This window comes from Phocoena phocoena, chromosome 6, assembly GCF_963924675.1.
Source record: "Phocoena phocoena chromosome 6, mPhoPho1.1, whole genome shotgun sequence".
Lineage (NCBI taxonomy): Eukaryota > Metazoa > Chordata > Mammalia > Artiodactyla > Phocoenidae > Phocoena > Phocoena phocoena.
In genome coordinates, this window is record NC_089224.1 from 59793384 (window position 1) to 59930692 (window position 137309).

The following is a 137309-nucleotide window of genomic DNA, read 5'->3' on the forward strand; positions in this document are numbered from 1 at the left end:
TTAACAGTTTGAAATATAGGGGGAAAAATCTTAACTATTTAGTTCAAAATTGAATTTAAGTCAAGGTTCACTATCTCTTTAAAAGAAAAAACAGGGCTTCCCTGGTGGCGCAGTGGTTGGGAGTCCGCCTGCCGATGCAGGGGACACGGGTTCGTGCCCCGGTCCGGGAAGATCCCACATGCCGTGGAGCGGCTGAGCCCGTGAGCCATGGCCGCTGAGCCTGCGCGTCCGGAGCCTGTGCTCCGCAATGGGAGAGGCCACAACAGTGAGAGGCCCGCGTACCACAAAAAAAAAAAAAAAAAAAAAAAGAAAAAACAACAAATGCTCTGTGCTTCAAAATAATTATTTTCTACTTTTAGGGGATAAGATCATTCGCCACGTGGGTATAATTCCCAATGAAAACTGCTTACACACACCAGTGATTTGGAGCAGAGAGCATGTCTGCCCCGGAATTCCTCCTGAATGAGTCTGTGCTCTGAACTCAGTGAAGCATTGCTTTGACACTAGGTGGAGCCATGGATTGTGATTAGATGAAAAAGTCACACGTCAAAGAAATAGGTAGAATTTGGAGAGGGGGAGAGACTTTGCAACCATCTGCTCTAGTCCCTCATCTTACGTTTAATTTTTAATTTATCTTTGTGTGTGCAAAATTTATTACTTTTCAAATAAATTATATATTCACATAGTTCTAAATGTACAAGATAAAGGCTATGCATGCAGTTTCTGTGCTGGATAGTCTCTGCCCTCCAGATCCACTGCCACCTGCCTTGGGCCCCAAGAGACTCTTCTCTAAGGGTACACTTACAGTGTCCTCTGCCCTCAGGCTTCTGGTAGGGTTTTCCCTGGGGCAGTACTGGCAAGAGATCGGAGGGCAGGAGAAGAATGGGGTCAGGGTCTTTATTTAAACCCCAGCTCCTTCCCTGCTGGGCTCTGGGTTCATCTGGGGAAGGCTGTGTCTGCTGTCCAGTGGCTCCTTCTACACCTACAGTTCTCTCTCTGGGTTCAGGAAACCACTTATTCCCCTTGTCCCATAGGGCCCAGGCATGGTATTGCGGGCCCAGACTCTGCTCTGTAGCCCAACGGTGGACACATCACAATCCTTTGCTGGGTGCTTACCCCTGTCCACACTGTTGCAAATCATTCTTTCATTAAACTCCCTTTAATTACACTTTTGAGTGTGCTGTGTACTCCTGCTGGTACCCTAACTGGTACAGGCTTCCTCCTCACATCTCTGTTCCCCATCTGCCCAGTTCTCCTGAAGCAACCAGTTCTATAGGGTTCCTGTATGTATGCACATACAAGCTTAAAAGAATGTATATATATTCCTATCATTCTTATTTACTCAAATTGTAGCATACTCTATACCCAGTTCTATAACAATATATCCTAGAAATCACTCTAAACAGCATATAGAGCTCTACCTCACTCTTTTATGGCTGCATTATATTCCATTTTATAGCCGTACAATCCTTTTTATAGCCAGTCTCCTCTCAATAGACATTTAGGTTGTTTCCAGTTATCTGCTATTACAAATGCTGCCATAAGGAATAACATTTTACATGGGTCATTTCTCCTTATTTTGTCCATGAGGAAAATGAAACTGAAAGAGATTAAGTACATTGTCCAAGGTTAATTCTTGGCAGAGCCCGTGTCATCATGGTCATCAGTTTATAGGGTGAACCTGCAGTGACCTACACAACGGGCTCTGAATCTTGCTAGGTCCCCCCACAAACTTTACTGCACGTTTCCACTCTTATAAATTTCCACCCTTATACAAGAATGGACTCCAGAGCCACAGCACCAGGGTATGTTTCCTGCTTCCTTACTAGTAGGCTGTGCGACCTTGGACAAGTCACTTAGCCTCTCGGTGTCTCGGTTTCTCATCTCTGAAATGATTCCTACCTCATGGTGTTGCTGAGAGCATGAAGTGCTTGGTACAGTGCCTGGCATATACTAAGAGCCACATAAGCACTGGCTCTTACTAGTGGTGTTATTATCATTCCTTTGGTTTGAGGCAATGCTCCCAGTCCAAGGTGAGAGGGCTAACTCATTGTGTCTCATCAATAGTTTATCTTCTAAACTGAGATTATCTGAGATTATCAGATCACTTCTTAAAAGCAGACATAGATGAAGAAAGATAGGCAAAAAATAGGGAACTTGGGGCCTGAAATGGGTCTTAAAAGAGAAGGGACTTTCTAAAGATAACTTTGCCCACCTCACAAGTTGATTTTGGTTTTCCTGTTCACAGGTACTTAAAACAGTGAGACCCACACAGGTTTATCTGCCTACTGGACATCCTCCCCAGACACCTTACAGTTTCCAAACTAGACACACTGTTCACAAGCTCTCCACCAATCTCCACTCTTACCAACAAAACCAACCCAGTCTTTCACAGTCTCACAGCACATTTAGGTGAGTCAATTTAAAAAATCTCAGAATCATCTATGACTGCTGTATTTCACATATTTCATGGCAAATTTGTTATCAAACCCTGTAAATTATTTCTTCTTAATAGTTTTCAACTTCATTCCCACCCCTTCCTCTCTATGTTCTCTGAGACTACCTTAAATCAGGCTCTTGTTATTTCAGTGGGCCGCTGTAATCAGCCTTCTCCCTCTCTCCTTGCCTTCTCTCCCTTCCTTCCCTGGTCCCTCCCTTTCCTCCCTCTGAAAATATGTATTGAATGACCTTGAGCTGGCAGAGGGGATGCATAAGTGAACAAGACAGAAGGATCCTAAATCTCTCTCTAACTTTAACCTAATCCTAATCCTTAATTCATGAAATTTATAGTCTGGAGAGAGAGTCAGACATTAAACATACACAAATAATTTGTTCACGATGACAGGGATCTTGCTTTCCATTCTAGGAGGTCAGGGCTTCCGAGTCTCAGGGATGCATTATAACCCTTGCTTTAGAAAGCCTCTGGGATGGTAAGAACTGGAGTTTTGCAGGAAGAGGGGAAAGGAAGTGGCTTGACCCTTAGGAGAAGGGAGAATGCATGAGACTGGCATGGATAAGGAACTGTGAGGAAGAGATTTGCAGTAGGCTCTATAAAGAGCTGGGGATCTGATTGCAATTTTGCACATTACTACATAGAGGATGAGACCTCTGGTGGGGGAAGCTTGGATGGATGCCTGTGGTAGCCTGCCCTGAGCACTTCGGCCCCAAGAGCAGTGGCAAGAATCCCTTACAGCAGACCTGTGATCAAAATAGAGAAACACTGTGGGAGCATCTCTGTATCCTGCCAAGGGCAAAAGACCCAACAGATGCTAAAGGACCAGCCAGCAATGGATAGTGAGAGGCACAGTAGCTAAGAGACCAAGGACCAGACGCTTCTCCATTTTCACGCCAATATGTAAGCCCTAGGGCCTAGAATGACCCATTTTGGGGATTGGGGGTAGTAATTGCAATTTCCTCTGTGTAAGGCAATAAAATTCTGACTTCGTGTCATGAGCCTTATGCTATGAGCCATTTCTAGAAGGCCAGAGAGGCTGATTAATTTCTATTCTTTTCTTTTTTTTTTTTAAAGAAAATAATCCAAAAAGGTAACATATTTTTAAATCACAAATTAGTTGTGTTATCATGAGTACGCCAGGAGTCCCCTATGGGTCTCAGTTCCCTTATCTGTAAAATGTGGGGAATGATGTTGAACTTTAGTTCTACCCTCCCAAGGTTTTATGTTGTCTCATCTAAAGAACGGAATTGTTAATACGATAACTTGAGGGTTTCTTTCTTGGCTTTAATCATGTTGGTTGCACTCCCAGCTGAGAAAATGAAAGTTGATGAGGTTTATCTGCGTCACCAACTAGCAATGTTTTTATAATTCCTGCTCATTTCCCTTAAACTCTTCCTGTAGATGAAACCTGCAGTTAGCAGTAAAGCTGAGGTGAGAAGTTGCTGCCTTTTTTGGGAGCAGATGACCTGTCTTTATTTGAGGCAGGTCATGTGAAACTGATACCCAGGAGACCTTCTCACCTGTAGTTGGCAGCAGCAGATGGAAGGGGAAGGAAACGCCTCAATTTAAGAGACTTTTCATGCTAAATGAACAAGAAAACTCACCTTCCTCCCCTCCAGTAGCACAGACAGAGTTAGTCTCCATTAAGCCTCTTCAGATTGGGAGTGAACAGGCTTCACGGGCAAATAGCCAGCTCCTCCCGTGGACCTTGGGAAAGGGGGTTGTTAGAGAATGCAGCTTTATTGAACTTGGCGTTCCGTTACTCAAGTGGGTATAATGTTGGAGGAGGGTGGCTAGAAGGAGTCAATGTAATTTTTCAACTGGGGGGAGTAGACTGCTAGTTGAGACAATCAAGTATAGGGATTAGAGGTGTGGACTCTGAGACAGACGGCCAGGTTCCCATCACGGCTTTGCCACCTAACAGCTCTTTGACTCTGGGCAAATCGCTTTCTGTTCCTCATATGTAAAGTGGGAATAATAATAGTATCTAGCTCAAAGAATGAATGTGAGGATTTTATTATGAAGCTTAAATGAGTTAGTAGTAGTTGTAAAACACAAAGAATATTTCCTGACACACGGTAAGATCTTTGTGACTGTTATTGTTGCAGTTATTTTATATGCCAAGCCACACATAATGACCCAAACATTTTTGGTGCTTAAATCAAAGTGTGAAGCTTCTAGCTTCAGGACTCAGCTTGAAAGCAATTCCATATCATTGAGTAAGAAATTTAGCAGCCTACTATGTGGTATCCAAAGGAGTCAGATCACTTCAGATTTCTTCTGAGAACTGGGTAAAGGAGCTAAGAAAAAAGAGCTATATAAGAAGTAAAAATGTACACTACCACGTGTAAAATAGCTAGTGGGAACCTGTGGTATAGCACAGGAATCTCAGCTCGGTGCTCTGTGATGGCCTGGATGGGTGGGATCGGGGGGGTGGGAGGGAGGTCCAAGAGGAGGGGATATATGTATACATATAGCTGATTCACTTCGTTGTACAGCAGAAACTAACACAACATTGTAAAGCAATTATACTCTAGTTAAAGAAAAAGAAGTAAAAAATGTTATGGACACAGAAGAAATGTCTTGTAATATAAGTGACATTCTAAGTAATACAATTTCCAGAGTTAATCTTTTTCAGAAGGATACATCTGAATTGCTTGATAAATAACATTCTGGGATTTCTCTAACTTTCCTGAATGTTTTTTTTTGTGTGCCAGCCAGTATCTGAGAAGGTGCTTTCAGCTTTTCTCCGAGATGCAGAAACAGCAAACAAGGATGTCAAAACCTTTCCTGTTTGGTTAAAAAAAAAAGAAGCCATGTGACAGATCAGGAAATCTGCACTCGCATCCATTGAAAGAAGTGATCAATATTCACATATTTTCTTAATTTTTGAATTTGACATTAAGATTTCCAGATTATTTTACTTGCACAATTCCACTGATCCTCAGAGTGTAGGAACATAGCCTGCATTTGGTTCATTTAGTGAACGTACGAACACAATTTTCATGTGTTGATTTTCTCTATGGCTTGAAAAGCTACAGTAAGCTTTTGGTAGGGCTGTGCTAGTTGGTGGCAATTGGAGGGATGCTTTTTTTGGGGCGGGGGTGACTTCTCTTATGCTTTAAAATTTTTTCTAAAATGAGAATGCATTTTTTAAGAATTAAAAGCCTTTTAAAAATGAGTATTTGCTATTTGGCCTATTTTCTTATGAAAAAAATAAATTAACTAGCTTGCCTTTCTTCTAGAAATGACCCAGGGAAGAAGGGCATGAAGTCAGCACTTTTTATTGCTCTAAAAAGAGGAATCTTTGCAATTACCCAATTCTTGACTCCAGCATAGTCCATGGGTCCTGGGCAGTTATCAGTGGTAAGTCTCATGATGGTGATGTGTCAGAAAGACCTCATCTCTCTTCTTTTTGGTAATGACTCCTTATCACCCTGATCACAAATGCTGGTCCCTTAGATGAAAAGATAAGGCCCCAAATGCTCTCAAATGCCTCCCAATTGTTTGCTGGAGATCTGGGATTAAATTTTGTTAAGAGGTAAATGGAAGTCTGGTGATCTTAGCCTACTTTGTGCATGTGTGTGTTTAAATTAGGTTTTGTTTTGAATAACATTTTATCCTGAAGTCATGTGGTAGCATACAGTATTCAAGATTCTCAGTTCCCCTTACTGCAGAACCACAGCTGTAACTTCGGAAATTGGCCTTAATGAGAATAAGATGATGTAAGAAGGCAACGCCCAGGTTGGGTTTTTGCAACGTATCAGGACGTTTCTCAAAGGATCTCTTTCTCAGTGCTGAGGTGAAATTCTGGATATTTCGGCTGAGGATGATTAGCACTTTGTGCTTCCTTATTTTATCGTCAGTGACAGCTGTAAACTCCCTGCAAATTCAGCACCTACTTCATTTCACGGAGTATCACACACTCTCAGGAAGATAAAAGGTGTCTAAGTGTTGGTCCCAACTTCTGGGAGCTTACAGTCTTGTCAGAGAGACTGTCTTGGGAAACACCTGAGGAACTCATGCAAAGAAGATCAAACGAACCCATTTTAAAGATTTGTATCAAGACGCTTATTCATCTGGGCTGTGCCTTTCTCAACAAAGCCCAGGCCCTTAGCAGTTGTGGGATCCTCATTTTCACAATCCAACACATTCTCTCTTTTGTTTCTGACTTCAGCCCTTCTATGTAAATACATGGTTTTGTCATCACCTCTTCTTGTTCTCAGGACCTTTTTGCTGATTTTAGTAGTCTCTAAATCTTATGACCAAATAATATCCTCAGAATCTCCCTCTCCTCCCCTAGATCTAAAAGGACATGACAATTTAGTATTGATTCTGGGCAGCCTATGTCTTTGCTGGTACTGATGAGTCTTCTAAAGGTGCTGACTGTAGCCTTTACATCTTTTCACTAATACCTATTATAATCCTTTTAGTAAAATGGGGTTTTGAAGACCTTGCCTTTTTAGCAGCACATTAGCAAATCCTAGACCTCTTGCTTACAATTCAGTTAATTTACCTTTAGAATTGAATGAAATTATTGTCTGTGCATTGCTTTCAGTAGCTCATTTCTTTTTCTCATGATTTATCCATTCAACAAACATTTCATTGAACACTGAACAGTGACAGGCACTATGCTAGCAGATGAAAACATAAAGATGAATGAGACTTGATTCCTTCCTCAAGGACCCCACATCTGGTAGAAAAGACAGAAAATCAGCCCATACGGTGCCATGTGTGAATTAGAAGAGGTCATCCCTCCCTCTTGGTGGAGGCAGCTCGGCACCAGGGCTCCACCAATGGGCAAGTGGAGAACAGGATGGATTTCAAGCCCCTCTTGCCACCTTGACCAGGGGCCCTTGTCCCTGGACTCAACCTGAGCAACCCTATGCAATAGCCCTGGACGTGGAGACAGCATGTTATAGTACAGTGTGATGAGCACAGAGGAGAGAGGGCATGGCCATCTGGTAGGATGGGGAGCCGGGAGAATTTTCATAGAAGAGCTTACATGCGAGCTGAGACACGGAGAGGCTCATCCAGTGAAGGGGGGTGAAGGGCAGAGGGAAGACGTACAAAGCCACGCAGGTTTGAAGAGCATGGTGCGCCTGAGGCTCTGCAAGTCATTGATGGTGGCACAGTGCCGAGTGGGGTGATGAGTGTGGGAGAGATTTGGCAGGAACTGAAGCTGGATCATACTGTAGCAATTGTCTAGGTCCTTGTTCCTCAAAGTTCTAGACTCCTCTGCAGGGCAGCTTTGGCATTACCAGGCAACTTTTAGAGGTGCGGAATCTTGGGCCCCACCAAGACCTACTGAATCTGAACCTGCATTGTAATAAGCTTAATATTTAATAAGGTGGTTCATGTGCACATTAAAGTCTGAGTAACAGTGGTTTAGGTGAGAGCTGATGAGAACTAAGGGTTTGCTTTGAAGGCATATTCTCTAGCTATTACCAAACATGGTGTTTTCCTTATGTTTTCACAAATCTATCACCAATAGATCTACCTTCAGGGTGTCTCAGTGACAGTACCCATAATTCAGAGTTAAGGAAAACAGAGGCCCAAGGAAGTTAACCTCATAACCACCAGCAAATTAAAACAGAAGGAAGAGAAGGCAGATTCCTCTGCTTGCCCTTCCCTTTCCTCTCTTATTCCTTACTATCCAGGTGTGCTTATCTTAAGCCTCTGCTTGGGAGGTGTGGAACTCATGGTCTAGCGGTCACTAAGGTTGGAAAGGTGAAACGTTGGAGAAGCTTTCAGCCTGGAGGTGGTGTCTGAGCATCATCCTGGAGCAACTGGGAAAAACAAAAACAACTGTAAAAAAGAGCCCAGGAAGAAAGGCAGGTGAAAGTCATCTATGAAGCACTGCTTTACCTCTTCTCTTCTGCTTCTTCCCTTTCGCCTATTTATTCATTCAACCATTCAATTACTTAGTGTATATATTGAGCACCTATTGTTTGTCAGGCACTGATATCTGCATTTTCCTGGTAACTGCAGGGCTTTCTACACACTTTCAGATCTCTTGAAAGATCCCAAGAGACCCCTTCCCCAATCCTCTAAAAGCCACTCTCTTCCCTGTGCTAGATCTTCTTCCTCTCCGGCCCCAGGTGGTTCATCAGGACAGTAGGAACAGTTGAAGCTGGAAGGCTCTGGGGTTTCTGTTCTCTGCTCAACCCTCTGCCTGTGGCTTTCCTGATTCTTTTTCTCCAAGAGGAACCCTAAGGGGGGATAAATCCAGGTTCAAGTGGGGCTTCAGCATCTGTGGAAGATCATTATTGGACTTGACTGAGTGAGGGACTGGCTCTGATTTTGGTAAGCCACTGAGGTCAGAGCTGGGGTATATCCCTATGAGCCACTGACTGATTTCCCCTCAAAAGAAGGGTAGGTTGAAGAGTTTGAGGTGTACAGAAGGGACCTTTGGGGTAGGGGAAGCAAAAGAGAAATAACACTTCTTCCCCAAACTCGTTCTGGGAATTCATCATAGAAACCCCATAAGGTAATAGTGTCATCACTCTGTGATAGAAAACCATGTTCCCACAAAACAGGGATGACAAAGGAAAGGTAAAGGGGGTGGTATGGTGGTGTCTGGTTTGGTTTTTACAACATATTCCACAATAAGACTGTAAGAAGACCAGTTTAGATGCTTTCATGAGTAAGTGGCTTTGCTTATGTGTTTTCTCTATGTGTGGGTGCAGGATCAGAAGAGGAGAAAAAAAGGGGAAGAAACATGCAAACACCAAGATTCTACCCTTGGGCTGCCAGAGGCAACTTTAATCTCTGAGATGATAAAGATAACAGTCTTACTCAGAGTTATACAGCAATCACCAGCAAGAAAATATAATCTAGACCTCCTAATGCCTCTCATTTCCTTCAGAAAGTCTACAGGAACTTAAGACTGCTTTAAGCAGCCCCATGGGTTGCTTGAGTTAAAAAAAAGGCAAAAAGAGAAAGAAGAAAGAAGTAATTTGCAATTATTTGATACACGGAGACCGTGTTGAGGTTCAAATGGTTAGGTTTTTCTTAGAAGTAACCCATGGTAAGGCTGTTGTAGCTGAAAGTGAAAGTATCAGTGCTGTCAAAGTGTGATCCGTGCATCTGTGCCCACCCACCAACTGTTACTGGTCTGTGAAGGCTTGTGTGGTCAGTGCTTTATAAGAGGGCTATGAATGATCAAACTGTAGACCACAGATGTGTCTTTATATGTCAACATGATTTTGCATGAATGAGGGATATTTTTTTAAGCTTAAATTTTGGGGCCAGATGTATAAAACAACTTGTGTTTTAAACAACAGGTTTGTATTAACGTTCTAGGCAACAGTTTGATTCCCCAGGACAGATAGATATGGCCTCTTTACTCCTATCACCCAAGAAAACTTAGTCGACTTTGTCATGATCTGTCTGAAACTGCCTTTCACCACTTCTTTTTCCTCTGTGACAGTTTTCTAAGTGGAGAGGAAGAGTCTGAACCTGGGTCTTCTGCATCTCAGGTTTCAGTTACAACTGGAGGTCAATGTCCACTGATGGGCAATTACTTACATTTGCTTGGAAGCGGAAAGCATTTCTCCCAATACATTTTTCTTTTTAATTATGTTTCACCCCCAAAATACATTTTCCTTTGTGGCTGGTGTAAAGAACTTTGTAGTTACATAAACCTGTACTTGGACCCCAGAACTGTTACCTACTTGTTGGTTGTGTTACTTTGGACATAGGACTCTCAGCTTCCATTTCTCATCAGAAAAAGGGGATAATCTTACCTATCTTGCCAAATTGTTGTAAGGGGTTAAATGACACAGTTTATGCAGAACAGCACATGCAGTGTTTAGCATAGCCGATTTCCATAAGTGTTAATTGCTTCTTTGCTTTCACTTGGGCAACAGGGCCCAAGAGGGAGCTTGGGAGAAGCACGGATGGTAGGTAAGAAAGAATAAGAGAGGAATAAAAGGAAATAGCTTTGGATGAGCAATCTCTAGTCCACATGCTCAGGACATTTGTACCCCAGCATGTGAAGTAACTTGCATGTTCCATGTTATGTGAGTTAGTGGAGAGTGAGTTGCTCTGGCTTGATGTTCTTGGAAACTGTGCCCAGTGGCTTGCTGTCATGGGAGTGTGTCCAGTCGCTTTGTGAGGATCATTCAAGCTGCCCAAAAGGACAAATGTATAACAGTGGTGTCCTGCCTTCAAAGAATCACACCTCTCATTAATGCCCAAATACCTGAGCTTCACCTCTCACGTGATTGCAAGAAAGCCAGTCCCTGACTTCTCCCCCAACACTTCTGGGAATTCCCAAAGAATGCTTATTTCAGTCAACCACCTGGAGCCCCAAGCATAGCCCATCTCATAATCTTCCACAACAGAGAACAGACTGCAACATTTAATATAACTTTACTGAAGGAGAAAGAAAAAGACAATGCATAAAAAAAAAAAAATCAGACTGGGCTCTCCACAACATCTCCTACCCTCATCTCAAAGGAAGGGTGTCTCTCCCTCAGTGCCTTTCCTGCTGCCATGTGGGAGGGATCAAGTTTCCTACAGACAAGAGTCCATTAACCATGCCTCCTCTTCCCAGACCCCAAGGAAACACAGGTTCAGGGCTGCAATTCTACTCACAGTAAAGACAACCTTTTTGCATAATCAGTGCCTTTCATGTACAGTACCTTGTGTAATATATGTAGCAAGTGCTCAATAAATGTTTGTTGAGTGAATAAAGGAATGAATGGTCTCAACCTTCCTGTTCCAGATCAGGAACTGGTTTTACATTTATGTGATTAAAAAAATTATTAATCTTTTTACCCTGAAATAATCAATCTCAAATGCAAATTTAAAATCTTCCTTCTAGAACAACTAAAAAAAATCTGCTAGCTTTGAAACAGCATCTTCTCCCCATTTCTGCACCCATCTTTCTTTTTATAGCAATTAACATTTCATGAAATATTTACCCTCAAGTCTAAGCTGCTATACCTCATTACAGAGGGCATTTACTGTTAACAGTGTATTTCCTGTAAATCCCAGGATTTTCACTTCTGCATCATGGCTGGCTGAGCAGACTCTGTTATCTCCCAATACAGCTTTTAAGACAAATTACTTATACTAGTAGCTAATCATTCATTAAGCTCTGGCTCTATGGCTATATACTAACTGTGATAGGAACTATAGTGTATTATCTTTTTCTTTTTTTTTTTTTTTTTTTTTTTTTGCGGCACTCGGGCCTCTCACTGTTGTGGCCTCTCCCGTTGCGGAGCACAGGCTTTGGACGCGCAGGCTCAGCGGCCATGGCTCATGGGCCCAGCCGCTCCGCGGCATGTGGGATCTTCCCAGACCGGGGCACGAACCCGTGTCCCCTGCATCGGCAGGCGGACTCTCAACCGCTACGCCACCAGGGAAGCCCTATCTTTTTCTTTTTAATGTTTATTTATTTGGCTGCACCGGGTCTTAGTTGCGGCATGCGGGATCTTCGTTGCGGCATGCGGGGTCTTTAGTTGTGGCATGAGAACTCTTAGTTGCAGCATGTGGGATCTAGTTCCCTGACCAGGGATCGAACCTGGGTCCCCTGCATTGGGAGTGCAGAGTCTTAGCCACTGGACCACCAGGGAAGTCCCTAGTTTATTATCTTGGATCCCTTCAATAATGCTGCCAGTTAAGATTCATTATTTTATATATGAAGAAACTAAGGCTGAGAGAGCGTGAACTGCCTCTGATGATGTAGCTGGTTAGTGGCAGAGCTGCCTTCAACTCAGGCCTATACTTCTGAGCCTCAAGGCTGGTTGTAAATATAGACATATAGACTCAACTAGGCAACTTTATGAAATTACATCCCATTTCCCACTTCTCTACAGTATTCTGCCATGTACCCCTAATGGTTGTGAATGTCTGCACAAGTCAGCTGCTGTTACTAATGGAGAGTGTTGAATTATCCTTCAGTGTTTTGAGGTTAAAAGTCTGAGAACCACCACAGCACGCTATTTCTCTCATCTGCCTTCTTCTGTCTCAGGCTCCAAAAGAAACTTTCTGAGAATTCTAGTTCTTCGCCCTTACCAGTACTGCCCAGGGTGACTCCTACTTAATTCTGTAAATGACCTCCAGAAAACATAAAACCTTGCAGCAAAAATTCATGGCCCCAACACTTGGCTGAGAGGTTGTGTTTGACTTCCTTCCATTTCTTACAGAATTACTTTTCCCTCCCTTGGTTTGGTGCCCCCCATTGGCCAAACCCGCAGGTTCTGGCCACTGCCCTTAGTGACTAAAGGGGTTGGCATCATCACCAGGGTAAAGGCCCTTCATGGGCTGCTCCACCCACACATACCCACGCTGCTTTCCCCATTTTAATCATCTTGTGACATCTCTTCTTTTTGCATACGCTATCACCTGTGTAAAAGGTTCGAAAGAGGGTTTCTGTGACCTGCAAGCCCCTTGAGGACAGGGATGATGTTCTACTACCTCTGTATCCCTAGTGCCTAGTACAGTGCCTACACTAAATCAGTGGTAAAATACATGAAAGGCCCATGTGACAACTGCAACTCTGGACAGGCTCCTCAACTTGGTACCCAGCTGAGTGTCCAGCACCCAGGGACACTGAGTTTGGTTTCACAGACAGAGAGACACAGATAGATGGCTAGTTAGACAGATGGGTAGATAGATAGATAGGCTGAGAGATAGGTAGATCAAATGAAATACCATATGCAAAAGCAAGTTGTAAATGTTCTTGTTATACCATTTGCCCTCATTCAAGGCTGATTTTCAGCAGATACTCACAGGTATGGTTGCATGATTGTAGTGGATAGAACTGAATAGAAAATAGCCACTGCCTCAAGCACCCTGAGTGCCCCAGCGCCACCCTGGCCATGTCCCAGGACTCCCTGCTCCTCCAGGCCCCCCCTGATATTCCCACAATCTAACAACTACAGAAGTAACTGCTGGCTCAGCAAGGAGCTTCCAGGATGCTTTTCCAGCATTTGGACCAGTATCCATTCTGATCAGCCAGGGCCACTGCTGAGCAAGTTGGTGGTTTTTTAATATCATCCCTGCCCCCATGACTTAGCTACTCCCTACCCATCATGGAAAATCCTCCAGGCCCTGTGCATTTCTCATCACCGCCCCCCACCCCGGTCTCTTGTTCTTCTCCCTCCCATGGGAGCTCTGAATTCCTGCACCCACTCTGAATTCCTTTGTCTTATGATCTGTTCCACTCATTACAGAGTGAAGTACGTCAGAAAGAGAAAAACAAATATCATATAATATTGCTTATATGTGGAATCTAGAAAAATGGTATAGATGAACTTATCTGCAAAGCAGAAATAGACACAGATGTAGAGAACAAACTTATGGATATCAAGAGGGGAGTGGGGGTGGGATGAATTGGGAGATTGGAATTGACATATATACACTACTATGTATAAAATAGATAACTAATGAGAACTTGCTGTATAGCACAGGGAACTCTACTCAGTGCTCTGTGGTGACCTAAATGGGAAGGAAATCTAAAAAAGAGGGGATATATGTATACACATAGCTGATTCACTTTGCCATACAGCAGAAACTAATACAACATTGTAAAGCAACTATACTCCAATAAAATCTTTTTAAAAATTTAAAAGACAATTTTACGTGGCCTTGTTTTTTACATCACTTTTCCTGTGTGTGATGTATTCCTCCCACTTCCTATAAATTCCCCAGGGTGAAGCATACCTAATATAGACTTTGTATCTCTCACAGCATCTCATACAATGCTGACTGGGGTTCAAACTTCCAAGACAGAGTCTGATAGATCCTGGGGATTAAACCTTAATGCTCAACAGCTCAGAAAGGGAGGAGGTGCTTTCCGGGTAGTCCAATGAATTCCCCATCTCACCGATGAACACTCAGAAAAGGAGGGCCTCTGTCAGCCTGGGTTTGAACTTTTCATTTTGACTCTGGGGGATATAGCTGGAGCCTGTCAGCCTGGCATTTTTCCTAACAGCTTTCAAATGTCACATTTTAACATCTAGTACTCACTGTTCTTTCCTTCTCTTCATTTTTAGAACACTCAGAAAAGTTTTTGTGTTCTTGGGAAGACCCCTCTTGCTCCCCACCCCTGAATTTTCTGCTTTTAGGAGAGTGGTTCTTGAGGACTACTCCCCAGAGCATTATTTGGAAAGGACGTGAGCAGCCCGTCCTGTCACATGTGTGTCATGTGCTCTGTCACAGCCCAGTCATGCATTGTGTGCAGAGGCCCATGTGACATTCAATGAAGCAGGCAGTATGGTGGCAACCCCAGAACCTGCTCAAACTTTCACTTAGTAAATTTTCCTTTTAGTTTCTCTTTAGAGTCTCTTTAAAACACAGGTAAAAGCTTGTACCAGAAAGAGGAAAAACACGAGTAGCGCATATAAGAATTTTCCCCAAAATACCGTTATACTTGGTATTTGTGCCACATTTTGATTTTCAATAAACACTGAATTTCTAAAATTTCAAAATATTAAAAAATCTTTTGAATTTAATTTAAATTTAATAATTAAAAAATTAAGTTTAAAGATTATTTTTTAGGTTAAAATTGTTAAATATGTTTTTCAAAACCTTTCAAACACAGGAAGAATATAATGAAAATTAAAACTGCCCATATACTCATCACATCAACAGAGCGGGTTACTGTTATCGCCATACTAATTTTACAGTTAAGAAAGCAAAGGTGAGGAAGGAAGAAAAATAAGGAAGGAACATGAGCTTTTAGATTTTCTTCTCAAACCTTTAAAAATAAAAAAGGATTCTATGGAAATTAACCCACAGAATTTTTGAAAGGAATGACAGATATACTGTATTCCTAATAACACTTATACTGCCAGGAATACCACTGCTGTTTCTGAACATCACAGTGTTTCAATGATCAATAAGCTTTACAGAGCTCTGGATTCCATATCACAGAGGACATATAGATATATATCGATATATATTGATATCGATCTATATATGAAATGCTTCATGAAATTGTGTGTCATCCATGTGCAGGGGCCATGCTAACCTTCTCTGAACCTTTCCAATTTTAGCATATGTGCTGCTGAAGTGAGTACTTAAAATATTTTACAAAAGTACTACACATTACCAAAAAATCTTGTAAAATAGAGAAAAGGGGGAAATTACACCAAACCCTACCTCTTTAACAAAACCCTATTAACACTTTGGTATACTTCTTTCCAGCCTTTTGTATCATTCTCACTTTTAAAATTTTACTTATTTACTTTTTTGTTTGTTTGGACTTAACATTGTAATAGAAAGGAACCAGTTATTATAAGACCACCCACACCATTGCTCCACTCTGATTTTTTTCTCTCTCTCTCTCTCCATATATATTTTATATTAACCTTTGCTTATTATCTTCAGGTGTCTAGGGCTTTTATAGCATGCTGGATAAGGAGAAATGGCTTTGATATCAGTTAGCTTAGGTTTGAATACCTGCTGTATGAACTCTGTGAACTAGGGAAAATTACTAAGCAACTTTGTCTCAATTTTCTTCTGTCGCTGAGGATAGCACTCTACCTACTCCTCAGGTTCTGTGAGCACGAAAAGAGATAATGTGTATAAAATGAGCAACATAGTGACAGGCTCATGGTAAGTGCTCACTGTATAGAAACTATTTTTCTACTTAAAATTATATCATATGGGCTTCCCTGGTGGCGCAGTGGTTGAGAGTCCGCCTGCCGATGCAGAGGACACGGGTTCGTGCCCCGGTCCGGAAAGATCCCACATGCCACGGAGCGGCTAGGCCTGTGAGCCATGGCCACTGAGCCTGCGCGTCCAGTGCCTGTGCTCCGCAACGGGAGAGGCCACAACAGTGAGAGGTCCGCGTACCGAAAAAAATATATATATAATTATTTCATATTCCTATATAATCTTTATAACTGTCATTTTTATGACTAGATTACTATTTAGTCTGTAATGCAAATATGAATCACTATGCCTAATTCACTTCTGTTTTGTTTGACAGATTAGTTCCAGTTTGGGGCCATAGATAACACTGTAATGTACTTTTTCATATAATACCTATTTCACTTTAGTCTATGGATTTCCTTTAAGAAAATCCTTGGAATGGTATTTTTGGGTAAAAGTATGAATCTTGACATGATTCTTGCTATATATCCAAGCACTTTTTTTTTGAGTTCATTTTTTTAAAACTTAAGAATAATCTAAGCAAGTATAGAGTTTTGTATGTTTCTTTTTTCTTTCAGTGTTATGGCAAAGCTTTTTAAAAAATTATATATTTATATTTACAATGAACCTCTCCACGTCTATAACTTTTTCTATATTTTTTGACTATTTTCTCAGATTAGAGTAGATTTATATACTGTAGAATTCCTCGAACAAATGGTATGACAAACTGTAAGACCTCTGTTCTATAGACAAATAACCTTCCCAAAAAAATTGTACTGATTTATATGACCACTAACAACTTATGAGACTATCAATTTAACGTGTTCTGGAGCATCATGCGTTATAAATTTAAAAAGCTTTTGCCAATGTAATGATTTAAAAGGCCCACTTAAGTTTTGTTTTGATTTAAATTTTAAATGACCTGTAAGTTTGAGCCTTTCATTTTTTGAATTTTAAAGCAAGGAGAACTGAGACACTGGCATGTTGCCTGATTTGACCAGCAACCTGATGATATTCCACTTCAATCTGCACAACACAAAATCTCAGGCATTAGTTGCTTCCTCTGCACTTCTTGCAGCTGTTCTGCTTTAAAATGGAATTCTATTTTTATAGAACAAACAGAAATGAGCAGAAAACATGCTGCTGTCTTTGAGTTTCTTCTCCTAAGTGGAGCCTGCCTTTGAGAATACACAGTTATAGACAAGATGCAGCTGATGACCAGCATAAGCATCCTTACAGAAAAAAATTTCTTATTGGCATCACCAAGGTCTTACCTTAAAGGTCCAGAAAACTGATTTTGTCAGTACACTCAGAATCAGACTAAAAAACTGGATCATGCTAACCAAATTCCTAGGACTTTTCTATAATAAGAAATACTATTAATGTGCAGATCAGAAATTGCTTCAGAACATTCTATTCCCATAGAGAATCTATATGAAAAGTCAAATTATAATCAGTTTGCTCAGTAACCAGAGAATCAGGATGGGGTAGGAAGCGGGGACGGTGGCTGGGATGATTTTAATGGCTGATGTCGTCAAGCTATGTGAATCAGATGCCCATCACCACTGGAGGGATAGACCAGACAGGTGGTAGCAGTGCATGTGCTGGAGGGACAGGGACCCCTTTCCGCTGGATGTGCTTGGGATTCACCATCACACTTTTCCACATTGGCCTCTCTTTCCTAGGCTCCATGCATTTGCCTTCAATTCAATTCCACAGTATTTGTCAAGTATCTTCTATGTGCCAATTATTGTATTGGGTTCTGGGACTACATAAATGAATAAAAATCCAGTTCCTGTTCCTAGGTACAATGCAGGCTTTTGGAGAAAACCAAACACATATGTAATTACAAAATACCACATGATGAGAGCTTGACTGTGTTACAGGTCTAGGACCATGGCTGCCTTGCAGAATCTTAAGATCTTGCTCTGCTATGTGACATGAGCAATTTGTTTAATTTCACTGGGCTTTAGTTTGCTTGCGGGTAAAATAGAGACATTAATTGTCTCTATTTCATTGAATTGTGAAGTTTAAATGAGGTGATACGTGTAAAGCAAATAGAAAAATGTCTGGCACATGGCTTGAAAGTTATCTATAATGATAAACAATTAACTTCATGATGGCCAGATCTGAAGCTCCTGGATGAAGAGGAGAATTGGACCCCTTAAGAAAGGACCGTGCAACAATGTCGCAAATAATTGCCATAGATCCTCTTCTGAGCCATCCCCAAAGGAATGTAAAGTCATTTACTAAGGTGTCTGTGCACTGGGGGAAATGGAAATACCCAAACTTTTCAGGAATTCCAAAACACTGCTCTGAAATGACACTAATTCTTAGGAACCCCAAATACCACTGTGGTCCAGTGGTCAAGATAGGGGTTTAGAGTGATAGGTGATAAGCGGAGTTTGGGCCCAGTTCCAGTTCATCATGGATCTGTAAGCCATGCAGCCATTAAAAATAATTAGGGGGGCTTCCCTGGTGGCGCAGTGGTTGAGAGTCCGCCTGCCGATGCAGGGGACGCGGGTTCATGCCCCAGTCCGGGAAGATCCCACATGCCGTGGAGCGGCTGGGCCCGTGAGCCATGGCCGCTGAGCCTGCGCGTCCGGAGCCTGTGCTCCGCAACGGGAGAGGCCAAAACAGTGAGAGGCCCTCGTACCGCAAAAAAAAAAAAAAAAAAAAAAAAAATAATTAGGAAGACTAGTCAGCAACATAGCTGTGAATTTATACACAGCGACAAATTTGAAAAAAAGGACAGAAAATGACATGCTAACAACAATAGCCAAAATTATGTACATGTCTGGACAAAGAGCAAATGCCAACAACAAAAATGAAAATACTTGTGCTTGGATGATGAGATCATAGGTGATTTTTGTTTGTTTGATCTTTCTCAGTTCCTCAAACTCTCCCAAATGCTATTTTTGCTTTCTATGTAGAAGGTACTTTTTCAAAAAAAGACTTAGAACTCATCTAGCTCTTTTGTTTTGAGGATTGCCATAATATACTTTTAAGCCAATCATAGTAAGGTCATAATAAGTAAGAATGCTAAGTGTAGCCATTTGCTCTAATATTATAATGAGTCTCAGAGCCAATCATGCATGAGGCATCTATCACATAAAAGATGCTGCAGGAATGACAAAATCTCACTCTCTCCTTGTCCTCCAGGAGCTTATAGTCTAAGGGGAAGATATAAAATGTGCTCAAATCCTCATGATTCAAAACTGAAAAAGATAACTGCTTTAGAGAGGGACAAAGAAAACACTGCTCTGCCCAGAGTAAAGACAGCTCATATTCAACTGGAGAAAAACAGAAAATATTCACTGGAAGAGCTGGCATCTGACGGACAGATAGGGTTTTTCAAGGGAGAACTGAGGTCCCAGAAAGGAGATGTTCCAGGTGAAGGGGACAGCACAAGGCATACTGGAGAACTGGTGAGCCCTCTGATTTAGCTGGAGAATTCAGCACGTACAGAAGAGCCTGGGGACAAAAAAACCCCTTGGCTGGAAATCCTTGGAGCATAACTCACTTCTCCCTTAGGGCTAGGATTCAGGAGAAATATCCTGCAGACAGATTAGCTTAATAGTGTCAGGACACTGCCTGTTTGGCAAGAAATAGTGGCTGGTACATCAGGGATTACCAATGATACTTGTTATTTAACAGGTATTTGCCATGTGCTGTATAAGCTAAGTGCCTGATAAAGGAAGATGTTAACAACCTTTCTCATGTTACAGCTGGCCCCTCATATCCACAGGTTCCACATCTAGGAAGTCAACCAACTGAGGACTGAAAATATTAGAAAAAAAAATTGAAGGAAGTTCCAAAAAGCATAACTTGAATTTGCCATGTACCAGCAACTATTACATAGCATTTACTTTGTATTTACAGCTATTCACTTAAGCATTTACATTCATTGGGTATTATAAGTAATCTGAAGATGATTTAAAATATGTGGGAGGATGTGCATAGGTTATACAAAAATACAGCACTATTTTATATAAGGGACTTGAACATCCACAGACTTGGTATCTGAGGGGGTCCTGGAGCCAATCCCCTGCAGATACCGAGGGACGACTGTATTCATCTTTTAGATAAGGAAACGGATGGTTAGAGAGATCAAATGATACATGCAATCTTCATATATAGTTGAGTCGGGGTTGGAATCTCTCATGTCAGAGCCTCTTCTCCACCCACCCTCCTGTAGTGCCTCTTTGGAAAAAGTAAGAGTGAAATTAATCCTAGGCCAGCAAAAAAAGACCACATGGTGTATGTAACCAGTAAAATCCCACCTTAAAGTCCCATCGGGTAGGAAATCAGGACACATGGTGGGGTATAATGAATATGGTTAAACTGCCCTAGCTCTATCCCTTCCAAACTAAACAGGCAGCCTTAACCAAATTTCTTCTCTGTGCCTCAGTTTCCTTATCTTTAAAATGGAGACATAAATAGTGCCTTTTTCAGAGGGTTTTGAGAGAACGCATTCCAATGACATGTATAAAACGCTAAACAATATCGGGCATGTAGTAAGTACTTGGTAAATGTTAGACATTATGACTGTAGGCTGTAGTGTAGAATGTTCCTCCCGCTAGGACACAATGCCTAATGGTCTTCTTCCCCAAAGAACCCTGAATTTCGGGGTATTGGAGGTAGGCAGCCCTGTCCCTATTTGGTATTTTAGAAAATAGCCCCAATCTAGGACTAAAGATGGTGGTATTTTGACAGAAACCATTATGCCACCGGGTTCCTAATAGAGTTAAATATTACCATCCGAGGATGCAGCATGCCAGCCACACATCTGTGGGGAGGTGGGGCCCAGCATGGAGAGACTTGCTTCTTCAGGGAGAAGGCCTTGCCTGCCTGCTCTGATCTCTGCAGCCTTAGGAGGTGCTGCTTCTCCAGCAGGGACCCCAGACCAAACCATGGGACCCTGCCCTTCTGAAGAGGGCATCCGAGTGTGCCTCAAAGGCTTTTAAACCTATGGGAGCCAACTGGCCTGATGGAACATTAAACCTACTGACCTGGATGGGCCCTGAGGAAACCACTTAGCCAAGAGTAGGACATCAGAACACGCTGAAGAATAAACAATTGAGTTTTATTCTTCAATGGCATTCTTTGACGTCTATAGAAGAAACTGAGATGTTATATTATTTGTGTGTTACTCACTTTCACACCCCTTCATTCCCATAAACCTAAAATTATTCTTAGTCTGTACACCAGTTAAAGAGTTTGCTTCAGGCCCACTCATCCATCTGTTATGCTTGATAATGTTTACATTTGGATAGTTTAGGGGTCAACTAATGTCCTGAGCTTTGTGGTCCCAGCACAAAGACCAAATTTAACATGATTAGCCTGATGTCACCATGTGCAGTTACCCTCCTCCTTGACACACCCATAATGGGATCTCACAGGATTTCTAGTGCTGACATCAAAGGCCTCAGCTTGTGAGTATCACCGTATCACAGATCTAGAAACTGAGCCACTGAAAGGTTAAGTTTAAAGTCATATAGAGGGCTAGGAAAGGAGACTTAGTCTGGAGCTTTGATCATCATGGTTACTCATCTGAAATCTTTGCAGAAGTAGCATATTAGCATGCCAAAATTTAAAATGTGTATCATTGGCTTCTGAGGTTAAGGAGACAGAATTTTTTGAAGGAAGGATGTAATTAAAAAAAAAAAAAGCACCATTCAATATGGTGCCATTACAGGTTAAAACCAATGCTTTGTGATTCAGACCTCACAAATAATACTCAATGGCTTTTTTCCACAATTTGTAGTTGACCACTCTGTGTACTTAAATGCTTAAATACTTCATTAGAACAACTCAGATGCTTTCAAGATTCCTGTAAGTCATAAAACATGTCAATTATGGCTTGACTTTGTATAAAACCCTGTCTGTGAGCTCGCAGTCTCAATAGGCTTGTCCAGTAACCAGAGGAAACTACAGATAAAAGTATCTCTACTGGCAATCTGTCCACTTCTGTAACTGGAAATTTCCACTGGTCTCTGCTTCTGGAAATCACTTTGGAAACTTAGGGGGAAATAATTCCTTTTGTTTCCCGTCCAGAAGCAACAAAGAGCCTGAGGACACTCACTGGGGTCCAGCATCCAGTGTGGTCTTTTTCTAAACTGCAGTAGTGTGTGATTGGAGCCACGGGCTGCAGGAGTGAGAGCCCGGATCAGTGGAGGGGTGGCTGCCTGACTTCTGTAAGTACACCTTGGCAGGTGCTGCCTAGTCTTGCTGCAGTCTCCAGATTAAAGTGCTGGCTCACACAAAGGCATTTGAAAAGTGCACACAACAAGCTCTGCAGGCCAAGGGATTCTTGTTCAGAGTCTAGAAGTTTCTTGAGGATGTCCCATCAGGTCACTCCAGCTCATCAGGCCACAGATTCAAATCTGGGGAGAAAAGTCCACAAATAGGAAAATCGTTTTTCTGACTAGAAAATACATAACCTCTCAAAATCAGATTGGAGTGAGAAAACTGGAGTTAGAAAAAAACGCTCAAAAGGCAGCATGGCTTAAATCTTTCTTTCCACCCCCTCGACCACTGCCCTAGTCCAAATCTTCAGCCTTTCTCTCCAGACCTGTGGCAAGAGGCTTCTCTTCTCCGTACTCTGGCCTGTAGTCAGCTCAGCAATACTGGAGCAAAGTTCTTGGGGCTTCCCTATTCAGACCTTTTAGAATTCCGATTGTGCCAGATATTTCTTTTTGTTCATGTAGATGTTCTCTCCACCCTGCTCTGTCCTGTTCATACCCCAGGATTGCATCACTGGCCTTTCTTCCCTCTGGTTTCCATTCCCTCAGTTCAGGGGAGAAAGGAGGTTGCATCGGTGATAGGAGGGTGAGGTTGGAGTATCTCTTCCTCAGCCACCTTCTGGACAGTTTGCGGGTCAGTTTTATTCCTCCGTTAAAGCCCACAGCTCCAGTGGGCAGCCCTTTCCTGTTGCTGTTTTCACCAGTGTCCTGGTAACTGCTCCCTCCCCTTTCCCCTTCAGGCTGAGGCTCAGTCAGTGGTCCCTGGTCTTTCAGTCTCAGGATGCCTGATATCCCTCACTGGTTTCCCCTCATCCTGCTCATGTCTTTGTAAAGAGTAAAAACTTGTAAACTTGCCTCAGTTACCCCCCTGTATGTGCCCTCTGTCTCCTGCTGAGACCTGACCAAGGCATCCACGCCTGGTGAGTAAAATATAATCTCCTTTGCCCAGAATTCATGGCTCACGATATGGCCCCCAACAATCTTTCCCCTTATCCCATACCTGGCTCTTGCCAAATGAGGATCACATGCCTTCTCCTTCAGATGCCTCACATCTTCCGGTCTCTCTGCCTTCCCTCCCATGTCCCCTCTATCTAGAATAGTCTGCTATTTCTGTTTCTGCCTGGCTCAAATGTCACCTCCTCCATGAAACTTTTCCTCCTCCCTGATTATCCCCAGCCAAAAGTGATATTCTTCCCCCCATCTCTGAACTTTTGTGCATTATGTGTACCTCTTGTAAGCCATAGAGAACCATAAAAAACACAGAGACTTCTCACACCAGTAAAAATCTATGAGCACTGGTGAGTGAGGCCATTCCTGACGCCCCCAGCCCCTTCTCCCTCCCTGGAACAGCTGTGCTCTGTGTGGAAAGGAAGCATGATGTGGGTTGGGCATTTCTGGGGATTCTGTGGCCAGATAAATAAGGTGGGCTTCAGAATAGAGTGATCATAGAAGATCACTACTATTACATGATTTTCCAAATATGTTCCAAGAAGCACGAGGTACCTTGGAAGTCTTTGCAGGGACCTATGGAAGGGTCTTTATATCCTCTACCCCAATTCTGCCACTGTTTTAATCTACTTTTGTAAGATAATAGAAAATATATATATTGGTCTCGGCCCCCAATTCCTGGCACAGAGTTCCTAAAACCTTTGTAATTTCCTAAGTGGTAAGAGCACTAAGAGCATCTTTTCTTCTAATATTTGGTCCTGGTTCCTGATACAGACCTCCTAAATCCCTTGGACTTTCCTGGGTGGTAGCAGTGTCTTTTGGTCTAGTGAGGTGACTCTTGGTGGGCTGCTGGATGGGTGCTGGTCACCAGAAAGACCAAGCCATAATTAGAAGTTTGGAATTTTCAGCGCCACCCCCTATTCTGCAGAGAGGGGAGAGGGGCTAAAAATGGAGTTAATGATTCATCATGCCATTAAAAATCCCCAAAGGAAGGGTTTTGAAGAGTTTCTGGATTGGTGAACATGTGGAGGGGCTGGGAGAGTGGCACATGGAGAGAGCATGGAAGCCATGTGTGCCCCTTCCCAAGCACTTTGCCCTACACATTTCTTCCACCTGGATGTTCATCTGTATGCATGATCATATCCTTTTGTAATGAACTGGTAAACCTAAGTATACCATTTTCCTGAGCTCTGTGAATGGCTCTAGAAAATTAGTTGAACCCAAGGAGAAGGGCATGAGAATCTCAGATTTATAGCTGATTGGTCAGAAGTACAGGTGACAACCTGAATTCATGATTGGCATCTGAAGTAGGGTGGGAGCAGTCTTGTGGGACTGAGCCCTTAACCTGTGGGATCTCATGCTATCGCCAGGTAGATAGTGTTAGAATTGGGTTAAATTGTAGGACACTCACATCGCCAGGTAGATAGTGTTAGAATTGAGTTAAATTGTAGGACACTCACCTGGTGAGGCAGAGAATTGCTTGGTGTGGGGAAAACCTCCACACATCTGGTGTCAGATGTGTTTGAGTGTGATAGTAGTGTGAGAGTAAAGGAGGAACATAGGAAGATGACTCAAACTTTTCCTACTCAGTATATATAGGTTTTCTTTCTAATATCTCCTTTTTAAAGGCTTATAAAAAGAGATTGGGAACCACTGGAGTAGGAAGGGGGAAAGGAGACACATCCATGGTGCCATGATGGAATGCCAAGGTTGTGGTCAGTTCTCAGGTGGAAGTTCTTAGGGGGAAGACAAGAGACTCAAGTAAAAAAACAAAATAAAACAAAATGTAGAGATTGGATCAATTACTAGGGGATATATAGAAAGCTGGCCTCTTTTATTTTAATTTTAACCCAAACTATGGCAATGAGAACAGGGTTTTGAGTACCTCATCTCCAATACTTCATTGTAGGACTCTTGGATGACTCATGTGCTTAATTCATCCTTACAATTCTCACATGGCCTACCTGACACAGAGTCTTTCAAATAGCAGACACAGTACATGTTTTAGAGGGAATGAATGAATAAATAGTGTTATACTGGGGATCACAAGATCTTTTATTTATTTATTTTTTGTCATTATTTCATCAAGAAAGTCACTTAACATCCCTTAGCCCCAGTCTCACCATCTCTAAAGTGGAGAAGTCAGGCTACATGGTCTGGAAGCTCTAAGAAAGCATGGTTTGATGACTAGAATAACTCTTTTTTTTTTTTTTTTTTTTTTTTAAAGGAAGCATGATACATATCTATGGTATCAGAATCCACTCCTCAAGTTATACTGCTTGACAGCTTGGTTGCCTGCCTAATAGCAAGAAGCCATGGGTCTGAACAGCATCACAAGTGAGTAAAGTTAGCTGCAAGAAGAACTTCCACAAATGGAAAGGGCAAGAGCAAGTCCCAAGACTTCATCTCCCGAGGTGATGCTGAGTAAGAATGTGAGGGCCCAGGATGGCTCCTGGAAAGCCTGGAACCTAACACTGTCCCCACAGGGGTAGCTTTGGGGGTGAGGCAGAGTTGGGGTGACAGAGAATGCGTGTGGGAGAGTGACAGCCCCGAACTGGCTGGGCCTAAGCACTTCCCGGTGGGCTCTGTCTTCAGACGTCATGAAGCTGAGGTAAGAGTGGGGGTGGCCTTAGGTCTCTTAGTACAGGAAAAGTACATCGAGGTGGGAGGAGGTGCAAAGCCTGGAAGAGCCTCTAGGTCAGGGGTCAGCAAACGTCTTCTGTAAAGGGCCAGATTATAAAAAATTTAAACTTTATGGGCTATACGGTCTCTGTTGCAATTATTCAACTCTGCCATCAGAAGCAGAGGAAGGGGTGTGAAATTTGGGGGAGGGTGACAATATGAAAACAATGAGCATGGTTAAGTTTCAATAAAAATTCAATAAAAATTTTGTTTATAAAAACAAGAGGGTATTTGACCCCTGGCTGTAGTTTACCTACCTTTTTTTTGTTGATACAAAAAAAAGATAGGTAAACTAGGTAAAGAGGTAGGATAGTAGAGTGTTAACTGTGGTTGATTCTCATTAATAGGTGCCTACTAAAAGTACTACAGATGTTCTAGAAATCATGATAAGTTATTCTCTTTTGAGCTGGAAAACTCAACTAAAACAAGATGTTTTATTAGTGAGCCAAATTTGGTCCATATCAGTCACCTTCTTTAAATTTATCACAGAATAAACTAAAAGAAGTACTGACAAATGGACAATAAAACAAACACCAAATACCCAATACTTTCATTAACAGTAATATCTCACTTCATTGCATTGACTAAGTAGACATAAAATATGTACACTTGGAAGCGGCCAGAAAATAATGCTGTGACCATATGCTTAAGAGTAGTACAGACTGTGTGTACAATGCAGAGGGAAAAAGAAAGATGGGTGAGTTGGGGGAGAGAGTCGTACAGATTAAGAAATGGAGTACAGTGTAGTGTATAGGCGTGGGCTCTGGACTGGGATACATGGGTCCATCTACTGGACCTTGTATTTACTAGCCATATGGCCTTGCACAAGTATCTCCTCATCTCTAAGATTGGAGATGGCGGGGGGAAGTATATACCTCATAGGGCTACTGTGAGGATTAAATGTTAGTATCTCTAAAGTGTTTAGAACAGTGGTCTGGCATTATAACAATAAAAATGCTAATTATTATTCTATATTAAGACAGATCCTGCAAGAAGTTTGAATTTGGGTCAGCAAGAAGGAATGGGGAGGGCATTCCAGGCAGAAGATACAACATGAGCAAAGGCACAGAGGTAGGAATGAGCGTGGCATGGGAACAGGAGAGGGAGAAGGATGCCCTGAAAAGCCATGCAAAGGAGTTTAGATCTAGTCTAGAGACAGGAGACTGGCATGATGATGAAAACAGTGTAGGGGGAATCGGACCTCACAGAGTGTGCCGGCTCCACTCAAGGGGACTTTCCAAAGCTATCTGTACATTTTAAAATGTCTCACTGGGAGTTGGTAAGGAAACAAGATATTAGATAAGTCAAATCTATTTCATGTCATCTCTTCATTTTACTGAGAAGTAATTTCCAAAAACTGTAGTTTGATTTTATCAAGTAACATTTGACTACAAGTTTGTTTTTCTTTCCCCCTCTAGACCTACTCAGATATTCTTTATTTCAAAATATATAAAGTGGCAGAGTCTGATGCCACAGATGTTCTTTTGTTGCTGAAAGGTTGAGAGGCAGTGAGCTGAGAAAAAAAATCCTGCTGAAATATACAAAAAACCCTAAATAGTTAGTCTGCATGAAAATCTGGGGTGGCAGCTACATGGATGAGCAGGTATTAGACAGAGCCCTGGTCATTTGGACAACTCCAATGACCAGAAAATAGATGGCCACATACTTCTATTTTTAAAGGCTCTGAGAGGTCTGATAACTTGACTTATTCCAGCCAAAATGTTCCCCTCAACTCCTGATGCCATGATGGTTAATTTTATATGTCAATTTGCCTAGACTAATGTGCCCAGTTTGGTGAAATGTTAGTCTACATGTTGCTGTGAAGGTGTTTTGTAGATGTGATTAACATTTACCGTCAACTGACTTTTTTTTTTTAAGATTTTTTTGATGTAGACCAATTTTTTTTTTTTTTTTTTTTTTGCGGTACACGGGCCTCTCACTGTTGTGGCCTCTCCCGTTGCGGAGCACAGGCTCCGGACATGCAGGCTCAGCGGCCACGGCTCACGGGCCCAGCCACTCCGTGGCATGTGGGATCTTCCCAGACCAGGTCACGAACCCACGTCCCCTGCATCGGCAGGTGGACTCTCAACCACTGTGCCACCGGGGAACCCCTGATGTGGACCATTTTTAAGGTCTTTATTGAATTTGTTGCAGTATTGCTTCTGTTTTTATGTTTTGGTTTTTTTGGCCCTGAGGCATGTGGGACCTTAGATCCCTGGGATCAAACCCACACCCCCTGCATTGGAAGACAAAGTCTTTAACCACTTGGACCGCCAGGGAAGTCCCTACTGTCCACTGACTTTAAATAAAGCAGATTACCTTCCATAATGTGGATGAGCCTCATTCAAACAGTTGAAGACCTTGAGAGCAACAACTGAGGTTTCTCAGAGAAGAAGGAATTCTGCCTCAATACTGTAATGTAGAAATCCTACCTGAGTCCCCAGCCTGCTGGCCTGACATATAGATCTGGGACTCAACATTGCACCTTCAGCTCTTACCTGAGTTCCCAGCCTGCCAGCCTGCCCTACAGATTTCATACTTTTTGGTCTCCTAGTGGTTCTGTGTTCTGTTTCTCTGGAGAAGCCTGAAGTACCCCTCCCCCCAACAACACATACCAAGTTTTCTTGGCTGTCCAAACACTGGGCCCCAGACCTAGCCTCTTCCTATTTCTCAAATCAGTATCTCCATGTCTGGCTCCCTCTTCTTCCCAGGGGGTATTATCCAAAGCATTAAATCCATTCTAAATAAAGAGTTAATAACTGATGAACAACTTTTTAGGGAGGAAATTAAAAAGCATCTACTGAAAATCTAACACATTGGTATTTGTCTTGACAAAACCATAAAACATTATGCTAAGTAAAAATGAGTAATTTGTTCCAATAATACTTCATCACTAGTGATCATCAGTCAAGTTCTACATTTTATGCAGCTCTAAACATGATTACAAAGACTTGGATCAATCTGAAAATAACTCTGAATGCAACTGAAACATGTAGAACACAAAATAATGTCATGTATGTATGTACATGACAAAGATGAATGGAAATACAGATAAACGCATAATTGTTTTTTTTTTAATATATTGTCAAGGACCATCACTTTTCCCACCCCACACCCAAGGCAGACATTATTCATTCATCAATCACCACACTTTCCATCTAGAAATAGTCTCCCAAACCATCCTTATCTCTGCTCTAGGCATTCCCTGCACCTGACATGAGGGCTGTTTGCCCTTCTGGATTTGGTCCAACTTTCTCAATTTACAGATGACAAAACTGAAGCACAGAGAGGGGGCAGACCTTACCTGAGGTTGTGTAGCTAGCTCACAGAAAAACTTAAATCTAAATGTCTTGAATTTTAATTGTGACCTCTTTTTTTATAAAAATAAATATTTCAGGCATAAAATAAAGTATAGAGAATAATGTAACGAACATCTGTATAACCACTAGCCAGTTTGAGGTTAAATTTGATGTTTATCACTGCCATACTATTTTTGTACTTTTATATCACATGACTGTTTCCCATAAACACTACTTAGGGGTTGTTTGCATGTGTTTTTTTGTTTTGTTTTGTTTTGTTTTGTTTTTTTGCGGTACACGGGCCTCCCACTGCTGTGGCCTCTCCCGTTGCGGAGCACAGGCTCCGGACGCGCAGGCTCAGCGGCCATGGCTCACGGGCCCAGCCGCTCCACAGCATGCGGGATCTTCCTGGACCGGGGCACGAACCCGTGTCGCCTGCATCGGCAGGCGGACTCTCAACCACTGCGCCACCAGGGAAGCCCTATTTGCATGTTTTTAAACTCTCTGTCATTGGTAATATGCTATCTGTATCTGTCTTTCCTCTCCAAATTATATTGTTCAGATTTATTCATCTCAAAAATACATCTAGTTTTGGTGCTTTCATTTTAATTACTGTCTAGTCTTCCTATTCATCTTTTCTCCTATTGATTCATATTTGATTATTTCTAATTTGTTGCTATTATAAGTAATAGTACCGTGTACATTCTTATGTGTGTCTTCTATGATGTATATCTAAGTGGTCCTGACTTATTTACACTGTACCACATATTCTCAGGTAAGTGCCAAGGAGGGGTGAGGGAGAAAGAGGAGAAGCATCACTCTCTCACCTCCCTGACTCTCCCTTCCTCCAGGTTAAAAGGTAGAGACTGTGACTATATATAATTGTGGAGGGGCGGGGGGCCGGGCAGGGGGAGGAGGGAATTAGTCCCATTTCTTTAACTTGATTTTTGATCAAGATAGTTACTCTATTTTGAATTTCAGACACCATTAAAAGAGGGTTTGAAATTTTTCTGTTTATAAGGAGCTGTACTGGTCAAAAATGACTGTGATACACTGTTAATCCAAAGGAGTCACTTTATAACAGTGCAACATGCAGACCATGTGGCAGGCCATAGGATAGACATTTAGGTTGGCAGCAAGCCTTTGAGTGTTCAGTTCTCCAAATAGGTGTTTCTGCCTTCATTACTCAGAACCTAGGCTCTTTCCTGACAATATTTTCTCTCTAGGAAAGAGCTTGAAAACTGGTCATTGACAGGCTCAATTAGCCTACGGGCACATTTTATTTGGTTTGTTTGGTATTTGAAATACTTTCAGCCAGCATTTAGTAATTAGGTTGTTTTTATATAAAAATATGGATTTCCATCTTCTCAGGCAATGTTAGTCTAGTGCTAAATTGACAGGGAATATACTCTCCAATTTGTTGAAATCCCTCCCCCACTCCCTATCAGGTTATACTAGACAGTGTTTACTCATTTCATCACCTGCCTGGCCCTAGTAGGCACCTGAGTTTATTACCTCTGTGCTCAGGACTTCCACTGTGCTTTCTTCCTTATGCTGAGCCATTGAAGGAGTTGCTTATACACTCTGACCTCGTGAAATTCAGACAAATATTGGACCTCTCCCATGGAAACTCACATGTAGACCGAGCAGATCAATTTATAGGAATATAGGATTTTTGTTTCTCAAGAAATGAATGTTTCTATCAGGCCTGCCAGTGTTGATCTGAAAGTTTTCTGAGTCAAGAAAATCTTGTTGCTGATTCAGAAAAGCTCAGGGTAACAGTCCGGCCTAAGCTGCAATTCTTTCCTGGTGCTGTGCCCAGGGATGCGTATACAGTCACAGGATGTAGTTTCAAGAATCGCTTTCAGGGAAGTGGTGGAGACAGGGAGGGTGCAGGAGCCTCTTTTCATTTCATTCTTTTAAGTTTTATTTTGTGCTTCTAAGCTGCCATGTCTGATGCATAAGCCAGACACAGACCCTGGTATCTGAAGGTTTTCTAGGGTTATTTTCACAATTGGTCCCTCTGGAATTTTGGGGATATATTCAACAGCATTTGAAAATGAACAGTTCTGAATATTCTGACTAGTCGATACATAGTTATTTAGAAATTCCTATGAATTGCCCATCATTATTTTGGTGACTCATAAACTTGTGTGTCACACCATGTGATCCCTAGATTGCAGGGAAAGGCAGCTTTCCCAAGAAAGCCAGAAATACCCATTTTACAATGAGACCCAGGCCTGTTGGTCCCCAACACACCACTACCCCAGGGTCTAAGCTTTTCATCCAATGAGCCTGAATGATTTCAGCAATCCTACTTCTCCTAACCTCCAGATCACATCCTCTCTCTTCCACAAAGTCCAGCTCCATGCCTGTCAACCTCATGACATACTTCTACATCCCCAGCAATGCCCCTGACACACAGCCCCCAACAGTGTACTTAACAACTGTTGCAAAAACATCAGCTGTTGATTGTGCCACAGTTGAATATCTTCTCCTTACTGTTAAATTTAACCATGCATCTAATTTTGTGAGCCCAGATGTCCTGTGCCTTATTTTCTAGGGGTGCTTAGGAATACAGACAGACAAAAGGCTACAGAGTTGTTCTGTGGCTATACAAGACACCATCTTGTTCTCCAAGAGAGGTATGGAACAACACAGGGTTGCAAGAAAAACGGGCTAAAAATGCCACTTAACAGGAAGATTCTGCACGAGCCTAAACTATCCAGTTGCCCTTGGTGCATTAATAGAGGTTATTTCTTAATTCACGCTGGGAGAGGAAAGGGGGTGAAAAAAAAAAGAAAAATCATGATTACTTACAGCTCTGTCCACTTCCCTCCTTACCGTGGTGACATATCTTTTTGTTGTGCCTGAAAAAGAAAAAAATCCAGGGATGGGTTAAGATTAATGAGGAAATAGTTCTGTTTATAGGCTAAACAATGGCAGAACAAAAAGTAACTTCAAATAAATCCACATATAGAAGTCCAAATGTCCACCATGGTTTGAGACCTCAGGCTGAAGACGACGAAAAACCATACTCTTAGGAGAAAATTGTGAAGAAAGAAGGCCCCCACTTACTTCCCATTCTGTTGTCTGCCTCTGGCCCCCAGGTACTCAGGGGCTGAGCGGCTGCTAATTTGGGTATTCAGCCCAGGAAATGTCTCCGAAATTATCTCTCCCTGTTCTGCTTTAGTCCTGAATACCACTTCTTCCAGTCTTCCCTAAACAGAGCAGATGGTCTGATCAATTAATTTACTCTAAGGTATAAATGACATACTTGTTCAAAGTAATTCCTGGGGCAGAAGCACAAGTTCACATGATGGGACGCTGCTGACCACTGTTTCCCTGGTTTCATCTCTTTCTCAACCACTGATTTCACGTGTTCCCTCCCACTCTGATTTTCTTCCAGGGCTTGATGCCCATGTCCTACAGTTGCCTGGACTCCTGAACTCAATCCATCCCTAATTCTGCTTTTGTTCTGTACATCAGATTCTTTGTAACTCCCTCATAACCATCCTGACCTTGGCCTGGACTTAGAGGGCTTCTATCCCACACGGCAATCTCCTCCAAGAGTGTTTGTATTTGAAAGGAGCCCAATGGTTAGCCTATAGAAATTGCCCTTGAATGTTGGAGATTGAGTGAAGGTCTCTAATGCCTGAGGTCAGTGCTGCCATTCTCTGTGGTTCTCATGCAAGCATTAGCCAGCATGTTTGGCCTTTGGTTTAAATCCCTGCAAAGTCCTGGCTTAGTCTTTTAGGGCAGTGCCACTCAAAATGTGGTCCATGGGCTGGTACCAGTGGGTGAACCGATTGTTAACAGTCTATGATGAGATAGATATAAAAATCAAGTATAAACATTTAGAAACTTTTATAGAAATTCTTTTAATATGTTTTGTTTTTTAATGATCATATTTATTGAAATATATTATATTTATTGAAATAGCATATTATATTTATTGAATCCAGTAGAAATTGGAAATACTGCTCTATCCCATAGAGTAGCTACTAGCCACATGTGGCTATTGAACACCTACAATATGTGAGCACTTAAAATATGACCAGGGACTTGAATTTTTATTTAATTTAAATAACGACATACGGCTACATTGTACAGAGCAGGTTGGCATACATATCTGCACATGGGAGGTTAAATGTCTAAAATTTTGTTTAATGTCTATATATGCCAGGTAATGTTTTAGACACTGGACATATACTGATGAATAAGAGAAACACAGTCCCTGAACTCAGGAAATTTAAAGATTAGCAGATGAAGCAGAACTTGACATTGCTTTTGTAATAGAAGGCCAACTTCTTTTCTGGAACACAGCAAGTCACCCTGCAGCCGTAAACTATTGAATGGTTCCTCTTAAGTGGAGATGGTAAACAGAACCCTGTATGGACTGTCAACAGCCTCCCTATACACCTTGGTGTGCAGAGCTGTTTGCTGAGACATAGGTGGGTAAATCTATTTAGGAGCCAAAGAGCCTTCTGGGTGGACCTGTTTATTTTACTCTGATAGATTTAGAAGTTTGGGACAGCAATGTCGCCAAGAGGAACTCAAGATAAGGCAGTTAGGACTGATGTCCCAGGCTCAATACAAAGGCTGAGCGCAGAAGAGGCTGGCTGGGCACAGCTGCTGTTAAGGCAGGAAGCCCCTTCTGCCACACCAGCCCATGAGAATCTTGCTTTAGGAGCAATGGCAGAACGTGTGAGGGGAGCCAGAAGAGTTGCCATCCTGCATCACTCTGGTCTGTGTGGGGATCTGGACTGGCAAGGGTACCTTTGTGTGGTGGACAGAGATACCCAGAGGGAACAGAGATGTTGCACGGCAGTAGAAACAGCTGCAGCTCAAAACCAGTGCCCTCTGGTGAACTGACCTAGCTCCCCAGTAGCCTTCCTGCCTGTTTTGAAGCAGCACTGACCCTGGGGGCTAAGCAAGCCTCCTGACAGTCTGTGGGAGGTGGGGAAGTACATACTGTAAGAGGGAGACACTTGACTTCTTGCTGAGGTAGGCAGGTGGGTACTTGAGGATTTGGAAAATTAAAAAAGATGTAATTCCATTTATAGACCAAGCTATTAAAACAGGCCTTAAGTATGTAATGTGTGCTGAGTGCATTGAAAGGAGAAGTAGGTGCTATGGAAATATCTAACAAGGGGATTTGAAGTAATGGGTGTCGTGAGGGAGTAGAGTCGGGTGGGAGTAGAATCAGGGAAGGCTTGATGAAGTGACAGCTTAGCTAAGATTCAAAGGATGACTCCAACTCAGGTGGACAAAGAAAAGAAAGTATTTTAGAAGGAGTGAATATTATATGAGAAAACTCAGAATTGCAAGAATGAGATACCTCTGTGGACCAGACAATTCTGTACGGCTAGAGCTTGGAAAACGAGGGTACAAAGCCGAGATGTGAGTCATAGGACCAGGGACTTGTGGGGACTTCACCCAGCGAGCAGTGAGAAGCCATGGAAGAGGTGTGAGCAGAGAAGACATGGTAGATTTGAGAATTTAAACGCCTGTTCTAGCTAAATTGAAAATTGACCACATTGGAGGCAGGAGTGGGTGCAGGGAGACAAGTAGGAGGGTTCTGCCCTAGTCCAGGTTGAACCACAGTCGTGGCAGTGAGGTTAGATCAATAAGCTGGAAAATGTTGTTCTCATATTGCTTCCTGCATCAGATGGAAAAAACACCTCAAAGAAGTTGAGTGATTCGTACAAGATCATAGAACCAATATGTGGGAGCACCAGGTCCAGACCTAGCTTCTGTCACTGGTTTAAAGCTCTATCCAGAGTACCAGAACTTCTCAAGCTTCTTCTGTGACATGAGTTTGTCTACATGGCAAATGCATTTCCACACGTGTATCTGTTTACTCCCTTGCAAGAAAGCAGATCCCAAAGCACAAGAGTTAGAGAGGGGGGTTATTACATAGGCAACAGTGATTTCACTCTGGTTCATTAAAAACAGAAAAGGAATCATTTGAAAATGTATTCACTTACCTCTTATTAGTAACAAATCTCTCCCACTCCAGTTGGTGCCTGAGACTTGCACCCAGCTTGAAGCTACTGATAGCTTCACTTACTCTTGAGATTGGGATGGGGGATGAGGGGAGGATTTCTTTTTTCTGCTCTATCTTTAAGGAATGTTGCTCCATTTCATTTTCCCAAAGAGAGTAGGGGCAGAAGACTCTGCTGCTCATTTCTGAGGTGACTAATGGGCTCTCAGGTCCCAGGTCTGGAACCTTGGTTATAAAGTTGTTTCTGAGAGGTACGTATGAGGGAGGTAATGAAAGAATGCAGAAGGTAAGATTCTGATGAGCTGCATCTGTCATGACTCTCTGTGGTCATAGATTTGCAGAAGTGATTCTGTTTAGTCAAAGTTCTTTGGGGCAAGACCCTGTAATTCCTCCTTTATGGTGAATTGCCCTTCCCCTCTACTTCTAATCCCCCCTCTCTCTCTCTCCCCACCCCATTTTTCCTCCTTTCCTCCCTCCCTTCTTCCCTTCTTCCTTCCTCCCCAACCCCCCTCTTTTAACAATAGTTCTTGGATGCTGGATTCCATAGTAGAGGGTTTTGTGGTTAATACCCAAGCTAATGCACACATAGGTCAAAGGAAAAATTATGAGACTATTTCACGGCAGATGAGACTATAGAAGTTAGACTGTAGACGTAGGATAACAATCACCTAAAAGCCCCCCAATTCTCAAATAGTGACCATTCCAAATTCCTACTGAATTACTCCCAGATGCATTTTCCTTTTCTATAGGCCATGTTTAGATCTTGGGAGGCGCTCACTGGGTGCTGACAAAGGAATAGTTTTAGAAAGCATCAGATAGGCCTGCAGGTATTCTGGCATGGGCTCAAAGGCCACAGGCATGCTCTGTCCCAGCTGTCACAATAGAATAGGAATGGGTTGGTGAGCATGTGACAGGGTGAGGAGGGAGCTGCTGAAAGACCTCAGGGTACCACCGATCATGTGCTTTCCCTACTCCCAGATGGCCTCATTCTTTTTTCCTTTCCTTACCCAACCAGAAGATTCAGATTCTTGTGGGAAGGAGGAGGGCTCAGCCCAGCTCAGACCCAGAATGGAGAAAGGAGGAATGAGAACTAAAGGAATCCTCATAAAGGATCCTGGCATTCTCCCACGAGTGAACTCTGACCACATACTCAACTGTACTGCGAAAATAACACTGATCTCACGAGGCTAATGACATTTTCTTGGCTCAAAGATCACAGCAAACAATTTCGGCCACAGGAACAAAACATTCCTTTAAAAATATTCAGTGTAAAGATTCCAGCTCACTGAAGACTGGAGCCATTTTTTTCTGGGGGAAAAATCATCAGGAAAAGCCCAAAGCAATTCATAAGCCCTGCGTGGACTTAGTTTGAAGCTGGGCAGCTGTAGGCCAGTGAGGCCAAGCAGAGCCTCACACTGCAGATACCCAGTCCACTCGGTTACCATGAATGAAACTCACTTACCTTTTCCAGAATAAAACTTTTGGCAGAGCCGTTTTCTTAGGACTATCGTTGTGGCTATGAATATTAAAGCAATGATGAAGGAGAGGATGAAAATATGAAGCAGTGAAGATGGAGGGATCTCGGGGGATTCCAGATTACCTGGAGGAAAGAAAAGCACCAGAATCCCATTACATGTTAGCTTAGAGGTAAACCAACAAGTTGGCCAAATGACTGGGTTATAACCAACATGGCCAACTTGCACTGAGCATTTACTCCATGCCAGGTACTGTCCTATGAATGCTGTATGTATATGAATGCTGTATATATATGAATGCTGTATGTATATGAATGTTGTATGTATTAGCTCTTTTTCACAACCACCCTATGAGGCAGGCTCTACTATGACCCTCATTTTACTGATGAAGGGAGTGAGGCACAGAGGCCTTTCCCAAAGTTATACAGTAAGTGACATAGCTGAGATATAATGCAGGCTGCCTGGTTCCAGATCCCATGCTTTTCATCATTCTGATACACCTATCATATTAAGTCTTCCTTCCTTCTTTCTTTTTTCTTTTTCTTTCTTTCCTTTCTTTCTTTCTTCCTTCCTTTCTTTCTCTTTCTTTCTTTCCTTCCTTCTTTCTTTCTCCCTTCCTCCCTTCTTTCCTTCCTTCCTTCCTTTTTTCTTCTTTCTTTCCCTTCTTTCTCTCTCTCTCTCCTTCTCTCCTCCTTCATCATCTCTCTTTTTCCAGTAGGATAGTCCCTCAGTCCAAATATGTCTCATCACTCCACTGTCAAGCACTCATGGTGCTTAGAATTTTTACCATCAGTTATTCAATCTCCAGGATTAACAGGATCCTTCTGAAAAAAAAGAATATCATACCTTAGCATGAATCACTACAACTAGCCCTTTTCCTTATCTCAGCTAATCAAGGTCTGACAGTGAGGAAAAGATGAATTAGTAGAGAGGTGGATGAGAAGAGTAATTTTGGTGCTTGGGGGAAAGCCTTGTAAAGGAGAGCTCTGGTTAGAATGAGGGCCCCAGACTGACAAAGGGCAGGCCTGGAGGGGCGTCCACTGTAGGGAGATGGAAGGGTACCCAGGGTAAACTGTACCCTTTCCAAAAGGCTGAATTTTGCCTCATGGAGTAACTCATAAAGAATAAACATAACAGGGAATTCCCTGGAGGCCCAGTGGTTAGGAGTGTGCACTCTCACTGCTGAGGGCCCGGTTCAATCCCTGGTTGGGGAGCTAAACTCCCACAAGCTGTGTGGCGTGGCCAAAAGAGAAAAAAGAACATAACAGCCCGGTCCAGGAAAAACCTGGCAAAACTGCTCATGAGGAAGGGCTCAGTCCTGCCAACTGCCCTCCCCCTCCCCTATCATAGTGCTGTCTGAGAATCACAGACAGTTTTAGCTGAGAAGGGATCAGATATCATTTAATGTGAGGCCTTCGTTTTACAGTTGAGGAAGTAAGGCTCTGAGATGCTAAATTATCTATACGGTCATCACTGCTAAGTAAGTGACGAAGCCAGGATTGCAAACCTAGATCTGTCTGATCCAAAGCTCAGGCCCCACAGATATTTGTCTCTATCCTAAGATTGTGGTGAACATTAAGGGAAAAAAAAGCATTAAGAAGTCTGGTTCATCTACACATTGGATAATCCATATATAAAAATTTTAACTGAGGTATAATTGTCACATAACATTATATTAGTTTCAGGTATACAACATAATGATTTGATATTTGTATATACTGTGACTGATCACCACAATGCGTCTAGTTAACCTCCCTTACCATACATAACCCATAGTAATTAATATCTTCTAGGAAATGCTGATTAAGCACTTGCTACATGTAGCACCATAGTCAAGGAGTTCTCACTGTCCCCACAACAGGAGAGGCCCCTACTTCAGTGCCTTTATGCAAACCCTTGTCCTGGGCAGGTTCCCTCATAGTCTCTTCCACACACAAACTCTACTTATTCCTGAAGACTTTCTAACATTGAACATCCAACAGGACATCAGTCTGCTTAGATTGTAAGTATCTGAAGTGCAAAGATTTTCTCTAAGTCATCTCTGAATCCCCTATAGAGCCAGGCGCCAGCTACGTGAAAGGTGTCAATAAGGATCTGTTGGGCTGAATTGACCATCTGTCTATCTAGTCTACCTTGCTCCATCTTCCTTGTCATTAGTTACCTTGTGGCAGACTGCTGCATATCCCTTAAATCCATTCTCCATTTCTTCTCTAGTATTAGCTAGGGATTAGCTGGACACATGGCTTCTCTGAGACTACATTTCTAAGCCTCCCCTGCAGTTAGGTGTGGCCAGCCACGTGAACTAAGTTCAGGACTAGAGAATGGGTCTTTTGAGTCTTGGCCTTCAAACACTGAATGTGTCTCTCTTCCTTTCTGAAGGCTGAAACATGAATGTGGCAGTCATCCAGCTTTGACAATTCAGCAGGGGTAACATCCTGGAGAATGCCAGAGCAAGAAGATGGAAAGAACCTGGATTATTGAATGACTTTATGGAATATAGTGACTTACCTGCTCTGAACCACCTTCTATCTCTGACTGTGACATCAGAGAGAAACATACTCCTGTTTTATTTGAGTCACTGTATTTTGAGGTTACTTAGCCTATATCCTAATACATCTTCTTTTAGATTGTTTTATAGTAATTGCATGCTACTTAACAATGATGTCATGATGCAATGGGAAAAACATTGGATTTATCCTATCCACAGCCTCATGCACTCACAAGGAAGTCATGCCTCTCACTAAAGGTACCATACTTTTTTTCCTGTTTCATCCTTTCTGATTGCTAAGGACTTTACAAACATATTTCATTTAATCCTCACAATAACCCTATTAGATATCTACCATTATTTACCCTCATTCTACAAATGAGAGGCTGAGCTCTAGGGTGGCACAGTCATATGTTCATGTTCTCAGAGCTAGTAGGTAGCAGAGAGAGGATTTGAAATTAAAGTCCATCTGACTTTAGAGCCCATGCTCCTGACCACTGCCAGAGAGTCACTTCCAAGTCTCCTGGGAGAACTTCTCTGCCAGCCCTACAAGGGTCTTGTTATAATTATTTCCTGTGTTCCAATCTCACTACATTTCCTAATGAAAATGCAACACTGCCTTTGTGGAAGGAACCCTGTTTCAAAGGGAAAATGGTCTCATTGCTCCTTCATTTCTGATTGAAAATTAGGATGTTCAGTCATCTATTCTAGAGCCACTGGAGCACCTCCCACCCCAGACTCTCACTGCTATATTTGTTTTATTCATTGACTCCTGGAGAAGCATGCTGTGGGTCACAGAAGTCAGCTGTGAGCTGCTCAACTTAGGAGAATGAGTAGAAAGGGGACAGTCATAAGACAATTTAAAAATGCCTTTGTGAAAAAAAAAATGCCTTTGTGAAACAGAAGCAAGAATGCCTTTGTGGGAGAATGTGTGACTTTGGTTATTTTCTTGCTATTTTGTTGGTGCTTGTATCACAAACTAGGGGATCATTTGACTGCTCTGATCTGGCTGTCCACACAGACTAGCAGCTGGGATGATGGGACTGGGGTCATCCAAGACTAAGTCTCCAACCCATTAATCTGACATTTATTGAGCACTTACCATGGGCAGAGCACTGAGGTTTTGCTTTAGTTTGGACATAAAGAAGACTCATGTGAACAATTAAAATACATGGAAAATAAAATACCAATGAAAGAGAAAACACAAGTACAGTCACAGGCAAACAAAGAAATGGTACAGGCAATAGGTTTTAGGATGCAAGATGAGGGAAAGATGCCTTGTACCTTGGAGTTACCTGAGCTGCCATGGAGAACTGGTGAAGAGGGCGAATAATGATATTTTATGTGGCAGAAACTACTGAGCAGAGAAGTCATGGTGATTGGAGAGGTACAAGCAGGTTCAGAGAGTACAGGGGAAGGAAGGGGAGCTGCCTGGAGCAGAGGATCCATGTCAGGGGATAGGATGAATATAGAGCTGGGAAGGATTCTCAACCTATCTCTAGAGACTGGTTGAAAATCTCTGACTACATTTCAAAGATTCCTCCATTCCCCTGCCAGCCACATTCATGAGTGGTATCCTAGGAGCTCCCAACCTCTGATGCAGACCCCACAGGTCTCTCCCACAATTGTTGACTATTCCATCAGCTCTGTTGTCTCCCTTGGAGAGAAGAGCCAGCTTACTTCATTCCTAACTTCTCACCACCTCAAGGCTTCCAGAAGAATGGTTAGTCTGCTCTTCCACCTCTCTACCAAGAAGAAAAAAATACTGATGTACTCAGTGATGTGCAGTGTAGATTCCAGTTATTTCCAAATTCATCTTACCCAGGCCCCTGTTTCCCAGCAAAGCTCCTTATATGTGTCATTCTAGAAAACCACATTTCATCCAAAGTATTGGCCAAAAATTAACCAGGCAGAAAATTCCACACAACAAAGGAGAGTTTACTAAACAATTCTTGGGAAAAAAAAATGCCCCTGGGATTGTAATATATAAGACTCTAGACCTCTGGTACAAATTAGTTATAGCTCGAGTTTTATAAGGTGACAAGTCTGGTGGTCTTAGCTGTGATTTAAAAAAGAGGTAGAGAATATTGAAAGGTCCAAACTTGCCTAATTCACTATTTTCACTCAAAGTCGGCCCTAAAAATGGTAAGTTGCTAAATCCTTAGCATGAATCCTCTCCTTACTTCCTCACTTCATCATAATAACTTAGTTAGAAAGAAGCTGGGCTAACTTTAGCGCTGAAATTGGGTAGCCAAGTGTGGATAGCTGGGGAAGTGGGGAATTGGGGGTTTGAAGATGACAACGGAGCTGGCTGCCTCTGAAAACTATATCAGGGAGTATTATTTTCTTGTAAAAAAGAGAAATGCTAGGAAATTAATGATGAGATTGGCATAGAGTCACTTCAAAGTTCTCAGTCTGGTCTGTGGATTGGTGCCAATCCATGATAAAATTTAATTTGAGATAGGGCAGGTATCTCTGGTGCCCCAACTCATATTCTGCCTGTCTTACCCCTGATTTCAGCTATGGCTGAATGTGGCTGAATGATGGATGGTTCTGTGCAGGTTCTAACTCACTTCTCCCAGACAGTCTTGCCTCAACCATGTGCTACTTTTATGCCAGGGCTCCCCCAATGCTGAAGGTTGGTCCCTTTCATCATTACCTCCAGTGACCCATTTGTAGAATTTTTGCTTCTCATCTCCACAAATTTAGGCTCCACTTAAAGGTCCAGCTTCCTAGTGGCAAGCGCTTCTACCAAAGGATGCTGTACCAAGGGATATGTTCTATTGCATCTAGATACTGCCTAGTCAGCTTGAGCTCTACCCACTGTCAGACCAGCAGGCAAAGAAAAGAATCATTGCACTGGTAATCAATCTTGATTACCAGGAAGAACTCAAATGCTGCTACATAATGGAGGCAAGGAAGACTATGTCTGGAACTCAGGGATCCACTGATTCTCTGGGTCTTGTTACTTCCATACCCACTAATAACAATGAAAAGGCAATTGCAACAACTTCAGCCTGCTAAGGGCAAGGTGACTACGGGCTCATGTCTCTCAGGGTTGAAAGTCTGAGTCACCTCCAACCTCTATTTCTCATCATCTTCCAGGCAAACAAACTATTCCATCTGAAATGCTGAGCGAGGGAAATCTAGAATGTATGGTGGATGAGAGAAATGACAAACATCACTTATGGCTTGGGATCAGTTGCAGCAGCTGGAGCTGTAACTTCTTCCATGAACTCTCGTATGTGCATCTTGTGCAGAGATTGTAGCTACTTCCCTGCCTGAAGGCTCGGAGACAGTGGACTTAATGTAGGGCATGAATGGAGGGATTTGAGCAGCACAAGGGATAGACTGTTGTAGTCCTGCCTCATTTCCTCTCAGCTTCACCTCTGATTTCAGCCACAGACTGGATAGAATTCGGGGTGGGCCTTGACTCACTCCATGGTCAGTGATTCACCGCAAGTGGATACATTGCTTTCTGCCCTGGAATGACTTTGATGCTATAGATGCTGTGGGGAGCTCACTCAGCCCACATGCATGCCTGGCTCACAGTAGAAGGCAGTTAACGCTCCTGGGGACAACTGTTAACCACTGGGGGTAAAAGCAGATTGATTAGTCCTTCCACCTGAAGCCCTTTGAGTAAACATCTTAGGAGATGATCTATGCACTTCTCAGGTGGTCCTTGAGTACTTAAGCTTCTATTGTCCACACCAACAACTTTGGTAATGCACCCTTCTATTTGCTTTTCCTTCTTTCCTGTCTTGATTTCCTAAACCTCTCACTTCTGCTCCCTGGGGTCATCACCTAAATACCTGCATGCCACACAAGTCCTTATCATGGGCTCTGTTTTATCTAACTAAGGTAAAGGGCAAATAGTGAAATATAATGACAACATAGCAAATCTTCTATAAAGTCAAATTTATCATAACTAGGGACTGTTCTTTACTTGGAGATTATATCCTTTATTGGTATGATAGCAGAATAATTACTCACCTCAAACATGTCCATGTTCTGAAACCTGTGAATGAGTTATCCTACACAGCAGAAAGATTTTGCAGATGTGATTATATTAAGGACCTTGAAATGTGAAAATTATCCTAAATTATCAGGTTGAGGTATGTATTGCAGGGAGGTATCTAATGTAATCACAAGGGTCCTTAAAAGGTGGAAAAGGTGGTGCTTAAAAGGCAAGAGAGTTAAAGAAAGAGATGTGATGACAGAGGCAGAGATCTGAGTAATGCAATTGCTGGTGTTGAAGGCTGTAGGAAAGGTCCATGAGCCAAGGAATGCAGGTGGCCTCCAGAAGGCAGAAAAATCAAGAAAATGAATTCTCAGAGCCTGTGCAATCCTGTCAACACCTTGATTTGAGACCAGTGAAGCCGTTTTCAGACTTCTGACCTCCAAAAGAGTGAGGTTAAGCCCATGATGTCTGTGGAACAATAGGAAACTTATGTCTCTGGTGATAAAATGACCTGTCTCTTATGAAATGATTACGATACTAGATGTTAACTCTCTTATTTGGCAAATGAATGTTCTTGGCAGATAAAAGAATTGTCCGACTACCAAAATTGTCAGAAATTTTGCTGATGCACGAAATTCTGAAGTATGGGATTCAGCATAGCCAGGGAAGGCTCTAAATGTTTATTTTAAGAGGTCAGTTTTCCTGGAAAACCCTAAAACCACATGGCTGGCAGCAAAGCCAGCAAAGTAACATTCATACTGCTGACTCGTAGTACTGTGCCTGAATCACAATGATGAGCCTTTATGCTGGGTGTTTTCAGTTTCCTCTCTGGATCCATTCTCTCCACTCCAACACTCAGTTCTGAGCCCTGAGAGGTTGACTTTATGAACATGTCAGTGGAATTCCACCTGGGCTCTGCTAATGGGAAGCACCAGCAGGAGACTGGAGGGTGGGAGGAGAACGAGGCTGTGGTATCCATTCATCAGCTTCTGCTCTTTGGAGTTGATGCAGGTGGCAGCATCCCTGTACCAGAGGCCACAGCTCCCTCCTCCAGATTCCAGTAGCCTCTCCAGGGTGGTAATTGCTCCCCGACCTTTGAAGCCCCAGGTGTCCTGCACTACCTTTAGTACTTTCTCTAAATCCTAATCCCGCCTTCATAAATAGTCCCTTTATTACACTGTCCTCAGATTACTCATTCTGAATGTGTCATCCATTTCTTGCCTGAACCCTGACTGGTAAGCTAGGCAGCTCTTACCTTGGTCAACGATGGCCGAAGTGAGTTCCTTCATATTGGCATTCCAGAACACACAGCTGAAATTCCTGCCAGGGTGTGGCTTTAGGCGCAGAACACTAGTGACCTGGTAGAGGCCTTCAGAGGTCTTGGTGTGGCTGGTGTTGGTAGGAACACTGATATTTGGCCAGGACACTTCTGCCAGGGGATAGCCTACAGCCTGGCAGGAGAGCTCTACCTCATCTGTCCCTGGGACCTTAAGGTTGCGAGTGTTTATTTTCTTGTAGGAAGCTGGACAAGAGAAGAAGAAAAAGAAATAAGTCTCTCTTTTCTGATTCCCGTAGATCTCTGTACTCAATGCCACGTGAAGTAAAATTATCATTATCAATATTAAGTACTAATAGTTTTAACTTGTTAAACATTTCCTATGTCCCAGATATCATGCTATTTTACATACATTGAATTATTTAATTTTTACAATACATCAAAACAGCATTGTTAATATACCCAACTTTTGTTGAAGGTAATTGAGGCTAGAGAGGTCGAGATTTCACTCAGAGGCACAGGGCTTTTAACTGGTGGAGCCAATTTATGAACACTCGAGGTTTGATTCCAAATCTCAATGGTGCTTTACCCTACCACAATCTGTGGCATCCTGTATTAATGTAAATTATCTTACAATTGGGGATTGGAGAAAAGAGAGGCTGGATAAACTAAATCACTAGATAACCCCCACATCTCACTTGATTTAGTACTTTTTCTAACACCTTCAGGAGAAAATTTTCTTTCCATGTCCTCCTTTCCTCTGTCCTCTTTAAGATTAGGAGGAGAAAAAATAAGGACCTAGAAATCTGTTGAAGGTCAGATTCATTGCCATCTTGGTCCCAGATGGTTCCATCTGGGTTTGTTTTTTTGTTTTTTAACACCTTTATTGGAATATAATTGCTTTACATTGCTGTGTTAGTTTCTGCTGTATAACAAAGTGAATCAGCTCTACCTATACTTACATCCCCATATCCCCTCCTTCTTGCATCTCCCTCCCACCCTCCCTATCCCACCCCTCTAGGTGGACAAAAAGCACCTACCTGGTTTCCCTGTGCTATGTGGCTTCTTCCCACTAGCTATCTATTTTACATTTGTTAGTGGCTATATGTCAATGCCACTCTCTCACTTCGTCCCAGCTTACCCTTTCCCCTCCCGTGTTCTCAAGTCCATTCTCTACATCTGTGTCTTTAGTCCTGTCCTGTCCCTAAGTTCTTCAAAACAATTTTTTCTTTAGATTCCATATATATGTGCTAGCGTACGGTATTTGTCTTTCTCTTTCTGACTTACTTCACCCTGTATGACAGATTCTAGGTCCATCCACCTCACTACAAATAATTCAATTTCGTTTCCTTTTATGGCTGAGTAATATTCCATTGTATATATGTACCACAGCTACTTTACCCATTCATCTGTCGATGGACACTTAGGTTGCTTCCATGTCCTGGCTATTGGAAATAGTGCTGCAATGAACGTTGTGGTACATGACACGTTTTGAGTCATGGTTTTCTCAGGGTATATGCCCAGTAGTGGGATTGCTGGGTCATATGGTAGTTCTATTTTTAGTCTTTTAAGGAACCTCCATACTGTTCTCCATAGTGCCTGTACCAATTTCCATTCCCACCAACAGTGCAAGAGGGTTCCCTTTTCTCCACACCCTCTCCAGCATTTATTGTTTCTGGATTTTTTGATGATGGCCATTCTGACTGGTGTGAGGTGATACCTCATTGTAGTTTTGATTTTCATTTCTCTAACGATTAGTGATGTTGAGCATCCTTTCATGGGTTTGTTGGCAATCTGTATATCTTTGGAGAAATGTCTATTTAGGTCTTCTGCCCATTTTTGGATTGGGTTGTTTGTTTATTTGATATTGAGCTGCATGAGCTGCTTGTACATTTTGGAGATTAATCCTTTGTCAGTTACTTCATTTGCAAATATTCTCTCCCATTCTGAGGATTGTCTTTTCATCTGGTTTATGGTTTCCTTTTCTGTGCAAAAGCTTTGACGTTTCCGTAGGTCCCATTTGTTTCTTTTTGTTTTTATTTCCATTTCTCTAGGAGGTGGGTCAAAAAAGGATCTTGCTGTGATTTATGTCAAATAGTGTTCTTCCTATGTTTTCCTCTAAGAGTTTTATAGTGTCTGGCCTTACATTTAGGTCTTTAATCCATTTTGAGCTTATTTTTGTGTATGGTGTTAGGGAGTGTTCTAATTTCATTCTTTTACATACAGCTGTCCAGTTTTCCCAGCACAACTTATTGAAGAGGCTGTCTTTTCTCCATTGTACATCCTTACCTCCTTTGTCATAGATTAGTTGACCCTAGGTGCGTGGGTTTATCTCTGGGCTTTCTATCCTGTTTTTTGATCTATATTTCTGTTTTTGTGCCAGTACCACACTGTCTTGATTACCGTAGCTTTGTAGTATAGTCTGAAGAACAGGCGCCTGATTCCTCCAGCTCCATTTTTCTTTCTCAAGATTGCTTTTGCTTTTTGGGGTCTTTTGTGTTTCCATACAAATTGTGAAATATTTTGTTCTAGTTCTGTGAAAAATGACATTGGTAGTTTGATAGGGAGTGCACTGAATCTGTAGATTGCTTTGGGTAGTATAATCATTTTCACAATGCTGATTCTTCCAATCCAAGAACATGGCATATCTTTCCATCTGTTTGTACCACCTTTAATTTCTTTAATCAGTGTCTTACAATTTTCTGCTTACAGGTCTTTTGTCTCCTTAGGTAGATTTATTCCTAGGTATTTTATTCATTTTGTTGAAATGGTAAATGGAGTGTTTCTTTAATTTCTCTTTCAGATTTTTCATCATTAGTATATAGGAATGCAAGAGATTTCTGTTCATTAATTTTGTATCCTGCTACTTTACCAAATTCATTGATTAGCTCTAGTAGTTTTCTGGTAGCATCTTTAGGATTCTCTATGTATACTATCATGTCATCTGCAAACAGTTTTACTTCTTCTTTTCCGATTTGGATTCTTTTTATTTCTTTTTCTTCTCTGATTGCTGTGGTTAAAACTTCCAAAACTATGTTGCATAATAGTGGTGAGAGTGGACAACCTTGTCTTGTTCCTGATCTTAGAGGAAATGGTTTCAGTTTTTCACCACTGAGAACGATGTTGGCTGTGGGTTTGTCATATATGGCCTTTATTATGTTGAGGTAGGCTCCCTCTACGCCTACTTTCTGGAGAGTTTTTATCTTAAATGGGTGTTGAATTTTGTCAAAAGCTTTTTCTGCATCAATTGAGATGATCATATGATTTTTATCCTTCAATTTGTAAATATGGTGTATCACAGTGATTGATTTATGTATATTGAAGAATCCTTGCATTCCTGGGATAAACCCCACTTGATCATGGTGGATGATCCTTTCAATGTGCTGTTGCATTCTGTTTGCTAGTATTTTGTTGAGGATTTTTGCATCTATGTTCATCAGTGATACTGTCCTGTAGTTTTTGTGTGTGTGTGTGTGACATCTTTGTCTGGTTTTGGTATCAGGGTGATTGTGGCCTTGTAGAATGAGTTTGGAAGTGTTCCTCCCTCTACTATAGTTTGGAAGAGTTTGAGAAGGATAGGTGTTAGCTCTTCTCTAAATGTTTGATAGAATTTGCCTGTGAAGCTGTCTGGTCCTGGGCTTTTGTTTGTTGGATGATTTTTAATCACAGTTTCAATTGCAGTGCTTGTGATGGGTCTGTTAATATTTTCTATTTCTTCCTGATTCAGTCTCGGAAGGTTGTGCTTTTCCAAGAATTTGTTCTTTTTTTCCAGGCTGTCCATTTTATTGGCATAGAGTTGCTTGTAGTAATCTCTCATGATCCTTTGTATTTCTGCAGTGTCAGTTGTTACTTCTCCTTTTTCATTTCTAATTCTTTTGATTTGAGTCTTCTCCCTTTTTTTCTTGATGAGTCTGGCTAATGGTTTATCAACTTTGTTTATCTTGTCAAAGAACTACCTTTTAGTTTTATTGATTTTTGCTATCATTTTCATCATTTCTTTTTCATTTATTTCTGATCTGATCTTTATGATTTCTTTCCTTCTGCTAACTTTGAGGTTTTTTTGTTCTTTTTTCTCTAATTGCTTTAGGTGTAAGGTTAGGTTGTTTATTTGAGATGTTTCTTGTTTCTTGAGGTAGGACTGTATTGCTATAAACTTCCCTCTTAGAACTGTTTTTGCTGCATCCCAGGTTTTGGGTCGTCGTGTTTTCATTGTCATTTGTTTCTAGGTATTTTTTGATTTCCTATTTGATTTCTTCAATGATCTCTTGGTTATTTACTAGTGTAGTGTTTAGCCTCCATGTGTTTGTATTTTGTACATATTTTTTCCTGTAATTGATATCTAGTCTCATAGCATTGTGGTCGGAAAAGATACTTGATATGATTTCAATTTTCTTAAATGTACCAAGGCTTCATTTGTGACTCAAGATATGATCTATCCTGGAGAATGTTCCAGGAGCACTTGAGAAGATAGTGCATTCTGTTGTTTTTGGATGGAATGTCCTATAAATATCTATTAAGTCCATGTTGTTTAATGTATCATTTAAAGCTTGTGTTTCATTATTTTCATTTTGATTGATCTGTCCATTGGTGAAAGTGGGGTGCCAAAAACCCCTACTATTATTATGTTACTGTCAATTTACCCCTTTATGGTTGTGAGCATTTTCCTTATGTACTGAGGTGCTCCTATGTTGCGTGCATAAATATTTACAATTGTTATATCTTCTTCCTGGATTGATCCCTTGATAATTCTCTAGTGTCCTTCTTTGCCTCTTGTAATAGTCTTTATTTTAAAGTCTATTTTGTCTGATATGAGAATTGCTACTCCAGCTTTCTTTTGATTTCCACTTTCATGGAATATCTTTTTCCATCCCCTCACTTTCAATCTGTATGTGTACCTAGGTCTGAAGTGGGTCTCTTGTAGACAGCATATATACGGGTCTTGTTTTTGTAACCATTCAGCCAGTCTATGTCTTTTGGTTGGTGCATTTAAGCCATTTATATTTAAGGTAGTTATCAATATGTATGTTCCTATTACCATTTTCTTAATTGCTTTGGGTTTGTTATTGTAGGTCTTTTCATTCTCTTGTGTTTCCTGCCTAGAGAAGTTCCTTTAGCATTTGTTGTAAAGCAGGTTTGGTGGTGCTGAATTTTCTTAGCTTTTGCTTGTCTGTAAAGGTTTTAATTTCTCCGTCGAATTTGAATGAGATCCTTGCTGGGTAGAGTAATCTTGGTTGTAGGTTTTTTCTTTTTATGACTTTAAATATGTCCTGTCACTCCCTTCAGGCTTGCAGAGTTTCTGCTGAAAGATCAGCTCTTAATCTTATGGGGATTCCCTTGGATGTTATTTGTTGCTTTTCCCTTGCTACTTTCAATATTTTTCCTTTGTATTTAATTTTTGACAGTTTGAGTAATATGTGTCTTGGTGTGTTTCTCCTTGGATTTATCCTGTATGGGACTCTCTGAACTTCCTGGACTTGACTGACTATTTCCCCTCCCATGTTAGGGAAGTTTTCAACTGTAATCTCTTCACATATTTTCTCAGACCCTTTCTTTTATTCTTCTTCTCCTGGGATCCCTATAATTTGAATGTTGGTGCGTTTACTGTTGTCCCAGATGTCTCTGAGACTGTCCTCAATTCTTTTCATTCCTTTTTCTTTATTTTGCTCTGCAGTAGTTATTTCCACTCTTCTATCTTCCAGGTCACTTATCCATTCTTCTGCCTCAGTTATTCTGCTTTTGATTCCTTCTAGAGAGTTTTTTTAAAAAATATATTTATTTATTTGGTTGCACCAGGTCCCAGTTGCGGCAGGCAGGCTCCTTAGTTGTGGCATGAGAACTCTTAGTTGCAGCATGCATGTGGGATCTAGTTCCCTGACCAGGGGTCGAACGCAGGCACCCTGCATTGGGAGCATGGAGTCTCATCCACTGCGTCACCAGGGAAGTCCCTCCAGAGAGTTTTAAATTTCATTTATTGTGCTGTTCATCATTGTTTGTTTACTCTTTAGTTCTTCTAGGTCCTTGTTAAACGTTTATTTTATTTTCTCCATTCTATTTCCAAGATTTTGGATCATCTTTACTATCATTCCTCTGAATTCTTTTTCCAGTAAACTGCCTATTTCCTCTTCATTTGTTTGGTCAGGTGGGTTTTTACCTTGCTCCTTCATCTGCTGCATATTTCTCTGTCTTCTCATGTTGCTTAACTTACTGTGTTTGGGGTCTCCTTTTCGCAGGCTGCAAGTTCATAGTTCCTGTTGTTTTTGGTGTCTGCCCCCAGTGGGTAAGGTTGGTTCAGTGGATTGTGTAGGCTTCCCGGTGAAGGGGACTAGTGCCTGTGTTCTGGTGGATGAGGCTGGATCTTGTCTTTCTGGTGGGCAGGACCACATCTGGTGGTGTGTTTTGGGGTGTCTGTGAACTTATTATGATTTTAGGCAGCCTCTCTGCTAATGGGTGGGGTTGTGTCCCTGTCTTGCTAGTTGTTTGGCTTGTGGTGTCCAGCACTGGAGCTTGCTGGTCGTTGAGTGGAGCTGGGTCTTAGCATTGAGATGGAGATCTCTGGGAAAGTTCTCGCTGATTGATATTACATGGGGCTGGGAGGTCTCTGGTGGTCCCATGTCCTGAACTTGGCTCTCCCACCTCAGAGGTTCTAGCCTAACAGCCGGCAGGAGCACCAAGACCCTGTCAGCCACACAGTCAGTTACATGGGGAGTTTCTTGCCTTTTGGCAAGTCTGAGATCTTCTGCCAGCGTTCAGTAGGTGTTCTGTAGGAGTTGTTCCACGTGTAGATGTATTTTAGATATATTTTTGGGGGGAAGGTGATCTTCACATGTTACTCCTCCACCATCTCGAAGGTCCTCTGCGTTTGGTTTTTTTGTTTTTGTTTGTAGCTTCCTTTCTTATCTCTGGACACTTTAACTTAAAGATTTATGTTCACTCCTGCTAAAGATGGGGGTTGATGGCTTTTGAGCAAAGACCTGGAACACCTCTGGCAACACTTTGAAGATGAATGAGTTAATACATGTAAGTGCTCAGAAAAGGGCAGGAACACAGAAAGCACTTGATAAATGCTATTATTATTTTTAAAGACTTAGATTCTGCCTATAAATAGTCAAGAACTGAGTATATTTTTACTTCTCCTTAACACACACACACACACACACACACACACACACACACACACACACCCTTCTGTGCAGTGGATGCTGAATGAATTGATCAGATATGTCTCCCTGCCCTCTAGAAAACTGAGATCTAAAATAGACACAAGTGACATTGAGAGCACCAGGAAGACACAAGGACAAATTTTCCAGTTATCTTAGATGACAGCTAAAAATAAATATTAACCACGTACGCAGATACCAGGGAGTGTAAAAAGTAACCTGCTGATTTTTGGTGAAAGGAAGAGGGAGTGAGCACTAGCTCTCATCAGGTAGGAAATACTTCTTTAAGAAAGAAGTTTAATACAATCTTTGAAGTAAAGATGTATATATGGCACAGATATGATGAAACATTTTTCTGTTAAATTTTTGGGAGGAGTATAAATGAGCACAAACTGTGAAAAGTGATTTTATATTAAAATAATGCTAACAGCCATGTGGAAAATATCAAATATGTATGACTTACTAAGTGTTTTCTAGGTGCTGAGTTCATGCCCTGTGTTTTTACATTCTGTGGAGGTGAAAGGAAGATTCATTTCCCTCTCCACAATTTTTGCTTTTTGAGAACCTCCCTTGTGCATCTCTGTGTTATGAGTTGCTAATTTGATTAGTTATAGCCAAAGTCACTCACTGAGTCATGGGTCACTGGAGAGCAAGGTGACTGTGTCTTGAAGTGCTGCTTATAACCTGTGGCCTTCTCTTGAAGTTCTTTCCATGTCATTAAGAGTAGTTGCCCTGGACTGCTGGCCTGCCTGCCTCAAAAATCTCTCACATATTCCCCCACCCACAGTATTCCAGCTTCTGCTTGTGACTGGGTGGGTGGGGAAGATTTTCTTATCTATGAGTTTGGATGGATAACTTCAGGGACTGATGTGCAAACCTGGACTCAGTTTAAGACAAGGGAGCAAGAAACAAGAATTCCTTATTCTGAGTCATGTTTTCCAGTGCAAATTATCAGAGAATCTCCAAAGTGGGGAGAGGGGAAAGGGAAAGATTATGTGCTCATCCAGTTGTTAATTTAAAAAAATGGAGTTCATTTCCATTTGGCTACTGATTCCTCTGGGTATAGCTCACTTAGTCAAGAACTTAAAGAGGAGCAGGGGTGAGTAGCTCTAACTATTGACTCCATCCTCTTAATATACCTTACCTTGCTTAAACCACCCAAGGACCATAGGAGGTAGGAAAATTTCATATTCCAGTAATAAATAAGGAAACAGCTGGAATATGGGGTGGTTGGGGAGCTTTGAACTCATGTCCTTCATGGGTACAGTATTCTGAATTCTGCACTGGGATCATCACAAGAGGATGATTCTCTATGTAATCACAAAAGTCTAGGGATGAAGCAACATACATGGGAAGAGAGATATGTTTCCCAGGGGGACTTCAAAGTACCCAGAAGTAGAAGAAGATAAGAAGAATTAGGTTCTGAAGCAGCCTACTGAAGGTCTTGAAGTAGTTAGACTCACTAGTCTCCTTGGAGCCAATTTTGGTCTATCTCTAGCAATCCATCAGTATCTGAAGCATGCATTTTGAGTACTCACTTTATCTAATTTTATGTTATTTTATCTACACTTATTGTCCCTTCATTTGATGTCCTCTTATAATCATTTAATCCTATTCTATTGTAGATTATTTCTGTAAGCTCTGGGGCTTTGGAGGGGCATATAGTAGAATAAATGAATTCACAGGAGTAGTGTGTTACAGGTGAGGGTTTGGCCTGCTCCAGCAAGGTGGCTCAGGACAAGATGCTGGTCTTGGTTGCTGAGTTAGTAGGTGATTGCAGAGGTAGGAGGGCCATGAATCAGGATCTGGGCTGAGGCTTTGACTTGGGATATATAAATAAGGGAAGAGATGGGAGAGATGTTCAACTAAAAGAATCGGCGAGAAACGATGCGACTGACAGGGATTGATTTCCAAAATATACAAACAGCTCATAGAGCTCAATATCAAAGAAACAAACAACCCAATCAAAAAGTGGGCAGAAGACCTAAATAGACATTTTTCCAAAGAAGACATACAGATGGCCAACAGGCACATGAAAATACACTCAACATCGCTAATTAGAGAAATGCAAATCAAAACTATAATGAGATTATCACCTCACACCAGTCAGAATGGCCATCATCAAAAAGTCTGTAAATAATAAATGCTGAAGAGGGTGTGGAGAAAAGGGAACCCTCCTACACTGCTGGCATGAATGTAAATTGGTACAGCCACTATGGAGAACAGTATGGGGGTTCCTTAAAAAACTAAAAATAGAGTTACCATATGATCCTGCAATCCCACTCCTGGACATATATCCAGAAAAGATGAAAACTCTAATTCGAAAAGATACATGCACCCCAATGTTCAGAGCAGCACTATTTACAATACCCAAGACATGGAAGCAACGTAAATGTCCACTGACAGATGAATTGGTAAAGAAGATTCCATTGTATGGGACATACATACTACTCATTAAATAATAATGCTACTCATTAAACTGATATTTTAATCTGTTAATGAGTGGCAAATCATGGTTTAAAAAACTCTGGACTCTGAAAGAGTAGTTTAATATCAAGTCAGTATTGTTCCTGTGAATTAGGCAAAACTTCTTTGGTACTCTCCCACCTTTCAGGGACTCATTTTCCTGGCTTTCTCTAGACCAGTTTTATTCCCTCTACCCCTATTTACCCTCAGCTCCACTGCTTTATACTCAGATATCAAAAACTATTTCTGAGCAGGTGCTTTTGTTTTCTCTGAGGTATCTCTGTCTCTTTATAGCCATCCTCCTAGTTTTGGTTTGAGCTTGTTACTTGCAGCTAATGCAGGTCCTGTGTTGGAGAGATGCCTCCATGTACTCCAGTCCCTGAAACTACTCACCTTTGACTTTCAGAGTCAGGTACTTGTAGTCCCAGGCGATCCCATAGATGATCAGGCAGCGGTACTGCCCTGCATCTCTCACTTGGACTTGGGGGATGTGGAACAAGGCCTTCCCCAGGGGCAGCTGCTCCTCTAGCAAAATGGCTCTTTCACTGAGCAAGGTTGTATCATTTTCCACCTTTTGCAAACTGGCTTTTAAAACTCCGAGTTCCACATGACCTCCGGTGTCAAAATCACACTCCAAGGTCACATTGCCACCGTAGTCTACCGTGTACATTTCCTTTGGGACCGTCACTGTGAAGAAAGCTGAACAGAAAATAAGACATTCTCAGATTGTCTGCCTTCACATTTCAGTTCTGTACAGAGTGGGACCTGAGGAGACCCATCCCACCCCCGCTTCCCAAGAGATACCTGTCATTATCTGGGCATTTGTGAAGGCTCCTTTCTCTCCTTTGCCCCCATCCATTCTGGGAAAGAGTAGAATTCTTGATCTGCTCTGAGGTAGTTCTCACCTCTCAACACTCCTCACCTGTGCAGCTGACTGCCTTCCTACCCCCTACTATCCAGGCTCATTTTCTTCATATGGGTCAAATTACATCATTATCTGCCAAATTCTACCTCCTCTCACCAGTGATAGTAATAATAACTATCACCCATTGAGTTCTTACTAGGTGTTAGGCCTCTGCTAACACATGATCCCTTTTAGTCCCCCCAGGAAGCCAGTGACATAGAGCTATCTTCTTTTTAGAAAATGAAACTGAGACACAGAAAGGTTAAGCAACTTGCCTAACATTGCACAGCCAGGAACAGACCCAGGTATTGTTAAGTTCAAGCGCTCTTAACCATCACATCACACAAGTCTACTGTAGAAGCGTCTTTTCTGTCAATAAGAGGAAAGAAAGAATGGAACTAATACTTAGTGTATACCTACTATGTGCCAGCCACTGTTCTAGGCTCTTTATAACTATATCATTGGGACTTCCCTGGTGGTCCAGTGGTTAAGACTCCATGTTCCCAAGGCAGGGGGCCTGGGTTCGACCCTGCATGTCTCAACTAAGATCCCGCATGCAGCAACGAAGATCCCGAGTGCCACAACTAAGACCCGAACAGCTAAATAAATAAATGTTTTTTTAAAAACCTATGTCATTTAATACTGAAAATACAAGCATGAAACATGTATTATCATTACTGTTTTATAGTTGAGGAAACTGGGTCAAAGAGGTTTGCTCCAGGATGTACAGTTAGTAAAGTTAAAATTCAGAGCTAGTCAGATGGTTGACTTCAAAATCTGTAGTCTTTGAAACAGTATTTCCCAAAACATGAGGCACATACTTCTAGAAGTATGCAAAATGATTTTAGATACGGCAGAATCAAGGCCCAAAGGGAGTTGGATTATTCAGAGAGGAATTTATTCCCTCTTCAATTCTATTTCAATCCTTCAAATTACATATAATTTGCAACTAGACTCTCACGTCTCTAACAATGGTTATTTTTCTTTTTATTTTATTTTATTTATTTATTTTTTATTTTTGGCTGCTTTGGGTCTTCGTTGCTGTGCGTGGGCTTTCTCTAGTTGTGGCGAGCGGGTGCTACTCTTCTATGCGGTGCATGGGCTGCTCACTGCAGTGGCACCTCTTGTTGCAGAGCATGGGCTCTAGGTGCGTGGGCTTCAGTAGTTGTGGCTCGTGGGCTCTAGAGCGCAGGCTCAGTAGTTGTGGCGCATGGGCTTAGTTGCTCCGCAGCATGTGTGATCTTCCCAGGCCAGGGCTCAAACCAGTGTCCCCTGCCTTGTCAGGTGGATTCTTAACCACTGTGCCACCAGGGAAGCCCTATTTTTCCTTTTAATAAAACAAGAAGCTCTCAGGCAGATATTATTATCTGGGTAGAATTTAACAGCACCACTTTACTTTCATTGCATTTATTTTTGCTCATATCCTCTATTTACCTGTACCAGTGATACTGGTTTTCCATTTACCACAAGGGTAGATTGTTTTGTTCAAAAAATAAAAGCTCTCTTGCCTTCCAAGATGGCCCACACTCTGTCTATGGAGCGTGTATCTCCCTGACTAAACCTTCTTTCACTTTACTATGTCTTGCTCTTGAATTCTTGCCTGCACAAAGCCAAGAACCCACACTTGGCGGCCATCCTAGGGACTCAGACATGACTTGGGATGTGACCATCCTCTCGCACCCCACTCTCTTTCCTGCAACATCTTTTCTGGCACCCAGTGCGGGGCCTCAAAGGCCATAGTCTCGATCCGCCTATTGGGCTATGGCTCCCTTCTGAAGGGTGGCTGGGCCTTATCCTGAGCCATGGAGATTCGAGTAGCCCGTTAAGTGGCAGCTGACATCGCCTGCAGGATCTGGCAGAGACCAGTTCTCTGGCCGTGAAGAAGCGCACTGAGGCCAAGGCTTTCCCCCCTCAGTCTTTCTCATTCTCCTATTGCTCTCTTTGGACTTGAAAAGATCCACCCAGATGACCACCAAACATCCAAATTAAGACTGCGCGGCAAGTAATTGACAACTTGGTTGGGTCTAAAGAACTCCTGCCAGGGGGCTTATCTGGTGGCACAGTGGTTGAGAATCTGCCTGCCAATGCAGGGGACAGGGGTTCGAGCCCTGGTCTGGGAGGATCCCACATGCCACGGAGCAACTAGGCCCGTGAGCCACGACTACTGAGCCTGCGCGTCTGGAACCTGTGCTCCACAACAAGAGAGGCTGCGATAGTGAGAGGCCCGCACACCGCGATGAAGAGTGGCCCCTGCTTGCCACAACTAGAGAAAGCCCTCGCAGAGAAATGAAGACCCAGCACAGCCAAAAATAAAAAAAAAATAAATAAAAGCTCAGTTGATTCAGATAATTCTATAAAAACAATAGCACAAAGAGTAGTCAAACATGGCAAAACTAATGAAAGTAGTGTATGCATGAATAAATTGTGATAAATTGTACAAAATTATGCTGCTTCCATTATTAATGAGTGGTTAGTCATTAAGACTGAGTGTAAGATCTCGAAGTAGCTTCTGAATTGTGACAGAAGATTAGATCAAATTATGTTCAGTAGAGCTTACTTCATTAATCCATTCATTTAATCAGTCAAAACATCCACTTATATTTGGGGATGGCTTCTAAGAATATGCTATTTGAGTGGTTGTTTCCACATAAAACGTGGTATGGAAAGAGCCTGGGATTTAGTGACAGATGAACCTGGGTTCAAATTTTGACTATATCAGGATTATGAGCCCTTTGATCTTGATCATGCCATTTAAACTCTATGAGTCTCAGCCTCTTTATCTGTAAAGGTCGAAGATAACATCTACCTGGCAGCATTGTGGGGAAAACTAGACAAAATGGCACATGTGAAGTGCCTTATTTTGGCAGGTAGTCAACAAACTTTCTTTTGTACAATGTCTTAATTCTTGAGAAAGTGGTATTCGGACCACCCTGGATAACAGATTTCACAGTATAAATAGATTGGGGGTTTTCTGTTGCTTGAATGATTCACATCACAATTCTCTTCTGACTGGAGTTTTTCGTCCTACCATCCTGTAAATCTTTGAAGGCAGTGACCAGGTTGAATTTACTTTGGCGTCTCCAGTGCCTAACACATACTAAATTCCAGTTAAGGGTTTAACATAAAATGACAAAAAGGGGGAGAGGGAGAAACAAAAGGATGAGCCTCGCCATATTCACTTTTGCTTTCCTCTCATCAAAGAGCAACTTGCCCCAAATTGCACAAACTGGCATTCTTTTTTTTTTTTTTTTTTTTGCCGTACGCGGGCCTCTCACTGTTGTGGCCTCTCCCGTTGCGGAGCACAGGCTCCAGACGCACAGGCTTAGCGGCCATGGCTCACGGGCCCAGCCGCTCCGCGGCATGTGGGATCCTCCCGGACCGGGGCACGAACCCCTGTGCCCTGCATTGGCAGGCAGCCTCTCAACCACTGTGCCACCAGGGAAGCCCCAAACTGGCATTCTTAATCACCACCCAGCACAGGTGAGAGTGTAGTGCACACACTTGAGTTTTTATCAAAAATTAATGACGAGCTTATATATTGCCTCCAACCCCTGTTTTAACCACAACTAGAACATTAGCGTGCCTTTCTGACAGAGATCTATGATACAAAAAGGAGTTCACAGCTGCCTGGTATTCTTTTGCGCAGGATGGGGGTGGGGCAGGCTACAATGTGAGTGCTTCTGTGTAAAACAACGCCAATTCAGCATTTGCTTGGCCAGGTTGAGAAGACTCTGGGACGATACATGTGAGAAAAGGTGCCGTGCTTCTGAATTTCCCGCATGATTCCATTTTGTGGAATTCCCTGAAGACTTGTAATAACTCTCACCGGAGTCTCTGTAATAGGATACTCCTTAAAGTAGATTCCTTTACGATTAGAATCATCTCCAGATACTTGAGTTATTAAGTCCCCTTATAATTAAAACAGAGCTGCCTGATACCAAATCCACTCTACCCTGGATAATAATATTTATTTATTCATTCTCTAATATGTATTAACCATATTCTATGCACCAGGTTCAGGAATTTACACTACTTTTACTCTCCTCATAGTACTTCCTTCTCTTATTTTATTACACATGATATAACAAGAAACAGGGAAGAGAAATGGGGCTTGCAGGGAAGGTTAATTGCTGAGCCTGAGATTTAACAAGAATCAGAGGACTTTGGGTGTAGTCTCTATTGAATTTATTTAGTAGATTTATTTACCACACTTATACTTTCTTTTCATGAGAGAAGGAACGCCTCTAACTTCCTCTGGAACTCCCCATAGCATACAGCAGAACTCCCCTCTTCACTGTCTGGGCCTTTGAAAAAAAAATCCATTTTCTGCTTGCTTTTCCGCTCTGCCTTGTGCAGCGCGTGTGTGTATATACAGAGGTTGGAAGCACAAAGTATGCTACCTCTCAGGCAGGTGACATTTTCCATCTAATGTTCACAAGAGGAAAGAGCAATTGGCAAAGATGAATCACATATCTGAGCCGCTCAGAATAACTAGAAGATTAATTGTTAGTTGGTCTATTTTGCCCCAACTAAAGCTTCTAAGACATGCAAAGCTTTGAGCTTGATTACTCGATCCAAGATGACAAGTTTAGGAAATGCAATACTAAAATATTCTTACTTACTGTAAACTACAGAGGAAATCAAAACACTCTTGCAAGCAATTCTGTGAAGAGGTTTTTCCCAAGCCTGGCTGCACGTTAGAATCACTAATGAGAGGGCCTCAACCTTGCATCATAAGAATCACCTGGGAAGCTTTTAAAACACACTAATGCTCAAACCCCACTTTGGATCCTCTAAAATTAAATTCTAATTATTTTGTGAGGCCAGCATCAATTAAAAAAAAAATTTTCCCTAGGAGCTTCTAATGTGCAGGGAGCATTGAGAAACCATTGGTTGGACAAATAAAACACCTGCACTTGCAAACATTTTTTACCATCCTGCCATCCAAAGTGTTGTCCTCAGTTTTCCCTGGGAGCTAGTTAGGAATGCAGAATCTCAGCCCATGCCCTGGACCTAGAGAAGCAGAATCTGCATTTTAACAAGGTTGGGGCGATTCACATGCACGTTGACATCTGAGAAACAGAGTTATAACACTGGTTTGCATTTGGACTGTGACTGGGAAGTAGAGTGAAAGATAACATTTATTAAACTCAATGAAGCAGACACTGGGCTAAACTGTACATCACCATTGCATGTTCCCAAAACTCTGCAAGGTAGGAATCACTACCCCCATTTTACAGATGGGGAAACTGAGGCTTAAAGAAATGATACAACTTGCCCAAAGTAAAAAAGTGGGAGCTCATGGAGTTGGAATTCGAATTCATATCTCTGTGTGTTGAAAGCTTGTACTTCTAACAGATAGGACTATATATCTACTGGCATGTGTATACTACATACATGAAGGAAATAGATATACTTTCCAGCTTTATAATAAGGAAAAGACATTTGTTTTCTATTTCATATGTCACATGGTTATTAAATTAAACTCCAACCTAGCATTGAACTCCTGATGTCATCAGACAAAGGAGAAAACTGGAAAGTTTCCACAACTGTAAATTAAGCCAACAAAACATTCATTTGGTCATCTTGACTAAATTAAAGGGCAAAGGACTTGGCCAGAGCATGAAAAATTAATAAATGCACGTTCTTTAGACAGATTAAAATAGCTGGCTTGAGTAACGCTGGAGCCTTTCTGAAAGTTCTTGGGGGAAGTTCGCCTTTTATTTGCAGTCAGGGCACTAATAGAGTCAGACCTGTCACATCTCCAGGAAACACAAAACAATTTATTTGCATTACCTACCAAGATAGCTTCCTCTTTAAGCTAATTTTACGCCTTTTTTCCCCATTAACAACAGAAGCTTAAGTGTTTACAGACTTCTTAAGGTATTTTGAAAGGCGAGGATGGGTGTAGGCAGTGAGGGGAGGGGGGACTGCTTTACACAGCCAGCCTTCAGAAAGCTCTAGTTCCTGGTTTAGAATAGATGCTGCTCTGATCACTTGACACATGCACTCCTCTTAGCAGGAATGCTGCATGAGACATCTTGTCTATTAGAAATCCCTTCCCCAACCTGATTCTTCTGCTTTCTATACCTCAGGGGTCAGCAGATATAGTTTTGGAGGTCAGCTATAGGCTAAGTGGAGTGACCCAGGGTGTGGTCCCTGCCCTAGAGTGACCTCAAGCATCACCCTGGCCATCGGCTTCCTGGGTTTTATTCTTCTCTGGTGGATGAAGAAAGAAGGAAACATCAATGAAAGACATAAGACTGGGGTTACTTTTTCCTTCAAGACGTGACAAAGTACAAAAATAAATATTTCCCCTTAAATGTGTCTGGGTAACAAGATGTCCTTAGGTTTTGAAATGAAAATATAAGAAAAAAATTGAACTACAACACTACAGTAGTAAAAGAGTGAGTGATATAAGTGAAAGAATATATACATAGATCAATAGAACAGAACAGAAGGTCCAGAAAAAGACCCACACAAATATGGACAATTTATTTTTTACAAAGGTGCAAAGGCAATCAACGGAGAAAAGATAGTCTTTTCAGTAAATGAACAAATGGGGCTGGAGCAACCGGATGTCCATGTGCAAAAAAAAAAAAAAAAAAAAGCCCCAACCTATACTTCACACTATACAAAAATCAACTCAAGATGGATGGTCAACCTAAATGTAAAATGTACAACTATAAAGTATTTAGAAGAAAATCTTTCAGGTCTTGGGTTAGGCAAAGAGTTCTTAGATATGACAATCCATCAAAGAAAAAATTTGATAAATTAGGTATCTCCAAAATTAAAATCTTTCCTCTGCAAAAGATACTGTTAAGAGAATGAGAGGGATTTCCCTGGTGATCCAGTGGTAAAGAACCCATCTTCCAATGCAGGGGACGAGGGTTCGATCCCTGGTTGGGAAACTAAGATCCCACATGCCTCGGGGCAACTAAGCCCGTGCACCACAACTACTGAGCTCGTGTGCCTCAATGAAAGAGTCTGCATGCCGCAAACTACAGAGCCCACGTGCCCTAGAGCCCGCACACCACAGCTAGAGAGAAGCCCACTCCCCACAACAAAAGATCCCACATGACTCAACGAAGATCCTGCTGCCACAACTAAGACCCGACACAGCCAAAAAAAAAAAAAAAAGAGAATGAGAAGATGAGCTACAGACTGGGAGAAAATATTTGTATATCACATATCTGATAAAGAATTTGTATCCAGAATATATAAAGAACTCTCAAAGCTGAACAATAAGAAAATAACCCAATTAAAAACAGTCAAATGATTTGATATGCCCTTCACCTAAGGAGATATATGAATGGGCAATAGGCATATGAAAATATGTTTATCCTCACTAGGTCCCGGGGAAACGCAAATTAAACCACAGTGAGAAACTTCTACACACCTACTAGAATGAGTTAAAAAAGAAAAATAACAATGTCAATACCAAGGGCTGTCAAGGATGTGGAACAATTGGAACTCTCATACTTTGCTGGAGGGAATGCAAAAACAGTACAGATTCTAAGAACAGTTTGATGGTTTCTTATAAAGTTAAATACGTACTTACCATATGACTCAGTAATCCCACTCATAGGTATTCACCTAAGTGAAATGAAAACCTATGCTTCCACAAAAACCTATATACAAATGTTTATAGCAACTTTATTTATAATTGCCAAAAATAGGAAACAACCCAAAAGTCCCTCAAGTGGGAAATGAATAAACAAAATGTGGTGTGTACCTACAGAGTAATACTACTCAACAACAAAAAGGAATGAACTATTGATTCATATAACAATATGGATAAATTTCAAATGCGTTATGCTAAGCGAAGGAAGCCAGACAAAAAGAATATCTAATAAATGATCCCATTTATATGACATTCTGGAAAAGTTACAATGACAGGATAGAGAATAGATCGGTGAGTACCTGGGCTTAAAAGTTGGAGGAGGGTTTTTGTTTGGTGACAGAACTGCTCAGGATCTTGATTGTGGTGGTGGCTATATGACTATGCGTTTGTCAAAACTCATAGATGCTTTTATAAAAAAGAGTAAAATTTTACTTTATGTCAATTTAAAAATAAATATTTAAAAAGTGAAATGAAAATATTTTCCAATAGCTTTTCGCTTCAATCTTTAAATTATTTTATAGATAACATGGTAGAGCATCCACAGAGCACTCAAGTAAGGAAAGAGTTAATTTTACCTGTCTCTAAAATTCGCAGCAGGGCAGGGTCTTTTAGAAAGGAAATATCAAGTGTTCCTTTAGCTGCCACTGCAAGGGCAGGGCTGGAGTAAGCAGAATATTGGAGTGTTCTCCAAGGATGGCCCCAAGTCAGTGTCTCTAGTGCCAGACCAGGCTGAGCAGCCCAAGGGAGGGGGAGAAACGTGACTGGGATCACCTGGAAGGGAGGGAAAAGCTCTTCAAAAAGTTATCAGTGCCAAAGAAGGCATTCTTTCTCAATGAAAGGCAGAATGTTGGATGACTTCCCATGGGATCGGGGCTGTTATCATAGAGGACCTAACCCCCTTTGTCCACCTCTGTCCTCCTCTCTTACCTACTGGTGTTCACCCACTATAAGGCACTCATGGTCCTGACCGCAGATGTGAATAGTCTAAACTACCTTCCCCAGGAAAGCAAAACTCTGAAACTGCTTTCCTCTTTGCTACCCACACCCTCCAGTAGAGCATCTTTCTCCAAAATCCAAAGGCATAGCTTTAAGGTTCATTATTCATTTAGGTGCAAGGAGGACTCTGAGTTTCCAATTCAAGTAATCCACATTAATGTGTGAATGACCCATGGCTGCTACTGTCGCTTTTTTTTTTTTTTTGCAGTACGCGGTCCTCCCACCGTCGCGGCCCCTCCCGCGGCAGAGCACAGGCTCCGGACGCGCAGGCTCAGCGGCCATGGCTCACGGGCCCAGCCACTCCGCAGCATGTGGGATCTTCCCGGACCGGGGCACGAACCCGTGTGGCCTGCATCGGCAGGCGGACTCCCAACCACTGCGCCACCAGGGAAGCCCTACTGTTGGTTTTTAAAAGAGGAGGTGTCCCCCCGACCTTTGTCTCCTCACTGTCCCTGACAGAAGAAAAAAGGACAGCTTCTTGGCAGCTCACCTTTCAGGACACTCAACCCATGCCTTCTTGTGTCAGTTCAGAAGTGCATGGCCTGAATGGTCCTGTCTTCTTGTTACTACCTTTATTGGAAAGTGGGGATAGATGGATTCTTAGTCCCTGTTTCTGTAAGACAGGGACATGGGTATGCACATGCCACCCTGGACACCATTCTTTTGGCTGTGCTTATAATAGCTGGTAATCACACTTCCTCTCAAAGAAAGCCTTCAGCTCAAGGACTACATTCTCATCCTTGGCTTCAGCTAGGGGTCATCACCTGTTCCTCTTTCTCAGGCCCCTCCCTTTGACCTTTCTTACCTGCTATCTGATGAAGCGGCATTCCCAGGCTCAAAATTAGCAGGAGAAGGAACATGTTCTGTACCGGATCTGAAACAGACAATTGAAAGTCTCAGGACCTTCTGCAGTTCTTCTGGGTCTCATGATTTGGTAATTTGCTCACTTCTGAAAACAGAACAGGGAAATGACTGGTAAACAAATCTTTTGGGGAGGCAGTGGACCATGGTGGAGTAGAGTTGGGAAGAGAAGTTAAAGGGTGATTGCCTAAAGGAGAGGAGAGATGGGGTAAGAAGAAGCGAGGCACCCTTTATTGATCCAAATTAGAAGCTCATATGAACCAGTGCTCATGAGTTACCCACACAGCTGGTTATCTGTACCTTTTTGTTTCTTCCATAGTTTCAGTGTAGGCCCTTGAAAACCAGTCTTGTTCATCAGATGAATAATGTACATCATCTTTTCCAGTTGGACTGGAACTCTGTGAGTTGGACACTCAGTGCTCAATAGAACAGAGCTGGATTCTCAATAAATACTTGCTAGTTGACTGAGCAGGTAAAGTTGTCAAGCTCTTTAGAGTGCTGTGATCCAGTGTGCCCTTCACTTGAACTACCTGTTACTAAGAGGTGCAGACAGGGATTGCAGAGAACTGCAAACCCAGCTGAGTGGGTGCCAAACCTTAGTCCTGCTTCACCTTTCGTGCTTCCACTTTTGCTCACAAACTTTCCCACCCAAGGACTTCTCACGGTTGAAGGCAAAAGGGACAGGGTATACCACTGTCAGCTTTTTTTGTCCTCAAAGCGGCTTTCAAAATTTTATTAGCCATGGAACCATTTCTTCAAGGGGAATCAAGAGCCATACATCTAAATCAGGTAAAAGCAGAGCTGCTCTGAGTACAATGGAAAGCCAGTGGAGGATTTGGATCAGGAGAATGACATGATCTCATTTACATTTTTAAAAGAGGATTCAGTTTTGGTGTAGACAATAGACTATTGTTGTGAAGGAGAGTGGGATGGGCAAGATTGGAGGCAGAAAGATCAGTAAGAAATGTTTCCACAGAGATGATAATAGTTTGGACCAGAGTGGTGGGGCTAGTGGAGGTGAGAAGGGGCCTGTTGAAGGTTTTTTATATTTATACAATTTAAAAATGTATTAAAATTTTAAAATTGGTCCCTTAAATTTATTAAAAGTTTTAATATCTTTATTGGAGTATAATTGACATACAATAGAGGATTATGTGTGTGTGTGTATACATATATATTTAAGACACAGATGACTTAGTGGTATGATTCAGTGGTTTTTAGTATATTCTACAGAACTGTGCAACCCATTCCACTGTCTGATTTTGGATCATTTTCATCACTGCAAAAAGGAACCCAATACCCATTAGCAGAAACTCCCCAATTCTTTTTCCCTCTCCCACCAGTCCCTGGCATTCACTCATCTCCTTTCTGTCTCTATCAATTTGCTTATTCTGGATATTTTATATAAATGGAATCATACAATATGTGGTCTTTTGTGTATAGCTCCTTTCACTGAGCATATTATTTTCAAGACTCATCTGTATTGTAACACATTACCAATACTTCGTTCCTTTCTATGACTGAATAATATTCCATTGTATTAACACATCACATCTTTCTTATCCATTCATCAGTTGATGGACATCTGTTTCCACTTGTTGGCTATTATGAGTAATGCTATTATGACATTCACGTACAAGTTTCTGTGTAGACATGTTCCCAAATCACTTGATTATATATGTAGGAGTGGAGTTGATCAGTTAAACGGTAACTCTATATTTAACTTTTTGAGAAACTGCCCAACTGTTTATCAAATATATGATTTGCAATTACTTTCTCCTATTCTGTGATTGTCTTTTCAGTTTCTTGGTAGTGTTCTTTGAAGCACAAATATTTTAATTGTAAAGTACAAATTAATTTAATTTTGATGAAGGCCAGTTTATCTGTTTTCTCTTTTAATTGTTTGTGCCTTAGGTGTCATCTCTAAGAAAATATTGCCTAATCCAAGGTCACAAAGATTTACGTCTATGTTTTCTTTTGAGAATTTTATAGCTTTAGTTCTTATATTTAGGTCTTTGATCCAGTTTGAGTTAATTTTTGTGTATGGTGTGAGGTAAGGCTCCAGATTCATTGATTTGCACATGGACATCCAGTTGACTCTGCATACTTTGTTTAAAGGAGTATTCTTTCTCCATTGAATTGTCATAGCACCCTCACCAAAAACCAATTGACATTAAATGTATGGGCTTAGTTCTGGAATCTCAATTCTATTCCATTGAACTATATGTCTATCCTATATGTCTATATGTCAGTATCACAGACTGTTGATTACGCGGAAGCTTTGTGGTAAGTTTTGAAATTGGGAAATGTGAATCTTTAAACTTGTTTTTCTTTTTTTTAAGACTTTGTGTGTGTGTATGTGTGTGTGTGTGTGTGTGTGTGTGTGTGTGTGTGTGGCTATTCTTGCTCCCTTGCATTTCCATGTGAATTTTAGGATCAGCTTGTCTATTTCCACTCAAAAAAAGCAGATGGAATTTTGATAGGGATTGTACTGAATCTGTAGATCCATTGGGGAATATAGCCATCTTTATAATATTAAGTCTTTTAATCCATGAATGGGGCATGTCTTTCCATTTATTTAAGTCTTCTATATTCTCAAGAAGATTTGATGGGAATTGCTGACAGGATGGAAATGTAGTTTGACAAAAGTAAAGAAATCCAGGAAAATTTCTAGGTTCGGAGCTTGAGTCACTAGGGCAATGGAGATACTATTTATTAAAAAGGAGAAGACTAAGAATGAAGCAGATTAGGGAGCAGAAATCAAAAATTGTATTTGGAATATGTTTGGTTTGAGATGTCTATTAGACACTCAAGTAAAGATGTTTAGTAGGTGGTTGGACAACTGGTGATCCAAAGTTTGGGGCAGAGATATAAATTTGGGAGTCATCAATGCATAAGTGTTACTTAAAGCCATGGTGCTGCATAGTACCACCTAAAGAGAGATAGAGAAGAGAAGGTGTCAAAGGACTGAGATATGGGGCATTCCAACACTTAGGGGTCTTTGAGAGGGAAGGTACTAGCAAAGAAGATTGAGAGAAGGGATATAAAGGTAAATTAACCATCTCTTTTATTTTCTGTATTCTGATGCTTTGACATCTGGAATCTTGCTGACTTTAGAGGGATTGCCCCCTCAGGATTAGCCAATTCCTAGAGACAGTAAACAACTGTCCCCTGAGTGTGCCTTTCATATGCAAACCAACCAGTCCAGAGCCCTATCTCCAATCACCTTTTTATTGGGCTCTCACTCTCTGGGTCACTATGTATCTACCCTAATCACCCTAGGGTCAGTTACCAGATACCCCTATGCCCCCAAAGTCTGCTGAAATTATACAAACTAGTCCCATTCCTTCCTGTGGAACCCACAGTAGAGGCTCCTGCCTACTTCTCCCCCTTGCCCTCTGCCTCCTGTGTGACCCTGGTATTTGCCTGTATGGCCCACTATGGTGTGGCATGCCCCTTTCTCTTGGGATCTGTGAGTATGACAAACTATTTTTTCAAAGGCAGTCACCTCCTGATCTGTTGGCCTCACCATTCCTAAATAATAGATATAATAATAAATAAAATAATAGTAATAAATAATAATAAAACCTAGAGTTTAAAACATAGTGCTGGAAGGAGGGAGTGATCCGTTGAGCCAAATGTTTCTGACAACAGGATTTAGCAGAGTATGAAGGTCATGGATGACCCTGATAAACACAGTATCAGTAGATCTGGTACAGATAAAAATAGGAAATAAGGAAGTGGAGACAACAGAATATAGGCAACTTGTTAGAGAATAGTGCTATAAAAGGGCGCAGAGATATGAGGCAGTAGCTAGAAGCGAATGCAAGGTCCACAGTGGGCTGTATTCTTGTTTTTAGTTTAGGGAGGGAAATATTACAGCAGATAACAACTAGGAACAGAATCTAGTGCTTTCTACCAGGAAATGCTCAAGACACACCTTAGCTAGACTTGAAAACTCTCTTCCTTACTGAAACTACAAACATATCCAGAGAAGATACCATTTCAAGCTGCACCTGCAGCCTAGCACTTGCCGAGCATTTTTTTTTTCTAGAGTACAAAAGGATAGCATGTAACATGCAGTTCTGGCAACAGAAAGGACTCTTGGTTCACCCATCACTCGTTTTAACTTCCCCTTCTTCCCTGCCCATCGAAGGGGACTTTCCTTGCACACTGTCTCCTTGAGTCAACTGAGAGACAGACACTGTCGTAAAGGTACTTTCCAACTAGCAGCCTTCTTTCTCCTAGGGATAAAGTGCCCCATGGAATGGATAAGAACTCAGGTTCTAACGTCAGACACATCTGAGTTCAGATTCTGAGTCTACAAAGTATTAGCCTCTAAGACCTTAGACAGTTTATGAAAACATTTTGTGTCCCATTTCCCTAAAGTGCCAATAATAATAACTCCTACTTCAAGCCGGAATCCTGGGGGCGTCATCTTAAATCTACACATCGCTTATCTTGCACATTCAGTCCAGCCCCCAGTCCTATTAATTCTACTTCCTGGATACACCATAGCAGAGCCTCCTCACTGCCATTTTTACCTCCTAGTCTTGTTTCCTTCTGCTCCATCCTTCTCTTGTCGTCACAAACCTTGACGTCATCCTTGGCTCCTGTCTTCTATCACCAGCATCTGATTCATTAACACATCCTATAGGCCCTTCTTTCAAATATATCTAGAATCTGACCATGTCTCACTGCTTCCATATCAACCTAAGCCATTATCGTGTCTTCTGGCTATTCTAACCTTGCCTTCCTACAGTTGATTCTCAACACAGGAGCCAGAGTGATTCTTTAAAAGTGTAAGTCAAAGCAGGTCTGCTCAAAACCTTTTGATGGCTCAGTATTTCACTGAGAATAAACTCCTAAGTCTCTCCAATAACCAGGTAATAGGGGCCTCTGTCTTGAGTCACCCTGCCATGCTTTAGATGAGTGCACTGTAGCCATGCCCCTCCCTGCAGTGTGGGTGTTTGCTGGGTTGAGAGGTGTCATCTGGACCTCTTGACCTCCCCCCACTACCCATTATAATCTAGGTCCTTGGGATGCTGGAATTCACTGCCCAAATGGCCCTAAGCCCACTTCCAGGCCTGTGTAGTGTCTTCACCAAATCCATCCCTTCAAGTGTGGATCCTGCTGCCAGTGTGCCTGTCCCTACACCTGGATGCTTTTTTCGCTCTTTCTGGTGAGTCTGCCTTATGCAAAAAACTGCAACAGCACCACCCCTCCAGCATTCCCAATTCTCCTTGTCGTCTTTCTTTTCCAAAACTTTCATTACCATCTAACTTACCATATAGTGTACTTGTTTATTATATTATTACCTGTCATCTTCCATTAGAATATAATCACTCAAAGGACAGGGATCGTTGTCTGTTTATTTACTACTATGCCTTCAGCCCCAGAACAGAGTCTGGCAATAAGTAGGTACTTGGTTAATACTTGTTGGATGAACTATCTCTTTACCTAGCAGGCGGAACAATCTCTTGAATACTGAATAATCACATCTGACCATGTCACTCCTGCTTAAAAGACTTCAACAACTCCCACTATTTACAAGGTGAAGTTCTCCTTCAGTGTGGCCTACAAAACCTTCCCTGATCTGGCACCTCCTGCCTTGGCCACAGAGAAACACATGTGCTTTCCATGACTAGGACCTCACAGGTGCTTTGAGAAGTCTAATCTCACATCTAATCTCATCTTATTTTTTCTAATCTTATTTTTCTTCTATCTCAATTTCTTCATGAGCTTAAAAAATTGTATTGCATCATAAATAACTCCTTAAGTGGCCTTACATTTCATGCATTCAACAGAAGTGGATAAGTCTTTCCTAACTGTCTTAGTCTATTTCTTCTGCCTCAATTGTATCTGCTACTCACCTCTAGTGTAAGTACTTAACTCATTACTGGTATGCTGATTTATTACACTTCTGTTTTCTAGGCTAGAACAGGAGCTCTTTGTACAGTCATCCCTTGGTATCTGCAGGATATTGGCTCCAGGATCCTCTGTGGATACCAAAATCCACAGATGCTCAAGTCCCTCACGTAAAATGGCATAATATAGTCGGCCGTACATGTAGGGTTGCAGAACCCTTTAGATACGGAGAGCGGACTGCACTTGATTAGGTCCTTATAACTGTGTGCTGAATGGACAAGTGAATGAGTGCTTGCATGCATGACAATTTAGCATCATACTCAGGAATCTGAGATCACTGGCTCCCACTTGACTCCACTCTATTGGAGAAACAGAAACCTTAATTTGGTTGTTTATTTTGGCCGCAAATAAGAACTTTCCATCGAATGGAGCCACTCACAACACAATGGGCCACTAATGGGGTGGGGAGGCATCATCCCTGGTGTTGTTTAAGCAAAAGGTGCATGTTGAAGCAAGAGTTTCCACAAGAGGTGGAAGGTGATCCCTTTTTAAAAGCAAGATTATTTACAAGATTATCTCCCAGAAGAATGTTTCCACAGGTATATCAAGCCCCTCACCAACCTCTCTCAAAAGACTAGGCTATCTGGATAAGACCTCTACCCTCTGGGTTCTTTAGGAGAACCACGTTTTCTGAAAGAGCAGGTTCTTGAAGGCTTTAATGTTGGGGAAGTATGAACTCTTTCATACTCAGACAGGCAAGGCCTGAAAGAATTTACTTAGAGAACTTACGGAGTGCATTGCCAAAATTAATGAACTCAATGCATCATTTAAAGAGTATCCATGTGTAAGGCACTCCTTTGGCCAAATGAGCATTGTGACGACTCTTCTCCACAATACAATGAACATGTTCAAACAACCACATCTCTCTCTAGCCTCCCCTTTTAAAATTCACCTTTGTTTTGGATATAAATATCTTATTGTCTATGCCTAGTCAGCTGTTCATTTTCATCTTAATTGTATATTCCTTATGTACATGTTTGGTTTTGCTAGCTTTTCCATCAAGCAGAGGGTGCTCATTGTAGCTATCTTTATATCAGTCAGGCTGGGCTCTAATGAATACTTTGGAATGTGAATGGAAAACAGTAGTTTTTAATCAAATGATCAGTTTAGCTGAATTTCTTAATTTCTGGATAATTCTTAATGAAGTTACGGGTAATTCTTGATAATTCTGCCTATGAACATGTCGTAGTATTGCAGTTGAGGGCAAGTCATTATCTAAAATGGAACAGAATGGCACAGGATAAGCTTCAAGAACTTTTCCTGGTGGCTCCAGGAGTCAAGAAGGGCCCCCTCAGTAAGGAGATAATCAAGCTTGAGAGTGAGAAGAAGCAAAAGCTACTGTTTTTAGATTTGTGCAAAGTCCTGCTCAAATTGCTGCCCCCTTGGCTCTCACCCAGGCCACTAGAAAAGCTGCTTCTCTTGGTGGTATGGTGGAAGCAGCAGTTCTGAGCTAGGCATCAGGAGTCAGAAGTTCCAGTCTTTGCTCTGTCCCTGCTGCCTTAGGAACTCACTCTCCACTCTCTACAAAAGAAGGGGTGAACTAGGTGACTTCCAAGGTTCCTTCCATGGACCATCTATGCAACTAACAACCAATTTCGACCATTTTGTTTCGCCATGTTAGGTAATACTCAAGTGCGTAACATATCAAGATTTTTGATGAACCGTGAACATTTTAATATTTTTGATATTAAAGTGTGATTTCATTTCTAACTACCACAAGTATTATTGGCCTATCAGTAACAGTTGATCACTAGTGTTTAAGATAAAGTTAAGATATGTAAGAATGGCCTTATTCCAGCTGAAGTCTTTTACTCCTCCCCTCTAAAAGGCATTTAAGAAAGTGAGTTAAAATGATATCATGGAGATAAGTAAAAAACTTCAACTTATAAATGTGTATATATATGAATGTGTACATAGACATAAAGTTAAACTTTTGATAATTTAGGCACTTTGTTATTAGGAACATAAAGTAATGTGGGGAGTTGCATAACCTTTGTTGCCTAGGTTGTGGCAGAGCTAGTGACCAGTAATGCGAAGTTTGGGTGGTCAGCTATGTCCTCATCTAGGGAGACGTGGACCTGGAGAAATCTTCAAGAGTTTATGGATACCGTCAAGTGGAAGGTTCCTGCTTCAGTGGACATTCTCCTCCCTCCTCCTCCTCTTTTTCTTCCTCCTTCTGCTCCTTCTGCTCCTTCTGCTTCTTCTGCTTCTCCTTTTGCTTCTGCTGCTGCTGCTTCTCTTTTTCCTCTGTTTCTCTATCCTGCTCAAGAAGATTAAGCTCCCCAAGGGCAGAAATTTCTGTCTGTTTTTGTTCCTTACTATATCCCTGGCACCCCAAACAGCTCCTAATACATGGTGGGTCCTCATTAATATTCACCGAATGATTAGATCATGCTCCTGTGGTCCAAGAGCCATAAATGGCCCTTCTATTCTAACATGGTGAGATTGCGAGGGGTGGAAATCGGAAATCATCAAGTTCTCTAATATCTGAAGCTCTTGACCACACCACAGTCAATAAACAGAAATGACTGTGGACAAGGTATGTGAAAAATACTTTGTAAATGGCAAAGCGTTCTTTACGTTCATTGTCATTATTACTTAGGATGGTGACTGATGATCTTTGGTCTAAAATTCCCATGAATTCCTAATATGGCCACTCCTTTCACTAACCCACGAAGGTTTCGCCTGGTAAAGTCTACCTAGTCTTTAAGACTCACTCAGCACCACCTCTTTCACGACTACTCCCCTGTGCCTCCTAAGTAAATGTTCACAGAACTGTTGTACCTTTCAGAGTACTTCTTGTCTATCTTGTATTTAATAGGTTACGTCTAACTTTCTGCTTAGTAGATGTTTAGATATTATTCTGCTTATTTCTCCATAAAAGATACTAACAGCAATTTATTCAATTGTATTAAGAAGTCGTATCTTTCCAGAAAAATCAAGAACATTTCTGTAAATTCTGAGGAGAAGGTTGTAATCAGAAAATGTAAGCAGGAAAACTTTTCAAAGCAAAATTTGCAAGAGAACCAAAAATTACTATAGGTGCTAGAAGGTTCAATTTCTGGTTGCTTCAGGCCCAGTTTCTTGCCATTTCACCTATCTACTGAAAGCTATTTGTGAATTTATAGATGAAATGAAATTTATGGTGCTGAAATTATGTACAGAGGTTTTAATTCTTTCTTTCTTTTATTCAAGACATTTACTCTATATTTTCTGTGTGGCAAGCTCTGGTATGCAGAGGTAAATAAGACAGACACAAAGCTTTCAGAATTCTCTGGTCTCTAGAATAACCAAGGCACAGGCACTTTATGGAAATATCTCAAGAATCCTAGCAAATAATTTCTTTGTGTAATAATAACCAGCATAAAGGATCATGCTTGTATAACACTTTATTCTCTGCTGAGCATTGCTAGTCTTAACTCATTTTGCTTCTCCCTCTTCCCAAGTGTCTAGCACAGCCCTGGATATCTGTAAAGACCTAGATAAATACACAACAAACTGAATTGAAATACCTGACTTAATCACTGTTTTTGAAGCCAAGTGTCTAAAGCAAGAATTGTAAGTAGCAATGTTTTAAAATAATTTGGATCTGAGTGCCTTTGGCAAGTAATGCAGAGTTTGCCCCAGGCCCTGCTACTCCCTATTGTATGATCACACATTTTACTGTCTACCAGTTCCTACAGGCATTTGAGATTTTAGGGAATCTTAACAACAGTAGCTCTGTTTTTAGAGGTGGATCAGAAATCTTTCAGTATTCAATATCTAAACCATCTAGACATAGGTAGACAATCTGTAGCCTTCAATTTAACTTAAATTCAAATTGAATCTCAACTTTTTAGTCAATAAACACTGAGCTCCCATTTTTTGCAAGTCTTTGCATTAGACTGTGGAGAATCAATAGAAGGATTCATCTAAGAAAGGATTCCTGCCCTTAAAGACATTATAACATAGTCAGAAGTTTAAAACTCATACATACGAAAAATACTAAGAAGTGGTGTAAAATATTTTGCATGACGATGCAAAAACCCTGGAAGCTGACTGGAAGAAGGGAGACTTCTCAGATGGATGGGATTTGAAATGAGTCTTTGAAGCACAGGTAGAAATTGGAGAGTTGGAACAACTCTTGAGGGCACTGCAGATGAGCCAGGAGCAAAGTTTTAGAGGTGCAAACACACAGGGCATGTTAAGGAAGACAATGAACAGCATAACCTGGCTGGAAATAAGTTTGGGACAAGAATGTTGAGAGCTTAGTGCCAGGTAGAGCTGCCAATAAAAAACAGTGACAGTCACTCAAAAACTGAGTGACAATAACAAAGAAGTCTGAAAAGATTAAATCTGAGTTTGTTTGTTTCAGTATATAATAGAGGGAGAGTGGAATTGGAGGCCAGCTACTTGATTAGGGGGTCACAGTGTTCATCCAGATGTTTGGTAAAGCATCTGATTTAGGATCAGAAGAGGGAAGAAAGGGAGAGGAAGGAGAAACTTCCTGTCAGTAAGATAATTGACAGGACAACTGACAAAACAATTGACAAGTGATTAGTCACATGGGAAAGAAACAGAAGCAACAAGTTGACTGTGGTTTTGAGGTCAGACTATCAAAACAATATTGATGTCATTGGGTGGGCGTGGGGGGGAGGAAATATAAGATCAAGAGCTGATTTTTTTTTTTTTTTTTTTGCGGTAAGTGGGCCTCTCACTGTTGTGGCCTCTCCTGTTGCGGAGCACAGGCTCCAGGCGCGCAGGCTCCAGGTGCGCAGGCTCAGCAGCCATGGCTCATGGGCCAGCTGCTCCACGGCATGTGGGATATTCCCGGACCGGGGCACGAACCCGTGTCCCCTGCATCGGCAGGCGGACTCTCAACCACTGCGCCACCAGGGAAGCCCAAGAGCTGATTTTTAAAGGGAAGATGATGAGTTAGGTTTGAGTCATGAAGTAATGCAAGGCAGTGAAGAAAAATGTAGGCCTGGAGTGTGGAACACAATTTGGGACTAGAGATAAAGATAAAGAAGTTATTTGTAATAAAATGTTAGTTGACTTTGGGGAATGAATTAACTCTCTGAGGGGAAGAGTATAAAAAGAGAGGTTAGAAAGAAAAGATCTGAACTCTGAGGAATGCCCCAAAATTTGGAGAGCAGGAGTAAGAGACCAGAGGCAAAAGCAGAGAAGAAATGATCCTAAGAGTGAAACGCTTCCTCATCACAATATCTCAGAGCCAAGGGAGGAAATCCCAAGAAGCAGAAGTGGTTGACAATAGAGAGGTCAGGAGACTAAGAACTGGGAATCAGCCCCAGGGTTATTAGAGAGGGCTGGAGGACATTGAGGTGATTGGGGCTGGATAACCTTTCAGGTTCCTTTACCTATCCTGGAATTCTGTTAGTTGATTTGAAGATTAGGGGAACACAACATGAGAGAGCCCCACAGCAGTAGAGCAGCGTGGGACATGAGGAGGTCAGGCTGCAGTTGCCTCATTACAGGGTAACCCAAGTATGCTAGAGTTAAGTCATGGGGTATATTTGAACGTTGCCATGTGGAATAAAAATTACACACAACAACCTATGGATCACTGTCCGATGCATCTTAAAGAAAGTCAGCTCTGAAGCATGATCCCTAATACTGTCCCGGAGAAATCTGCATCACCTCCATCAGCCCCAATGTCTGCTGTATATTATGCAAATATCCCACATCTGGTGATTCACCAGCCACTTCATCAAATCAATTAATTCAACAACTCAACAAGCACCCAATGAGCACCCATGCATATTGTGAGGCACTGTGAGGGGTACTTGGGATTCAGAGAACCTAAAAGGTGTGGTCTTTGCCTATGAGGAGCTGCAGTTTAATGGAAAGGCTCACAGAAGAAATCTGAGAAGACACGTTGAAGAGTGGGAAAGGAACATCCTGCTGATGGTGAGAGTTCAGGTAATAAAGGCAAATAGACCAGTTCCAAGTGGCAAGAGATAAGATTTCATCTATTCATAGAATCTTAGGCTTCAAAGGGAGCTTAAAAAACATCCAGATCAATTGGCATTTGACTCCTGCTACAACTGTCTGATTACTGCTCACACTGAATATTCTTACTGTACATTTTTGTCAATGTATGTTAATCACTCCCTTCCACAGAACCACAGAATTTCAGGGTCACAAGACCTTATTTGTAGGTAACTTCATTCAAGTTTCACCTCCTCACTTCAACCCTTTCTCACATAAATCCATCGTCATCACTTTTCTACTATGTGCACCTGGATAGTGACCAATAAATAGCAATAGTTGCAGTTTTCCTTCATTTTGCTAAACATTCTTTCATCATTTTATGTAGAATATTAAGCATTTTAGTAGGCCCAAATCACGCTTTTGTTAAATAATGGTTGCCTATATTATAAGTTAATGTAATTATAGTTTTTGTTGGTTTTTTTTTTTAACAGCTTACACTTGAATATAGCTTGTAAACACAGGCTAGCCTGGAACGTTGACTGCCTGCCAAAGGGATAATCACAAACAGGTGTTTGATGTAAAAATCCAAATTTTTAAGTTCCATTAACCCTCCAAAATTCTAAGCAGAGAGACAACTTCAGGAGTAAATTTTTTTTGGTGCAGATTTATTTTGTGCAGAAAAAAAAATAACTCACCTCATAAAACTGCTCAAGAAGAATAATAAGCATAGGACCAGCAAGAGAAATCCTCCTATTTTGAGGACAGGAGGAAATTAGCTTGTTTGTGTACCTGAGCACAGTTTCTGAGGCAGTTTCCCCTGTCTCCAATGGTGTGCAGAGAAAATGTGCCCATGCTTACCCAACTATGGCACCCTCATCATGGTCTACAACACCAACTCGAAGTATGAGAAAATCTCAACCCACTTGATACTCACATCAGGCCTTGGCACGGCTCCTCAGGCAAAGACGCAAAAGAAAATAACACAACAAACAGTTGCTCTTTGTCAGATTCCCTCATAGAAGCCAACAAAACAAACAGCCAAAACAAAACCAAAACCTAGGTTGTTGCCGAGACCAATGCAACAAGTAGTAGCTCCAACCCAGGGTTCTTTTTAGCTGGCAGAGGGACGCATGAGGATGGATAACAGAAAACTATGGGGATAAAGTACACTGAGCAAGACAAGAAAAGATATCATCCCCATCCAACTCAGGCTTTCTCTTAATATGAGTACAATTCAAACCAAAACTGATGCTAAGGAACTGACTGAAGCCCAACCTACTGGCAAGTTTTGGTTTTACTTTCAGTGGCACTTCTCTGCATGCAAGTACCCATTGACCTGCGTGTGCATATTTATTTATTTATGTATTTATTTATGTATTTACTTATTTTAGGTTGTTTCCATGTCTGGCTATCGTAAATAGTGCTGCAATGAACACTGGGGTGCATGTGTCTTTTTTTTTCTTTTATTATTGGTTTTTTCTTTTATTATCTTTATTGGAGTATAATTGCTTTACAAAGGTGTGTTAGTTTTTGCTTTATAACAAAGTGAATCAGCTGTACATATACATATATCCTCATATCTCCTCCCTCTTGTGTCTCCCTCTCACCCTCCCTATTCCACCCCTCTCGGTGGTCACAAAGCACTAAGCTGATCTCCCTGTACTATGTGGCTGCTTCCCACTAGCTATCTGTTTTACATTTGGTAGTGTATATATGTCCCTGCCTCTCTCTCGCTTTGTCACAGCTTACCCTTCCCCCTCCCCATATCCTCAAGTCCATTCTCTAGTACGTCTGTGTCTTTATTCCTGTCTTACCCCTAGGTTCTTCATGACTTTTTTTTTTCTTAGATTCCATATATATGTGTTAGCATACGGTATTTGTTTTTCTCTTTCTGACTTACTTCACTCTGTATGACAGACTCTAGGTCCATTCACCTCACTACAAATAACTCAATTTCATTTCTTTTTATGGCTGAGTAATATTCCATTGTATATATGTGCCACATCTTCTTTATCCATTCATCAGTCGATGGACACTTAGGTTGCTTCCATATCCTGGCTATTGTGACTAGAGCTGCAGTGAGCATTGTGGTACATGACTCTCATTGAATTATGGTTTTCTCAGGGTGTATACCCAGCAGTGGGGTTGCTGGGTCATATGGTAGTTCTATTTTTAGTTTTTTAAGGAACCTCCATACTGTTCTCCATAGTGGCTATATCAATTTACATTCCCACCAACAGTGCAAGACGGTTCCCTTTTCTCCACACCCTCTCCAGCGTTTATTGTTTGTAGATTTTTTGATGATGGCCATTCTGACTAACGTGGGGTGATACCTCATTGTAATTTTGATTTGCATTTCTCTAATGATTAGTGATGTTGAGCATCCTTTCATGTGTTTGTTGGCAATCTGTATATCTTCTTTGGAGAAATGTCTATTTAGGTCTTCTGCCCATTTTTGGATTGGGTAGTTTGTTGTTTTGAGATTGAGCTGCATGAGCTGCTTGTAAATTTTGGAGATCAATCTTTTTCAGTTGCTTCATTGGCAAATATTTTCTCCAATTTGTTTTGTTTATGGTTTCCTTTGCTGTGCAAAAGCTTTTAAGTTTCATTAGGTCCCATTTGTTTATTTTTATTTTTATTTCTATTCCTCTAGGAGGTGGGTCAAAAAGGATTTTGCTGTGATTTATGTCACAGAGTGTTCTGCATATGTTTTCCACTAAGAGTTTGATAGTTTCCAGCCTTACATGTGGGTCTTCAATCCATTTTGAGTTTATCTTTGTGTATGGTGTTAGGGAGTGTTCTAATTTCATTAGTTTACATGTAGCTGTCCAGTGTTCCCAGAAACACTTATTAAAGAGTCTGTCTTTTCTCCATTGTATATTCTTGCCTCCTTTATCAAAAATAAGGTGACCATATGTGAGTGGGTTTATCTCTGGGCTTTCTATCCTGTTTTTTGATCTATATTTCTGTTTTTGTGCCAGTACCATACTGTCTTGATTACTGTAGCTTCTTTGTAGTAGAGTCTGAAGTCCGGGAGCCTGATTCCTCCAGCTCCGTTTCTCTTTCTCAAGATTGCTTTGACTATTCGGGGTCTTTTGTGTTTCCATACAAATTGTGAAAGTTTTTGTTCTAGTTCTGTGAAAAATGCCATTGGTAGTTTGATAGGGATTGCATTGAATCTGTAGATTGCTTTGGGTAGTATAATCATTTTCACAATGTTGATTCTTCCAATCCAAGAACATGGTATATCTTTCCATCTGTTTGTATCACCTTTAATTTCTTTCATCAGTGTCTTATAGGTTTCTGAATACAGGTCTTTTATCTCCTTGGGTAAGTTTATTCCTAGGTATTTTATTCTTTATGTGGCAATGGTAAATGGGAGTGTTTCCTTAATTTCTCTTTCAGATTTTTCATCATTAGTGTATAGGAATGCAAGAGATTTCTGTGCATTAATTTTGTATCCTGCTACTTTACCAAATTCATTGATTAGCTCTAGTAGTTTTCTGGTAGCATCTTTAGGATTCTCTATGTATAGTATCATGTCATCTGCAAACAGTGACAGCTTTACTTCTTCTTTTCCGATTTGGATTCCATTTATTTTTTTTGCTTCTCTGATTGATGTGGCTAAAACTTCCACAACTATGTTGAATAATAGTGGTGAGAGTGGAGAACCTTGTCTTGTTCCTGATCTCAGAAGAAATGGTTTCAGTTTTTCACCATTGAGAAGGATGTTGGCTATGGGTATGTCATATATGGCCTTTATTATGTTGAGGTAAGTTCCCTTTAGGCGTACATTCTGGAGGGTTTTTAACATAAATGGGTGTTGAATTTTGTCAAAAGCTTCTGCATCTATTTAGATGATCATATGGTTTTTCTCCTTCAATTTGTTAATATGGTTTATCACATTGACTGATTTGCATATATTGAAGAATTCTTGCATTCCTGGGATAAACCCCACTTGATCATGGTGTATGATCCTTTTAATGTGCTGTTGGATTCTGTTTTCCAGTATTTTGTTGAGGATTTTTGCATCTATGTTCATCAGTGATATTGGCCTGTAGTTTTCTTTCTTTTTTTTTTTTTTAACATCTTTGTTGGGGTATAATTGCTTTACAATGGTGTGTTAGTTTCTGCTTTATAACAAAGTGAATCAGTTATACATATACATATGTTCCCATATCTCTTCCCTCTTGCGTCTCCCTCCCTCCCACCCCTCCAGGCGGTCACAAAGCACCGAGCTGATATCCCTGTGCTATGCGGCTGCTTCCCACTAGCTATCTACCTTACGTTTGGTAGTGTATATATGTCCATGCCTCTCTCTCGCTTTGTCACAGCTCACCCTTCCCCCTCCCCATATCCTCAAGTCCGTTCTCCAGTAGGTCTGTGTCTTTATTCCTGTCTTATCCCTAGGTTCTTCATGACACTTTTTTTTCTTAATTTCCATATATATGTATTAGCATACAGTATTTGTCTTTCTCTTTCTGACTTACTTCACTCTGTATGACAGACTCTAGGTCTATCCACCTCATTACAAATAGCTCAATTTCGTTTCTTTTTATGGCTGAGTAATATTCCATTGTATATATGTGCCACATCTTCTTTATCCATTCATCCGATGGTGGGCACTTAGGTTGTCTCCATCTCCAGGCTATCATAAATAGAGCTGCAATGAACATTTTGGTACATGACTCTTTCTGAATTATGGTTTTCTCAGGGTATATGCCCAGTAGTGGGATTGCTAGGTCATATGGTAGTTCTATTTGTAGCTTTTTAAGGAACCTCCATACTGTTCTCCATAGTGGCTGTGCCAATTCACATTCCCACCAGCAGTGCAGGAGTGTTCCCTTTTCTCCACACCCTCTCCAGCATTTATTGTTTCTAGATTTTTTGATGATGGCCATCCTGACTGGTGTGAGATGATATCTCATTGTAGTTTTGATTTGCATTTCTCTAATGATTAATGATGTTGAGCATTCTTTCATGTGTTTGTTGGCAGTCTGTATATCTTCTTTGGAGAAATGTCTACTTAGGTCTTCTGGCCATTTTTGGATTGGGCTGTTTGTTTTTTTGTTATTGAGCTGCATGAGCTGCTTGTAAATTTTGGAAATTAATCCTTTGCCAGTTGCTTCTTTTGCAAATATTTTCTCCCATTCTGAGGGCTGTCTTTTGGTCTTGTTTATGGTTTCCTTTGCTGTGCAAAAGCTTTGAAGTTTCATTAGGTCCCATTTGTTTATTTTTGTTTTTATTTCCATTTCTCTAGGAGGTGGGTCAAAAAGGGTCTTGCTGTGATTTATGTCATAGAGTGTACTGCCTATGTTTTCCTCTAAGAGTTTGATAGTTTCTGACCTTACATTTAGATCTTTAATCCATTTTGAGCTTATCTTTGTGTATGGTGTTAGGGAGTGATCTAATCTCATACTTTTACATGTACCTGTCCAGTTTTCTCAGCACTATTTATTGAAGAGGCTGTCCTTTCTCCATGTACATTCCTGCCTCCTTTATCAAAGAGAAGGTGACCATATGTGTGTGGGTTCATCTCTGGGATTTCTATCCTGTTCCATTGATCTATATTTCTGTTTTTGTGCCAGTACCATACTGTCTTGATTACTGTAGCTTTGTAGTATAGTCTGAAGTCAGGGAGCCTGATTCCTCCAGCTCCATTTTTCATTCTCATGATTGCTTTGGTTATTAGGGGTCTTTTGTGTTTCCATACAAATTGTGAAAGTTTTTGTTCTAGTTCTGTGAAAAATGCCAGTGGTAGTTTGATAGGGATTGCATTGAATCTGTAGATTGCTTTGGGTAGTAGAGTCATTTTCACAATGTCGATTCTTCCAATCCAAGAACATGGTATATCTCTCCATCTATTTGTATCATCTTTAATTTCTTTCACCAGTGTCTTATAATTTTCTGCATATAGGTCTTTTGTTTCCTTCGGTAGGTTTATTCCTAGATATTTTACTCTTTTTGTTGTAATGGTAAATGCGAGTGTTTTCTTGATTTCACTTTCAGATTTTTCATCATTAGTGTATAGGAATGCAAGAGATTTCTGTGCATTAATTCTGTATCCTGCAACTTTACCAAATTCACTGATTAGCTCTAGTAGTTTTCTGGTAGCATCTTTAGGATTCTCTATGTATAATATCATGTCATCTGTAAACAATGACAGCTTTACTTCTTCTTTACCGATTTGGATTCCTTTTATTTCCTTTTCTTCTCTGATTGCTGTGGCTAAAACTTCCAAAACTATATTCAATAAGAGTGGTGACAGTGGGCAACCTTGTCTTGTTCCTGATCTTAGTGGAAATGCTTTCAGTTTTTCACCATTGAGTATGATGTTGGCTGTGGGTTTGTCATATATGGCCTTTATTATGTTGAGGAAAGTTCCCTCTATGCCTACTTTCTGCAGGGTTTTTATCATAAAAGGGTGTTGAATTTTGTCAAAAGCTTTCTCTGCATCTATTGAGATGATCATATGGTTTTTCTCCTTCAATTTGTTAATATAGTTTATCACATTGATTGATTTGCATATATTGAATAATCCTTGCATTCCTGGAATAAACCCCACTTGATCATGGTGTATGATCCTTTTAATGTGCTGCTGGATTCTGCTTGCTAGTATTTTGTTGAGGATTTTTGCATCTGTGTTCATCAGTGATATTGGCCTCTAGTTTTCTTTCTTTGTGACATCCTTGTCTGGTTTTGGTATCAAGGTGATGGTGGTCTCGTAGAATGAATTTGGGAGTGTTCCTCTCTCTGCTATATTTTGGAAGAGTTTGAGAAGGACAGGTGTTAGCTCTTCTCTAAATGTTTGATAGAATTCCCCTGTGAAGCCATCTGGTCCTGGGCTTTTGTTTGTTGGAAGATTTTTAATCACAGTCTCAATTTCAATGCTTCGATTGGTCTGTTTATATTTTCTATTTCTTCCTGATTCAGTCTCAGAAGGTTGTGCATTTCTAAGAATTTGTTCATTTCTTCCAGGTTGTCCATTTTATTGGCATAGAGTTGCTTGTAGTAATCTCTCATGATCCTTTGTATTTCTGCAGTGTCAGTTGTTACTTCTCCTTTTTCATTTCTAATTCTTTTAATTTGAGTCTTCTCCCTTTTTTTCTTGATGAGTCTGGCTAATGGTTTATCAATTTTGTTTATCTTCTCAAAGAACCAGCTTTTAGTTTTATTGATCTTTGCTATTGTTTCCTTCATTTCTTTTTATTTCTGATCTGAAATTTATGATTTCTTTCCTTCTGCCAACTTTGGGGTTTTCTTGTTCTTCTTTCTCTAATTGCTTTAGGTATAAGGTTAGGTTGTTTATTTGAGATGTTTCTTGTTTCTTGAGGTAGGATTGTATTCCTATAAACTTCCCTCTTAGAACTGTTTTTGCTGCATCCCATAGGTTTTGGGTCATCGTGTTTTCATTGTCATTTGTTTCTAGGTATTTTTTGATTTCCTCTTTGATTTCTTCAGTGATCTCTTGGTTATTTAGTAGTGTATTGTTTAGCCTCCATGTGGTTGTAGTTTTTACAGATTTTTTCCTGTAATTGATATCTAGTCTCATAGCATTGTGGTCAGAAAAGATACTTGATATGATTTCAATTTTCTTAAATTTACCAAGGCTTGATTTGTGACTCAAGATATGATCTATCCTGGAGAATGTTCCATGAGCACTTGAGAAGAAAGTGTATTCTGTTCTTTTTGGATGGAATGTCCTATAAGTTTCTGAAGTCCATGTTGTTTATTGTATCATTTAAAGCTTATGTTTCATTATTTATTTTCATTTTGGTTGATCTGTCCGTTGGTGAAAGTGGGGTGTTAAAGTCCCTTACTATGATTGTGGTACTGTCAATTTCCCTTTTTATGGCTGTTAGTATTTGCCTTATATATTGAGGTGCTCTTATGTTGGGTGCATAAATATTTCCAATTGTTATATCTTCTTCTTGGATTGATCCCTTGATCATTGTGTAGTGTTCTTCTTTGTCTCTTGTAATAGTCTTTATTTTAAAGTCTATTTTGTCTGATATGAGAATTGCTACTCCATCTTTCTTTTGATTTCCATTTGTATGGAATATCTTTTTCCATCCCCTCACTTTCAGGCTGCATGTGTACCTAGGTCTGAAGTGGGTGTCTTGTAGACAGCATATATATGGGTCTTGTTTTTGTATCCATTCAGGCAGTCTATGTCTTTTGGTGGAAGCATTTAATCCATTTACATTTAAGGTAGTTATCAATATGTATGTTCCTATCACCATTTTCTTAATTGTTTTGGGTTTGTTATTGTATGTCTTTTCCTTCTCTTTATCTTTGTATTTAATTTTTGATAGCTTGATTTATATGTGTTTGGCATGTTTCTCCTTATATTTATCCTGTATGGGACTCTGCGCTTCCTGGACTTGATTGAAAAAATATGGAACGCTTCACAAATTTGCATGTCATCCTTGTGCAGGGGCCAGGCTGATCTTCTCTGTATCATTCCAATTTTAGTATACGTGCTGCCAAAGTGAGCACACATGTGCACATTTAGGAGTAGGAGAAGGGAAGGGAAAGAAGAATACCACCATGTTCTAGCTATGTACCAAGAACTTTACACAGGTATCATTATTTGTTTTCTGGGGCTGCCATAACAATTCAGCACAAACTGGGTGGCTTAAAACAGCAGACACTGTACTTATAGTTCTCTCCCAATTCTGGAGACAAGAAGTTTGAGATCAAGGTGTCATATTGCCATACTCCTGCTGAAGGCTCCAGGAAAGAATGCTTCCTTGTCTATTCCTAGCTTCCGGGGGCTCCTGTCAATTCTTGGCATATCTTGGCTGCAGCAGGTCATTCCTATCCCTGCCTTCATCTTTTCATGATCTTATTCGTTGTTCATATCATTGCATGTCTTTCCTCTTCTTATTAGGACACCAACCATTGGGTTAGTGCCCACCCTATTCCAGTATGACCTCATCTTAACTAATTACATCTGCAAACACAATACTTCCTAATAAGGTCACATTTGGAGGCTCCAGGTGGACATGGAATTTGGAGGAAACATTATGCAAGCTGCTACAGTACTTCATTTCATTCTTGGAGCAACTTGTGGTCTAGATACTGTTAGACCCATTTTACATATGAGGAAACAGTTGACATCAAGAAGCCTTTCTTCATTTGCATGGTTGTACTTGAACTCAGCCCTCTGCGGCCCCATTACACCACGAGGCTTTTCAATATTTTCAATAGTGAGACTCAAACCTGATGGCAAGAAAAGGCCAACTTGCATGCAGTCCTGATGACCAATCCAATTCCAACCTCCTCATTTCTCTTGGGCTCATAAGAGTGGGGTCAGAAGAGACAGGGTAGGTTTTCTAAGCCATATTTCTCTAATGTGTTCTAGTCCTCTTAACATGCCTTGCCTCTAAGTCCTCCCCCAACCTAATTGTTTTTATTCTGAAAAAGCAGCATTCTCGTTTCCTCCTTCTCATTCTTTTTACTTTATACCTTAAAGAAGAAGGGATGAAATTTGTAGTAGCTACAAATGGAAGTGGCCGCCTAGGCCCCAAGAATGGGGCTGTGTGGGGAACTGCTTCTCCACCCATAACTCCAGGCATGTGGTTTCAGTGAGCGTTGCCTGCTCTTACTTGACCTCCCTTCCTCAGCTACCGTGATTGGCTGAGGAATGGGCATATGTCCTCTGCAAGACTCTAAGAGCTTAGTGTCTATAGGGTTCATACACCACCCCCCAGAGCTCCTGCCCCTCTTTAGAAGGGAGATACACTCCCCCATTGTTTCCTTTCCTCCACCTCATCTGGGCTCCCTCCTGTCTCAGTCTACGTCTCTCCACCCTTCCCTCTGGGCAGCTCAGTTTTTCCTCCACACCTAGGCTTGGGAAAACAGACTCATCTCGGCACAAAGGAAAGCCCTGGGGTTTTCACAACAGGGCCCAAATAAAACTCAAACTAATATCTCAGAACATTTTCCTGCCTCATAAATCTATATGCCTCAAAAAAATACTGGAGCAGTAGATACCAAGGTGTTAACAGGGGCGTTTCTGAGTGGAGGACTTGCACAGGTTTTTTTACTTTCTCCTTTTTCCCTTCTATTTTATTTTCTAAATAACTTGCCATGGACACACATTGCTTTTTAAACAGAAATAATTTTTTAAAAATCAGTAATGGAGAGTATAGTTAAATTGCTAAACAACAGCAACAAGAAAACATTTTTAGAACTTGGCATAGTTGCACTGATACTTAGTAATGGGAAATTGGAATTTAGGTCATAAATATTGCATAATAATGATCTCACTAGTGTGCACAATCAGTCTACAAAGCTCTTTTCATTTTCTAGAAGGGAAGGTTGAGGTGAAGAGAGATTACGTGGCTTAACCAAGGACTGATCACCTTGTGAGTGCAGGGCAGGGTTCATTTCTGGTTTTTCCTCCCCAAATATTTTCCTCCAAAAGTAATGCGATACAATGCAATGTGATATGATGCGATGCATTATAAATATGTGAGGGAGATTAAGAGGTACAAACTTCTAGTTGCAAAATAAATGAGTCCCAGACATAAAATGTACAGTATGGGGAATATAGTCAATAATTATGAAATATCTTTGTGCAGCGACAGATGGTAACTAGACCTTATCATGGTGATTATTTTGAAATGTATAGAACTATTGAGTGGGTCCTTCGTGGTTTTCTGGTGACATGGTTGGTGTGCCATGGCACTGGTGAGGCTGGCAGCAAGGTGGCAGACAGGGAGTTTTGGGACACGTGGTGAAGGAGCTTCACAGGTAGGATTCAAGAATAAGAATGTGAAACAGATGATATGGCAATCTAACCATCTGCAAGCCTTCATGGGGAGTGTTCTTGAGGGACAAGTCTGCATTTTGAAATGAAAGATTCAGCAAAATTACAAGAAATTACTATAGAGGGTAAAAAAGGCTCAAACCACACAGGAGTCCCAATTCACAGATTGGTACCCTGATCATCTGAAACATCTCTATTTAGATGAAGAGGAAAGACTCAAGAATCAACTTAGAAAAGTTGACCAGTCTTTGTTAGAACAAGTTGACTGGCCTTTGTCAGAAGAACAAGTTAATCAGCCTTTGTCAGAAGAGCAATGTAACATTGACCAGGCATTGTCTGAAGAACACTGTAGCAATGAACAACCTCAGCCAGAAATAATGTAACATAAGAGTAAACTTCATTACTATGCCAAAGAAAAATAAAACATCAAATCAAAAAGCACAGGAAGGGAACTTCCCTGGTGGCACGATGGTTAGGAAACTGCCTGCCAATGCAGGAGACAGGGGTTTGATCCCTGGTCGGGGAACTAAGATCCCACATGCTGCAGAGTGGCTAAGCCCACGCACCACAACTACTGAGCCTGCGCTCTGGAGCCCGTGAGCCACAAATGCTGAGCCCGCATGTCACAACTACTGAAGCCTGCATGCCTAGAGCCCATGCTCCACAATGAGAGGGGCCACTGCAATGAGAAGCCCGCACACCACAACGAAGAGTGGCCCTCGCTTGCCGCAACTGGGGAAAGCCCGCATGCTGCAATGAAGACCCAATGCAGCCAAAAATAAATAAATAAAATAAATAAATTTATTTAAAAAATATTTTTAAAAAAGCACAGGAAGAATATGAACAGGTACAAGCTAAGTGTGTTGCTAAGAAACAAGAATTTGAGAGTAGAAAACGAGAGAGAGAAGAAGCTCAAAGGCTCTACAATAAGAAGAAAAAGTGTTCAAAATATTGAGCAAAAAGACTATAAAAGGCCAACCAAACTTGAATTTACAAATGGAGTAGCTTCTTAAAAAAATACAAGAACAAAATTAAGTCAGATATGTCATCCTTAATCAAGGGTTAAAATATCTGCTGTTTACTGAGTTCTCTGTATACGTACTAAACCTCCTAACAATTGACTAAATTTATTGGCAGAAACTGGGCTGCTAAGCTATACTAAATTTAAAATGTCCAAATATTTTTGTTTTTGTAAGAGAAAATTTTCTATGTATGTTCTACATAATATTCTTTTTTTAAAAATTTATTTGCGGGGCTTCCCTGGTGGCGCAGTGGTTGAGAGTCCGCCTGCCGATGCAGGGGACATGGGTTCGTGCCCCGGTCTGGGAAGATCCCACATGCCACGGAGCAGCTGGGCCCGTGAGCCATGGCCGCTGAGCCTGCGTGTCCGGAGCCTGTGCTCCGCAAAGGGAGAGGCCACAACAGTGAGAGGCCTGTGTACCGCAAAAAAAAAAAAAAAAAAAAAAAAAAATTTATTGGCATCTGAAGGAAGGTTGGCCTGGAGAACTGAAAGAACCTCCAATTTGAGTGACAGGTTCAAGCATATAATACTTTTGCACCATATGAAATTCAGATGAAATAAAATGTTAAAAAAATGGAGTTACTATGTTGTATACGAGGAACTAACATAGTGTTGTAGATCAATTAACCTTCAAAAGCAAACAAACTCATAGAAAAAAAAGATCAGCTTTATGGTTACCAGAGTTAGGGGTGGGTGGAGGGGGAATTGGATGAAGGCAGTCAAAATGTACAAGCTTTCAGTTATAAGGTAAATAAGTACCAAGGATGTAATGTACAACATGATAAACATAATGAGCAGTGCTGTATGTTACATATGAAAGTTGTTAACAGGGTAAATCCTAAGAAAGGGAAAATTTTTTTTATTTCTTTAATTTTGTATTTATATGAGAGATAAATATTCACTAACTTACTGTGGTCATCATTTCATGATGTATGTAAGTCAAATCATGATGCTGTACACCTTAAACTTATCCAGTGTGGTATGTTAATTATGTCTCAATAAAACTGGAAGTAAAAAAAAATGCTCACACAAAGTACCTAGAACAGTGTTTGCCACATAGCAGGTGTTAAATCAGTGTTAGCTATTTCAGGTCCAAAAAAAAAGTCCAGTGTTTCCCACTCTGCTAGGCCTTACAGGGAAGAAAAAAAAGAACACAGCCTAAGTGTGAGAAAGAAATGAACCCAGGGTTTTTGGGACATGGGCAAAGAGGAAGAGCTCAGGAAGGGGTGAGAACTACAAGAAGCCAGCAATTTACCTAGAACCAGGCTTAGCAACCTTCCTAAAGTCAGGAACAAACTCTTGATACGAGTTTACCTGGAATGTGACAAAAAGGAATGATGGCTAGCCCCCTCTCTTGAAAATGGGGATAGGGGATTCAGAGGTGGGGAGAAAGTCAGGGCAGAGGGGATCAGATAGAGGAGGGAGGAGTCCACATGTGGGCCACCCTGAAAACTGGCTTTCCTTGAGTTGTGGTCAACCCAGGGGCTGGAGGTTGGTCTCTTGCCATCATACCAGAAGTCACATACTTGGCTTGGAATTCCACGTGGTCTCCACCTGCCAAAGAAGGCCTTTGCTCAAAGTGAGGGAAGGGAAAGTGTGGCTGGATATTCTGGCCAGAGCAACTGAGGTGGCTGTTTTTAGAAGGAAGGAGGTCCAGGTTTGGCTCACTTTCTGAAAGGCACTCATATAAAAGAGAGTTTTATGGTTTGATGTAAACTGATGATTAAGTACTTTTCCTGCTGTAGCAATCCCCATGTTACTGAATGGAGAAGAAATAACTGGGGAGATGGCTCCTTGTTGAGAAAAAAGTTACTAAAGTCAGAAAGGTCAAGTTTCATTAAGGTCAAATTCCTCAGGTAAATCTCCCAAGTGCAGGGGTGGGGGCAGGAAATGAGGGTGGAGAAGAGAGGGATATGGGAGAAGTTGAACTGCTCCACTGGCCTTTAACAATGAAAAATAAAAGAGAGGGATTCAAGACAAGGAGGAGGTTCTGGAAGGCCTGGAAGGAATGTGTCCTGTCCTCTTCTTCTCTCATTCTTGGGGAGAAGAAGGAGATGCGGGACACACATTCTTGACATTTGAGAGTGCCTTTATGTAGAGATTAATACCTGCTTCTTGCCTGAAATTTCTGAAGGGGGAGGTTCACTGGAGTTCAGGGGGGTGAGGGTGTGAAGGGCTGTAGGGCTGTTTTCAGGGATGAAGAAAATTCAGGCACCCCTCATTCCAGGACCCTGAGCCTTTAGTGACCTCTGAACACCCCAAAAGTTATGGTGGTTTCAGGCGACACAGAGGGAGGGAAATCAGGGGCACAGGAGTCCTGGGCCCTTATCAGGACCACTGACATTAGACTGACCAGGGTGAGCCTGGGAATATTTCCCTCCCCCACTCCAAGATAACAGAGCCACAGTTTAGCCTGTTCTGGGAGAAGGGGGGGATATTTGAAAAGCACATATGATTGGAATTTCAAGTGGGACTGGATTCTAGCAGTTCCCCCAAAAGTTAAACATAGATTTACTGTATGACCCAGCATTCTATTCCTAGGTATATACCCAAGAGGATGAAAATATATGTCTACACAAGATGTACACATGACGTGTGGACACCAAGGGGTGAAAGTGGCGGGAGGCAGGTGGTGGTGGGATGAATTGGGAGATTGACATATATATACTAATATGTATAAAACAGATAACTAATAAGAACATGCTGTATAAAAAAATAAATAAAATAAAATTCAAAAAAAAAAGATGTATACATGAATGTTCATAGCAGCATTATTCGTAATAGCCAAAAAGTGGAAAGAACTCAACTGTCCAGCAACTGGTATATGTACAAATAAACTGTGTTATATCCATACAATGCAGTATAATTCAGCTTAAAAAAGGAATGAAGTACTGATACATGCCAATATGGATGGACCTGGGAAACATCATGCTAAATAGAAGAAGCACATATTGTAAAATTCCATTAAATGAAATGTCCATAATAGACAAAGCCATAGGAACAGAAAATAATGAGTGGTTGCCTAGAACTAGGGGTATGGTGGGGAGGTAGATGGATGGCTGATAAAGGGTGTGGGGTTTCACTTCCAGATGATGAAAATGTTTTTAAGTTGGTTGTAGTGATTTTTGCACAACTCCGTACATATACAAAAAAAAACACTGAATGGTACACTTTAAATAGGTGAATTGTATGGTATGTAAATTATATTTTAAAAAGCTGTTAGAAAATATGGGGCTGGATTGAGTCGTAATAAATGATCTGCAAATTATGAAACTGGACTGAGATGTGATGGGCCCTCTGCCCAATGGGCTAGGAGGTTTGACAGGATACTGTTGGCAATAGTTACTAGAAAACAGTTGCTAGCATCTTCAACCATGTAGCCCAGATAAGCTGTTCAGAGAGAACCTATGAAAGAAGCAGATGAGAAAGAGGGACAGCCCTAACTAGAATCTTGGTCCTTGTTTCAGGCCCTTTCACAGTCTGGGTTGTGGTCCCAGCGTCAGGTTTGGCCAGATACCTGTGTGGAATTATGATTTTTGCTCAAGTGGGTGTCTGCTACATCAGACAGTTCTAAGAACACAAAGGATCAAAAATGCCTGAGATTTACCTACTGCTGCATGCTGACTAGGCCTGACCTCATTTTTAGGGTGGTTGGGAGAAGAAGGACAAGGTAGACCTACAGAACCAAATAATCTACATGTGTTCTAAATTTTCTCCTTTTTCCTCATCCTGACTCATCTCTGGGAGGAGAGAGGGAGGCAAAACTGTTGAACCCAGATCTAGGATTGCTGTAAGATGAACCTGGTGTGATCCCTGCAACTCAGGCTGAAGGGTCCCCAGAGTCCCAAAATTTTAGGAACTCTGTGCCAGAAATGGAGACAAAAGACCAAATATATATTTCTCATTATATATCACACAGCCATTTCACCCAGGGACTTCCTAACCAGGGCTGATCAAGACTACAGTATGTTCCCAGGACTAAATGGAGGAGGGAATCTATCACCTGAAGCCTGAACCTGGGGAAGCAGATGCAGTGCTTGGACCAAGTGGAGGGGACACCTGAATTCATTGTCACGTAAAGGAAGTCTGAGATTCACACACTGGTCTTTGGTTTCAATTCTGTTCGGGGAAAAAAAAAAGTGAAATGATGATTCATCTCTTCAAATTCAGTCAGGGGCAGGAGGAGACTGCTGACTCATGTTTTGGGGTCAGATCAGTGATTCCCAAACCTGGCTGCACAGCAGAATCCCCTGGGGAACTTCAAAAAAATACAGATGCCTGGGCACTACTCCAGACCTCCTGATTCAAAATCTCCAGGGCTGGGGTCCAAAAATCTGTATTTTATGAAATTTTGATCAGGTGGTTCTGAATTAACCAGCCTGTCCTAATTGGTTACTCAGCATTAGGGAATCCCTAGGTTTGATGACGTTGGTCACAACAATATTTGTGAATAATAGTAAGTAAAAGGGAGAAAAAGAAGGTGAGAACCCAGAGAAAAACAGGGGCTATTTAAATATCTGGATTACATAAAAAGAAATGAAATTGAGTTATTTGTAGTGAGGTGGATGGATCTAGAGACTGTCATACAGAGTGAAGTAAGTCAGAAAGAGAAAAACAAATACCGTATGCTAACACATATATATGGAATCTAAAATAAAATGGTTCTGATGAACCTAGGGGCAGGACAGGAATAAAGACACAGACGTAGAGAATGGACTTGAGGACACGGGGAGGGGGAAGGGTAAGCTGGGACGAAGTGAGAGAGTGGCATGGACATATATACACTACCAAACGTAAAACAGATAGCTAGTGGGAAGCAGCCGCATAGCACAGGGAGATCAGCTTGGTGCTTTGTGTCCACCTAGAGGGGTGGGATAGGGAGGGTGGGAGGGAGGGAGACGCAAGAGGGAGGAGATATGGGAATATATGTTTATTCATATCTGATTCACTTTGTTATACAGCAGAAACTAGCACACCCTTGTAGAGCAATTATACTCCAATAAATATGTTAAATAAATAAATTTGGCTTATGTCTGTCTGTGCCTCTGATTTTCTTTTGCTAAGAAGAGCTGATATTGTGAGCCTCAGGTTACCAGTGGGGAGAAAAGTGGAAGCACTCAGACATGAGTTTATCTCTCCTAAGGGGCCAGAATTAGTGGCAGGTTGGCTTTTAGAAACCATGGTAACTGGTTAGAGGGGTGGCACTGTGTGGAAAGCGGAGAGCAGTTGACACAGGGGGCTGAAAAGTTGGATCAGGATCCACTCCTCACCAGCTGTGTGAGTTGACTGCTCTGAGCATTGGTGGTAAAATGCCTGAACCAAGAGAAGGAGTTCTGTTAATGATATTTTGTAATTTACATAGAATACCCAGAATTTCTTGCATTAGGTGATTAAAGTGAAATAGGGCCTGCTGGTCCCTTTTGCTTAAGTGGCATGTTAAAAATTAGTGAATTCTTTATTTAATGACCATTCTTACTCTGAACTTGGTGTCAGGTGAGGTGGAAAGCAGAAAACAGAAAATAAAGAAATTAATATGCAAGCACTTCTTTCCCTAACTATTATTCTGGAATCTTAAGACCACATGGCTGTAATTTTCACATATTCAGTCCACAAAGAATGCTTATTAATTGAACAATGTTATGTTCCAGGCACCAGGGATGCAGAGGTACCCAAGACATTGTTTCTGCCTCAAGAGGTTCATGTCCAGTGGGGAAGAAGACAAATGAGCAGAATTCTCGTAGAGGGTGATAAATGCAGGCACAGAGAGTGTGCAGCTGTCTTCCAGCCTCTCTGACAACTTGTCCACGGGGGGAAACCCTCTCAGCCTGAGATGGGATGTTGGTGGTGACAGTGGGGGGGTAGTATAAGTGCCACAACAGAAGTAGCTCCTAGGCTGGTACACAGTATAGAGGGGAGACTAATTAATTCTAGGCTGGATGGCTTAAGAAGGCTTCCTTGTTTTACAAAGGAGAAAGATGAAGCTTAGAGGGGTTCAGTAAACAAATAAACAGTGGGAGGCTGAAGAGCCTTCAGAAACAGCAGGGGAAAGAGGACAGAGTCCTGCTCCCATCACCTACCTTCCCACTCCTTCTCAGACCTCAGCACCCTCACTCTTTCCTGCAGAGAAGGAGCGGGTGAGCCATACTCAGAGTAGCACAGGGGTCATGACCAGAGACCTCTGCCCAAATCTCTGTTACATCGTGTACTAGCGTGAGACCTTGAACAAATGACTTTCTCTCTTGGATTCTGTTTCATCTTTTAAGAAATAAGGATAATAAAAGACCTGCCTCATAGGACTGTTATATAGATTAAATGATCTGAGACAGGGAAAGTGCTTAGAACGGGGCCTGCTGGCACGTAGTAAGTGCTCAGTAAACGTTAATTATATTATTCTCATGCCGTTACCTGGTTGGTGTGGCCAACCCAAGCTCAACCTAAAACCTAGCTCATTTTTCCCCCTCACAAAATGTAAAAAGCTTAGTTTTTATATTGTAAAATGATACATTGTATCATTGTAAAGTATTTTTTTAATGAAAAAAAAAAGTAAAGATACCTACCTACCTAACCCCAGAGATAACTGCTTTTATATTTTGGTAAACATAATTCTCTATAGCTCTCTGGACACGTCTATATGAATGCGACTTTAGTAAGTGGCATTGTATCCGGATGCTATTCAGTGAATGGCTATTATTACTCATCAAAGATATTGTACCTTTCCGTGTCAATAATTATAGATCCCATAATTATTTGTAAAAACTGGCAAGTATTTCATTGTATGGTTATACCATAATTTATTTATGCCATCCCCTAGTGTTGGTCACTTAGGTTATTTCTAATATTGTTGATATTGCACAACAGTGGCACCACTGAATGACCCTACACAGTCAGCTGTGGGCCCTTGTCTGATTATTTCCTGGGACAACTTGCCGTACGTGGAGTCTCTGGATCAAAGGGTATTAAACTGAAGACATGTGTCTCAGTAAAGTAACTCATATTGCGAGAAAAGAGACTGGTTAGTCAGCTGGCTTGACAGGCTGGCTTTTGCAGCAACTTGTTGTGGGAGGACAATTAGGCTAATGGTCAGTTTGTGGGAGAGCAAATATGTGGAGGCAGTCCCTGCCCTCGGGTTTCAAACATGTTCCTATGCTAGCAGGTAATTTTTCAGGCCTGAGAAGGAACTCTGTGGGAGAATTTACTGACCTCTTTGTTAGAGCACCAGTGCTGTAGAATTTCTCTGAATATCTGGCTTTTCTAGGAAATCAGTTAGGGAAGTTCAACTGGCTGATAATCTCACTTAACTTTTAAGGAACCTTTTAAGGGTATAACGTCCAAGGGTATTTTGCGCCAATCAGGCTTGGGGAAGATTTTTCCTAGCCCCAAACTTTCCTCATCGCTTGGCCAGTGATCCTGAGCATTTTCCTTAGCAAATGAAGCTGAGATGTGAGGCAACAAACAAGAGTGGTGGCCGTGAGACTCAGCGCCTTCTACTGACCAGAGAGTAATGAAAGATGAAGAGAGGGTGGAAAGGAGATGGACACAGGCTGGACTGCATCAAGGGTGGGCCAGGTCAGCCTCTTACAGGTGGAGGAAGGTGAGGAAAATGTCTGGCCCTCCACCCTAAACCAGGGATCTCCCATTCTACCCATTTTATTCCAGTCTCCTTTCCTGACCACTTCAGACACTGTCCTAGCGTGGACATTCCAACACACAGGCTTGGTGTGGGTGAGGAGTGATCAGGAGGAATTAGTGGAGCGTGCGTTCTGCTATGACTTTTAGTAATTCCTAACTGAAGTGGAACGCAGTAACACAGGCTAACATTCACAGAAGCCTAAGTATTGCCAGGGCAATTCCAAAAACTTTATGTGTATTAACCCATTTAACTCTCAGAGCAACCCCAGGAGGTAGGTACTCTCGTGGATCCCATTTTATAAATAGGGAAACTGAGGGCCAGAGGAGGTAAACAATTTGCTGAAGGTCACACATTGGGTAAATGGGAGAATTGAGGTTTAACTTTCATGTCTAATTCCGGGGTTCCTTTATTTACTATTGCTTCTCTTCATTATTGTAAGAATGGGTATCTATGATTCTATCTTCAACCAGACACTCCCAAAATAATCAGAAAAAATATACATATATACATATACATACATATCAGGGGTAACCTTAGAGAAGCTAATGGGAGTTCTTGAGCCTGTTGGTCAAAGTGAAACCTCTTTAGATTAATCAAAGGCTAATAAATAAAAGAAGATTCGATGGAGCCCCTCCAGGCCTGGGATTGGGAAAGAAAACACTATCTTTAGTGGCAGATCCCTGCGGATTCTAGCTGGAGGATGTATGACATTATCTGACAGCCACATGCTTTGCATTAAAAGTAGGAGAAGTGTGAGCATCTTTGCTTTTACTCTGTCAACTCTAGTTTCTTTACTTTTCCCTCCTTGTTCCTTTTGTCCCTTCCTCATAGGCTGCAGCTGCTTTGTATCCAACACACACACACTATTCATTTCTCACTCGTGCACATGCATATATAGATTATATAGTTATACATCTATATATCCATATCTATGTATATATACATATATATTTCATACATATACAATTTGTCTCCACAAATTGTTAATTTTCTAAAAATGTTATTAAGTCATCAGGTTTAGGAAATGTTTTACTCCATGTACTGTATTTATAAGGTCATGAAATTATGACCTCACTGCTCAAGAAAACAGGACAATAGTTGGGTCAAATGAGGTACCCAAGATAGCCAGATGCCCAGTCAGAGGCCTGAGCCATTATATGATACTGAGAATGAAGAGACAGAGATGCTGGGAGAAGTGATCAAAAAGTGGCCAGAATCAGCAAGCCATCAAGCAGTGGATGGGAAGGAAGGACACTGGGCTGGCTGGGAGGTCTGGCCTCAAGAGGAGGAGCTCTGCGTTTCCATTATGGGTACAGCAGCCAGGATTTTTGTTCCCCATCCACACCGACACTGGGCAGTGAACACCTAGTAGGAGATTTTAAGGATAGTCATGCTACTTTAACTTGACACAGGCTCACTTGCATAAGACATTTGTTATGTCTTCTTTTCGACAGATGTGCATGTGTGTCACATGTATGTGTATATAACTACTGATTTCCAGTAACTTCCTGAATTTCAAACCAGACCATTCTCATAACTATCCTGACTTTGAGGAAGTAGTCTCCTGTCTTACTTCACTCTTTCTATGTTCACCCCTGTTTCCCCAGTTGTAACTACTCTCTTCATAGCTACCAAACTTGAGGTTTCCCTGACTGTCCATAGACTTTCCAAGTGTTGTCCTTTCACATAATCCTAGAAAAATATCAGAAAAACTTTATTCCAAGCATCATGACCAACATTCATAAATTGTTCTTAGTAGCAATTTGGGTTTTTCTGGATCCACTTTCTCTAAAAGTCCCAACTATCTTCACAACTGGAACTTAATTAATCCACCCAGAAACACCAATCTTCTTGAGAAACAATAAGAAGCAGTATTTGTTCTTCCCGAGCACTATAATGAAATAGTTTTTGGAACAAAGAGAGATCTATATCCTAGGATTCTAGGATGATGTGGGATATCCAGAAAGGATTTAAGGCTCTTCACAAGGGTCTATAACATACAAAAAAAGGAGCAAAAATAAAAAGTGGGCTAAGAAAGGGAGGGAAATAAGAATAGACCCCAAACCACAGAGTCTCCTTTTCTCCCTAAGCACACGCCAGGAACACACACTCCCTGCCACATTGCACAGGCTTTCCATGGCTGAGATACCATCAGCTTATGACACCTGTCACCTAACTGTTCCCCTTGCTTCCATGCCCCTTTAATGCTTCCTCCACACTGCAGCAAAACTGATTTCATAACACAAGCTGGATCAATGATCCCCCTGCTTAAAACTTTCAACAACTTCCCACTACACTTAGAATGGAATCCAACTCTTCACCATGGCCCTTAGGTTCCCATCTCATCTTATGCCCTACTCTCTAGCCATTTATTTCACAACAGGAACTTTTTACCTCTTAATCTCCCTCACCTATTTCTCTCCTCCCCTGCCCCTTTGGCAACCACTTGTTTGTTCTCTGTATCTATGACTCTTTTGTCAGTAAAGCTTTATTGGAACGTAGCCACACTCACTCATTTACCTATTATGTATGGCTGCTTTTGACTAAAATGGGAGAGTTGAGTAGTTGCAACCACATGGCCCACAAAGCCTGAAATATTTATTTTATGGCCCTTTATAGAAAAAAATTTGTCCAGCCTTTTATAAGGGACTAGAGAGAAGGAAGGATAAAGACATAGGGTGTTAGAACACACCCTCACACCATACACAAAAAGAAACCTAAAATGGCTTGAAGACTTAAATATGAGACATGACACCATAAAGAGAACACCTAGAAGAGAACATAGGCAAAACATTCTCTGACATAAATCTTACCAATGTTTTCTTAGGTCAGTCTCCCAAGGCAATGGAAATAAAGGCAAAAATAAACAAATGGGACCTAATCAAGCTTATAAGCTTTTGCACAGCAAAGGAAACCATAAACAAAACAAAAAGACAACCTACAGACTGGGAGAAAACATTTGCCAATGATGCGACCTACAAGGGCTTAAGTTCCAAAATATACAGACAGTACATACAATTCAATAATAATAATAAAAAAACCCAACTGATAAATGGGCAGACCTAAACAGACATTTCTCCAAAGAAGACATACAGATGGCCAAGAGACACATGAAAAGATGCTCCACATTGCTAATTATCAGAGAAATGCAAATCAAAACTACAGTGAGGTACCAACTCACACAGGTCAGAATGGCCATCATTTAAAAAGTCTATGAAAAATAAATGTTGGAGAGAGTGTGGAGAAAAGGGAACCCTCTTACACTGTAGGTGGGAATATAAATTGGTACAGCCACTATGGAAAACAGTATGCAGATTCCTCAAAAAACTAAAAATAGAGTTGCCATATGATCCAGCAATCCCACTCCTGGGCATATACCCAGACAAAACTATAATTTGAAAAGATACAAGCACACCTATGTTCATAGCAGCACTATTAACAATAGCCAAGACATGGAAACAACCTAAATGTCCATTGACAGATGAATGGATCAAGAAGATGTGGTATATATAATATATACAATGGACTATTACTCAGCTATAAAAAAGAATGAAATAATGCCATTTGCAGCAACATGGATGGACCTAGGGATTATCATACTAAGCGAAGTAAGTCAGAAAGAGAAAGACAAATACCATATGATATTATTTATATGTGGAGTCTAAAATATGACAAAAATGAACATATCTACAAAACAGAAACAGACTCACAGACATAGAGAACAGGCTTGTGGTTGCCAAGGGGGAGGCGGGTTGTGGGGGGATGGATTGGGAGTTTGGGATTAGCAGATGCAAACTAGTATATATAGGATGGATAAACGACAAGGTCCTACTGTATAGCACAGGGAACTATATTCAGTATCCTGTGATAAACCATAATGGAAAAGAATATATATATATATGTATATGTATACATATATGTATATGTATATATGTATGTATAACTGAATCACTTTGCTGTATAGCAGAAATTAACACAACATTGTAAATCAATTATACTTCAATAAAATTTGAAAAAAAAAAGAAAAAAACAGGCATAGGGTAGAGGCTGATTGTGGGGATCTTGAATGAGGAGGCCAAGGTGTTTGGACTTTATCCTTCAGTTAGAGGGGAGACACCTGGGCCCCCTTACCAAGAACGTCTGTCTATGGTGACAGAAGTGTGTTTAAAGAGGATTGTACTGGCTTCATTATAAATGTTGAGAACATGGGGGCTAAAAACAAAAGGCAGGGAGCACAGGAGGTGGCTGCAATTATTCAGAGTAAGGCAGACACTGTTGGTTATCTACCATCATTCAAACCTCATCTTCCATGGTAAAAAGACCCTGATTTTGTTCAGGTGTCTTTCCTCATGTGACGCAGAAAAAGGTGATCTCATCCCTGGCTACTGGGTAACTCCTTGTCAACAACTGGTTTGGGGGGTAGGCATGTGACCTGGTCTGGCTGATGAGACATGAGGTGTGATAGGAACCTAGAACTGCCACAGCTGCCTTGATACAAGCTTGGGTATAAAGCCAACCCACCAGCATGGTGGGGCCAAGGAAATTGCAGAGAAACAGAGACAGAGCCTTTCCATCTGCATATTTCTTGTTACATGAGATAATGATCTTTTTTATTTCAGCCAATATGAACATCCTGATATAAAGGCCAAGAGAGGATAGTAACAGCGAATTCACAAGAGAAGTAATTGGAACAAGAGATTCTGTGAAAGGGAATTAGGTCAATACTGAAGCTGAGCCATGAGGAAGAGGGAGGAGTGAACTGATGGTCCTGAGGTTTAGCTCTGGTGAGTGGGAACTTGATAAACCATTAACAGAAATGGGGAACCACTGGACATGGCCCACAGTCTCTGTTTTAGTCAAGTCATCGCCCTGCAAGTGAGCCAGTGAGTCCCACAGACATCTCAACAGGAGATCTGCTTTGCATATTGCTACGTGACTCTACCCCAAACCTGTGAATACGAGATAAAGTTTATTTGATCCTACAATATTGCAGCTGTGAGCAAACGTTCTCAGAAGCCACAGTAATACACAATATTCATTTTTATTATAGATTTTAAAATTATAGTAGGAAGAACATATTTTGTAGTGGTTATTAGGTTGGAATAAAATCATTTCTTTGTAGAATTCAAATAACCATGTTGTTTTAGGGTGATGTGGAAAATATTTTTCTAAAATCAAAAACCACTGAATTTATAGTAGAAAACATTTTCATTGAAGCCCATAGATAAGTGTAATTTAATTTCTTTTTTATTTAAAAAATATATTTAAATCCCTTATTAGTCTACTTTTGAAATAATGCACAAAGAAGAGAAGACATCCAATAAGTAAAACAAATGATAAGAGTATACCTTTATACTTCTGGAGAAACAAACACATTCAGAGAGAAAGATAGAGACTGAATACAGACTTAGGGTGAAAGTGGGAAGGGTAAACAGGGGAGAAAGAGATGGGGGTGTCTTTTGCACAGCATGGATACACATAGGATGGAAGTCTCAGTGGGTGCAAATGCATGGCTAGGGCTGCAGATGAAAAAATCACAAGCTCAAGTATTGTCCTAGCCCTAAGAGGCAAAATTCAAACTCATTAATACAGCTTTAACATTAATACAGCTTTAACAAAATTAATACAGCTTTAACAAAATTAATACAGCTTTAACAAAATTAATACAGCTTTAACAAAATTTTCTAGATGTAGAAACAAAGGAGCTGATCAACATAATAGAACAGGATCCAGAGGCAGAAAGAGAGAGAGAGAGAGAGAGAGATAACTAGAGAGACATAGATATAAATACAGTCACTTGGTTTATGATAAAGGTGAGACTGCAGTACAGGGAGAGAAAGTATGGTCTTTTCAATAAATGGTGTAGGGACAATTGGATATTCATATGAAAATAATGTACTTTGACCCCTACCTCACATGATATGCAAAAAAATTAATTCCAAAAGGATTGCAGATCTAAATATGAAAGACAAAACAAAGAAATTTTGGAAGAAAACACGAAGGGAGTCTTCATGACCTGAGCGTAGGCAAAGTTTGCTTAAATGGGACACAAAAGTAGAAAAATAGAGGAAAGAAGGTAGAATTTAGTTTATCATTATAACTATTAAAATACGTATTAGATACCAAAGATTATAAAGAATGCTAACAAATGGCTAATAAATATAAAAAGATTCTCTAATTCAATAACGTTGCCAGGAGCATGGCGAGATGAGAAAAGAGACATAGCTAAAGACTGCTGAAAACAAAAAGAAAGTCAAAACTACAGTAGAAGTGACTCTTCTAGAGAAGGATACAAAAAATATAATCAACTCTGAGGCTCTAAAACTGAGATGTTGAAATATCAGTCCATTTCTTGTCATGGAATCAAAACTCAAGAGGAATTTGAATCAAAGGATAGTGTTGAGATGTTACATCAGAAGAACAGAGCGAAGACAGTAACCATGCCAGAAAAGGCAGATTCTGTAGCAAAATCCCCTGGGAATTATGTCTGGTAGGATAATAGAGATTAAAAACCCGTAGTCTGCTCCCAGAGGACAAAGCAGGAGTCTTTAGCAGCTGAGGACAAAACAAGCCCTAGTACCATGCAGTAAAGAGAGTATTTGGTGGTACATGAAGGTATGTGATCTTATGAGGAGTTGCAATGACAATTTTCAAAAGTGGCTGTTTTCCATGCTGTTATAGTTCCCTGAAAAGTCAAATGGACCCCTACTCAAAATTTGGTTCACACTGAGACTGATGCCACACCCATTAAAAGGATATGAAAAAGTTTATTACTTACATAATTGAGGCCCCTGGTGAGAACAAGGCAGACTCTCAAGCAGGTCTGAAATGGCTTTAAAAGGCAAAGAAAGGCAATTAGCCTGGGTTTTTATCATCTTTATGGGGTAGGGCTGGAGTGGTGGTTCATGTGCAAGAAGAGGCTTGCATGGTTTGAATCTCTCACCTGTGCCAAAGGAGGGCAACCCAGGTCTCCTTATCAGCTTGATCAGATGTGGGGCACCAGAGGAAGAGGGAGAGGTGAGGCTCAAAGCTGTCAACAGTCAGACATCAAAAAAATGGAGTCAGACTCCTCATTACACATACCAATGCCCCCAGTACGATTATCATCATTAAAATTTCTCATATATAGGGAGGGTGGAAGGGAGGGAGACGCAAGAGGGAAGACATATGGGAACATATGTATATGTATAACTGATTCACTTTGTTATAAAGCAGAAACTAACACACCATTGTAAAGCAATTATACCCCAATAAAGATGTTAAAAAATTTTTTCTCATATATTAAAATTGAAAACACATATAAAGAATAGACAAACTATATCATAATTCTATCCCATAAGGACATCATAGCTAACAACTTAGCAGGTGGCTCTGTATCCACAATTCTCAAAATTGGCTGCATATTGGAATCATCTTAGAAGCATTAAAATATTATTGATACTTTTATCTCACCTCCAGAAAGTCTGACTGAATTGGTCTGAATTAAGTATTGGTAATTGGATTTTTATAATCTAAAAAAGAAGCATTAGCCATAAAGGAAAACAATTGATAAACTGCACTATGTAAAATTAATAACTCTTGTTCATCCAAAGGACCCACTAAGAGAGGGTATAGACAGACCAGAGTGGAAGGAGGTATATTCAATTCATATATCTGACAAAGGACTTATATCTAGAATGTGTTAAGAATTCCTACAAAATCAGTAAGATAGACAACCTAATAGAAAAGTGGACAAAACACTTGAAAAGACATTTCATAGAAGTTTATTGCCAAATGACCAATAGACATACAAAAAGGAGCTCAATTCCATTAGTCATCAGGGAAAGGCAAATTAAAACCATAATGTAATACCTCTACGGATCTACCAACATGCTTAAAATAAAAGAAGCAGAAAGTACCAAATGTTGCTGAGAATGTGGAACAACTGAAATTCACATACACTGATGTTAGGAATGCAAATTGGTACATTTTCCAGCAATTTCTACACTATGCCCCAGAAATTCCACTCTTATGTATATACCAGTGATTCAGCAATTGTACCATTAGGTATATACTGAACAGAAATGAATTAAAAGATTCATTGGAAGACCCATACTAGAATATCTATAGTTGTGCTAGTCAGATTAGCCCCCATTGCCTAGAAAAACATAAATACACAGGCTAACAAACCTCTGACTGCTTCGGAGTTGTTCAACCCAGGCAGGTATCACTGTACTATACTCCTCCAACAGTATTAAACTTTGAAACCTCAGTTAACGTGACTCAGTCAATTATTCAGGTGTAGCCTAGTGTAGAGTTTAGGAGCATGAGCTCTGAAGCCAAACTCTTCGCATCCTGGGGCCTTAACTTTCTAGCAGCGTGACTTTGGCTAAGTTACTTAAACTTTCTGTTCCTCAATTTCTTCATCTGTTAACAGGAGAAGATAATAGTAGTATTTTCCTCATAGGGTTTTTAGGAAGACTAAATAAATACACATGAAGCCCTCACAACATTGCCCAGCATGCAGTAAACACTAAAAAAAAAAACCCTTAATACTATTTATTAACTCTCTTCCATGTGTTTTCTAGCACTGTGATTACACAATAGAACACATGGAACTACAAAAATACTGTATTTGGATTAGAGTCATTGGGGCACCAAAATATATGAATTAACTTCCAAAGGTTTGATAAAATATAACTCGAATGGTAGAGAGTGTAAAGGTTGAGTTCAAAGTGCTTTAATTATTTTCTGGTGATTCAATGGTTTGTGTTATTATTTATAACAATGTTATTTGTGTCTTTCAGTTTGTTTTGTTTTTGGAAGAGGAGGGCCTATGCCCATAACTAATGACAGTATATTTCACTCTTCATATTTTTAAGGCAGCTTGGATATCTGGATCATCTCTGTATTCTCCATAATGCCTAGTGGATACAGTAGGCACTCAACCAATGTTCAATAAAGAGGATACATTATCATTTACCGTGTGTTCATTTCTGTGTAGTTAGAAACCAAGCTGGGTCATTATTTTGTTATGTTTTCAGTTTGACTGAAGAATAGACAAATATTTAACTTGAGGTGTAAAAAGAGGAATTGCTTTCCACTACAAAGCTGTTTGTTCTGAAACTAGCAAAGAACAAAGCATCTTTCTTTAAAAACAAGCAAAACACGGTTTATCCAAATAAACATTTCCTAAATTTCCCCTAAATAAGTTTTAAGTTATCCTATGTAAGTAACTTCTGCTTTATAGTAGCTCAAAATTTACCAGCATGAGGGGCCCAGATGAATCAAAAAGGAATGCCAGAATTTTAAATGCGCAAATTGAAAAGAAAAAGGAATTCTAGTTAATTTTGACATTATGAAAGATAAAAAATTATAAAGTCTATCAATTTAGACTTTAACTTGGCACAATTTTAATTCAGCTATTTTAACTTTTAAGATAGAAAAATTAAACACTTTAGCTTTCAATTTTTTATTTTTAAAAATAAATAAAATTTTAATAGTAAATACTTTTAATTTAAAAAGAAAAGTTTTTAAGTCATCCATAACAATAACAGTCTGGCTGGATTCATAGCTCTTGGAAAATAGTTTAATAAACCATTTCTTGGCATCAGTAATATCAATACACAAATTGATTGCAGGCTTTTAGAGCACCAGGCATTGTGCTAAGCACTCTAGGTGCGCTGCCTCATTTAATCTTTACTCCATTTTAGTCGCAAAGAAACAGGCTCAGTGAAGTTAAATAACATAGCCATGGTCATAGTGTTAAGAAGACTGGAACTTGGGTCTGAAGGATTCCAGGTGTTTAAAAGCACTCTCTCACTCTTCCCAAATGTACATACATTTCTCAAAACAGCTAACTGTTTTTTCTCTTTTCTTTCATAGTCACTTGAAATGAAGCAACTTGAGAAGAGCATTTTTTCTCCTAGATACCTGAATCATTTAAATCAAGATTTTGAGTCTCCAAACACCTTCAGTGTCCTAGAAAGAGACCATTTTATTCTTGCTAAGTCATCTGTATCCAGAAAGGAAGAGAGATGGTTGACAGACGAAGGCTGCTCTCAGTCATTTGCTGTTACTAATATTAGTTTTTTCATTACTCAGTCCTGATGCAGCATTTTCTTTAATTCTCACAGCAAAACAGTTCTTCTAATCAGTTTCAGTTATGTAAGTTTTGTTGTCTATTGAGTAACACCTCTATGATCTCTCTTTTCATTTTTCACCACTGCAGAGCACTGAGGCGAAAACAGCTTTCTGTGTCTTGTTAAAGGCTGGATGCTTGATCTTAGGGCAGACAGCCAAACTTCCTCATGGTGAAGCCAAGATAATGAAAGGGAAAGCCTATGGTTTGGGGATTTTGATAGTCACCAATAGCCCCCAAAATGCTGACCAAACTTTACTTTGTGGTTATGCAAAAACTTCACGTGTGCTAAACTCGGTTCTCTGACTGGATAAATTATAAGTTGGGATCATTCTTGCAAGCTTTCCCAAGGTTCAAATATTTTAGTTAGTTCATATCTGTGGAAGCATATTTCATGTCTATGGCACTATAAACAATGGGTTGATTTGGCCTATTCATTCTTTTTTTTGTTCTTAATATTTATTTGGTTGCACTGGGTGGGATCCTTAGTTGTGACTTGTGGACTCCTTAGTTGCGGCACGTGGGCTCCTTAGTTGCGGCACGTGCGCTCCTTAGTTGCGGCTCGCTGGCTCCTTAGTTGCGGCTTGTAGCCTTCTTAGCTGTGGCATGCAGGCTCCTCAGTTGTGGCATGCGAACTCTTAGTTGCAGCATGCATGTGGGATCTAGTTCCCAGACCAGGGATCAAACCCGGGCCTCCTGCACTGGGAGCATGGAGTCTTAACCATTGTGCCACCAGGGAAGCCCCTGGCCTATTCGTTCTTTTATAACAGTTTCCTTTATTATCATGAGGATCCAAACCCATAGCTGCTTAATCAGAGCTCATAAATAAATTGATCATGCTTTCACATACTAGAGGCTGTTCTGGGAGTGAGACCAGTGAAAAACAGGGAAAAATTAAATGAAAGAAAATAATTCAATACAGCCGGGCTCAAGTCCAGATTGAAATCCAGTGGTGGCTGAATTCAGTTTTTCAAACTCCCTCACCTCTGATGTTTGTATTTGGCCTTATACATTAATGAGAGTTATCATTTCCTTAAAAGTACATGGAAGTTCCTGGAAGGCAAATAATTGAGCTCAGAATTTTAAAAATTATAATTTGTTTATTTGGAATAGGTAATAATATGATTCAAAAGTCAAAACCAATAAAATTCTCCCACTATAAACCCAATATGCCACCCCAAAGGCAACCAGTTTTAACAGTTTCAGATGCATCTTTTCAGATATATATTTTTTGCATATACAAGGAAATATGTATCTAATTTTTTCCTTTCAAAAGTGCAAAATTTGTATCTGAAAGGATGCATAGTGTACATAATATACAAAATAAGTGTACACAGTATACATACTACTTATTGTGAAAGTAAATGCTCATAGTATATGTGTTGTTGTATACCTAATTAATATAATTACAAAGTGTAGCATATTGTACTCTATCTTGGAGATCTGTTTCATGTCAGTACAGAAAAGAACTTCCTTATTTTTTGATGTGGCTGTCTAATACAGTATTCTGTTGTTTGGATGTGCCACCACATTTATTTAACCAGTTCCCTATTGACGGACATTTGGGTTGTTTCCAGTGTTTTCCTATTATAAATAAAGTTGCAATAAATATCCTTATGCACATATGAGAATACAGCTGTAGGGTAAATTTCTGCAAGTAGAATTTCTGGGTTATTTATAACTTGATAGATATTGCCAAATTATCCTTTTCAGGGTTGTATCAAGTAAATGTAAGGGATCACAGATTTTCTTCGATTGTTAAATTTAACCTGTATGAAAAGAAGAGAAACTGCTTTCCACACTGCTATTATCTGAATGTTTGTGCCCCACCTCCCAATTCACATGTTGAAATTCTAACCCCCAAAGATGAGGTTATTAGGATGATGGAGCTATTGGGAGGTGCTTAGGTTATGAGGGTGGAGCTCTCATGAATGGGATTAGTGTTTTTATGAAAGAGACCCCACAGAGATCCCTTGCCCCTTCCACTATATGAAGACACAGCGAGAAAGTTCCAGCTGTGAACCAGGAAGAGGGTCTTGGCTGGAACACACCACGCTGGCACCTTGATCTTGGACTTCCCAGTCTCCAGAAAGATGAGAAATAAATTCTGTTTATAAGTTACCAATCTGTGGTATTTTGTTATAGCAGCCCAAATGGACAAAGACACAAAACATCAGAGTTAGGTATCTTTTCCACTCTCCAGGGTCCAAGTTGAATCTGGCTTCCTTGGTGAAGGCTTTCTAACCCTTACTATTTCCTCCCTCCTCTATTTCACAGCATTTGCTGTCCTCTCTTCTCACTGTCTTGAGACATTTTTAAAATGTCTCATCTTTTCTAACACTTGATTTATTACTTAATTCTTCCTAAATTTATATATCATTTCCTCAGTTAGACTGTAAGCTCCATGATAGCATGAGCCACACTAAGTATCTTTGACTCCCCTACAATTCCCTGTAAATGCCTGGCATGTAGAAGATGTCCAATGAGTTACCTGACCCACTGAGATGTTTGTAATGGAACTGTGGGAAATGGGAGTGGAATTTCAGGGAATAAAGTGGTACTTTCTAGGTTTCAGCTTTGGCATGGGCTTGGGGAGGAAAATCGACCCTCAGGCAACAAAGAGGGAGAGAAGAGGTGGAGGGACATACACAGAGAAAAATCAGATTAATATGTTGAGGTATGACACAATCCTGCCATAAAATCTTAATCTGGTAAACCATTTATTTCTTGAGAATTTTCCTGCCCCAAAATGTAGGCTCTGGAACACTGTCCTAACTCAGTTTTGCCACCATTGCAGTCATCCCCAGGGGTCTCAAAGTGTGAAGGTGAGAGTGTGTGATCCTTTGGCTGGTCTCCAGCCTAGAGATTATTGCAAGTTTGGAGACAGGGTGGATCTTCACCTCCCTTTACCTCCCCTTCAACCAGGATGCTGCTGCCTATTTCCTCAGGCCTATCCTTGCAGTGGGTAGCTCTTCTTAACATTTTTGACCTCCCATCCCCCTCTGGATCATCCCCTGGTTTGCCACGTGGACTGAAAAGCTCTGATGAGGAATTAAATCCTGGGGTCATGGATGAGATTTCACTCCACACTCGAGGCTGCTGCCCATCTCCCCAGCTTGACTCTCTCCTTGGTGAGATTGTATTAGCCACTTTCATTTTCTACAAAAAGAGATCTCCTAGAGAGGTCACATTGACTGGAAGGGGGAGGTTGGGGATCTGTTTACTGGTAATATTTCCTTGAATGGAAATGCATATTCAGAACTCCTGCCCCCCAAGTTGCATCTTTATACTATAATATCTGCAGGCAGATCATAAATTGGTAGAAAATAGAGTCCAAATATGATAGCTTCACAACAATAAGAAACTGAGAAGTGTATATCTTAGCCAATGTTCCACAACTTACTCTCCATTCAAAATTAATGTCATAGCCTTATATATATAACATTTAAATGGCCATTTTATATTTTTCTGTTGAGGGAAAATATTTAAGTAAATAATCAGCAAGAATTATAATAAAAACTCTATTTAAAAAAAAAACAAACCTTCCTGGGACTTCCCTGGTGGCACAGTGGATAAGACTTCACGCTCCCAGTGCAGGGGGCCCGGGTTCAATCCCTGGTCAGGGAACTAGATCCCACATTCATGCCACAACTAAGAGTTCGCATGCCACAACTAAGGAGCTCTGGAGCCGCAACTAAGGAGATCCATGTGCCACAACTAAGGAGCCTGCAAGCTGCAACTAAAGAGCTTGCCTGCTGCAACTAAGACCTGGTGCAAACAAACAAATAAATAAATAAAAGCTTCCCATAATATCACTGCAATTATGCAGTTACTTATTTTCGCCTTTTTAATGCTCCGGTTTTCGTTAACTTTCCGGATTTGGTAGCTCTCCAGGTAAACATGGTGCACTTTTTTGGTACACTTTATCACCAACCCATGACATTAAATGAGATAATGTGTGTAATCCCAGGGCCTGACATAGAGTACATGCTCAATAAATGGTAACTATTATAATTATTAATGATAAAACCCCACCACTAACAATTGCTTCAGTTTGGTCAAACTTTAACCTCTTTTAAAATATAAATAATTCTGGAAATATTTAAATTATATAGGGGTAATTTGATTTGCAGCATTAATTCCCTTGAAACTTTATGGGCCTGGAGTAGGCAAGAAGTATAAAAATGGCATGTATCTACCTTCACAAATTTGATCAGGGATATCTACAGTGAAAAAGCTAATTTTGAATTCTAAGTTTTAAAATAGTAATAATCTATAATTTTCTAAAATATTTAGATAAAAATATATTTGGTCCACTTATGGCAGATAGTCACATGCTTGTAAAAGGGATTGGAGTAAAAGCTTAATGACGGCTTATGGTACATTTTCAAGCTAACTTTCCTACAGTATGGACCCTTCCAGTGTCACAAAATTCCATCCAGAACTATGACCACCAAAGCCAGCCAGGAAGATTGATCAGAAAGGTGAAACATACTGATGCCAACCATGCATTTTTATTGCTTTCATTGCCCAGCAGTGGCATAAACATTATATCATCATCATTTCTACAAAGATACTGATACTCTTTCTTTAGAACCATCTAGAATCTGATATATATTCTTAGAAATAGTCATCATTATCTTTTGAGAGTGTCTGGTTTAGAGAAATGATCAAAAGTCTCTTTAAAGTAAGCCTGATGACTAAGTAATTAAATTAGTTGACATTAAATCTTCTTACTGTCCCACCCTGAACCAGGCCTTAATCCTCAACTTGACTTCAATCTAGGTTTCTCACTTCCTTTTCAGAACCGCATGATTGAAATACATCCAGCTTCGTATGCATGGGCTTGCATATCCATGTCTACTGATCTGAGAAGAGTACTCTCGTAAAGGAAAGCCCCTTCATTTCCCTATAGTTTTCTTGAAGACCACTCCTCTCCCATCTCCCTTCCCTCAGATCTTCAATTTGGACAACACAATTTTGACTCTTTTCTTGGTATTGTCCTAAAGGAAGCTATCAAGTGAGAGAGGATGAAAATTTTCAATGCATTCTTTAAAAAATTCTTTTGATATTTTTTCATCACACAGGATGCAAGAGTATGCTGTGTAAACATAGAAGCTATGAAAAAAAGAACTAGGAAGGTAGCTGAAGATATTACAAGTAACTGTCTCCATCGGGATGTTGAACTGGAAATGGTCTTATAAAACATGTAGAAAACAAGAAAATAGATATGTGGGTGCACTGAAGAACAAAATAAATAAGAATATTTTATTAAATTAATGCAGGTGTAAACAGTGACAATCCACTGCAGAACTAGATATCATCTCTGCCTGTATCATTTACAAAGAAACACAAGACAAAGGGATAAAGTGCCTTACAAATCCCATACCACAAGAAGGCATTAAGATTTAGGAATGGAGTAAATAGACTTTACGTCTTGCTGAACCAGAATCCTCACTCGTACTTCACACAAACAAAGGATACTGTCACTCAAACAAGGGATATTGTGCAAATGAACATGTACAAAAAGATAACAGGAAAAGTTCTATTGGAGATTCTGTTTCTTCAGGCTTGACATGTGGCAAAGCAAAGACGGTCTTCCTTGTCAGTGATCCAGGTAAATGGCCAAGAGGGAAGAAATACTCTGGGACCTCCTGAGAGGGCATCTGAACTTTTGGAAAGCAATGTATTAGGAGGTCTGTGTAGTGGTGAGAACTGGTGGGACTCAAGGGTTCAGGCACAGCTCACAGGCATCACAGGCCTTTTCTGGCACAGATGAAGGTCTAGGGTCAAGGTACTTGACTGGAATTTCCAAAAAGAACATGTAATTTTGCAAGTGCAACATTGAATTCAAGTTTTTTTTTTTTTTGCAGTACGCGGGCCTCTCACTGCTGTGGCCTCCCCTATTGTGGAGCACAGGCTCTGGACGCACAGGCTCAGCGGCCATGGCTCACGGGCCCAGCCGCTCCGCAGCATGTGGGATCTTCCCGGACTGGGGCACGAACCCGCGTCCCCTGCATCGGCAGGCGGACTCTCAACCACTGTGCCACCAGGGAAGCCCCTAATTCAAGTTTATACTCAACAGAAAACAGAAAAAAAACCAAGTTCCAGACATGATTCTGTCATACAGACTTAGCAATAAAGTCATCCTTTAGAGCCAGGTTGATCCCATGTACCCTGGAAAATCCATTTTGAGAAACACATTCTCTCTTTGAGAAACACAAAATAAACCAAATCCAAACACAGTCATAGAGCAAGTACTCGACAAATGCTGGTTGTCTAAATGTAGATGTAGTAACTCTTTAGTATGTACCACATCATATGAAAGATACTAAGAGACTATGGAAAAGATGACCTAGAACAAACAAGACATAGTACCCAGCCACTGGGAACTTCAAATTTGTTCTGTCTACTACCTAAGAAATACTATATTAAATAAAAATAGCAAAGGGCACAGAAGACGCATAATGCATTACCACTTATGTGAAAAAGAGCAAAAACTAAAAATATATACACATTTTACAAACATTTCCACATATGTTCATAGAATATCTTTAGAAGACAAATAAACAAAAGACAAGTGTTGCTGCTTCTGGAAAGGGAAACTAGATGAGTAGGAGGATGGAATAGAGAATTTTTAATGTCTCCTACTGGACTTTTTGAATTTTGAATCATAAAAAAGTATGAATTCAAAATTCAATTGCATTTAAATAAAAAAACTGCTAGACAATACTAGGCACTATATAAATAAACGTCAAATTGCATGGCAAAGGCAAACAAATCAGGGGTAAATATAGTGATAGAAAAGGAATTCAAGAGCTGTTTTCCACAGTTTTAAAAAATCTGACATCTCATAAACTAAAATTGCTTTCATTATTAAAATGTTTAAGTATTTTCAACTGTCCAGGAACACACTGGCTGGCTACCCAGAGCGTCCCCTCCTTCGGCAGCATTTCTAGACTTTCCTCCTCATACAAGCATTCTCCTCGAACACCGTATACTATGATAATGCACCACGTTGTAGCAATACATTTTCTTACTGCTGTCCCCATGATACTATGAGCTCCTCGAGGGGAAGTGCTTTATCTTGCTCACATCTGTATACTCTGCCTGGCACAGCGATTGACATGGTAGGGTGCTTCCTAAATGTTCACTGAATTAATGAATTTCTTAAAGTAAAACAGAGCTGTAAATTGCATTCTAAAAGGACAGTGGGTAAAAAAATTTTTTAATTAAAAAATATTAAAAAGAATGTGTATATGTGTATAACTGAGTTATTTTGCTGTACAGCAGAGATCGGCACAACATTGTAAATTAACTACACCTCAATTAAAAGAAAGAAATAAAAGGAGAGTGGGTGACAGTCTCGGATATCTGAGGTCTGCTGTTTATTGTCTTGGGCAAGTTATTTTATCTTTGCTCCCTCAGCTGTGAAATGGGTAGAATAGTGCTTGCTACAACACAGCTGCTACAGGAATGAAATGAGATTATGTGTACACATAGTTGTAAAGCTGATACTTAAACGTAACATATTTTGGTAATGTATCTTACTTTGAGGTCTGAGAATAAGATTATCCAAGTCAGCCAAAGTATCAATGGGTTAAATAACGTAATATCCTATACAAACCAATGGTTTGTTCTCTATGGTTCCTATGTACTGATAGTTATAAAGGATATCAAGCAACTTACAAATACTATATTTTGCTGGACACACACAAGTCATCAAGCTTGGTCTGGTGACATAATTTTAACTTCTAATACAGCATATCTTCAAAAGAAATCACTCACAACCACACTCACATGACAAGACCCCACAGACTCAAAATAAATAAAAATAACTCATACTTAAGTACTGTTGCAACATTGGGACTCTCAATTACCCAGAAGACAAATCAACACTGAGTGAAGGCAAAGGGCACTTCTGCAGGAACTGACCATTAAATCAGGGAATCTCAACCTGTTTTCCTAGGATGAGTGATGGATAATTTGCATGGAGATTTATCATTCAGAAGTGTCCTTTCTCCTTTTCATATGCATTGATGAGTCTCCCAGTCATTTTGAAGTACCAAGGTTTCCTTCCAGGCTAAGGCTACCTTTTTTACTCCTTCTTCCTTTGTTCTCTTCTTCTTTCCCAGCTTCCATTTTCAGAGCTTGGGCCTTTTAAGTTCTACATCATCTGCAGCCCACTGGCCCATTGCATGCCTCTGGTCATGCCTAGCCCTGACGAACTCAAACCACAGGCTGAGAATCCCTGCTTTAAGATCAGAAGTTTCAACGTCGGATTACGTCTCCTCAAATTGTGTATCTGGAGAGTGAAAATGAGAAACATAAGTTATATTTGCTAGATGATATAATAAACTTGCAATAACAGAAAGAAGCATATTATATTTATGTCCAATTTCCCTTACATGATAAAGTGTAACCAACCATCCTGCTTTGCCAGGAACTGTCCTGGTTGTGAAACTGAAAGACCCAACGCCTTATTTTTGCCAGATTTGTGTTCTTGGGTAATTTATATTATCTTCTTGATGCTCTGTTTTCTCTACTATAAAATGGGAATAATCCTAGTATTATCCTAGGATAATAAATAAATAAATTCTCTTTGATTTTGTGGAGGGAGGAGATTGAAGTACTGCACATGAAGCAGTACACACAGTGCCTGATACACGTTTTATCTATCTATCTATCTATCTATCTATCTATCTATCTATCTATCTATCCATCCATCCATCCATCTATCACCCATCCACATAAATCACTTTGGTCCCCTATTACAGGGAGATGTTAGGATGCAGAGCAATAGAAACCTAACAGAGAGAAGCTGCCTCCTTCCCCCACCTCCGCAAAGAGCCATCCCTCTACTCTCCTTTGCCATCCCTAAATCTCAGACTGTGGGAATAGTTCTTATATCAGAGTTGTGAGGCAAAGAGGAGCTGGCAGTTCCAACAGTCAGCATTCTGTAAAATGAGGGGAGATTATGGCTGATAGCCTTCTCCTTGTTCTTTAACTTTTTACTTTTCCTTCAACTTCCGATCCCTGCTAATATTCTTACCATTTTGCTGCTTTGAGTTCATATCTCGGGTGCCACATTTTTCCATATCCATCACTCCCACTTGAAAAAAAAAATTATTTTTATTTCCATATAACACAACTCTACAACCCACACAGTGACTCAAGTTTAAATCCCAGGTTCCTATGAAACATTTTTAATCCCTTAGGAAATCTGGTAGACTTCCATATTCCAGGAGTCCCAACTCCTGAGGTTAATTCAACAGTTTAATTAATTCAAAATTTTCTAAATTTTATTCAGGAGTATATACTTATATTTTCCATTCTTCCCCCAGAGATGTACCATATTCTGAGATACTTTATCACACGCTGGTTTTCTAGTCCTTTCTAATGCCAACTAATTATTTTTCACATGGAAATGCAAGTTGGCCACAGCCACTTCCTTGGACAAATCAAAGCCATCTTAGGTCTTCCTATCACTGAAACTTGATCCTTATATTCTGGCTGTCTCAGTTCTGTTAAGTACTTGTTCATTAGAAGAAGCTGACCTCCACTCCCTCAATTACACCACTTTCCCAGATCCACCCACCTCTTAAGGGGTCGTAGGGAATTTCTCAACGACTATTGGAATTCCCTTCCATTTTCCACTTCTCTATTTGTCATCAGATAACTCTATACACAGATCATCATCAGATCCTTTGGTGTACTTCTCAAAGTACTGGGGAAATGTTCATTCTGAATCATCTTAAAATGAAAGGAAATTATTTGAATAGCCACGTTTCCCTGAATTTTAATGGCCCCCTTGGGTAAATAGAGAAATACACACATTAAAATTATTTTAAAATCTATATAACACCCTCAGCCAGAAATCTTGCAAACTACTCTATGGTAAAAGTATCACTGCTCTCCATAAAGAACTATTTTTATTATTTAAAGGTCCCAGAAACCAGCTCAATATAACAGTGCAACTAATGCTAGACAAATTGAACTGAAACCAACAGGCATTTAGCTTTTTCTCTTCTGTAAGTCTGTGGTTATTTACATGACGGAAAGAAATTGTTTAACACTTGGTCTTCTTCAACCTCCATACACAACCTTTCTCTCACGATCTTCACCCAGCAATCCTGCACAGCTTCACTATAATTGCTATCAAACAGTGGAGTGTCTGTGCGCTACCTTCCAGAGGCAAGTCAGGTTTGCTTGCAGCCATGATCCAATTCTCACCCCCTTGGAAAGGTTACTACAAGTGTTCACTGCCGCCCTTCAATGAAAGTAATACTGCAGAACAGTAACTAAAAACCTACTTTGCATAACTGAAAGTTGGCCCTGGAAGGGAAAGCTAATAGGAAACCATTTGATAAATCACTGTTTCCTGCTGGGGGCACCCCTAGCATTTTGGGTAGAAAAGCTCCCTGTTACACGGGACTGTTCTGCAGATTACAGGAGATTTAGCATCCCTGGCTCTGCCCACTAAGTGCCATTGTGACAAGTAGCACTCTCATACACTTCTCCTCAACCCCAATGGAGACTACTACAATAAAGGAAATACCATCTCTTTTTAGACAGAAGATGATTGTCAGGGTTACACTAAGGAACAACAGGAGAGCTCCCAGAATCATCAAGTGAGTCCTCTTTTTTGCTGGATCTGGATATGGTTCTGAAAAACAAAACAAAATAAAAAGAAACTAAAGATAAAATCTTCTTTGGAAGGGGCCAAGAGAATAATCATCTTTGAAGCTTAATTTAGGATAGTATTAGGTTAATTTTCTTAAATACCATAAGTTCCTTTCCAGTGAGTGGCTGGAATGGTGAGATACCTCAGATATGAAAATGGGAGCAGCATGGAAAAGTGGAAGCAGCCCAAGCTTTGGACAGATGAACCTGGGGTTAAGTTCTGCTGCCACTCACTAGTTTTGAGATCTCCAGTAAGTCCTTAAACCAGCCTAAAAAATGGAAATGATAATGAAATTTTTGTGAGGCTAATGTTTATAAAGTGCTTTTCACAGGGAGTGGCAACTCAATATTATATGGTAGCCTTGATTATTTCACTTCCTGCATTCCTTAATATAAAAGGTAGCAGCCTACTGCACATGGCAAAGATGGAACATGAAGGCCAACTGGCATTGTCGAAGAGCTCCTGCTTCCCCATATCTGTGGCCATGATTGGGACCATTGTTTGCTATCTTTTCTTTCTCCACAGTTTGAACATCTTGGGACATCTAGTCATTGGCACCTCTCACCAACCTGTCTCCAGTCCCATGCAGGAAGAAAAGGGGTCTTACGGCACATGATGCTCAGAGACTGCTAACTCCCACCTCCCACCATTAGCCATGATCCATGACTACCTAGTTCAAGCTTTAAAGCTGTAGTCAGCTTTTCTCTAGTAGCTTGCAGTTTACAGAGCCTGTTAATAACTTTATGAATTAGGTGTGCCATTTTTTATTTTTTAAATTCCCAGGTTACAGATGAGGAAACAGATTCTGAGCAGTTAGGTGAGTTAACCCTAGGTCTTCCCACAAGTAAGTTATCATAAGATAGCTTTTAAATGACAGGAACCTATTATACTAATGCAGCTCCTACCAAAGTGATTCACACCCCAGTAAGAGCATCTCTTTAATTTTCTAAACTTCTTTTGTTTTTTTTGTTCATAGGACCACCCTGGATTGTCTTAGGTTTACCTTTTCTATTCAATTTTTTATTTGTTTTCTCTGAAGTACCTAAGCTTTACTTTCAACATCTAGTGGGGGAGAGAGTGGTGAGAAGTGCCTCTGAGAAGCAGACAATATAAACCTCTGGGTTTATATTGGGTTGGCCAAAAAGTTCACTCGCTTTTAAGTAAAAATAAAAGACACATTTTTCATTTTCACGAAGAACTTCATTGAACAACGTATTCACTAACCGAACGAACTTTTTGGCCAAACCAATATTAACATCATGCTATCAAGCTCGCTTTCTCTAAAGGTCTGAGCCTCTCACCAGAATGTATCCTGCCTTACCCACTTCTATAGGAGAGTGAGATAAAAATAAAATAGTTGATTCTGCGCAAACAAGAGTCTCAAATTATTTTCATACACCGTAGCTCATGTATTCCTATGATGGTATTGCCCAATAGGTTATAACTATATAAGAAAAGTGAAACACACAGAAGAAGTCAAGTTGCTTGCCCAGGGACACACAGCCTTACGCACTAAGCAGACTACCTTGGAGGAGGCAGATGGGGAGGAAGGATCTCTCCCGTTTGGAATAAGATAGGAAAGTACATTCCATTTGCTTCCTGCCACAGAAACCCTGGAAAGAAGGAAACAGCTCTGATGTGCTCAGATTTGGATTCCTGAAACTTGGTCTGAGTTGAGTCTTCCTCTCAGGTGCTGCCCTAGATCCCCCAGCCACAAGAGCATGTCCTACATAAAATGAGATTGCCTGTTTTATTATCTACTTCCTGGAGAGTGTTAACTGAGTCCCCAATGCCTGGCACGTACCACATATTCAATAAATATTTGCTGAATGTTTATTAAGTTGCAGTATGACTTGGACGAATGGAGGTGAGGAAGTAGGATGCATTTTGTAAATACAGTGTTATTCATTCATTCAACAAACAATGAAAGCTTACAATGAGCAGGCATCAGGCTAGGTAGCAAGTGACAGTACTAGGCACATTTTAATTGAGACATTCATAATATTACCTGGGATGACCAACTCAGCTGTACTGTTTTCCTCAAGACCTAATCTCCGAAAAATGCAGTAGAAAATCTCGTTAGCTGTTGTGTTGATTCTTAGTGTGCTGGTCACATTGAAAAGCTTCTCCTCCCTCTTGGAACTGGTAATGGTGGTTTTGCCACTCAGGACTCGGTGGTCACTGCTTGTCCAGATGACTTCAGCCTCAGGGTAACCCTCAGCCTGACACATTAGTTCATGTTCAGAGGTGACTGGATCCACAGAAATTGTTTGGTTGATTTTGCGGTATGAAGCTAGGTCATGAGCAAAAAGAAGGCATGGCTTTCACTTAGCACAGAACTAGACATGTGGCTTGGTCTTGTCTACCTTAGAAAGAATACCAATCCAGGCTGTTCTCAGAGAAATAAGCTTAATGTTCAGATGTTTCAGCAGTGGGGAATGCCTGGTAGTTCTGCCTCAACTCTTCCACTCATACTTGGGCCAAGTTTGGGCTTAAAGGAACAACTACCTTGCTATAAAAAACATACTGCTATTTTTATTGAGCTCAAAGTATTGATAAATGTATAGATTAATTAAAAGAGAATTGTCATCTTTAAACCAGTAGTCTTTCTATCTAAATATAAAATATGTTTGTCCATTTACTCAAGTCTTTGTATGTTTCGCAGTAAAGTTTTACAGTTTTTACAAAGGGCCAAATTCTTAAATTTATTATCTCTTTGTTAATGTAAAGCTGTCTTTATAAACATGAACATCTCCAGCTGTTCAGTACTGTTTTCTTAGACTTTATTTAATAAACAGAAAATCTCATTTTGATGGGCCATTCACTTTTCCAATTTTAGGTAAATGATAAGAAATTAGGTATGAAAATAGTATAACGTCATTGTAAAAGTGGATACGTGTTCCCTGCATGATAATTTTTAAAGTTTAAATGCATTTTAAAAAACTTTACAATAGTTTTAGATTTACAGAAAAGTTGCAAAGATAGTACAGAGTGCCCACATACCTCTCCCTGTTTCCTCTATTGTTACCATCTTACATTACCATGGTACTTTCATCCTAACTAAGGAACCAACATTAGTACAGTACTATTAACTAAACTTTATACTTTGTTCCATTTCACTAGTTTTCCCTAATGTCCTTTTCCTGTTCTAGGATCTCATCTAGAATACCATATTATGATACTTATTTTTTAAACTTTTTATGCTGGTTATTTTAATAAATCATTTAATTATACTCAAGGAAGAAACTTTGATTAAATTTTAGATCATAAGTTTGGGACCCTTTTAGGATTAAGATACCCGATGTACTAAATATTCTAGTAGATTATTTAGTCCATTTACAATGCCTAAGAACTTTTTCATGTTTATTCATGATAAGTATGTTAACATGCTATTATTCTGTTGGCATAATTTTTATTTTACTCCTAATATTTTAGTGTAACCACTAATGGTCCACCTAGAGCCTTAATTCTCCATTCCTTTACTAAAGACACAACAATGGCTTTGTGATATGATATATTCACAGAGATTTAATACAATACAGCCAGGATCAAACAAAACTGAAATAATGATATTATGTTCAATGAAAACATTGAAAATCAACATAATTACAATTTCAAAACATATAAATAATGGTTCTCATGAGTACTTGAATCCTCAACCGTTATCTACTATATTTAAGCATTCTTTTAAAAAGGAATCCACTGATTATACCTCATGAAATAATATTACCATAACAGGTTCTAATTCATATAGCACATAGCTTGATTTTTGGACAATTAAAATTCCAAGCCTAAAATCAGAGTGAATAGTAAACTTTAACGGTAAAATGTTTGCTTTTTTACCCTTTGATTATTATTTTTAATGGAATAAGAACAAAGGAGAATGTTGTTTCATGCCTGGGCATATGTATAAATGTACTGTACTGTTAACGGCCCAACAAATTAGCGGATTCATTCTACTCACTGATTAAATACCCATTTTATTAGTCTCTCAAGTGGAGCACATGTATTTGGGTTTAATAAGAAAATATTAGAACCTCCACTTATACGTATTTTTATCATAACAATTAAGAAATAATCTAAGCTTAATGAGATTTAGTGATTGACATTGGGCCTCACTTTGTCTTAAAGGAATAGGGGAGTTTTATAACACCTAAGGGAGGACAGTGACTTGTTTGGGATTATTATAGATATTCAGGTCCTCTCATATAATTTCTTTTTAAATATTTATTTATTTAGCTGTGTAGGGTCTTAGTTGTGGCATGCGGGATCTAGTTCCCTGACCAGGGATCGAACCTGGGCCCCCTGCGTTGAGAGTGCAGAGTCTTAGCCACTGGACCACTAGGGAAGTCCCTCTCATCTAGTTTTAACTAAACTAACCTGCTTACAAAATGAACAACTAATTAAAAGGTTTCCCACAAAGAAACTGAGGATTGGATATATTACCAATAATTCAAGCAAAAACCAAAAGGAAATGGCAAGAGTGACACTTATTACCATGACTTTATGAAGTAAAACAACAAGTACCTAATTGGATCTGACAAGGCATTGGTTAAAAAAACCTTAAGATTGTCAAGACCATCCATTTTTGTTAATGAGAAATTTCACCTAAGATATATTATGCCTTGAAATATTAGCTAACTATAGTGAAGCATCATAATTAGTAAGACTGAAAATATTGTTTATTAAATTTTCATTTCATATTTTTAAAATTTCTATTTTTGTACATTTATAGAATGTGCAATGTATTATGTTGAACCATATGAAATTGGTGATATTCAATTTCTTTTGCCTTTAAAAAATGTCAATTTCTGATGATATAACATATATTAGCACAAGTACATTCTTTATAAACACACACATACATATATTAGTTTAACATGCTTTACTAATGGGGTAGGTAATCGAAAACATTTGCAGACTCCTGATTTACTAGATCTAGCGTACACATGTTCTAATGCAACTATTACATCCAGACAACGAAAAGCTAACAGTAGTTTTGAAGTCAATATACAACTCAGGGCTTCCCTGGTGGCGCAGTGGTTGAGAGTCCACCTGCCAATGCAGGGGACACGGGTTCGTGCCCCAGTCCGGGAAGATCCCACACGCCATGGAGCGGCTGGGCCCGTGAGCCATGGCCGCTGAGCCTGTGCGTCCGGAGCCTGTGCTCCGCAACGGGAGAGGCCACAACAGTGAGAGGCCCGCGTACCGCAAAAAAAAAAAAAAAATACAACTCAATACACACTTTGGAGGTACAAATACAGGAAATAAACCTGGTTGTTAAGGGCACAGACTTCAGAGCCAGATTGCTTGAGTTTAGAACCTGGCTTCATCACTTAATAGTTTAATGAACTTGGCAAATTACTTAATTTCTTTGGACCTCAGTTTGCTCAGCCATGAAATGAGAAGAATACCACCACATATCACTGACTCTTAAGATGTCACCTACTGAAAGACACACTCAGATTTCAGAGATAGTAAAATGTGAAAAACATGCATCTTAGACATGATAAAGCTCCTACTCCATAGAGTCGCTTGAGGATTAAATGAGATAATATAGGCAAAGTGCTTAGGATAGGGCCTGGCACATAAGTACTATATAAGTGTTAATTACTACTGCTTTTACTGCTAGAGATGCTCTTCCTCTTCTTACTACTAGCAAAGTGCACTCATGTGGTATTCTTTAGAAAGTACTGACAGTTCCTGATGAACAGTCTTGGAAATAAATTTTCATGTATCCAAACCTGTTCGTGTTTCAAATTTTTTAGGCTTATCCTATTTGAGGAAATATGCCATTCATTCATTCATTCAACATATATATTTTTGTGGGTTCTTATCACACTACTACTCTTATATGCCAAGTCCTAGGGATACAGTAATAAATAAAATAGATGAAATCTCTGCCTTTGTGGACTATATATTCTAGAAGAAGGAGAGAGATAATAAACAAAATATGTAGGTACATTTATATGATACGTTACATGATATATTAGATGGGGATTTAATGCTACAGGGAAAACTTAAACAGGGCTGGTTGGTGAATTTGGAGGAGAGATGGGGTTGGTGAAGAATGATAGCAGTTAATCCTTGGTCCATATGAACAAATTGGCTTTATCAGGATAACTATACATACTCTGTTCTTTCAATGCCTCATCCCATTTAAGTTCTTGAAAGTAGAAACGGGCACTTCATTTTCCCTGCTATTAGATTCAGTGTTTAAGGAAAAATAACATTTTCAACTGAAAGTCAGATGCCTGAGAGTCTGGTATTTAAACAAACATGAAAGGTGCAATAACACCAAAGTGATAATAATTGAGTTAATCTAAAGCTAAACTCTTTCAAATTTCAGTTTTGAAATGCTTCACCTTTAAAATCCCATGGTGAGTAAACTCCCTATGGGGAAGCTGTGTTACCACATGTTTGCAGTGATGGGAAGCGAAGCCCAACAGCGTTACTGTGAAATCGTTTGCATATGGAGGTGACTCAGGAGTTCTACTTCCCTGAGTTGTAAAGCTCATGCAAGCTGGCCACCGCACTTCTTTGGTGACACTGCCTCAGTGCAATTGAAGCTTGGTAGCTGACTTGCTTTCAGTGCAGCTCAACTTGACCTCCAAGACCACTATGTGCAAATGACAACTAGATGGACTGGGACTAGGATGCCAAATTAGTAATTTATAGTACAAAATGGAATGGTCAGACAAATCACATCCTCAAATCTGGTTGTTCAACTGCTTTGCTCCATCAAGGACCCCTCCTTGGAAAAACCATCAGTGCCAAGAGATTTCCCATTGTGTCAAACCACAGCAAAGGAAATCACAAATCCACAAGGGACATTACAGAGCCCAGGTAACCTGGAAGAACACCCTTCTTCACTACAGGGACAGCTTTTCCACTCTCTGCATACTCCCTAAGACTGATGAGAGACTCTTCTTCTGGAAGCAGAGACATATACTCTATACTTCCTTCTAACCGACTGCCAGGCTTATGCTCTTCCTCTCTACCCTAGATCCAGCAATGCTGGCTGTTCATGGAGCTAAGTCTTGATAATTTCTTTAATGCCTTGAAACATAGTATGCCTGATATTTGCTGATGGACTGAAGAAAAGTTAAAAATCCCAACTTGGGATCCCATCAGCTTGCTTTCATGAATATCTGTTATGGAGAAGCATATGGTAAGATACAATTAAATTAAATCTACCTCACAAGACAAGTGACATTTTGACAACAGTAGCATTAATTGAACCAGAATTAGAGACCCAGCAATGTACCATAAAACAGATGCATTTCTCCTAATTCTTATATAATTTTGATTTTGACTTTATAATGATTAGTTATCCCTTTATGATAAGTGTAAACTTTTTCTATTTATATTCCTGACATTCAGATTGATGGTACTTAGGAATAGAAACACCAAGGGATGATGATTTAATTCTAGTCACATATTAAAAGGTCACCATGTAAACAAAAGAAGCAAGCAGATAATCTCAAAACTATGACTAGAGATGGCAGATTTCAGCTCAATATCAGAAAGTAATTACAATAGGCTATAGAAGGAAGGTCCAAATGACAGGGGTATCATTGTAGGAAGTATGTGAGTAGAAGATCCTTTCAGGGGATTGCTGTTCTTTGGGTGTTTGGATTAGCTGCTCTTGCCTGGGATCCTTTCAGCTCTCAATTTTATGAATCTTAACAGTGAAAGCAGCGGTGGTCAGCTAAGGTGTTTTCCTTTACTGAGCTAGAAGCAACCCAAAACTTTGAATCCAGGTGACCTGATGTCATATTTATAGGTCAGTACCCAGGAATTTGACACAGTTCCTCTTCAACACTCCAAGATAAAAATGGTACAGATTTTTAAGATGAATGTATGCTTAGTGAGCATAGTTTATACTGTCTCTGAGGAAGAATAGTTTATTCAATACTTGACATGATTATTTTTTGCCTTCATAGATTGATTCAAGTCTTTTTGAATGTGAACCTTACAATGGGGTTTGTCATTAATATATTTGTTTGGATTTGATATAGAGAGGTTCAAAGAAAAAATGCTGGCAGACCTCATAAAATTAAGAAATAGGTATTGAATTTAAAAATTCTTGGAGGGACACACAAATAGTGACTATTATCCTTGCATGCCATGGAAGATAGTGGTGAAGGGAGGAGAGACACTTCTGTGGTTCATTTATTCTCTTCCACAGTTTCCGAATTATTTGCAAGAATATATATATATATATTTATATATATTACTTTTATAATAATAAAAAAGTGAAGATTAGGAATTTATTTATTTATTTATTTTTTTGCGGTACGTGGGCCTCTCACTGCTGTGGCCTCTCCTGTTGTGGAGCACAGGCTCCGGACGTGCAAGCTCAGCGGCCATGGCTCACGGGCCCAGCCGCTCCGCGGCATGCGGGATCCTCCCAGACCGGGGCACGAACCCGTGTCCCCTGCATCGGCAGGCGGACTCCCAACCACTGCACCACCAGGGAAGCCCTAGGAATTTATTTTTAGGAAAACTGAACGTGTTGTGAAACATGACTGCCACATTTGGCTCTGGATCTCCAGGGACTATCAAACAGGATGTGCTCAAGCAATGCTCATTGGATGAGTATGTGAATGAATGAATGAACAGACTGCTGCTATGGAAAGTGAGGCTGGACTTCCAAGATTGAAAAGTTCTCAACACTGAGATATGGTTCTAATAAAGGCTGTGTCTATCTGTAATAGGTCTTACCATTGACTTTCAAAGTAATCCGCTTGTAGTCGGCACCGCCATAGCTGATCAAGCAGCAGTAAATCCCTGCATCCTGCAATTTCACATCTGTTATCTGAAGTGCGGCCTTCCCCAAGGGGAGCTGGTTCTTCAACAGCAGGGCCCTCTGGTTGTAGCTACTGTGCTGAACATTCAGGTCTTCTTCCCCATTCACAAACTGAATAATTTTCTTATCCTCCATTTCCCAGTAAACAACTAATGCCAACAGGTTTAATTGTTTGTCTACTGGAAATCTGCATTCCAATGTCACATTGCTGCCATACTCTACCACATACAGGTCCTTGGGAACTGTGATAGTAAATGCTGAAAAGAAAGATGACCAATCTTTAGAAGATGGAAAATTCCTCAAAAAATTTATAGAATGAGTGCAGGGTTTATAAAAGCTTTATCTGATCACTTATGTGATAATTACATTTAAGGACTTACTTCCCTGAAATACATATTTTATCCAGTGAGCTTGAGACATGTTTTAGGATGTATATCTCACACCTGAGTTAAAATAATAAAATTAGCTAAACAAGTTGTAGTCCCAAAATTCATAAACATACACTACTGTAGAAATATTACATGGTAATGGGGTGCTTATAACCAGGGATACTTTGTTTCATGTGGACATCCCCAGAATGTCCTTTGACTGGACACTCATTGCCTTTTACATAGTCTAAATCATAGATTCCAATAGTCCTCTCTACATACTGCCTGAAACTCTTAATCAGTTGTCTGGCCAGAGGTAGATGAGTACAGAGATTTAGGGAGGGTCTCAGGCTGATGCCAGTACTGTGTTACCCTGACACTGCATGTACACTATAATTCTTCCTTAGAATATACTCACTGGGAGAAGCAGGTCATAGAGCAAGGTGGATAGAATGATCCTGCCCTTGTTTAAAACAAGCATATAAAAGTATACACATAGGCCATTTCCTCAGATATTTTAAGTAATTATCCTTGGGAAATGGATAATGGATAATGAGTAATGGATAAATGGATATGGGCTAATTTTGTTTCTTTAGATGTGTCCACACTCCCTATATCTTTGTCCATTGAAATAGGTTTATGAAGTATGTTTATGAATTATAATAAAGGAAAAATAGAATGTCTTCTCTACAAAAATTATATCTATTTTATTATTTCAGTTTTTTATCTTATAGTTAAAATATTTAAATTATAGAACCTAATGAAAGGATTTGGTGTCTTACCTTTCAGTAAACAACAGTAAGCCATGAATGTAAAGATACTGTATATCCTCATCTTTCTGGAATGACCTAATTATGGAAAACACAAAAAGAAAACTGCTTTACTCAATAATTGAATATCCAGACATTATGGGACTTGGCAGTTTTAACTGAAATTGTCTTTTGATAACCAGACAATGACTGATTTGTAAGTGCTGAAATACAGCAGGGAATTTAGAAGTTCAATACCTTCACTTAATATCCCACAGCCACATAAAGCTAAATGAAAAAAAAAAAAGGTACTATGATGAGAATTCTAATTACAAGGCCTGTAAAAAAACTTGTACACTCAGAAGAAACCAAGAAGAAAATATTGCACCCAAATCCTCTCAATTACTTTTTGTTTTTTTCCTGCAGTGTAACATATCTAGAAATCCAAGCCTGCCCTATACAAAATTTCAAAGCAAGAAGAATCTGACTTCCATTATCTCCCACCTTTCAATGCCTTTTCCCCCCACTAGCAGCTTTCATCCTACCCTTTAACTATTCAAGCCTTCTGCATTATTATCCCAACCATGCCAGTTCTCCCTCAGATTCCATCCTTCTAAAATCTCCTCTTTCGTCCTTTGCTTATCCCAAATTATAAATTCCATTCCCTCAATAAACTGATTCCACTAGTAGTAGGGGGAGTGAGAAGGAGAAACAGTTGGATTCAACCACTTCACATTAAGATGTGACTCACTCACAGCCCTCTTTCAGGGGTATCTGCCTAGATTCTACACTTCATTGTGTCATCCTGCCTGAAATTCTACCAATTCTTTGATTCAGCAAACATTGATTGAGTAGTTTTTCTGTGCCAGGCACTAATTTAGGCATTAGGGATACAGCAGTGAACAGGAAAGAAAAGTCACTCTCCTCTAGGAGCATATATTCCAGTAGAGGAGTAAATAGTGATTTGTTCTATAGTTCAGCAAATCTGTATTTTCTCTCTCATGTAATACATACATTTACATTTTGAGAAGAAAGCCGGCTTTCTGCCTTAGGGTCTCTTCGACCTTTGTATACATACAAAAACTCACAATTGATCAATTAATCAATGTTACACATATGTAAGGCAGAAGATTTATGTCATGCATATATAAATAGCTCCTAAAAATCAATAAGAAAAGTACACACAACCCAACAGGAAAATGAGCCAAAGGTTCTAATATACAGTTCAGAGAATAAGAAATACAAATGACATCTAAACATAGGAAACGATGCTCAATTTTACCAATAAAGAAAAAAATAATAGTTTAAGATATGAGACACCATTTTTCACTTATTAGCTTGATCAAAATTATAAAGTTTCCTAATATTTAGCATTTCTGAGGATATGAACAAATGGGTTTCCTTACCCACTAATGGTAGGAATGTGAAGTTGTATAACCTTTTTTGGAAGGGCAATTTGGTAATCTCCATTAAAATCTTAAATGTATATGTCATATTAGCTTTCACTTCCTCTCTGAGAAATATATCTTACAAAAACAAAAACACATGCATGTAACAATAGACGCCAAAGGATTAGCACTGCTAATACCAGCCCCAAACTGGGAAAACCCTAGATAGCCTAAATGGTTAAATAAATTTTGGTATGTCCACATAATGTAATACCATTAAGGAAAGAATACATGTAGATGTATTGACTTTGTAAAGATGTAGAAAGTAAGTTGCAGAACAGTATATGTAGCAGAAATCCACTTTTGTTTAAAAAAGAAATAATCTGTGTGTGTATATTTAGACATGGAAATTTACAGAAAAATCCATACCAAGATGCTGACAGTGATTATATCTAGGAACAAAATTAAAGGAAGAATAGTCAGGTATTTATCTCTTTATAGTTTTCAAAAGGAAGAAAGGATGGGAGAAAAAGAAGAAAAGGGAGATGAGATTGTGAATGACTTCTTTGGTGTTTTCCTGTGTCCAGATTTTCAAACCAATGAATATGTTTTATTTTTATTAGAAAAAAATAAAAACAAAATTTAATGAACCATTTCATCTTGCCAAGCTGCAGAGAGTTTGGCAGATGGAGTAGTATAATGGAAAGAACCTCAGAACCCCAAACATCAGAGTGGAGGTAGAATAATGGCATGTGTTTATTTTTCTATTTTTTCTTCATTATTAAAATAATATTACCACATTATGGCAAATAAGAAAACAAGGGGAAAGTCACCCACTATTCCATCACTTAACCCAGGGAGCATTTGGTAATGCCTGGAAACATCTTTAGTTGTCAAAATGGGGTGGAGAGAGGGTTGCTACTATCTAGTGAGTAGAGGCCAGGGATGCTGCTAAACCTCCTACAATGCACAGGACGGCCCCCACAGCAAAGAACTATCTGTCCCAAAATGTCAACAGTGCCAAGGCTGAGAAACCTTGCAACCACTGTGAGCATTTCGGTATATATTTTTGTTCCAGTCTTTTCCCCATGAAGCTTTTAAGAACAATTATACACATAACACCCATTTTTTCATTTAATATTTTGACAAATAATTTCCATTTTACTGCATGATATTTATAAGTATCTTGTTTAGTGGTCCCGTAATGTTTAGTTTCCCTGTTGTTAGGGAAGGATTGCTTCCAGTTTTAAAAATATAAGTATTTGTGTATTCAGCAAATATTTGTTAAGTATCTACTGTGTACCAGGTCCCAGGCTAGGCCCTGAGGACAGATTTTCCTCAAGCGGAACTGTTGATCAAGGACAAAGAACATTTTCCTGGTTCTTGATACATGTGGATAATTGGTGCCAGTTACATTGGGTCTTCACCTAGCACTTGGTTTTGTTTAAAATATATATTTTTTCTAATTTAATTACAAAGTACAACTTGAAGTTTGTTGATTGTTTTAGTTCTTTTGTGAATTATCTGATCATTTTTTGGCCTGTTTATCTTAATGGTTTCTTATCAACCTGTATGAATCCTTCATGTTCATATAGATATACACATACAAAAACGGTAAAATAAAACAAATCATCATCAGCCTCTTGCTAGTGTTAGGTGCATAATTCTTATTTCACTCCTTTCTGTCTGCTCTGTAAATGGGAAACAGGGATGGCAGCCAGGACTGTGAGAACACAAAGGTTGCTGAAATGAGGCTGCAGCAGCTATCTGCCTATCCTTTATTTGGGCCAGAGTTGATTATACCACAATTATAAAATACTAATGTGATATAATAAACACAAATAAATTTATTGGGCAGAAGAAAACTTAAGATGCCCCTAACTCCAAGCAAAGAACTGAATAAAACAGAGGGGCATTAAATCCACTCATGGATTTCAACTAACTTTTCCAATGTTTATGGCATACCCTGGTGGAGTTCCTACCCCTTAACGAATTTAGTTGAAAATTTTAGAGGTAATAAAAGTTTACTGGTAGGTCATGGATTAGATCTGATATTTACCTAATTCCTCATTACAGCTCCTCTTCCAAGGCTCCATTCCCTTGGAGTGCAGTTGTTGTTAGTGGAGGGAAGATAGGTAGATAGATAGATAGATAGGGACCATGTAAACAGACATGGTCTTTGACCTCTAAACTCCACATTAGGGCAGTTGGTCTGAGAACGCTGACATCTTCTTCAGGGAAGAAACTGACAGTATATCTGAATTCCCAGACAAGAACTGAGACATTTAAAGAGCAAGGAAAACGTGAACTAGGGAAGAGGCGATGGTTCATTCAGGATGGGGAAGCAGGTTTGTCCCTGGGGGAACCCAGTGTAACACTATGGAGCTGATACTACTTCTCTAGCTTGTTAAGGTAGGATGGGTAGGACGAAAAGACAGGGAAAAGAACTCAAGCTTTCTTTCTCAAAAGTATAAGCAAGGAGTGTCTTGATATCTGTTAGTTCAGGGTTTCCTTTGATTGTTACCTGATGTATATGTACTATGATTTGATTTTTAAAAATTCCTAGAGTTTGAAAGTGTGTCTCCCAGTAAGCTGAAAATCTACCCAATTAACAGATCGAGTTGATCTATTTAAACCTCTATGAAATACAAAACTCTATTAAACTCGACTAAACCCTGTGTCCTTTCTCCTTCCCCTCAGTCACACTGAGATATTCTTGTACATTTCCCAGGTGTCGCTTCAATTCCCAATAGTATTTCTGTGGCTTCCTTTAAGACCACACTCTAACTATTGTCCTGTAACCTCTGCCTACTGTACTTAACTGAAAAAAAGGCTATTTTTTTCTTTAGAGTATCACAGTTCTTAAAAACTGCTGGGCAACTGTCAATGTGAACTGACACAACTTTTCTGAAAGGAAATTTTCAATTTGTATCAAAAGGTTGTTAAAACATTCAGACTTTGATTAAGTAGTTATACTTGTAATAGTTAATCTGAAAGAAATAATCAACAATGTCCCAGATATCTATATGCAATGATGTTCAGTGAATGGCTAAAATAGTGAACCACTGTAAATAATCTTTATGTCCAGCATGGGGGATTAATTTTGTTTGGTTGTCCAGCACCACAGAATGTAGCTATTAAAAAAAAAAAATCACATTTTTATAAAGCAATTTAATCCATAGAAAATCAGCCACATTAGGTGCACAAAACAAGGTGGAACAATGATACATGAAGACTCCCTGTGTTTTAAGACAAACCCAAACTGAACTCTGACATAGGCTAAGCTCAATGTGGCTAAGAAATGTTTAACATTTTTTTCCTTAGGCTCCTCTCTTCCGCCTTCAGGACTCCTTTAGTCCTCAAAGCAGATAGAGCAAAGAACTCGGGCTCGGGTATCCTGGCTCTTACAGCAGGAAGGGACCTTAAGAGATGCTGCAGGTGTGATGACTTACCCAGATCAGACTGCTAGTGAGCAGCTAAAGGTGGACTAGGACCCGGGTGTCCCGACCTCCAACCCAGGAATTTCCCTCTAGACCCGGTTACCCACTCAGGACCACATTCGTGAACGCGCAGGAACATATATGTACTTACAGGATAAGCAAAACTGAATCCCCCTAGCTAAAGGCTAAACTTGTTACTTGTTCCAATTAACCTTAATCGGCTCTACTGCACCCAAACCATCACGCTTTCCCTTTCCCTTCTCCTCTCTCCATCCCAAAGAAAGGGTCTGTTGACGTTCCGTTTTAAAGTGCCCAGAGAGATGGCCAAAGATGCTGGCCAGTGAGCGAGAACGCTCCCTACCTGCGGGCGGGAGACTCTCGGCTGGCGGGGAGGCTTCGGCACTGCGCCCGGGACTGCGAGGACCACCCGCGGCGGGCCGCAGCTAAAGAGCTAGCTTGGATTTCTCCGCCCACCCCTGCCAGACAGTCCCGCCCCCGGATCAGCACCCCACGCCCCCGACTGGATTTTCTTACGCTGCCGCTAAACTTGTAATCTGGAAAACAAGCGGATTTTTCATTTTTGGAATAAAAAGTTAGATAAGTGAAACCAAAAGTGAAACTTAAGACCGGCTTCCCGTAAATCAGCTTTTGAAAAGAAAAGCTTCAAAGATTAAAACAAATCAATATCTGATGTTTTAAACAATGTTTAAAAACAAACCAACGTCCGAAATCATCGCTAAGATTTCAGACGTTGGTTTTACCTTCAGAATTCACACTCTAAATTCTGCCACGCGGTTTCCCCTCTTTCTGATAAAAGCTTTTACAAGATAACGGATCATCCTGATAACTTGCTATAAATCTACAACATAAAGAAAGTAAAATGACGGGCCCATATGGCTTTGGTTTTTATTCTAGAAAGTAGGTGTGTGTGATAGGAAACATTTTTAAAACGTGGACTTTGTCACTTCCTCAAAGTTCCTCGATATAGTGAAACTATCATTGCTTTGTCATTAAAATAACTTCCCATCAGGACTTAAACCTTTTAAGAATGCTCTGGATCCCTGCTATCCTGCCGTCCTTGAGATCCACGTTGGGGTAGCACAGGTGAGGGTTAAGAAAATCCTCTGGTAACTCCGGATCAATGGTTGAGCCCTAGCTGAAACCACGTCACTCATACTGAGGCGGCGGCAGAATTGTGTCAAGCATTCCCCACTACTGAACTTCTAGATGCGGCTCTCTTGCTCTTTCGTTCTCTCGCTCTCTAGCGCAGTCTCGCTCTCCCTCTCTTCTTTCTTTTTAATTTTAAATTGATATATTGGACTCTTCATTGTTTGCTTTTCCTGTTTATTCATCTCAACTGCAATTCAAATTACTGCATAATGAATGAATATTGAGCTGTCTGTTGTCTTGGATACGGCATTTGCTTCCCAAGTAAGAATTTTCACATTCTTAGAATATCACATATTTTTATTTATTTTTTATTTTTGATGTTGGGGGTAGGAGTTTATTAATTAATTAATTTATTTTTGCTGTGTTGGGTCTTCGTTTCTGTGCGAGGGCTTTCTCTAGTTGTGGCAAGCGGGGGCCATTCTTCATCGCGGTGCGGGGGCCTCTCACTATCGCGGCCTCTCTTGTTGCGGAGCATAGGCTCCAGACGCGCAGGCTCAGTAGTTGTGGCTCACGGACCTAGTTGCTCCGCGGCATGTGGGATCCTCCCAGACCAGGGCTCGAACCCGTGTCCCCTGCATTAGCAGGCAGACTCCCAACCACTGCGCCACCAAGGAAGCCCACATATTTTTATTTTTTAACTTGGAAAAATACAGAAGATACTGCCTTTACAATCTGGTGGGGAGTGTGAAATTCTCTTTAGCCTCAATAAAATTGTAATAGACTTGGAGATTAGCTCAAATCTCTTTTTGAGGCCACATGGTGAAATAGAGCCGCGTTTTCTCAACTTTATTCCCTGTGATATTTTCTATTTAACCAGTTTCATGTTTCTAAAAATGACACTCAAGACCCAGGACATAGATTTCAAGACCTGCTAGTGGGGTCATGACCATCACGTGGGAAAAAGCTGGCTCTAGAGCCACCTACCACTAACTAGCTGAGTTTTCCTGAGCAAGTAATTTACTGAGTAGGCAGGAATAAGTGATCTCCTCTTAGATGGCCTCTATGATGCATGAATAATTTTTAAAACTGGGGGCGGTGGGGGGGATGTTTAGTTGCTTGTTTATTTGTTTTACCAAAGCAATGTTCAAGGTCTACATAATGATCAGCAGGCAAGGCAGGAGGTGAAAGGAATTTGCCTTTCTCTGAAGTTGTTGATGGGAATGGAAGGTATTTACTCAGCTTTCTCCTCAGTGATTTACATATTACTAATCTGAGGATTTGTGATTTTGTTCATCTCACCCACCTGTTTCCATTCATTTTCCTATACTGTTTATCAAGTTTCTTAATGAAGCCATTCATTTTCCTATACTGTTTATCAAGTTTCTTAATGTTTTTATATCATCTGGAGATAGAAAAACAGGATGTGTTTAGAAAAAAAGAGATTTTATCACTTCAAAAAAGTATATGAAAATCTAACAGCCAGGGGGGCATCAGTCCCAAAACCTTGTTCGTGTTTTGTGATTTGGGTGAAGTGGATGGAGGAGGGCTGAGATATGAGACGAGCAGTGGGAAGCCAGAGCTATAGAACTAGACACCTGATCATCTACAGTATCGCCATGTCCCATTCACACCCCTCTTAATCTGTTCATTTTTAGAGGTTAAAACTCATCATTGCTGATGTGCTATTTCTCAGAGTGTTTCTGAGGGTCACTTGCATCACAGTTGACTTGGGATAGGTGTTTAAATACAGATTCCTGGTCTCTGCCACAGACCTGTTAAATCCAATTCTCCTGGGGGTGGTCCTGGGAGTCTACATTTCGAAACCATCCCCACATGAGTCATGTGCACACTGAAGTTGTCATACAGAGTGAAGTAAGTCAGAAAGAAAAAGACAAATACCGTATGCTAACACATATATATGGAATTTAAGGGGAAAAAATGTCATGAAGAACCTAGGGGTAAGATAGGAATAAAGACGCAGACCTACTGGAGAACGGACTTGAGGATATGGGGAGGGGGAAGGGTGAGTTTTGACAGGGCGAGAGAGAGTCATGGACATATACACACTAACAAACGTAGTAAGGTAGATAGCTGGGGGGAAGCAGCCGCAAGGCACAGGGATATTAGCTCGGTGCTTTGTGACAGCCTGGAAGGGTGGGATGGGGAGAGTGGGAGGGAGGGAGACGCAAGAGGGAAGACATATGGGAACATATGTATATGTATAGCTGATTCACTTTGTTATAAAGCAGAAACTAACACACCATTGTAAAGCAATTATACCCCAATAAAGATGTTTAAAAAAAAAAAATTGATGATATAATGTTTAAGGGAAAAAAACTGAACGAAGAGTTCTTTGCAAGTACAGTTATAACTCTCCTTCCTCCACCTAATTTGGTTTAATTGGTATCAACACCATTCTTCACTCTACCTCTGCCTGTTCTACTTTCACTTTTGCCCCTAAAACAAGAGAGATGATCTTTGTTTGTCCTGACCTTAGAGAGAGAGATTCCAGGCTCTTACAAGTGGGTCTGAAGTGATACTAGCAATTTCCTGGTGAAGGAGCAATTTCCAGTATACTTTCTTGATCATCAAGAACAGGACATAATAAAGATACTTAAACAAACAAAAAGATATTAACAAACTGCTTTGTTTTCACTGAATATGTAGAAATGCATTTTATTATTATATATAAAGACAACATCCAGATTTTCCCCCATGTTCTAGTTTTGATTGTGTAGGGTTGTAAACCACTGCCGTATGTTATGCCCATTTCTCTCTCTCTGTCCCCATCCACCAACTCTCACCTTCTGTTGCCTCCACCTTTGCCATCCACCCCCATAGACTGGTGCCAAACAGATTTCATGGAGCAGAACACTTTGCTCTGGTTATACAATACAACTGTTTAAAATACAGGAGCAATTAACATGTGTGGATGGCCAAGTGGTAGCAGCTTTCATCACTTGACACCCATGCTCAGATGCTTCTCTTAACAAGGGCTGTATTTGTCTCTTACTTCCTGTCCTGAGCTGGAGGAGAGGTGGTCAGGTGAAGAGCTCTTGGCTACAAAGGGCAGCTCCCACACTGTGGGTTCTTTAAAACAAAGATGAGGCCTCCAGCAATGTCCCTTGTCCTCAAGGAATTCATAAACCCAGACATAGATAATTATGACCCAGGTAAATGCTGTGGGAAGTTGGGAACACTCTATGGTAAATAATTTAATCCCAAGGAATCTCAATAAATGAACTGAAGGCTGCTAAAAACAGAATTTACAATTGGGAGATACCCTTTCAGAGAATACTGGGAAATATTTTATCGATTTAATATCTTAGAACTAAGTAACCTAAGTGAATGTTGTACAAATGAAACAGTCCCCTTGTGAGTCATTTTACTTGGTTCGAGAACATGATTTAGTTTAAACGTGTCTGTAGAATTGCCTCCGGGAGTATTATTTTATACTCATTCTTGGTTTTAAACTAAGAACAATATGACTTCTAAAAGTCTAAAAGTCTTCAGAATCTCAGAATCAGGGAAAAACTGATTTTTGTTTTCTGGTATAAGTAGTTATTCAAAGGCCAATTATAGTCACATCCAGGTTACTGGATCTAGAACCTAATTAATCTGCCATTCATGATAATAGATTCATCATAAAAGAATGAGATATAGTTTTTTCTTTTCCCCACCCTATCCTGAAAGGACAGCAAGGCCTTTCTGTTTCTGGAGAGAGAGAGAAAGAGAGAGAGAGATTCCAAACATAAACTAATAAATTTCAGATACTGGAGAGTCCTATTAGAAACAAAAAAAGAAAGAAAAAGAGGTGGGACAATATGATAGAATACCTAGATGTGAGACTCCTTTAGTGTGGTGGCCAGGGAAGTCTTCTCTAAGAGGCGATATTTGAGAAACAAATTATGAAGACAAACATGAAATGATTTGCAGGAAGAACATTCCTGGTAGAGGGGTCAACAGATGCAAAAACCAAGGCTTTTGCAACAGATGCAAAAACTTGGCAAGTTTTAGGGATGGAACAAATGTCATTGTGGCTGGAGTACAGAGTGAAAGGAGGGGTGGTGATCAGATCAGATCATGGTTTTGAGGACCAAGGGAAGAGGGCTGGATTCTAATTGCAATGGAAAGCTGCTGGATAATTTAAAGCAGTAGGGTTACCTGATTGGTGCTCCAAAAACATCACTCTAGCTGTGGTCTGAAGCATGGAGTATAGAGGGGCTAGCATGGAAGCTGGGAGTCCTTTAGGAGCTATTGCTGTAGAGTACATTCAAAATATAATTTGGAAGCAGAACTAATAGAACTTGTTGAAGGATATTAGTAGTAATAGAGAAAAGGGAATCAAGGATGATAGATATGATGTAATACGCTATTTCAGGGTAGGATACTACAGCCAGAATTACAGGCTTTCACAATATTTTAGACTTAGAGCTCACAATGTGAGCTCTTTAAGGAAGTCTAAAAATGAAACACAAACTCTCCCATTAAATTATCACTGGAAACTGGTTGTAACCCATCAAGAGACTCATAATTTATTAAGAAGAAATTATTGATACAATCCTTTGTAGAAATGGAAAGTTGGTGGCAGTATGCTGGTGGCAGTATGCCCTGCTCATGGGATTTAATCAGGGTACAACATGACTGACTGGTCTAGGTCATTTGCTATCATAAGCTGAAGAAGTTCACTGGGAACACTGTGCCAGAGATGAGAGGAAAAGGCTCTGAGTTATGATTAGAGCATTCCTTTGACAAATATGCAGAGGGAAAGCCTCAGAGTCTGAGAAATGCCATCAGCTAAGGCAATAGCATTAAGGTGTGTGTTTGTGTGTACTCTAGGCATGAATTGGTTTACTTCTTACAGAATATGGCAAAGTGGAGAGTAAGGGGAAAGCA

At 40.4% G+C, this 137309-nt stretch overlaps 2 protein-coding genes, 3 non-coding genes and 1 pseudogene across 6 annotated transcripts; 1 reads left to right on the forward strand and 5 right to left on the reverse strand.

Annotated features, from left to right (window-relative positions):
- Positions 1 to 8529: 8529 nt before the first annotated feature.
- PDCD1LG2 (programmed cell death 1 ligand 2) lies at positions 8530 to 64454 on the reverse strand. Its single transcript, XM_065879891.1, has 6 exons — positions 64400 to 64454; positions 54464 to 54769; positions 44427 to 44693; positions 36710 to 36847; positions 32061 to 32110; positions 8530 to 8667 (listed from the first exon to the last, which is right to left on the reverse strand). The coding sequence occupies exons 1-6, from the start codon at positions 64452 to 64454 to the stop codon at positions 8530 to 8532; spliced, it is 954 nt and encodes a 317-aa protein (XP_065735963.1).
- Positions 11967 to 12039, reverse strand: TRNAG-CCC (transfer RNA glycine (anticodon CCC)). Its single transcript has one exon. It is a non-coding gene; the product is annotated as a tRNA-Gly (tRNA).
- LOC136125264 (U6 spliceosomal RNA) lies at positions 15383 to 15489 on the reverse strand. The gene has a single exon (XR_010656029.1). It is a non-coding gene; the product is annotated as a U6 spliceosomal RNA (small nuclear RNA).
- Positions 64455 to 84706: 20252 nt separating the features above from the next.
- LOC136125239 (U6 spliceosomal RNA) lies at positions 84707 to 84813 on the reverse strand. The gene has a single exon (XR_010656007.1). It is a non-coding gene; the product is annotated as a U6 spliceosomal RNA (small nuclear RNA).
- Positions 84814 to 87003: 2190 nt separating this feature from the next.
- LOC136124908 (thyroid transcription factor 1-associated protein 26-like) lies at positions 87004 to 88126 on the forward strand (annotated as a pseudogene).
- Positions 88127 to 113720: 25594 nt separating this feature from the next.
- CD274 (CD274 molecule) lies at positions 113721 to 131702 on the reverse strand. Of its 2 annotated transcripts, XM_065878695.1 has the most exons (7): positions 131665 to 131702; positions 126509 to 126574; positions 125274 to 125615; positions 118555 to 118839; positions 116421 to 116528; positions 114915 to 114974; positions 113721 to 114167 (listed from the first exon to the last, which is right to left on the reverse strand). In XM_065878695.1, the coding sequence occupies exons 2-7, from the start codon at positions 126558 to 126560 to the stop codon at positions 114145 to 114147; spliced, it is 870 nt and encodes a 289-aa protein (XP_065734767.1). In that variant the 5' UTR covers positions 126561 to 126574; positions 131665 to 131702; the 3' UTR covers positions 113721 to 114144. The 2 variants fall into 2 exon arrangements, with proteins under 2 accessions (XP_065734767.1, XP_065734768.1); XM_065878696.1 differs by lacking the exons at positions 113721 to 114167; positions 114915 to 114974; positions 116421 to 116528; positions 131665 to 131702 and having other exon boundaries at positions 118499 to 118839; positions 126509 to 126560.
- Between the last annotated feature and the right edge of the window lie 5607 nt (positions 131703 to 137309).

What these genes read in the sequence shown, in the direction of transcription:
- PDCD1LG2 (XM_065879891.1), bottom strand. Translation starts at nt 64,454, where the DNA reads ATGTTCCTTCTCCTGCTAATTTTGAGCCTGGGAATGCCGCTTCATCAG. An exon ending in GCCGCTTCATCAGATAGCAG is followed by an intron (nt 54,770 to 64,399) that starts GTAAGAAAGGTC and finishes TTTTCTGTTCAG; the next exon opens with CTTTCTTCACAGTGACGGTC. An exon ending in CCTGACTCTGAAAGTCAAAG is followed by an intron (nt 44,694 to 54,463) that starts GTGAGTAGTTTC and finishes TCTCTTGTCCAG; the next exon opens with CTTCCTACAAGAAAATAAAC.
- CD274 (XM_065878695.1), bottom strand. Translation starts at nt 126,560, where the DNA reads ATGAGGATATACAGTATCTTTACATTCATGGCTTACTGTTGTTTACTG. An exon ending in TTACTGTTGTTTACTGAAAG is followed by an intron (nt 125,616 to 126,508) that starts GTAAGACACCAA and finishes CTTTCTTTTCAG; the next exon opens with CATTTACTATCACAGTTCCC. An exon ending in GATTACTTTGAAAGTCAATG is followed by an intron (nt 118,840 to 125,273) that starts GTAAGACCTATT and finishes CTCATGACCTAG; the next exon opens with CTTCATACCGCAAAATCAAC.